The sequence below is a fragment of the Prunus avium genome, chromosome 6, assembly GCF_965620075.1.
Source record: "Prunus avium chromosome 6, drPruAviu1.hap1.1, whole genome shotgun sequence".
Taxonomy (NCBI): Eukaryota; Viridiplantae; Streptophyta; class Magnoliopsida; order Rosales; family Rosaceae; genus Prunus; species Prunus avium.
The window spans coordinates 27,308,750-27,449,207 of NC_142289.1; the positions used below are offsets into that span (position 1 = coordinate 27,308,750).

Genomic DNA, 140,458 nt, shown 5'->3' on the forward strand with positions numbered 1-140,458 from the left:
AGAACACGTACAATATGTAAAGGGAGACATTCCAATAACAATATGGCATACATGAATAAAAACTTAACCATTTGGCTGAGCCAGCTAAAAAGCTAAGCCAGAAATGATATGAGGAAAATCACTCTAGAAAATAAATTTTCTATAATCCCTCTCTACCGCAATAATTTCCCTGAATCTAGTCCAATGACATCAAGGACAATTAAAAATGAGAAAAAAAACCCAATTGACTTATCGTCCAAATATTCATTAGTCTCTCTTTTTCCTTTTCAATGTCTCAGCAAGCTTTTCTTTCCTCCAAAACCTTCGTAAACACCTATCTTCCCACCTCACGGTCTATAATCTTTCCCCAATTTAAAAATAAACAAAAATATATATTATTTCCTCGTATGTTCAATCTTGCAACTATGGTACATCACTTGAACCCAAAAATCGATGTTTGAAAAAAAAATATGATGGGCACCTCCTCTGTAGATATCTATGTTTAATTGAGTGTTTGGTTATTTGGATTGGATTATATGTGAGTTCAATGAATAATTAGGCCTCTTTGAGTTTGGCTAATGTTGTTTTAGACAACGGAGGCTCAAAGTCCAAGCAGAAAACTAAGCAAAAAGAGACAAACAATCCATTGGGCTAGTACAAATGGCTCTTGTCCTGGAGACACCCACTAAATCGTTCACCACTGCATTATTTAGAGCCATAAGAAGAGGATATTCTCAAAGAAAGTACATCCAAGATCAGAGCAAGAGTACGAAATTCTTCCGTTGGAACAAAACAACATAAACGTTTAGGCATTCCTTTATTTCTTTTGCCACCTTATTAGATTGAACATTTTCTCAAGATTGTTCAAACATGCAAAACCTTGGGTTTACAATAGTGAAGCCTCCATCTACCAAAAGATTATGCCCACTAACATACTTAGACTCATCACTACCCAAGTAAAGAGCAGCTTCAGCAATGTCTTCTGCCTTAAGAACCCCACCTTTAAGGTTGGAATAAGCACCATGAACTCCATCATCATCAAGCTTAAAGAAGTTCTTCGCCAACGGCGTGGCAACTATATACGGCGACACACAATTCACACGAATACCGTGTTGTCCGAGCTCCACGGCCGTATTTCTCACCAGCCCTACTATACCATGCTTTGAACTTGTGTACGCATGCGATGAGCCGCCCCCGATGGTGGAACAAACACTAGCAGTGTTAATTATGCTCCCTTGGCCAGCTGGGATCATAACGCGAGCTGCATGTTTGATCCCCAAAAACGCACCAACCAGATTTACCCTAATCACTTGCTCAAATTCTGCCTTGTCATTGTCAAGGATGTTAGGCTTTGCTATGCCACCTATGCCTGCATTGTTGAACATGATGTCAAGCTTTCCATATTTTCTTGTAGCTGTTTTGACAGCGTTTTCCACGTCTTCTTCTTTCGTTACATCGCAATGGACAAATGAGGTGGACGAAGAGCTTAGATCTCTGCAAACAGATTCAGCCAAGTCGTCTTGCACATCTGCAATCACAACTCTAGCTCCATGTTTTGAGAAGAGCCTTGCAGTGGACTCTCCTATGCCGCTCGCTCCACCAGTGATTAGGGCCACTTTACCTTCAAGCCTTCAATATTAACGCAGAGTGTTTAGTTTCACCAAAAACACAAATAAATAACAATGTCATTTTAGAATATTGACATTTTGAGGGAAAATAAACCGATCAATTAATTAATTCTATTTGCACCTAACCAGTGGCGTAGCCAGGAATTCTCTCAAGGAGGGGCAACATTATTAGCCAAGATAAATGGAAAAGCTATACCACCACCAGACTTGGACTAGGATGGTTTAGAGGAGAAGAAAAATGCATACAAGGATGTGCCAAGAGAATAAAACTATGAGATAATAGATTAATAACCTAAAATCTTAAGTATCCATTGTTTTTCTACATAAATATTTTAGAATAAGTTCAATTATATAAGAAAACTTTGATGGTTGTTGTTCCAAAAATATTTAATGGGTTTTAAGACAATATTGGAAGATGTTGCTAATTAAACTGAACATGAATAAAAACACTTACGTGGTAGAAGGTCAAACCAATTGCTCTACCACCCACTTCCATATGCTTCATGCCTTCTTTTCTCAAGGTCAAGTTGAAAATAATGAGCAAACAAAAGCCTAAACTATAAGTGTTACAATTGGGTTAGAAGGGTCATATGACCCTCCTAGGCCTTAATTGGCTCCGCCCTTGCACCTAACAAATATTCATATATCGTCCCATCCCATTGCTTTGAAATTTTCCATCTGACATTCATTAAAAATCTAAATTGCCTTACTAATGATTGAAATGAAATCAATTAACTCATATTATTATTATTATTATTATTATTATTATTATTATTATTATTATTATTATTATTATTATTAAACATAATAAGAATTCAAAAAGAAATTTATAATTTACAGATAGTCATGATAGTCACCAGATCCATTAGTCATGGCAACTACGTGCCCATCCTAGAAAACAAAAGAAAAAACAAAAAGAACACAAACCTTCTTGCAGCAGCAGCAAGTAATGAGAAATTTCCCATGGTCATCAATCTTTTAAACCTCTATAATAATAATATTCACTTGCTGCTGGAGACCTTCACCAAAGTCGTTCTAACCTCTCCTTTGAACTTCGCAGTGAAACTTTGTTGTAGACTTGTAGCTGTATTTATAAGTGCACTTAAAAAAAACACGTGAATTTTGTGCAACGTGTTGAATACATCTCACACCACATGCATATATATATCATGTTTATATTTAGAACAATTATTTGTGCTTACCAACTGTTACTCACACCATAATTGACTGAACTCAGGGGCGGCCCTAGCATGGTGTAAGTGGCATTACCGCACAGGGCCCTTGTATATAAGCATTATAAAAATTATATATATACTTCAGTGTGCAGCACATTAATACAAAAGTGTATTGGTGGAGCTCATTTATAGGGCATACACCTTGAAGTAAACAAGATCATAACCACTCAAAATTAAACAAGATCATAACCAAACTGAGTGATTGAAGTAATTAATACTAATTAATTAAAAGGCTTAATGATTTACCGCTATGCTGAGGACCCATGATGGCAACGACGGCGTAGGAGAGCCCGAACTCAGCAAGCTTCACTTTCTTTGCGAAACGGTCGAACCCAGCAGCATTGAATATGCTGTTGCTGTCGATGAGTTGCATGGCACAGAAATCTTCCTTCATCGCCATCTCTAAGAAGAGAGAGAGAGATTTGAATTTTTTGTTTTTTGTTTTTGTTTTTGTTTTTAATATTTTATTCATATTTTAATCAATTTAAAATTAAAAAAAAAATAAAATATCATTTTACTCCTGCATTTAACAGAAAAATTAACAAAATTGACGGCATGACAATTTGTCCTAATGAAACTGAAGTTGAAGGATCACGGAAACGATTTTGGAAATTGAGGGACTCAAATGCAAATTGGATATGAACTAATAAAATGAATAACCCTTATTTTGTTATTTTGTGGTAGAATGAGCATCTATTAGATTGTCTGGCACAATTACCCTGGTTGCTTCTCTTTTATACCATGTCAGCTATAGAGCAGCAAAATAAAAGAATTACCCACGCTGCAGTCGTGCGACCTTTGATCTTAGCCAAAAGGCCAAGAAATGTATTTGTATATTGTTTATCAATTTCCCATCTCAGGCATCTCAGGTTTTGTAAAGTTTAAAATTTGACTTATTATTTAATTTAAAGATCTGTAGGTCTTCTTTGTAATATCTTTTTTCAGTAAAGACAAAATAAAAGACTCCTGCGATTTATTGCTTCTCATTCATACCATGTGAATTATTGCTACATGGAAGTGGTGGTACAATTTTGTTTGGTGACTGTGTGACATGTGTTTGTGAAAGAGATATTTATATTTAGGTACGAATGTGATGGCACATGAAAAAGGATTAGTGGTCTTCATTTTAAGTTACACAGAATGTGATATTAGCCATACAATTTTGATCTGCAAATTATGCATGAAACAACGAAAATGAGGATTTGAACTTTAGTTCTAGGGAGGGGGCTCACTATCCTGACCAATTGGCCTAAACCACATTTGCAAAATATTAAATCTTTTTAAGCATATATGTTTAGGCACTCCTTTATTTATTTTGCCAACTTATTACATTGAACATTTTTCTCAAGCTTGTTCAAACATGCAAAACCCTGCGTTCACAATAGTGAAGCCTCCATCTACCAAAAGATTATGCCCGCTAACATACTTTGACTCATCACTACCCAAGTAAAGAGCAGCTTCAGCAATATCTTCTGCCTTAAGAACCCCACCTTTAAGGTTGGAATAAGCACCATGAAGTTTCTCATCATCAAGCTTAAAGAGCTCCCTCGCTAAAGGCGTGGCAACTATATACGGTGACACACAATTCACACGAATACCATGTTGTCCAAGCTCCACGGCCGTGTTTCTCACCAGCCCTACTAAACCATGCTTTGAACTTGTGTATGCATGTGGTGCGACACCCCCAATGGTAGAACAAACACTAGCAGTGTTGATTATGCTACCTTTTCCAGCTGGGATCATAACGCGAGCTGCATGTTTGATCCCCAAAAACGCACCAACCAGATTTACCCTAATCACTTGCTCAAATTCTACCTTGTCATTGTCAAGGATGTTGGGTTTTACCATGTCAACTATACCTGCATTGTTGAACATGATGTCTAGCTTTCCATATTTGGTTGTGGCTGTTTGGACAGCGTTTTCGACGTCTTCTTCTTTCGTTACATCGCAATGGACAAACGAAGTGGACGAAGGGCTTAGATCTCTGCAAACAGATTCAGCCAAGTCGTCTTGCACATCTGCAATCACAACTTTAGCTCCATGTTTTGAGAAGAGTCTTGCAGTGGACTCTCCTATGCCGCTCGCCCCACCAGTGATTAGGGCCACTTTACCTTCAAGCCTTCAGTATTTACAAAGCAGTGTGAGTTTCAACAAAAAACATGATAACAATGGCAAATCACTCCTCAAATGATGAATTTCTTGTGTTCCACTCAATGTAATTGAGGAAGTTGGATTTTGAACGACAAAGGGGAAAATGAACTTCATATAAAAATTACCAAGGTGAAAATTTTGAAATAAAATAGAGTTTTATACTCTGATCCCTAGTCTCCACTGGTCTTCTTGTAAGATAATTAGCAAATATAGGTTCATAATTCAATTGACACGGCAAAGAGCCCGTGCCCTTGCACCCCAAAACAATAGTTAACATACTGTTCCATTTTTGAAGCCCTCTTCTCACTTACGAATTTCAATTACTTACTGTGTTTGCAATTGTGGGTTGAAAGATTTATGAGGATTATTATTGGACCGTCCAATATTAAATAGCTTTTCCCATTTTTGTTAAATAGCAGAGAACACAAATTGATTTGACAAAAATATATATATATATATTTCCCCAATCTTATGTGTTGTATTTGATGGTGGGCCATATAGGCTTTTTTTTCCCTTCAAAAACCTTTCGCCAAAAGGCAGCAAAACTTGTTGCTGGTGGGCCATATAAATAGACTTTTTTTTGCCTTCAAAATCTGCTTGGGCTACAGCCCACCGTAGTCATTGATTTCACCCTTGGGTATATTTTATAGATTTTATTTTTATTTATTTTTCATGAAATAAAAATTTATATAAAACATTCATTTAATATAAAAGTTATAATGAAACTATTGAGAAATATTGAAAAAGGAAACAAAGTAAGGACATCTTTAGCAACTGAAAATTGCTTCAATAAGCCAACCACAAAGAGGGTCTCCAGTTACAAAGTCTCAATACAAAGAGTACACCAACAAAAAGAGTCGGCCTAACTATTGAGGGCCAGTTTGGTATTGCTGTGTTGTGAAAATAATCGCCGTCAGATTTGCTGTGAGAGAAATCAGTTGTGAGAGAAAGCGGTTTGGAGTTTAGTAAACTTTTTATTAAAAGTGTTGTTGGTACTAATTTTCGCATAATCAGAAAATAATTCATGCATAATCATCAAATCCAGCGCATCTTCAAAACTGATTCATACATAATCAGAAAATGAAAGCACCCCATTAGCTGTTTTCCCTTATAGCTTTCTCTCACAGCAATTTTTAATGATAAGTGATTTTTTCATAGTTTACCAAATAGGCTGGACTTCCCAAATTTTTTTTAAAATCACTTATCACCCCAAATAAGCAATGCCAAGCGGGCACTGAGTGTGATTTTCTGTGGAAAATAACTAATTAGTCAAAGCCCCCAACCCTTTTTTTTTTTTTTTTTTTCCAGGAGTCAAAGACCGATTGAAATCATTTAATTCTATTTCTTTTTCCACCTTAAATTCACCCTCTTTTTATTATTATTTTTAAAACATAAAGGAAATTTAGGACACAGCCATGAAAGTAATTACCAGAGCCATAGTCATGACAACTACGACCATCCTAGAAAACAAAAGAAAAAACAAAAAAGAATACAATCATCTTGTTCTAATTGGGACAAGTTAGGATAAAATGAAAATAATAAGATTTTAGGAGGTGTGAAGAGGAAAAAAAAAAGTAAATAGATGCATATATAAATATAATATACCTTCTTGCAGCAGCAGCAAGTAATGAGAAATTTCCCGTGGCCATCAATCTTTTAAACCTCTATAACAAGAATATTTGCTGCTTGAGACCTTCACCAAAGTCGTTCTAAGCTCTCCTTTGGACTTCCGAGTGTAACTTCGTTGTAGACTTGTAGCTGTATTTATAAGGCTTAGTTTGGAGTTGCTGTGCTTTTAAAATTCTGAATGAAAAAGTGTTTGGAAATCAAGACAAAACTGCTTTTTTAACAAAAGGCTTTTTATCACAAATGGTCATTGATGTTTACAAAATTATCACGAATGATCCTTGAGGTTTTTTTGTGACATTAGTAGTCCTTAACATTAAGGGTTTTTTTTTTTTAAATCACAAATGATCCATGTCGTTAGAAATTTTGTTAAGTGTCTGAAGTGGAAGATAAGTGGAGCCCATATGTCCAATCACACCGTGACATGTGGATTAAAAAATAAATAAATATTTTTTTGACGAAAATCTATTAAAAAATCATGTAGCATCTCTCTCTCTCTCTGTCTCTCTCTCTCTTTCCCTCTGTCCTCTCTCCTCCATGTGCTCTCCCTTTCCCTCTGTATTTTTCTTGCCTCTACAACCCGACCACCCCATGCCCACCCGTAACCCACCCTTCTCCCTCTGTATGTTTTGCAAAATAATCACTTGCACAAGGTAGTTTCACATTTCCTTTTACACAAATATTTATTCAAACAACTTAAAATAATTAAAAATAGAGGGGGAGGATAGAGGAGGAGAGAAAATACAGGGGGGGGGGGGTAGAGGAGGAGAGAAAATACAGAGGGAGAGGGTAGGGGAGTTGGGCGTGGGTTGCGGGTTGCGGGTGGCGGGTGGCAGTGTTAAAAAAAGACCATTAAAAGAATCCCAGAGATCATTTTTTCTTGCAGGTGGCAGTGGGCAAGAAAAAAACAGAGGGAGATTCGCAAGTTGTGGGTTATGATTTACAACTATGCAAAGATGTAGAAAGATATATGGGTTATATTATTATTTTTATTGAAAATGGGTTATATTATTTTGTATGATATACAACTATACACTCCTTTCTCTACCACAAAGATATAGTTTTATAACTATACATTTTCTCTACCACAAGGAGAGGATAGGGAGGAGAGAGGGAAAGCAGAGGGGGAGAGAGGGGGCAGAGGGACGGAGAAGTGGAAGGGGATGAAAAGTTGTAGAAAAAAAAATGGAGTTTTCATTAAAAAAGATTATTTATTTATTTTTTTAATCCAGAGGTTACAATGTGATTGGATACATGGGCTCTACTTATATTCCGCGTCACACTTAACAGAATTTCTAAGGGCAGAGACTATTTATGATTAAAAAAAATCATAATATTAAGGACTATTGATGTTACAAAAAAACCTCAAGAACCATTGGTGATAATTTTGTAAACGTCAAGGACTATTTGTGATAAAATAAAATAAAAACCTTTTCAAAATTGTGGGCGACTAGCAACAGTTTTTAGAAGCAGCTGAGATGCTGCTTTTAAAAGTTGATGTGAATGGAAGCATGCGGGGCTCTTTAATGAATATTTCAATATGCCCGTATTGTCCTCGTTTATTTTAGAAATGACGTGATTTACCTCTTCATTTTTCACGATCGGGTCTCCATTCCCACCTCAGTCCTCTGTAGCTCTCTGTTCCCACTTTCCATTAATCTCTCATTTTTCTCGTAGATCTCTTATATCTCCAAATTATTTTATCGACATTTCAACTAACCCAACCCACCATCCCTACTCGCAAACCCAACCCAACCCAACCCAGAACCTACACCTACCCAGATCTGTTTTCTGGCATTGGGCCGAGGAGATCTTGAGGTGAGGCACGGAGGCGGTGGCTGGAGGCTGACGGGACAGAGGGTGAAGGGTGTTTTTTTTTAATTTTAGGATGGGGGAGAAAGGGATAGACTGGAGAGGGGATGATGAACAAAAAGAAAAGGATATGAGGGAGGATAGGGCATGATGAAATTCAATATGCAAAGGCACTACCAGGCAGACATCTCTTGGTCGTGATGGGTGGGTGTAGGCACTGGGTGGGATTGGGTTTGTGGTAGAAATGGTGGGATGGTGGCGATTGGGTTGTTGATGCGCCTTTGTGCTGTTGGTTTATTGAATGAAGAGGTTGAGGAGAGAAAGAAAGAAAGAATGGAGAAGGGTCGAGAGAAAAAAAAAAAAAATTAAGGGTAGTTTAGGAAGATAATGTGGGGTGTGGGGTGTGGGGTGTGAAGTTGATGAGTTTTTTTTTTCTTTCCTGTCAAGTGTGTATTTAAGGGAAAAAACTTGCCTACACCGAGGATAGGACAACAGTCCTATCCCCCTCCAGTCGCAGCCCGCCACGTGTCCAACTTTGTCAGAAAATGGGCACGTGTCGGACTGTGATTGGAGGGGGATAGGACTGTTGTCCTATCCCCGGTGCATGCAAGTGTTTCTCGTATTTAAGGGTAGTATAGGAAAATAGTGGGGTTTTTTTAGAAATTATGAAAATTCGAATTAGAAGTTGGGGTGAATTTAGTGCCCGTTTGGCATTACTTATTTAGGGTGATAAGCGATTTTTTAAAAAAATTTGGAAGCCCAACCCGTTTGGTAAACTATGAGAAAATCACTTATTATTAACAATTCACTAGTAAAAAAAACCCTTTGCGCGACCAAATTTTGCGTGACGAAACACAATTCGTCGCTCAAAGTGACTTTGCGCGACGAAAATGAAACTTCGTCGCGCAAAGTCTTACGTGACTAAATTTTGCGCAACGAAACACAAATCGTCGCACAAAGTCACTTTGCGCGACGAAGTGTGGTTCGTCTTGTAAAGTCTTTACAAAAATAAAGAAAATAAAAAAATTATTTGTAAAAATCTTTGCATGACTTTGCGCGACGAAACAATAAAATTCGGTGCACAAAGTCTTGCGCGACAAAGTGTATTTCGTCGCGCAAAGTCTTTACAAAAATAAATAAAATAATTTTTTTTTATAAAAATCTTTGCATGACTTTGCGCGACGAATTTATAAACTTCGTCTCGCAAAGTCTTTACAAAAATAAAAATAAATAAAATAAAAAAATTATTTTGTTAGAAAAATATAATATTTTAAATGTATTATATTTTAAATTGACGATCAAATTGGTTCATTGTATTCATATAGGGTCACGGAGTGTAGCTGTAAAAAATCATCAAAATCGAAATTGAAATAACCGTTAAATCGTGATGTTTCGTTTATAACCGTCGAAATTTTTTGTTCTATTACTTGATCTCTGAATGTTTATTTCTTCCGATTTTTGGCGTATATGATCTCGAAGTATAAACAAACAAGTTTGACGGTTGAATCTTTGAAACTAGTTTCGTAGAATGCGTATGCCATCAAAACAATATATTCACTAACAATTAAGAGTTTATTTACACTTTCATTAAATACAACATAAGATTTTGTGGTATCCACTAGTGTAAATATTTTAAATTGAAGATCAAATTGAGTCATTGTATTCATATAGGTTCAAGGAGTGTAGCTGTAAAAAATCATCAAAATCGGAGTTAAAATAACCGTTAAATCGTGATTTTTGTTTATAACCATCGAAAAGTTTTGTCCCATTATGTGATCTCTGAATGTTTATTTTTTCCGATTTTTAGGGTATACGATCTCGAAGTATAAACAAACAAGTTTGACGGTTGGATCGTTGAAACTAGTTTCATAGAATACATATGCCATCAAAATAATATATTCACTAACAATTAAGAGTTTATTTATACTTTCATTAAATATAACATAAGATTTTGTGGTATCCACTAGTGTAAATATTTTAAATTGACGATCGAATGTAGTCATTGTATTCATATAGGGTCAAGGAGTGTAGCTGTAAAAAATCATCAAAATCAGAGTTGAAATAACCGTTAAATCTTGATTTTTCTTTTATAACCGTCGAAATGTTTTGTCCCATTACTTGATCTCTTGATGTTTATTTTTTCCGAATTTTGGCGTATACGATCTCGAAGTATAAACAAATAAGTTTGACGGTTGGATCGTTGAGTAGCTTTAAATTTGTTTATTTTGTACGTATAACACTTAAGAAATTGAATAGTATATATATTTATTAGTAGGTTTAAATTTTTTTTAAGACTTTGCGCGACCAATATAATAATTCGTCGCGCAAAGTATACTCTAAAAATTTGGGCGGGTACCCAAAATGAGAATTTTTTTTTAAAATTTTTTTACGACTTTGCGCGACTAATATATAGTAGTTCGTCGCGCAAAATATACTCTAAAAATTTGGCGAGTACCAAAAATGAGAATTTTAAATAATAAAAAATTACGACTTTGCGGGACCAACATATAGTCGTTCGTCGCGCAAAGTATACCCGAAAAATTTGGGCGGGTACCAAAAATGCGAAATTTTTTTAAATTTTTTATTCCAACTTTGCACGACCAATATATAGTAGTTCGTCGCGCAAAGTATACTCTAAAAATTTGGCGGGTACCAAAAATGGGAATTTTTTAAAAAAAAATTATGACTTTGCGGGACCAATATATAGTCGTCTGTTGCGCAAAGTATACCCGAAAAATTTGGGCGGTTACCAAAAATGGGAAGCGGGAATATTATGGTCGCGCAAAACCCTAAAAATTTGGGCGCCCACCAAAAATGGGAATTTTTAAAAAAAAAAAATTTCGAGACTTTGCGCAACCAATATATTGTTTCGTCGCGCAAAGTGATACGGTTTTTAAAACCAAAATAGCACCTCCACCATTTTCTCAATGTCTTCTACTCTTACCTCTCCTCTCTCTTTCCTTCTCCCCAAATCCTACCCTTTCTCTCACACTCACTCCTCTCACTTAGTCTCTCATCTCTCTCTTCACTATCTCTCACTCTCACTCACTCTCTTATCTCTCTTTTCATCATCTCTCACTCTCACTCTCACTCACTCTTTCATCTCTCTCTCTCACTATCTTCTCTATTCTCTCACACTCACTTCTCGCTCTCATTCACACTCACTCAAAATCTTGCCAAAAGGTATATTCTCTCCAAAGTTTAATTTTTTTTTTTCATTAATATGTGTTTTTGGAGTTAGTTTTGAGTTTATGCCAATTTTTTGTTATTTTGTTGTTATTTGACAATATTTGTTTTTTTTGTAGGGAATCGTCGAGACTTTGATGGCTAAAGTTGAGGATTTGGACGCTATCGAAACATATCCTCCGCCACTACCACCACAATAGGCTTGTAGATTTTATTATTGTACTTTGTTAATTTATGTGTACATTTTGAATATTATATATATTGGATAATTTGACCACTATTTTTCATATGTCAATTTAAATTAAAGTAATTAAAAAAAAATCATACAATTAAATTAAATTTTAAAAGTAAAAATTTGAAAAATTAATATAATGAAATTGATATAAAAGAAATAATAAAACAAAATGTCAAAAACCTTGGGCGACAAAATATTTCGTCGCGCAAACTATTAAACTAGTTAATTTTAATTAAAAATTTTAAAAAAATAAAAAATAAAAAAATTGAATATTTCGTCGTGCAAAGATTTGAGCGACATTAGGATTCGTCGTGCAAAATAATATTATTCGTCGCGCAAAGTAATTAATATTCGTCGCTCAAAGTAGTTATAATTCGTCACGCAAAGTATCTTTTAGCGACATTAGTATTCGACGCGCAACAAAAAATAATTTTGGTCGCGCAAAACCTTTCTTTACGATCTTTGCGCGACAGAACTTGCGCGACCAAAATTTCGTCGCGCAAACTTTGCGCGACGAAATTGTACTTTGCGCAAAGTGTTTTTTGTAGTAGTGATTGTTGTGAGAGAAAGCTATAAGGGAAAACAACTAATAAGGTGCTTTCATTTTCTGATTATGCGGGAATCAGTTTCGAAGAGGCGCTGGGTTTAATGATTATGCAGGGATAATTTTTTGATTATGCGGAAATCAGTACCAACAACACTTTTAACCAAAAGTTTACTAAACGCTAAACTGCTTTCTCTCACAGCAAATCTGACAGCGATTATTTTCACAGCACATCAATGCCAAACTGGCCCTTAGAATGTGGGGTGAACAAAGAGAAGTGTGAGGTTTAAATAGAAAAACTCAAAAAAAAATTCCCAAAATTACATATCCAATAAATAATGTACTTATAAAAATAATATAAATATTGGTATTTTCTTTATAGAAAATATAGGCACGTAATTTAGAGATAAAAATTAGGTATATTATTTAGATAAATTATTAGGTAAATTATATCCAAAATGCGTTTATAAAACTTGGGTATATTATTTGAATAATAAATAAATTCATACTACATATATTATTTTTCATAAAAGAAGTAATAGGTACGTTATTTCTTTGACATAAAATTGTATGTACGCTATCATATTTATAAAACAATAATATAATAAATAATTTATCACGTATACTTCATAAAGAAATTAAAAAAAACAAAAATATTTTTACTAAATAAACCCGATTAGGTATGTTAAATCTAAATTTATTGTTAAATTTAAAAAAGGTTTCCCAATTAATTCCTACGTTCATTCGGAGATCTTTCCAAATTTTAATGTGTGTCTGTTGCGTCGATTCAGCTGCACCAAAATGGATTCAGCTGCATCTTCAACTTGTGATACTCGCAAGTGCACGAGCCGTTCGGTAGTATAAGATATGTAAGTGCGAGGTCGATTCCACAGGGATTGGTGATTGAATAATCCAATTCAGTTTTCCTACACAAAACAGAATAACAAGAAAGAAAATAAATAAAACAAGAAAGAAAGAAAAGAAAATAACTCAAGTAGATAAGTTCCCAAGTTCAATTTAGATTAATGGATTGATTCTAGCTAAAGTATGATTAAGCCATGGTGTTTGGTCATAACTTTGTGTTCCTAATTCCCTAATTTGATCATTTGTTGTCTAACCTAAAATTAAGCATTAGGAACCCATTAAGCATAGAAGAACAATTTAAACAACCAAGCATGTATCTAATCCCTGTTGTCGAATGTCCATACATACTCTTCCTATTCATAGTTCAATTCGAATTAAAGCATGGTGTCTACTCTTAATTCAAACCAAGATAGCTAACATGCAAGCCTAAATGGTGATCAATCATTCAAACTAGCATATTAACTTATAAGCATAATGAATAAGAACAAAAACCATAATTGAAACTTGGAAACTAATTAAACTTGAATACTTAAGAAAGAATGTACATTACAAATAAAAGTAAAGTAGAACTAAGAAAACTTGAAGGAAAATTGAGTAAACTCATTTTGTTACAACAATTGACAACTTGAAAGGAAACTAAGAGAATTTGAGGGAAGAGAAGGGAAGGGAGCTCTAGAGAAGTGTTTGAGAGCTCCCCCCTTGGGGTGTGTTTTGGGCCTTGCAATTTGGCTGCTGAACAGAGACTGGAATTGACTTCATTTCATTTATGCTTTACATGCATGCACATGCTTTCTCTTTAATAGCTCCATTATGTACCAACTTGCTCCTTTAGAATTTCATTGCTGGAATGCCTCCCCACTTCACTCATTATGTTGGATCCAAAGTCAGTTGCAGCATGGGTGAGGCACATGGCTTAAAGGAGGAGACAAGGCTCAAAGCTGGCAGCTGCAAATCCTCCTGAGCATGGTTCAGTGTTGGACGGGCTAAGGACTCCAGACATGTTCAATTGGGCTGAAATTTGGATATGTTATAGTACACACCCAATGGAACAACTTTCATGAAGATCTTCACCTCATCCGAGCCCCACAGCATTCTGATCCAAGGCCAAGAAATTGACCTACGAAACTGGGCTGGAAATGGGCTGTAGCCAAAATTAGTTTGTCTTTAAGCTCATATTCCTCATATGCCAATCAGCCCATAACATGCATGGATTGCATCATTTCCTATCCAAAGTCATCATTGTTACCTAAATGTCAATTAACTGAAAGATAAACACAAAAAGGATTAAAAGCATAAGTTTAACTCAAAAACATAACCAAATCATAAGCTAGAAGGGTACAAAATGATATACAATTATGAACCGATCAGTGTCATCATTACTTACAATGCAATTAAAAAAAATTATATACTGGTTCCTACATTAATTTACAAAATGCAATCATGGCTTAATTGGGGCTATTTTAGGAATCGAAAAAATACAATAAATTTGATTTTGTGCTTGATTAGGTAACTTGTAGAGTTGGATCTTAGTCATCAGGTTTTATTTAGAAAAAATAGGATTTTATTCAAACAAAAATAAAGAGATGGGTTGTAGTTGAAGAAAAATGACTTTTAAGGAGTTAAGCTATAATCAACTTTAAATTATTAATTTAATATACAGAAATGAGGATTTGAACTTTGGTGCAAGGAAGCGGGCTCACTATCCTGACCAATTGGCCTAAACCACATATGCAAAATATTAAATCTTTTTAAGCATATATGTTTAGGCATTCCTTTATTTATTTTGCCAACTTATTACATTGAACATTTTTCTCAAGCTTGTTCAAACATGCAAAACCCTGCGTTCACAATAGTGAAGCCTCCATCTACCAAAAGATTATGCCCACTAACATACTTTGACTCATCACTACCCAAGTAAAGAGCAGCTTCAGCAATATCTTCTGCCTTAAGAACCCCACCTTTAAGGTTGGAATAAGCACCATGAAGTTTATCATCATCAAGCTTAAAGAACTCCTTCGCTAACGGCGTGGCAACTATATACGGTGACACGCAATTCACACGAATACCATGTTGTCCAAGCTCCACGGCCGTGTTTCTCACCAGCCCTACTAAACCATGCTTTGAACTTGTGTATGCATGTGGTGCGACACCCCCGATGGTAGAACAAACACTAGCAGTGTCACTACAAGAAAAAATACAATTGGCGACAAACACCTTTCGTCGCCAATGGTTCTATTTTGGTCACCATGGGCCATGCATGACCAAACTACTTTGTCGCCCTGGGTCGTCGGTGAAAGTGCGTGGTAGAATATGTTTACCCACGAAATTGACATTTGGTCATGTATGTTGTCATACGACCAATTCACTTTGTCACCATCTTTGGTCGCTAAAAGGTTAAATTTCGTCGCCAAAACAATTTGGCGACGACATTATTTCGTCACTATGTTGGTCGCCTAAGGCTCTTCGCTGAAAGTATCAGGCGATGAAACTTTGTTTTCGTCGCCAAAATCTTTACGCAACCAATTTATTTCGTCGCCTAACAGTACTTAGTTGGTCGCCTATAAAGAAGGGTTCCCGCGAAAAGGCCAAAATTTTCCGCAAACTGAGGAAGGATTGGGCGACCAATTAGGTAAATAGATGAATAGAAAATGACACGAATAAAAGTTTCTCCCATTCAAAAGTACACAAGCATACTAGTCATTCAAGTACACATAACATATCCAAAAATATACATAAACAAGTGAAGAACACTCCATTGAAAGACTGGAGGCCAAGCTCCATATATCTTGTCCTTGGTAAACCCAAGTTACATTATTTCTCCACTCTAAGACTAGAGACCAACACTACAACAAAAAAGCGCTTTTGCGAGGAAAAGTAGACACGAAAGCCAATATACTCATCGATGGGCCGTCACCTCATGAATGCTGGTGAATGTAGCTGAAAGCCACTGATTGAAGCTCATCAGCATCCTGAAAACCCCATTGTCTGTTCTCATTAGGGTTTGCTACAGCAGAGCCATTGACAAAGCTTTGAGCTGCTTGATCCTTGAGGAAAGCTAACTTTGCTTGTAAGTTGACCACCTGAAAAGTTCAAACCAAAAGCATATACTCATCGGTTACTTCAACATACATTCTGAACAGAAACCCAATCTGAACATACAAAGGGTACTAAATGATTAACCTGCTGTTGGAGAGCAAAAATTTGTGAAACACAGCCATATATGGGATCTTGAAGCCTGGCTTGAGCTTCCCATGATATCGTCACTGCAGCCTCGCATCGATCGCTCAACGGAAGGTGAGCTAAATGCTTCGACACATTGCTTGCGCCAAAAACCTTGTGGATGGCAGAAAAATGGGTAGCTCCCTTTTCATGGCAGAAATACGGCGCAAGAATACACCCTCTCACACATTTTCTTCTCAAGAACTTGCAGGCTCCACAGGGAGAACCAGAACCAGCCATGGTTTTGATGATCTTTTTTAATTGGGAGGGTTTTGACGATCTTTTTCTCAAGTACCTATTCTTGATTTCAGCAGCCATTGCCATGAAAGCTTGCTCAACATTAGTAGCATTTTTTGCACTAGTCTCCATGAAAGGGATCCCAATCTCATCCGCAAACGCCTTTTAACAAACCAATGACGAAAGGGAAGAGTCATTATCTAAATATTGAATACTTCAATAGACAAAAAAATATGGTAGCAGGAACTAAGGGAAGGTTTTTTTCACCTTAGCTGTTTCATAAGACACAACTTTGTTAGCAGTGAGGTCAGCCTTGTTACCAACAAGAAGCTTGTTTACATTCTCACTAGCATAACGATCAATTTCATTAAACCACTGCTTAACATTGTTGAAGCTCTCTTGGTCTGTCACATCATAAACTATCTGCCACATGCACCAACATTAATAAATAGAATCCACATTACAAGACTTCAAGGAAAAACTATGACCACAATAATGAAACAAAAAGGAAACACTTACCATAATTCCATGTGCCCCACGGTAGTAGCTACTAGTAATTGTCCTAATGCAATCAGCTTTCTTCATAAGCAAGGTCAATCAACAGTTCAGATACGTAAGCAATAGGTATTCCTCAACTATTGAATGGCTTTAATGCCCACGCACTACCATGTGAGAGAGAGAGAGAGAGAGAGAGAGAGAGACTCACAATTTGAAGTTGAATGGTCTTCCCATCCTGCTCGACTGTGCGAATTTTCTACAGATAAAGAACAAGAAAAGTAATTAGGAGTCGTATTTTCTATAACACCACTTTGACCCAGAAAATAGAGCTTACAAAATCAACTCCGATTGTGCTAATATAGCTGTCCAGATATGAATCATCCTGTGTCATACAGATATAAAATAGTCAGCCCTGAGGAATTGTACGAGTAATCAATATAAATAATATTTCCATGGGAGACAACATGAACACCTGCCTAGGATGACACATCAGATAATAGGTATTACATGACAAAAACGAATCATGCATATGTTATTTAATTGAATTCGTCGATTTGAAGTAAATCAATACTCAATTTTTTTAATTTTTTAGATAAGGAATCAGCATTTTTGACAATAAAGGATAGAAATTACAAGTTTCTCTTCTAAAAACTTCTGTTTATTTTCACTTGGTTCCTTGAAGCCTTCCTTTCTTATCATTTACATCAATGAATTTCCCATTTTTGAATTACCCATAAACATCGAAGAGCAAAATAACTTCTAGATTCCCCAAATACGAATAAAGGATTAAGTGGTCAAAGTATCAACAACTTACAGCAAACCTTAGAAGAAGACATGATTTCCCAACCCCAGAGTCTCCAATCAGTAAAAGTTTAATATTGTTCGGAGCCATGCCTGAGCTTACGCTGGGAGGATATGAAGTGTAAGGTCCAGTTACATGGTTACCACTGGTGCCTACCACTTGCTCAAACCCAGGATAGGATTGCTGATGCCCAACTGTCTGCATTAGTGCTTAATATTGATTAGTAGGGTTTGAATATAGAAGTCCAGCATACTATGAACAACAATATTAACGAATACAAACTCACAACTCATAAATAATACCATATTCCAAACCCAGAACCATTCCAACCCTCTGACCCTTCAAAATACTATGAACAACAATATTAACGAATACAAACCCACATGACCAACTCCCAACTTCTAACTTTTGACTTCAATTATATAAATGAATTTTTATATTTTTTCTTCCAACAGATTGTAAAGAAATTCAGATTAAATCCAGAAGTATCAAGCTAACAGAGAAGGAAAAAAATAAACAAACCAAGCTACCACAACTGATAAACAGAAAGCAGAATATCAGAAAGTCAAAAGACATAAAAACAGAGTCCTTTTCAAGCATAAATCATCTTTTCATGCATACACTGACAAAATCACAAATCCAACACCACAATGCAATTTCAACACCTTTAATCAAATCCGAAATCAAAAATAAAAATCCAATACCACAAATAAATATAGAAATTGAAACAGCAAAACAAAATCACAAAATCATTAATAAAATTGAAACGAAAAGGAAAAAGGGAGATGATACCTTGATACAGACAGCGGATGCGAGAGAGAGGCGGTGGTGGTGACTGGTGAGACCGTGAGAGGGAGACGGAGATGGTGAGAGAGTCACGCAGAGGGAGACACAGTGATAGAGGGAGGCCGTGGTCGGCGGTTGTCTTGTGGGAGATGAAGAGAGTAAGTACCAGAGAAAGGAAAGAAATTGGGGGAATCGATGGGTTTGGGGATTATTTTTTTAATTTAGTCTAAAAATTAGCCAAAATTTAATCGATGGGTTCGCGGGTAACCAAAATTCAAAATATTTACACTAGTGGAGATCGTATACCCTAAAAATTTAGTCTACGAAACTAGTTTCAACGATCCAACCATCAAACTTGTTTGCATATACTTCGAGATCGTATACCCCAAAAATCGCAAAAAATAAACATTCAGAGATCTAGTAACGGGATAAAACTTTTCGACGGTTATAAACGAAAAATTACAATTTAACGGTGATTTTAACTCCGATTTTGATGATTTTTTAGAGCTACACTCCTTGACCCTTTATGAATACAATGACTGAATTTGATCTTCAATTTAAAATATTTGCACTAGTGGATACCACAAAATCTTATGTTATATTTAATGAAAGTATAAATAAACTCTTAATTATTAGTGAATATATTGTTTTGATGGCATACGCATTCTACGAAACTAGTTTCAACGATCCAACCATCAAACTTGTTTGCATATACTTCGAGATCGTATACCCCAAAAATCGCAAAAAACAAACATTCAGAGATCTAGTAACGGGATAAAACTTTTCGACGGTTATAAACGAAAAATCACAATTTAACGGTGATTTTAACTCCGATTTTGATGATTTTTTAGAGCTACACTCCTTGACCCTTTATGAATACAATGACTGAATTTGATCTTCAATTTAAAATATTTGCACTAGTGGATACCACAAAATCTTATGTTATATTTAATGAAAGTATAAATAAACTCTTAATTATTAGTGAATATATTGTTTTGATGGCATACGCATTCTACGAAACTAGTTTCAACGATCCAACCATCAAACTTGTTTGCATATACTTCGAGATCGTATACCCCAAAAATCGCAAAAAACAAACATCCAGAGATCTAGTAACGGGATAAAACTTTTCGACGGTTATAAATGAAAAATCACAATTTAACGGTGATTTTAACTCCGATTTTGATGATTTTTTAGAGCTACACTCCTTGACCCTATATGAATACAATGAATGAATTTGATCTTCAATTTAAAATATTTACACTATTGAATACCACAAAATCTTATGTTATATTTAATGAAAGTATAAATAAACTCTTAATTGTTAGTGAATATATTGGGGGAAGATGGAGAGACTGGATACGAGAGAAGTAAATTGGGGGAAGTAACTGGTTAGGGAAATGTTTTTAATTTATAGTCTCCTAGAATTAGCCACCAAGTTATTTGGTCGGCAGCCGTCAAATAAGGAAAACGACATAATTTTAATACTTTATATTCTTTTTTACAGGAACCGCGACCAAAACAATTGGTCGCCAAGTTTCACAAAATATTTGGGCGGTATCTCACAAAATATTTTCGCAGCATCTCAAATTTAGAGACGACGCAAGCAATCTTAGAGACGAAATACTTTGGTTGCCAATAATTTTCAAGCTTAAAGGCGACCAATCTTAATATTGGTCGCCAATTCCTCCCCTAGCGACCAAATCTTTTGGTCGCCATTCGGACATATTTTATGGTCAATTAGTTCATAAATCTGATGAAATTATTGGCGACGAATTAAAAAACTCCGTCGCCCATAACCCTATTTGGCGACCAAATTTGGATTGGTCGCAAAAGATTTCGTCGCGAAAGACCTTTTTTCTTGTAGTGTGTTGATTATGCTACCTTTTCCAGCTGGGATCATAACGCGAGCTGCATGTTTGATCCCCAAAAACGCACCAACCAGATTTACCCTAATCACTTGCTCAAAATCTACCTTTTCATTGTCAAGGATGTTGGGTTTTACCATGCCAACTATACCTGCATTGTTCAACATGATGTCTAGCTTTCCATATTTGTTTGTGGTTGTTTGGACAGCGTTTTCGACGTCTTCTTCTTTCGTTACATCGCAATGGACAAACGAAGTGGACGAAGGGCTTAGGTCTCTGCAAACAGATTCAGCCAAGTCGTCTTGCACATCTGCAATCACAACTTTAGCTCCATGTTTTGAGAAGAGTCTTGCAGTGGACTCTCCTATGCCGCTCGCCCCACCAGTGATTAGGGCCACTTTACCTTCAAGCCTTCAGTATTTACAGAGCAGTGTGAGTTTCAACAATAAACATGATAACAATGGCAAATCACTCCTCAAATGGTGAAAGTCTTGTGTTCCATTCAATGTAATTAAGGAAGTTGGATTTAGAACGACCAAGGGGAAAATGAACTTCATATAAAAATTACCAAAGGGAAAATTTTGAAATAAAATAGAGTTTTAGTCTCCGATCCCTAGTCTCCACTGGTCTTCTTGTAAGATAATTAGCAAATATAGGTTCATAATTTAATTGTGCTATGATATTCGTCAAAGGTGTAAGGGTTAAATCATAGGTTCATAATTTAATTGACACGGCAAAGAGCCCATGCCCTTGCACCCCAATTTCAAATTCCACTCTTTGAAGATTTATGAGGATTTTTATTGGACCGTCCAATATTAAATAGCTTTTCCCTTTTTTGTTAAATAGCAGAGAACACAAATTGATTTGACAAAAAAATATATATATATATATATATATTTCCCGAATCTTGTGTGTTGTATTTGATGGTGGGCCATATAGGCTTTTTTGTCCCTTCAAAAACCTTTCGCCAAAAGGCAGCAAACTTGTTGCTGGTAGGCCATATAAATATAGGCTTTTGTTTTTTTGCCAGGAGTCAAAGACCGATTGAAATCAATTAATTCTATTTCTTTTTCCATCTTAAATTCATCCTCTTATTATTATTATTTTTTTAAACATAATTAGAAAAAGAAATTTAGGACACAGCCATGAAAGTAATTACCAGAGCCATAATAATGACAGCTACGACGATCCTAGAAAACAAAAGAAAAAACAAAAAAGAATACAATCATCTTGTTTTAATTGGGACAAGTTAGGATAAAATGAAAATAATAAGATTTTAGGAGGTGTGAAGAGGAAAAAAAAAAGTAAATAGATGCATATATAAATATAATATACCTTCTTGCAGCAGCAGCAAGTAATGAGAAATTTCCCGTAGCCATCAATCTTTTAAACCTCTATAACAAGAATATTTGCCGCTTGAGACCTTCACCAAAGTCGTTCTAAGCTCTCCTTTGGACTTCCGAGTGTAACTTTGTTGTAGACTTGTAGCTGTATTTATAAGGCTTAGTTTGGAGTTGTTGTGCTTGAATGCAAAAAAGAGAGAAAAAGGAAAAGGAGAAATGGGCCCTTCTCAAGTGTTTTTTTTTGTTTTTTGTTTTTTGTTTTTTGTTTTTGTATATTACTATTAATATTATTTAAAAAAATTGTAAATGTATTGTAAAAGAACATAAATATCAATTTTTTTAAATTAAAAAAAACATAAATTTATCATACCTTTTTTGGTCATTATACACAGTCACAGCGCTTCTTGAAAAAAGTTTACCATACGCTATGACACTACTTTTTATACTCACAGCACTTTTACAAATATAGATTACTAAATACTTCGCTGCTTCATTTCACAGCTGTTTATTCTGACAGCACAACAGAAGCAGTTTTTTTTTTAAAACACAGCAATACCAAACTAGCCTTAAATCGATTTCAAACAACACATGTGAATTTTGTGCAGCACGTTATGAATACTTTTCACACCACATGCTTATATTTAGAACTTTCAAACAACACATGTGAATTTTATGCAGCACGTTATGAATACTTTTCACACCAAATGCTTATATTTAGAACAAGTATTTGTGTTACCGACTACCACTCACACCGCAAGTTATTGAACTCAATTATGTTCAATACAATTATAGGATAAATTTTTTATGGACACTAACGCATGATAACATTATGTTATTTTAAATTTACATGTTATAATATAAATGGATAACATAATTTAATTTAATGTCAAATATATGTGTGAAAACATTTGCGGATTAGTTTAACAACATTACGAGCGGTGTTACAGTCACAACAATAATTATCTCGATATGTTTAGATTGTTATTAGTATCATTATTGCGGTAGAATAAGCATCTATTAGATTACAATTACCCTAATCTTCTTCCCTTTCATACCATGTCGGCTATAGGGCAGGAAAATAAAAGAATTACCCACGTTGCAGTCGTGGGACCCTTGATTTTACCCAAAAAACCAAAAAAGGGTCCCAATCTCAGGTTTTATACATTTTCAAATTTTATTTATTTTATTTAAAGATTCTTTGTAATTTTTGTTTTCATCAAAAAAGACAAAAACACTTGTGCGAATTATTGCTTCTCTTGTTATGAAATAGACAAAGTCTAAAAGTACTAGTGAATATTAGGGTGAGATTGTATTTGCTGTTGTGGTATTACAGATAGAATTTTCTCTCTCGGATAAATTTTTTTAACTCTCTGATTTTTCTCTCACTTTTTCTCTTCTGATTGGTGTGTCTGGCTTCATTAGCTCAGGAATGCTTTTATAGGGAAAATTTACAGCTACCGCAATGAATTTGATAAGCAATTCACCGGGTGTTGTAAACATTTTCTACACTGCCTTAACTCTAGTATTTTCACTTTCACCTATAATCAAAGTCTAAAATATCGATGGTATCGGAAATATCAGTAATCCAAAAACACAAAAATTTTGATAGAAATATCGGGATATTATCGATATCGATAAAAATTTAATAAAAACCATGGAAATTATAAGAAAAACTTGGAAATTTTTATTGAAACTTTGGAGAATATTTATTTAGTCAATTATCTATTAGTTTATCACAAAAATTGGAAGGAAATGCATTGCATGATGAGTTTAACTGATTTAAGTTGATTATATAGCGAGTTGACAAACACTGTGAGTGTAGAAAATATGTAGTAATAAATGAAAGAAGATTAAACACACCATAATCATTTATATATAATGATTTACTATAACATTTTACACTTTATACATTGCATAATACATGAGTGACTTAGTACCACATAGAGTTCCCTTTTGGGTATTATCACAAAAACATAAGCAACATGGTGGTTAAGGCATTGTAGGAGTGAAATGGAAGGGTTTCGAATCCCCTTTGCATGTGTACTTTGTGTGTTTTTTGTTTTGTTTTTTTTCATTTTTTCCATTACATTGATATTTTCGATATTATAGCAATATTTTGACAAAATATTGCTGAAGTGTGAGTGAAATTATCGACATCGATATTTTCCGATATTATCGATATTTATACGACATGTGTATGGATATGTTCCGAAATATCCATCCATGACTCGAAAAAACGATAATATCCTCGATATTTCGTCGATACTATTGTGAAGACTTGTATTTTAAAAGGATAAAAGAATATATTTATCTTTTGGATAAACTTGAATGATACTATCTTTTTAAGATATTTATCTTTTGGATAAACTTGGACGATATTATCTTTTTAAGATATTTATCTTTTGGATAAACTTGGATGTTCTTATCCTTTTAATATTTAAGTTTATCCTATCCCTATATAAACACTATAAATAGGAGCATAACCTTATAATTTCAAAATTTGAGAAATTAGAAAAGAAATTGAGAGAGAGAGAGAGAGAGAGAGAGAGGTGATTCTTGGAGGAGATTTGGGGTTTAGCTTGTATTTTCTTAACTTGGAGCAATGTTTTGGAATCAAGGTAGGGATTTCTTGGGATGCCTTTACGAGGATTGATCTAATTAAATTTCATGAACACTATATTATGCATGATATTATTATTTGAAAGGCATAATTATATCATGTCATGGAAATTGGTTGGAGTTCTTGGGTTGATAGAGAAAATAATGATGGAAAAGAGGGTAATGGGAAGGATCTTTTGTGTAGTTGAGTCTAACTCTTGGTAGGTACCAGGTCTCAGGGATCCCACAGTGCACATGGTTTTTATTGGTTGATTCGGGACTGGCGAAAAGGAGTTAGACAAGATGACTAACAAAAAGGGAAATTATGGGATGATTGAGATGGGTGTTAGTTCATATAAATGGGCATTCGGGACCAAGTGGTATAAGCATGGTATGGGACGTGCAGGTCTACTTGTCCAGTTATATGAATTAATGGGAGTAGATGAAGAACATTCATTCATTCATGTATTATTAATAATTTGATATTTGGCTGTGTGATTGCATGTCACTTAATTTAGTTATATCAATCTACTGTGGTAAGGTCTCATGTCCCTACTGAGCGGTGATTGCTCATCCCTCACCATGTTTAATTTTTCAGATGAATTAGTGGGCAAGACAAGGACTAAATCAGTTGAGGATGAATTAGATGAGAGTGATATAGCTTTATTTATTTATTTATTTCATGTAAAGTTGTAAGATTTTGGGATCTATTTTTTTTTTATAAGAAAAGTTTATTTTATGTTTCGGTTGCTTTTAATTTTATTTTATTTTCTTACGCACCGGACGCGGGGTTTCCACCGACCCCCGAGTCTGGGGCGTGACAACTATCGATATTTTACACTATGCCTATAATACACAAAAGTCTTCATCCTAATAGTTGTGGGCCATCCACATATTTACAACATCTCTTTCATGCCATGCCAGCTACATGGAAGTGGTGGTACAATTTTGTTTAAAGATCCGTAGAGGATCTTCTTTGTAATTTGGTTTTCCCAAAAAAAACAAAAAATTGTGTGAATTAGTGCTTTTCTGTCATACATGGAAATGGAGGTACAATTTTGTTTAATGTCAAGGTGTGGCATGTGTTTGTGAAAGAGATATTTATACTTAGGTACAATTATTACAGGGTACGCATGTGATGGCACAACAAAAATGGATTGGTTGTCTTCATTTTAAGGGACAAAAAATTGGTGGTGGTCATTTTAAGGTACACAAATGTGATGTTTAGCCATACAATTTGATATGCAAATTCTGAATGAAACAATAAACAAGTGACATCCCACAAATAAACTGACAACAAAATCTTAAGTAACAGAAATGTAATACCCCAAAATGGCAGAAAATTTTGTATGAAATGAGTACTATTTTGCTATCCCTCAATCAATTATAGACTGCCACATGGAAAAGTTATCACGCGTAAGATGTCGCAATTAACAGAGAATAGCAGAATAATACTATTCCGTGTTACGCAAGTGTTTCTCCCAAAACTATAATGCCAACCTAAAACTATAAAGTAAGGCAAGATTCTTAAGGAGTTCCTTGACTAAGTTCGAAAGTAAGATAAATACCTATGCATGTATAGTAAGAAAAACAATGCACAAGACAAAATCTTAGCTAGACTTAAAGTAATGAACTTGGCATGCTCATCCCATTCTTTGTGACTCCATGTCTATCGAACATGCTCTACTTTCGGATTCAGTTTCTTGTTCTATAATTCTTAAAAATTTAAGTACTAATTGAGTCTTGGCTTTCATTTTCCTGAATTGTTGACAAGATGTCAGCCTCGAAAACAACCTCATGCACACCATAGTATTTGGACTAGTTTATGAAAATGAAACTGAGAAGATTTTATGGAAGTTCTGAACCAGACAATGTTGAAGTTTGATTAAGCATATCCAAAAAGAAGCTAGATTATCTAAATGCACCACCATTATAACAATGTTCGTGAGCTATCCATGTGCTAGAGGATGAAGCCAATGGATGGTGGGATACATTTAAACACTAGGAGAGCATTTTTTATGATTGATAGTGTCATGCAACATACAAAGATCAAAGAGTTGCTTGAGCTTGTGCAAGGAAAGATGTCAATTGCAGAGTGTGTTTCGAAATTCATCGAATTGAGTTGGTTCGCCACGGAGATAGGTTTTTTTTTATATGAAAATATTAAAAGCCACAAAGTTCAAGTCTGTCTTAGCCTGTATGAAGAGAAATGGTCAACATGGAGGGTTTGATGATTGAACCAAATAAGAGGTCCCAATAATGTCGACATAGCAGCAGCAACAACCGAGATATGAGCCCTGCAACTAAATGGCGAGCCCTCAACCAGCACAAACAATTGATTATTTACTCCTGCCCTCAAAAACCCTACCACCCACACTAACAAACAATAAGGCCATCAGAATCCTTCAGATATTACCATTATCTCAGATAATGGACTATTTCATCCCTTTCTCCTGGCTTAGTATTACTGCCACTGGAGGAAGCTGCTATGTTATGTGGCAAACATGAATATCACAAGTAACAGTTCGTAAGAGATGCTGCACAAAGTACAACTAATGATCGTCTCTACCATTCTCTCTTTTTATCATTTTCACAAGAAGATTCTGAGGCCAACGATGACTACGATCTCATTGTTTGTTTTTTTCTTTTCTTTTTTACTTTAAGACTATTCCACAGTGGTGTCTAGGATTGGATTCTCTCATGCAACCGATATATCAACATAGACTTCGACATCTGAGGTTCCCTTTCCAAGGCAGCAATCATATCCTTGACGGATATAGTACGAGCCATCCTTGTTTGAGGCATGATAACTTGGTTCCTTCCAGATTTTCTAATTGGCCCTGTCCAAAAAAAAATACAAATAAATAAACAATTTTCGACTAACAAAGCACCAAATAGTAAAATATTGCCAGAGATAACTTCTTCAATAAACACCCTGCCAAAATAACTATGGTATACTTCTCCACCAAAGCTGTTGGTTGCAAGTAGAAATGTGATTGTAATACCAAAATATGGATTGTAAAACTGGATAGCAAAGGGGTATTTTCCAAACACAAAAAAAAAAAAAAAAAAAAGGAAGAAAAGGCAAATTACGACCAATATATATATATATATGATTTTTCGTAAACAAAAATTTATAACAGTGCTAGCACCCTAATGGGCATTGCAAACAAAAATAAATTAAATGGGGCTGTATCATAAAAAAGTAACATGTCTGGGTAAAGCATCAGAAGGATGGTTATGTTCATCTAACGAAAATAAAGGTGCTCCTCGGTAGAAGCTACACCTGCCCTGTTTTAGCTTCAGAGAGTAACAAATGATTTACAAATTACAGCTGGCAAGCCAATTTGTTGCTCACTCCAAGAAATTGTATACAGAAGTTGAATTCTCAAATGAGACCAGCAATAATTATCAGAATCTGAGAACCAGTACATGGCACTTTGTAGTCTAATTGCATCAATATTCAGGGATAACATTTTAAGTGTAATTGAATATATACCAACTCAGCCAATTATATGAAATGAGAAGTTGTAGTATGTTACTCATGCCGATAAAATCTCTCCTACCATTAATCTCATAGTAAATCGCCTTAGCTAATCCAATTTTCAAAATCAGCAATACACCAAGGTGCCAACTACAGTGTTATATTCTTTAATACATTTGAATCTTTGTTTGGTAAGCAGTAATGATATCTAATGGTACTGACATATGGCTACAAAATCATGATTTGACAAACGATCAGGCTTAATGATACTTACCAGCTGTAGCAACATGAGCCGGATCACCCCTTTTCTCTGCTTCTTGACTGCCCTTCATGATCCTTCCAGTTGTTGATGTAGGTTTGTGGTTTACATCTTTACCTGGCTGGGACCCAGATGCCGCATCAATCTCACCTTCACGTTTTTGCCGGGCTTGTGCCATGAGTTGCCATTTTGAGAACATGTCGTCTCCCCCAACTGCAGCACGGGCAGCAACATTTGCTGCTGTTGTCCTCAGTTTTCCATCTGCCTCTATGTTTGTCTGCACCGAGCAGAAAGCCACAGAAGACTAAAAGCTCTATTCGTTTCAGAAGTGAAAAAATCAGACTGACTGGAATCCTCATACCTTAAATGATTTAGGACGGCCTTCATCCTTCTCCTCGTCTCCATCGACTCCATTGTCAACCTCAGGCTATTAACACACACATACACTTGTAGCTCACCCATATGGGCATTGTACAAATATAATATACAATGCTTAAATGACACTAACCTCATTAAGCCTCCGGATCTTTTCTGCCTCAGCCTGCTTTTTCTCCCATTCTTCCCTAGCTTTCTGATTGAGATCCATAATTTGTTGCCGAACATCAGAGTTAGTAATAGTGTGGTGTCTTGATTTCTCAGCATCAACCCGCTAGCACAAGGATATTCAATCGAAGTCAGGAGATATATAATGCACGAGAATTCTTGTTCAGCAGGAGCAAAAAATAGAAACAAACAAACCTGCTTTGACAGTCGGATTAAATTATTTATTAGTCCCCTCATTCTTTCCTCCACACACTGAAGAGTTCAGTTGGCATGGAATAAGATAAAATGTAAGTTTATCGCAATAACAAAGAACATGGTAGCTAGCACCTCACCAGTGACAAGCATCGCTCCACGTCATGGGTTACACTTTTCAGACCACATTTGACCACTGCCAAAAACACATGTATAAATACCAGATATCAATTTCTGTTTGATATTTCTTTTCATGACAGGAACAAAGTGTAAAAAATAAAACAATAAAATAAAAATAGAAAGATGGAATTTTAACACCTCTATGATAAATAGATAAGTAAAGAGTATTAACTAATTTGGGCTAATTTTTTCTGCAGTGGAGCCTTCTCCAAAATCAGCCTTTCCTCTTCTTCTTGCACAGATTTTCGAGAGGCTTCTGAAGCTCGACTATCCTCCTTGGGCCCTGGAAACAGCTGCTCTTCCTCTTCCTATTTTATCAAAAATGTCAGTGGGTTCTGAACAAATTTACTACAAAGTGTCCACTCTTCACTTAATTAGCTAATACTCCAGAATAGGAATTGAAAATAACAAATACCGTACCCTAAGATTAACTCCACTGACAGCAGTGACATCATTGAGTTGTTCAATATCTGAAAACGCTCCACTTACTTTTTGCTTCTTACTGAGGAGACCCAGAACATAAGAAAGTTATAAGGAAGAAGAGATTGAAATGATTAACAGACTGTGATGCAACAATATAAACTTATTTTACCTTGATTGCGGTGGTGAAGAACCAAGTGCTTCAAGTGGCTTCTTTCGGCCAATAGAAGGCTTTTTTGGAGGTGTTTTATTATTAATCCCACAAGGGGAGGTTCCAGACATTATCCGAGGGCCTAACTGGTATGAAACAAAGCAGAAAAGACATTAGTCATTAATAAAGTAAAAAATAATCATATTCATGCCAAGTGAAAATTGACTTTCAAAGACAAATATATTGCAGGACAAAGTAAACTGGAAAAGGTAGATCCAACATGAAACTAGCTCATCCATTTATTTAAGTTACATTTGAGAGGCACAACAAAACAATATAATGAAGAAACAAGGAGCATTGTTACTAATTAATGATCAAATGCACCTCCCAAACCTGTTATGTTTCGTATCATCTTGTGAGTCATGAGAAAGTGGATACGAATTACAGGAGATAAAGACACAAAATGGATACCTCCTGTTTTACCATAATTGCAAAAGAGCACCAACATAGAAGTAGCCACTCTCATGTATGTAGTTCTATAATTAGTTCTCAATAGAGTACTTCTCTTCAGAAAACATAAGTAAAAACGTAGGAAGTCTCCATCGTGACCTCATAAATGCATATGTAAAAGAGAAGCAGAGATGAGATGAATGAAATTACCGAGACACTAGGATTGACTTGCATCATGACGGAAGGAGACACCGAACTTTGAGGCACTGTGATTGTAGAAGGCGATGATGAAACACCCATTCTAGAAGGCTGCTTCTCTAAGGACTCATCCATTGAAATTACAGATGATGCATTTCCCTGTTCAAGTACTCCAGCAGAAACCGAAGGCAATCCATGTGAACTAGGCAATGGAGGCTTGTGCTGCTGCTCAGCAGTCTGATCAATCGATTCCTGTTTGACATAAGCCATTGATGACACAGGACGGGAACTCTGCCCTTTATTTGAGGATTGCGAAGGATTAGGATTCTGTCGTAAAGTTGCATTAGTTGTAATGTGAATAAGAGATCCACCTTGCAGTCTACTAGGTTCATTCATAGAATTTTGCCTCTCCGTTTTGGACCCACTCATGATGCTCGCTCCATGTGCTTCCCCACCTGACTGAGCAGAACCCATGCTTTGATGTTGTAGGACTTGTCTCAGTTGTGCATCAGAAGGCTGCGGTTTGACAGGCAATGCGCAAGTATTGACATTTGTCCCTGAAAACGGGTGACAAGTACGACCAGCGTTTCCATGCATAGGAACTGAGAAGCACTCCCTTTCTTGATTGGTAGTTACCACACTAGAGGAAGAAATTTGACTTACTTGCATTCCCTCAGAATCTGAGTGACATTCTGCTTCTGGCAATTTTCTAGCACTATTTTTAATGAGCGGATGGCTTGAATCAGTCTGTACCTGAACTGTTGAAGGGAGACTGTGTGATGGGTCAGTGGCAGAATTGGGACCTCTCAGATGAAGTGCAGATGAACGAGGGTTAGTCAACTGTGTGGCACTTGCACTAATAGATAGCATCCTTGGAGGTTGTTGCTGGACCGAGGCCTTAGGTAGTAACTGATGTTTAGGACTAGGCTGCAAGATTTTAATAAGCAGGTTTTCAGCTTGGTCCAGACATCAGCACGTTATTAATTTAAAAGAGTATTGAATTCATTATATACTTACCATTAGTGGCACTTCCTTTACTGCCATTCTGAGCATCTCATCCCCAACAATACTTTTAAGTTCCCTGACAAAAGCATCTTTGCGGATTTGACGGCTCTAGAATAGCAAAAAAAGTGCACAGATCAGAAAAATTAACAAAATCCACAACATCTTGATATAAAATGTGTGTAGGATTCACCTTGAGTCTACCAAATAGAGTAGTAAGTTGCCTGCCTCTGTCTTTATTTAGTTGGGGCAATAAGAGGGGATATAACTGGTAAAATGGTACTTGTCTGCTTTCATTCGAAGGGCTTCTTGGCTGCTCTGTGATCATTGATTGTTGACTGCTCATCTTCTGAAGCTTTAAGTACTGAGATTCGCTTTTGAGATTAGGTGCTATGCCATGCTCCTCTGTTGAGCTGGGGTGTTTTTCAGAAATCAGCATTCCAGTTGTTTCAGGAATCTGGATTGGCTTCTGTTCTGCCTGTCCTTCTTGAAGATCACCATGCGGTCGCTTCTGGGGTAAAGGAAAGTGATTAAGTACCTGTGAGGCATCATTTTTTTGTTGCATATTCTCAGCAACGGATCCTTGTTGCTTTGGTTCCATTTCATACAAATGCAGTTCCTGATGTTGTGCAATTTTTTGGTCTTGTTGAATTTGACCAGCTGTATTTTCATCCTGGCTAGCAGTACTCAACTGCAGTAATGACTGACTAGAAGTATTATTGCTTCCTTGAGACAAAACCGCTGCATCACATAGTTGCACACATCATGTATAATCGAGGATTTCTAGTTACGAACCCAAAGACAACTAGGGATTAAGGGCTTGACACTTAACAAACTTTCATACATTGGTGGGAAGTTACTTTTTAAGGTAATTGAATATAGCCTCTGACAATGAATAAATAAAAGATACATTCATTTCAAACCTCTTCTGATAGCATATAAAGCAAAATGAAGTAAAAAATACATGATTAAGGGCTTCACACTTTACCAGCTTTTCATACATTGTTGGAATGTCACTCTTTATGGTTGAAATGAAAAATAGATCCTTTGACAAACAATGAATCAAAGATACGTTCATTTCAAAACACTTCTGGTATTTTAGGATCAATAATGCAAAATTGAGGAAAAATAGATGATGATGATCACTTGTGATATTGTAGGATCAGTAATGATGGAAGAGAAGGCAGATAAGTTGAAGAAGAGCTACGAGTAGTCTTGAGTACAAATTTAGTTAGACTGACAAATTTGCCCTTCACTAAGTGGTTTATGATACTCAAATGGCCACTTCTGTTAAAATATTAGCAGAATCTACGAGTTGCACAAACTAAACACGTGATTGATAATTTAGGATGTTAAGATAAGTTGGGGACTAATATGGGACACGAAATATAATTCAGGGGGATTGGAGATATTTATCATAATAGAAAAGAATGGAAGATAAGTACTCAAGTGATCAACCCAACTAGACAAAGGCATGAGAGATGAAAATGATCCATTTCAATTAAAAATCCCTAAGAGAGGAAGAAATAAATAAATAAATAAATAATAGAAAAATAATCAGCAAAGTAAAGACGGCAAGTTGTGACTACTTGCACACAGAATTAAGTGGTCTCCAAATTTTGGAATCTTTTCAAAAGAAATAGTGGAAGTGAATATTAACCAAATTTTTAGTGAAAACATGCTCAGCATGATTATGATAAACTATATACATATAAACACCAACCAACCAAAGCAACGCCTCACCTATATGTTCGAAAAAATATACATCAAAATCACATTAAGTTATTGCATCCAGACGGCTTGTGCTTTCCCAAATTAAACAAATAAAAAACACCAAAGTTATGTAATTCTCAAAATTAATAGTTCTAACCAAGTTCCACAGAGTAATCTGCAATGCGTCTATGATTAATGTCGACTTAGTTATGTGAATAAAAAAAAAAGGTTAAGAGGGATACCGGTGTCTGAATCAGACGGCTGGGAAGCAGACACATCTCCTTCTATGTCCTTATTCAGGGCAGCCTGGAAGGCCTCCAAATCCGCCCTGGAATGCATGGTTTCGTCCTTCGGACATTTTATTAAGAATGAGAATGTAATATTAGCTTGAGATACGTCAGAGAGATAGAGACAGAGACAGAGACAGAGACAGAGAGAACCTCGTCGTCTTCAAGGAGCTTCTTCACAATGGATGGATCCATTATGAGATATATATGTCAATGCCTTTGAGCCTTTGGCAGATTTATTTTCAACAGAGGGTCCCAGGATTTTACCTTTCTGGGAGAAAACTTAAAAGGATGATAAGATAAACCATCAATTCTGAAGTAATAAGTAGTAAATTACTAAAATTTAATTGCTCATACCAAACAAACTCATACTCAGAAGCAATAATTCAAACAGTAGGACACACAAAATTCACATACATCTTCATATAAAACCTATTGAAATATACATACATCAAGTGTATTAAACTCATATCCAGATAACATTGGAAAGCTTAAGAACTTGATTAGAGAAGTACACAAACAGGAGTGGGAAGTAATTGGCTCCATGAGGCATGATTATTGATTGGAAAGTGGCGAGCCAGAGATAGAGCTAACCCAAATTTGCAACCATATATCTTTCTACCTCCCTTCTTTTGTTTTATGGTTTGAGACAATAGCAAGATCTAATATTGCAGAAATTAATTTAAAATTAAGAGAGCTAGAAAGGGGTCTGAGAAGGAGTATGAGGGAGAGAGAAAAAGGCAGAGGTGTAGCATGAGATAATTACGAAACCCTAGGATACGAGGGAGTTTCGAATTGCAAGGGGTTCCAACTACTAAAAACAAAACAAAAAAATGCAAGCTAGGTTTTCCACTGCGAGCGACTGGTACAATTTCCCTTTTATGATAGGGGCAGCGACTTTGTGGAGGTCACTCTAGTAAGTCAAGCAAGACTCAAGGGATAACAGATAGTTTTTATTTGAAATATACAAACTAAGAGTGTCACATCATTAACTTAATGATGGGAGGATGGAAAGTGGAAAATTCATGGAACTCCATAGTCCATCAACAGGCTGAGGTTTCAACTTTTTGCTCAGCTTCTATACAATTGTACGAAGGACCATTTTCACGAAGACTTTGGCTTTGCGGAGGATGCATATATGCCACTTTATCTTTTTCTCTCTTGGTCGTTTATTAATTATTATTGTGATATCTGACGACCCAAAGCTGCCCCCCAAAAGTCGTAATTCTAGTTAAAGTTTTGGTTCTTACTCTCCCTTGTGCATAACAATCACTATGAGACTCAACCACGAATACACAAAAAGCTAAACAAACCTATTTTGAAAACTGGGTGAGCATGAAACTTAACATAGTTTCATCTTAAATCCATTTTGTACGAAGTTTAGTTTGGATGTTACTCTTATTAAGCCAGGTTCAACATGTAAAAAGGCCAGTTTGCTTGATAAAAATTCATTTGATGAACATACACACTCAGTCGCTTAACATCTTCAGATCCTCAAAATTACTACAAAGCATCAAGTTGTTCCTGTTCTTAATAAGATTATCCTCAAATCAAAATGAATTCTCACCAGCACAACCATTAGACATGTTGACTATCAACAAACAACAGGCCTCCACAGTCCCAACAACCCAACATAGTTTATCTCATGCTTTTATAACACAAACCCACTCAACTCATCTGTACAACCCAATTACCAAACACCTTAACCAACATTATGGAGCTTCTATCTAGCCCTCATCTAAGCTTTTAAGTGTCAATAAGCTTTCTCCTTACTTTCAATCTCTTAGAATCCAACAGAACTAAATTTAAGGAAAAAAAACACAAATTCCCTTAAGCTCAAACTAATCAAACAGTAAGTACACCATAATATCAGATTTTAACTTCATAAAAATATTAAGGATATTTATGTTACCTTGCTGATCGGGTGACCACAAGCCTTAACAGCGAAGCAAATCCTATTAGCTTCTACGAGCTCTCTGTCTCTGATTTAAAAGAAATTCTCTCGGCTCCTGTCAATGGATTTAACATGCGAACCAAAAACACATAAGGTTTGGTAAAACCCTGAACAAACTAAGAATGTAAAGAACACATAAAGTAATTTTGTTTATAAAAACTTACCCAAGAAACTTTAAGTAATTTTGTTTATAAAAACTTACCCAAGAAACTTTTTCTTCTCCAACACGCAAACGGCTTTCTGTTTTGTGTGAGCCCTAAACTGACGCAATTGGAAGAGCTTTCACTTCTCGGGTAGTAAATGAAAAGTGGGTTCAACTTGAACACGAAAATGGAAATGGGCTTGGCTTTAATCACAGAAAGAATATGGTTTTCACCATTCTGGTACTGAATTCTTGAAAAACCTCAATCCCTTGGAGCCCTTTTTCACTCCCTGTCTTTCTCTTCCTCTTTCCCTGTGAGAGACCCAGAAAAGAAAATGAAAGAAGCAGAAGAAGAAGCAGAAGCTCAGCGCGGGGCAGCGAAGGAAAAAGGCAAAGGCACTAGTGTAATTTTATTTGTTTGTTTCAAAAAATAGAAAGGTAAAAAGGTAAATGGCATCCAAATATAAAATTTTAGCGGCACCAACTTTTTTATTCCATCTATTTTTAAGCGATTGCGAGGAGCCAACGGAGAATATTGTGCTTTTTTGTCTACGGATTATTTGCCCGAAAAAAAACCACCAGCTGATGGTATTTTTGATGTATACATAGAAGAGCCTTCCACATAAATAAAGAATCACATTTAATTACTTCCAAACTTTACAAGCTAAATCATATGGTGCAGGCTAAAGCTTCAATGTTTGCTGTTACAAATATAATTCATGAAACTTGCATAAGGTAATGACTCTAAAGCCTAAGATATTGTATTGAATGCCTACGACGTTGTATTATAAGTCTAGAATTCTGTATTATGAATGTGGAAGGAAATAGTTTATTGACCAAAATCCTGGTTTGGGGGTACTCTCGTTATTGATATTGGTTGTCTGCTGAATGATACTTCAGATCCGGTCTATCCTTTGAGACATTCATTTTTGCTAATCTCTTTGAAGAAGTCGGGTTTCATCATGTTCTAAGGAAAACAAACCAAACTTTGTTGCAGATATTCTTGCATTGGTTATTCTGTCTAAGATTGTCGGGTTTCGAGTGCTTCCCCGCCTCCCTCCCTTGCCGGCTTTCAATTTTGACTAACGGGGCTTGGGGTTGTTGAGGGGTTTACTTATGGCGTAGGCACCTCCCGGGTTGGGGACCTGGAGACAAGCAACACAGTTATGAGATGAGCAGCTTTCCCCAATAACATGCAATCTAAAACTTAAATCTGAAAAGAGCTGGCACAGCTATACTAGTGCTGAGGCCTGGAGATTTTCTGACCTAAGAAAAATCTGATTTATAAACTGTAACTGATGTCTGTGTATAACCACAATGTCATTAAGATATGACCCGTAATTTAGAAAACAATAAATTTGATTTGTGATTTATGGCACTTTATATATGTTACATTCCTGAGAGTGATATAGAATCTCTTCAAAATGAATGAATGTCAAAATAATGAGTGTACAATTTGATTTATTGTTTTAGCCGATGACGTAGGAAAACTAGCCTTCAAGAAATTCCTGGGACACCCTTATGTAGAACTTTTAAGATATGGGTCGTCCTTGTATTTGGAGAACAATGGAAGATCAAGAGCTTCCTCTGCAACTTTTCTGTCGTGATGAATCTTCTCTATCAAGCTCTGGAGGGATGAGAAATTGGCCTGTTTATTTCATAAACGAAAATTAGGAACAAAGAGATAGAAGGGCAGGAGGAGCAATTGGTATTTTCCAGAAAAGATTGATCAGTTTTGTCTAATACCTCTGGCCGTATGTAGCCGACTATAATAAGACGCAGTTCCTCCCCATAGAAATCCTCATCAAAGTCATGAAGCAACCATGGCTCCTGCATTACAAACTAAATTCATCAAAAAGAAGAAAAATACTTGCAAATGCTACTTATGTGGCTTGAAAGACTCACTATAGTCTTTTCAGTGTTGTTGAAATAAGGATTCCAACCAATACTCATGACCATTTTAAAGACACCTCGTTTAGATAATCCAGCCCAACCAAAATATACTCCTGAGGGATGTTCTGAAAGAAGAGATCCATATCCTTCTGTGGGTAAATTTGCTGTAGAAAAGATGTAGTGCACTTATAAGGATAAAGAAATGAGGAAATGAAACAATTTAATTGAGCATAACAGGGAGAGAAACAACAAAACACAAGCAACAAACCAATAATTTCAAGCTCATTCAAGCAACGTAGGATCTAAGGAATGCAACCTGTATATAACCAATATCAGGTGCATTAAAAAATTGCCTACACATGAAATAAAACTAACTTGTATATATCATCTCAAACTAAGAACAGCAGTCAAACATTGTTTCATCAGAAGACATGTACAGTTGAATGAAGATTCTAACTGGATAGGCCGACAGCAACACACCTGTAGGGATCCCAAGTACTTTTGAGCCCCGACCAAATCCCTTAACGACAGGACCCCCAATGTGCCAAGGTTCTAGTGGTAAAGTATCTTTTATCCCTGCAACAACAGATCAATGGTGCTAATGAAAAGGGCTTGTGCAGAAGAAACTCTTCAAACATAGTTGAAACACGGACACAGGTACTGAGATTTACAATCTTGGAAAGGAGGTAGGCCCCACTTTTCAGGTCGCAAATCAAGTAGAGAGTTGATCACCTCATCCGCTGAAGCATAAAGGTGGGCCTGCTTTGGGATGGAGGGTACAGCAACCACCTCCATACCAGCAGCCTTTCCAGCTGTAACACCTGGTCTGACAAATAAATGTTCCAATAAAGAAATGCAAAGAAAAGTGACATGACTTCTTAAACCATATACACATCATGATGCAGGAGCATCTGTTCGTTAACCAGTAAGGCTAAATTTTGGCTATTTTAAATTGATAAGTTATTGTTTTATTTGTTCTTTGCCCTAGAACTCAATTATCTTCCTTCCAACTTCTATTCTATTGCTTTATCCTTCAATTCTCTGTATTTTTGGACTGTTTGGGTTGCTGGACAGCAGATTATTGCTAATGCCCTGCATCACATCATAAGGCGGTAACATAGCATCTACTTATCAAAGGAAGAATGTTCGTGAAGAAGAGCACATCAATTATTCATTTGCAGCTACTTGCCATCTACATATGAAATTACTAATCTTAACTACAAGCATCACACATGTGTGTATTGTGATAGAAGGTACATTAAGGAAAGAAAATTTAGAACTTGGGAGAGTAAATTGTGGGTATAAAGTGGGTTTAATTGATTTATTTGCTTTAGTTTTTAAAATTAATACCAAACTTGTTCAGTATGTAAGAGTCATAATTGACATTTTTTTATTATTGGCCAAAAATGTAATATGACTTATATTCCAATACGGCATGTCCCAGCCTTATCAAAGTTAGTCTGGTTCAAGGAAAGTATATGTAGCAAAAATCAAGGTGTTCAAGTAGGTTCATTCTTCTATTGAAGACGTTTTAGATGTAATGCAAACAAGGGTAGTTGTAGAGAACATAAATGAAAACCATAGCACTAAAAGGAGAATGTTCCCTGCAACAGTTTTTGCTCTGCATACTTTAATAGAAAAACAAATTCAAACCTGTAAAGAATCAGAGTAGGGATAATTACAGAGAATCTTCAATCGCAAGGCAGCTGGAAGGGTTGACATTAAGCCTTTCAGCAACTTCAAGGAATCTCCAATGCAAAATCAAATATTTCTAGTTTCAGAATACCATATAATCTAATCCTTGATATAAAAAATTTAAATAAATAAAAAAACACACTCAAATTCAAGCCCAAAACAACACATTTGTGCATCTCACATTTCCGGAGAAGGCTTCCCCAATCTTACTTCATCACCACCAATGATGACAGAAAAGGATTCCTTCCAGCCTGCATATGAAATACAATAAGCAAATAGTGCTTGTTTGTATGACAAGAACGAATCATAATATCCTGAATGCATGTGGTACTTAAAATTTTCCGTGAAAGAAGTAAGCAAATATGCTTTTGAAGAAGTATACCCTGATGGAAAGAAATTTTGGTTTCTATGTTTTCCCTTGGAGAGTTTGAAGCCAATGCCATTGGCACTCTATGACCACTCAAATGTTTAATTAACCGATTGGCACCTGGAAGTGCTTTGATGTTGCACCACCTAGAATGACAATTGTCAATAGCCAATTAACAGTTTTCCACTAAAGTACTGCCTGAACACATAACAGTGAGTGAGTGAGTTGTCCTCATTATTATCATATGGAAGCATCCTTAAAAACATATGATCTAAAACAAGCTCCGTTTAGTCCAAAAAGAAAATTATCCAACATCCAAATTGACTACCTATAGAAAAAGTACAAAAGAAACACATGTAACATAATTCTTTGAAATATTGACCACAACACCTATTATATATTCCTCACCTAAAAGCCAATAGTAAAAAACAGCCAAAACAAACATTTGGTAGTTACATCAAAATGATTTTTTAACAGACATAAAAGCAAGTACATAAGTTAATTACTGATTGGAGAACATGGGGGTAATCTCTGAAAGTAATTCACTCGTTGTACAAGATAGCTCATAATCTTCAACAACAGCACTTGCAGCTTCAATTGGTGTTTTTCCAACAATTTTTTTAATTTCCCGTCCATCCCACTGCTTTCCATACTTGCCCAAATAAACTCTTAAAACATCACTTACAATTCCATCTGTGAATAATTAAAATAATGAAGAAAAGGAGTTACTAACACCAGTAGAAAGCAAACAGCTACTACTAAGAATAAAATTCACATCCAAGTTCCAACACAGGAAGACCAAAGGAAGCATCAGCCCATTATCACAGATCAAATAACATGAAGTTAAATGTAAAATTGAAAATGCCACTCAGAGTGCGAACCTGTGTTAAGTAGTGTACCATCCAAATCAAGGATAACACAGGACACTAGTTTCTTTGAAGGCTGTGCAGTTGACATCTTCCTAATCATGCATAAATCTCACAATTGAGAATTACGCTCCCACAGGTAAAACGTATCTGAAACAAAGACAGGTTTTTCAATCCAATGACTGAAATTTAATAACTGGTACTAATCTATTTACCCAAATCTCAAAGTCAAACAGAAATTGATCAACGAACTGTTCAAAACAATAATTGACCTTTTTTCCCACCATACCTTAACCAAACACACACAACTCCAATTGTCAATCCTCTATGTTAAAACAGACCTTACTGAGCGTAACTATTGAAGATATCAAATTAAGAGCCAACTAAATTCATTTATACCATTCTTGCATACTAGCCTCTTGGCATGCCCTTTCTGCGTGCTCAAGGCTTTTTCTATTGCACTTAGATTTTATTTTAACAACAAAATTTCAATTTTATAGGTTTTAATTGTTTTGGTTTTAAACTTAAGGCAGAAGTCATACAAATCATCTTTTTCTTTGTAATGGGATCAGAATCTTATATTCCATAGCCACATAATCAGTGACTTTCCATTTAAATAGTGTTTAATGTCAGTTATAACAAAAATAATAAAGTGTACGACTTGGGCTTCAATTTAAGATCAAAACAATTAAATCCTGTAAAATTCGATTTTTATTGTTAAAATGTGCAATAGAAAAAGCCTTAATTCTAGTTAAAGTTTTGGTTCTTAACTCTCCCTAGTGCAATAATCAATATGAGACTCAACCAAGAATACACAAAAGGCTAAACAAGCCTATTTTGAAAACTGGGTGAGTATGAAACTTGCCATAATTTCATCTTAAATCCATTTTGTATGAAGTTTAGTTTGGATGTTACTCTTATTAAGTCTGGTTCAATGGCCAATTTCCTTAAAACAAATTCATTTGATGAACAGACACACCCAGTCTCTAACATCCTCAGATCTTCAAAATTACTACATAACATCAAGTCTTAATAAGAGTATCCCCAAATCCCAAATCAATTCTCACCAGCACACCCATTAGACATGTTGACTATCCACAAACACTAGCCTCCACAGTCCCAACAACCCAACATAGTTTATCTCATGCTTTTATAGCACGAACTCACTCAACGCATCTGTACAACCCAATTACCAAACACCTTAACCGAAATTATGAATCCAACAGGGCAAGATTGAAGTTTTTTAAAAAAAACACATAAATTCCCTTAAGCTTAAACTGACATTTTGTCAAAATCAATACCCACATAAATTCCCTTGAGCTTAGATTTTAACTTCATCAAAATATTAAGGATATATATGTTACCTTGCTGTTGGGGTTACCACAAGCCTTTACAGCGAAGCAAATCCTATTAGCTTCTACGAGCTCTCTGTCTCTGATCCATAAGAAATTCTCTCGACTCCAGTCAATGGGTTTAACATGCGAACCAAAAACACATCAAGTAATTCTTTTTATAAAAACTTACCCAAGAAACTTTTTCTTCTCCAACACCCTAAACGCAAATGGCGTTTCTGTTTTGTGTGAGCCCTAAACTGGTGCAATTGGAAGAGCTTTTACTTCACCGTTAGTAAAATGACAAATGGGTTCAACTTGAAAACAAAAATGGAGATGGGCTAGGTTTTAATGGAGAAGTTTTGTTGAACTATGTATTTTGGTTGTGGCATTTTAGTTGAATTATGTATTTTGGTAGTGGCATTTTAATTGAATTATGTATTAGGTTTTGTTCACTGTGTGATAAATCCGTTGATGTATGGAATAGCATTGTTAGTGAAATAATGGGTGGGATGAATCTGTGTTTTGAGTAATTTGTGCACAAGTGATTTTCTAATGAAGTTAGGTAACAAGCAACTGTATTATCAATTCATGAAGGTTTGTAAGTCGCATGTATGATGTATTTAGGTGAATGATGATGGGTGATAGAATTCAAGCTTGTATAGAAATATAAGTAAAATCATGTAATTGCAATCTATTAAAATAATAAGTTAAATCCTAAGTAAATTAAAATCATAAGTAAAATCATGTAATTGCAATCCATTAAAATCATGAGTAAAATCATATAATTACAAATTCATGTGAAATCCATTACATTAAAATCATGTAATTACAATCTATTAAAATCTCAATTGAATACACCCCCCTAAGTTTCAATTTCGGGGTTTTGGCGGTTTTGGGGAAATTAGGTACAATCTTTGCACTTTTGAGGTTAATTATGAACAACTTGACGAGTAATCACAGAAAGAATATGCTTTCATTTTGTTGATGCTAAAAAATGGTTTAATACTTTTGGGCTCAACTTAGTGATTTTGGGCCTTCGGTATCCTTATGGCCTCGGTAGGGAGTGTAATCTGCAATATGAGAAAACGCTCGGTAAGACCTAGGGCACTGGTGTGGTACCGGCCGAAGGCTCTCCGATGCTTAAGTAAGTTTGGATTTAGTAAATTAAACTGACATATCAATAGGCTTGTATGCCGTTAGTTCTGATCACCTCTATTTTGGGATAGTTGGCCTTCTTTATAGGCCTTGGGAGGTGTGCACTTTGTTTAGAATTTCGATGTGGGACTATGGACGTCGATTGTGAGCATGTCACGTGTCCCAGGAGAGGGCGTTGCCCTAATAGATGGATCGGTAAGCTGGGTGCCGAAGACAACTTTGGCCAGACTCGATTTTATCCACGTGTTTTGTTCTTATTGGCTGTTCATTTTGGTATAAACACATTTCACCCTTATTGCACTGAATTTTTGAAGGATCGAAATTGAATAACACTTCCCTCCTTTGCCATAAAATGGAACTCTTCCTTGCCTACTGATGTGGTCCAGTCCCAATCTGACACGTATCTCTCTTGTTAAGAATAATTAAAATAAAAAATAAATGCACTTCTAAGAATGACAAAAAATCAAGTATTAGTTTGTAATTGAGTCACATCACAGTAAAGATGATAACATTTTTATAAGAAGAAGAACCAGAATCTCAGCGCGAGACGGAGAAGAAATGCAAAGGCACTTTTATAATTTTATTGCTCTTTTTCTTACAGCATCTCTAAGAGAGATGTCAAATGCAAAATGTTAAATTTGAATTTGATGGCTTATGTGACAATTTGACATTTTGGAAAAAATTAAACTCCACTCGAAATGCCAAATATCATATTATTTTATTATATTTTTAAAAGCAAATGGGCCCATATGATGCATAAAGTTTGAAAAGAGAGTAAATGATAACAGGGTTCATGACTAAAAAATATTAAAATTATATTTGACATCAAGCCTTTTTTTTTTTTTTTGGTTCAAGAGACATCAAGTGTTATTTTTGACATATTTCTTACAGCCTTCAAATCTACGTAGGATTTGACTATTCAGTTGAAACAACTTTAACCTTCAATTTTTGCCATTTCATGTTCATATGACAATTTGACCTATCTTATTATAAATTATATTGTATTATATGTTGGCTTTACCTGGGAGCTACACGAGTACACTTCACCATGGTATATATTTTATATAAGAAGCATAAGGTGGATGTTGGTTAAGTAGGAAGTGGATTTAGAAGTTAGTGTTGGCATCATTTTACATGCAATCAAGCTTGAGCTGGCTTTCCAAGCATGAGCAATTGATTCTAAGGGACAATTGGCTAAGGTTGGAGTTCAGCTTATCATCAATTGCCGCACACCTCACCAATTAGATGTCAATAGTTGCCACCTATGTAATACTATAAATAGAAGTCATTTGATTTAGGCATGCATAGTTTGCATAAGAAGCAAGAGAGAAGAAGAAGAAAGAAAGAAAAAGAAATAGAGAAAGTAAAAGAGAAAGAAAGAAGAGAGAGAGAGAGAGTGGTGAAGAAATTCTCTGAGGAAATTCTTGGGGATCGGGGTCATGACAGAAGTCATCAACAACACATACAAATATCGAAATCTAGGACTAGTGCAAACTCACATATATCGTAGCGAATTCATATCACAAATAAACTATTTCATTAATCATCAACAACAAAAACCCTACAACTATTACATTAGCCTTATTTATAGGCTTTACAAGACTTGAGCAACAAGACTACTTGGTCTAAAAGTAAACTAATTAATTATAAAATCATACATAAATAATAAAAGAAATCTTAAAACTACCTAAATAAAAAAATAACAATATCTCATGAAATAACTAATTAAATGATAAATATCTCTCTTGATTCACCCCTTATGCTCCTGCATCATGGCTGAACCTCAAACCTATCATAGGAAGGAATCCCAGAAAGAATAGAAAAGGAGAAAAAATAAACATTAACAACTCATCAAAGCGGAAAAAGAAACTGAAAATCGCAATGTCCCCTCGAGCGCCAAGGTACAAACCAAAATCCACTCGAGTGGCCCTGTGTTCAAACGGTGCAAAAGCATACGTAAGTCTTGCAATTTCCACCTAGAAATCATCTTTTGCACTTCTAGTTCTAGGTTTCAATTTTGGGACTTGGGAGTAGAGAATGTAATAATAGAAAATAAGTATCCAAAATAGAATAAATTGAAAAAAAAATAAAAGCGAAAATATCCAGAAATAGGAATTAGTTGTGTCATTGCCCATGCCTAAATTTATTTAATAACGCTTGTTACAAAAACGTTATTCAAAAATAGGGAGGGGGAAGACGAATCTAAAAGAAGAGTAGAGAAAGGGAGAAAAACATGGGGAAAGGGAAGACTTGCCAACATCCTTAACCTTATTCAAGCAAATTACCAGAGCGTTAATATGCGAAAGTCATAGGAATCCCATGGATCTAAGGGCTGCCTTCCACTACTTGTCCCTTAAGCTTACTCGAGCATTCAACAGAAATCAAGACCAGGTCAAGAAAGAAAAGTCTAATATTAACATTTTGCTGCACAACCTTTATACAGAGACTTACTTGTGATGTTTTTGACTTGACAGAAACCTTCCAACAAGGAAAGAAACAGAGCCAGCATTGTCAGTAAAACAAAACTTGGACAGAAACAGAGCCAGCAATACCAGAATAATAATAATTACATATAATAGCATGTGTTGATCGTCCATCCTATCTGCTGAAGTTTTTGGTGACTCTTGTGAATTGGGACCTTCCAGTGACTCAGCAGGAAACTTTTCCTTTATCTTTCGCAAATGGATTCTTCGGTTTGCAGTACCTTGGAAAGGAATTGCTTCTGAATTACAAATGGCTTGCATAGGCTGGTGAGAATTTTGTTCGGCCTCGGACTTATTGGCAAGAACTGGAAGTATGTCAGCAGATGCAGACGCTGAAGCTTCATCTAGTCTGATGATATCATCATTCAGTATATCCGCATAAAAGTCATCATCATAAGAATCCTGCAATTTGTAATTCACATGGATCATAACTCAAGAGTTGGACATACAATGGACTACCATATAGAAATAGAGTTCAAAACTGCCAACAGTCATGCAAAGTTTCTTGGACCCCTGATTATCTTTCACAGAACAAAAGTATGATAAAAGTAACAGAAGAGCAAGTATTGTTTATAACCCCAAAACAATGACTCGCACTTCTTATGTAATACATATAAAAAATCACTTCTGATACAATGATGAATTGCCTATCCATCTTGCAGGTGGTCACCCCCACCCCAAGGCCCAACCAATACATATAGATAAATCCTGATAAAAATATACAAAAGTTCTGAAGCAGTTAAGCTTGAAGTATTAAATAAAAGGATATGCTTCGTTTTTACGAACCCTTCTTGAGGTCCCATAACCACTAAAGAATAATTTCTGTCAATGCCTGGAAATGCACATATCAGTTTCCTTTATTTATCTATTTAAATTACATTCTACATTCCATATTAGCTCCACTTGTAAATACCACTATTTGTACTTCCCAACTTAAATAATATACTATCTACACACTACACACGATGGGTTGACTTGACTGTATGACAAAACTGCACATTTGGAGAGTTATTAATTAAAAAAGAGATTGAAAATCAAGAATTCCATTGGCAACTGGTGAGATGAGAAAGCCTGAGTTCTAAGACACGAGACACAAGTAAGAAATTAAATTGGCAAAACACTGGGAGAAGTCGGGTAGAAATAACATTCTTTTAACTTTATTAATCTCGATTCTCTTTTATGATTTTCCCTTAATATTTCTTACAAACTAATTCTAAAAGAAATAATATTTCATACGCTTTTAATTATATTGTTACCATAATGCATGCCAAGATATTTTTATAACCCCTCGTAAAACTTGTGATCGATAGCTTTGAATTTTTTATTATTGTTTTTCCTTTGTTTTTGTAGTGGCATAACTACCAGACACAACTAAACTGTGTCACATAACCACCTGACAAAAAACTAGGTGTTGGCTATACCTAAGCTCCTAAAATTTATAAATGTACACCTGATATGGTTTTTTCTGGTAAACGATACTCACCTGATATTGTTAGTGCTATTCAAAATCATGCACCTGTGTGTAAACTGCAACTTTGCAGGTGGGCTACTGATTTCATCTCAAATAAGTTGGCAGTAGAAATAAAAAATAAAAGAAAGAAGGATATGATAGACAAGAGTCAAGACGAACCCACCATCTGGTGGCCAGAAGATTCTGCCTGTGTAACCTCTGTTGTCTGTTTTTGGTTGGATTCAGATGCAGAATCAATTTGCTCAGTAGAATGAGAATCATGACTGCTAGTAGACTTCTTCGAATAGCATTCAACTGGCTTATCATGGTCAATACCAACTTCTGAGACAGCATTTTCACTATTATGCACAGTTGATAAAGGACTTCGACTTGAAGAACCTCCGTTTGTGGTGTCATTTAAACGGAAATCACTGTTCTTCCGGAGGCGGCAAACAACAATAGAATCCTGCAGCACAACAAGCAGGCAGAATATTTAAGAGAGAAAAAAAAATCAGAAAGTGCTTGCATACTAAAATGAACTATTGAATGTGCAGATGTAACAAGAGACTATATAAATACAACCCACATAAGCAGCGTGTAAATAATCTTGAACCAATTCAAGATGGTCTAGCAGGTGAATCTTTGTGGCTAAACATTTCAGTCACTTCTGATAAGTAATTTACTTTAAAGAAACAAATTCTAAGGAATATGAAGGTATTGGCGGTAAGGAGATGAGGGCGGTTATTCTCAAGAACAACGAATAACGTTGATTGAATCAAGTAATAGCAGCAATCAATCTATAGTCTTCTAAATCACATGTACTTTTTTCCCCTTAAATGGAGTGGAAGTCATTTTCATATGAAACATTTCTCGCCAATCACCCCCATTTTTGCATTTGCCAACCACACTGCGTGACTAAGATTATCAAAGTACTACTAGTTGAGAGAATGATAGAGTAATGCACTTGTGACATTCATGGACAACTGAAAAATGGTTCCAGACGGAAAAAAAAAGCCAAATGAAAAACGGTTCTGTCCTACAAATGGTATTAATTTAATCTTCCCTTTCCCAGAAGAATATACATCTGGTGATAGTTCAAACCAAATAACTAACAGATGACATTTTGAACTACTATTGAAAAAAGTTACCTGGGACTTGTCATTCATGCAGTATTCGTGCATAATCCATTCTGTCCTTTCCCCTTTTGGCGCACGACCCATGTGGAACACAAGTGTCCTCTTTGTACCAATTACATTAGAACTTGACTTTACATTGCGTTCTTTTCCTGTGGCTTTCCAATAACCAAATTCTGTTGCTCTTCTGCTTTGTGAGCCATTTGGGTACTTTCTTCCTCGTGGAGAAAAGAAGAACCACTCATTATCCGATTGAATGACAGATTTGGCTAGTTACACATGCACCAACTCTAATCAGATGTCAAATCCAGCAAAAAATTATTTGTTTACAGAGAGACTTGAACAAGTTTAGGTGATTGAACTCACCACACATAACTATATATGTATATACGTACTCACTGTCGCACACACATATACATAAGCAAATATCATGCGTAGTGCTAATCAGACACAGCAAAATTGAACCAGAATGCATATATGTATGTGCATAACCAAATAGAACCAACATGGCACTCCTTAATTAAATTTTTATTAAAAGAAAAAGAAAAACGGAAATAAGTTTAATCTGTTTTACCCTGTCCAAGTAAAGCATGATAATTTTCTGGATTCTTTCAAATAAAACTATCTCTATCTCACTCTCTCACTCTCTCTCTCTCTGATCAACTAATCAGTTAAATAAGGTTTTCATCTTCATTGGTTTCCAAATAGACTAAAACCTCTATTTCAATAACCATCTCCAATCCGAATACAGTGAAAAGAAAAACATATTTGCAGTATTTGTCCTTTCAACTTTCCCTTACGTGCACCTCATCCTGCATGGAGAGAGGCGGAGAACTGTGAGCACATGCGTGTTTGTGTTTACTAATCTGACTAGTTTTCCTCGACAAATTATTGCAAGCTAGCTCCAACAACAGTACTCTTTGTTGTCACATAAAATCGAATACCATATATAGGATCTATGCCATTCATATAAATAATTCACATCAGTAAAACATCCCTTCAACTAAATGTATCATGGTTCAAAGGTGCGGACCTCCCTATAGTGGATGAGCCCCATGCAAGCTCCAAGGGTTAGCTGTCCGGCTCAAAATGAAAAGAAACTTGTGGACCGTGCACGTTGACAAGGGTGGGGGCCAGCTAAGGTCCTTGGGTACACTAATACCTCTAAATTTTGACCCATGTCTGACGTTTCTCCCAGATTGTAATTGGATTCTTACAAGAAACAAATCTGTAACAAAATTGTTGACTCAATTCAACGCTGTCACTGTCAGCACGCGATTACAAAAACAAAAACAAATACGTTTTCTGTGTTTCCTACACAAACAAAAATATATATATATATATTTTGCAAATAAATTCAATCACTATTTCACTACACAAACAAAACAAAAATCAAAACTTGAGAAAGATAAAGATGAAAGAACTAGAAATGAATAAAACCCAACAAACCTGGCAAGTCCCAGGGCTCGAAATTGCAAATATCAACTTCAGGAATGACCTCTACGCTCTTCCCAGGTTCAGGTCCTTCCAGCTTGTTCTTCAGGTAATAGGAAATCAGTTCCTCGTCGGTGGGTGAAAACCTAAACCCAGGAAACATTGAAGAAGCCGCAATCGAAAGCTGAGCCTCCTTCGAAACCGCGCCCATCTATGCTATGATTGTTTTTGGCTCTCTGCTGTTTGGTTGCTGAGAGACTGAGCTAAAGAGGAAGAGATGAAAGGAAAGGAATTGGGTTTAACAGAGACCTGGAAGTTTGATCAAATCTTATTTGGCTTTGTGCTTTGCTTTGCTTTTTCTCGCGTTTTTCTCTTTCTCTTTCTCTTTCTTTTGCGTGTCGACGTTTGCTTTAGGCGGAGGGAAGGGCACGTTGGACAGGCGGAAGGCCACGTGATGGTCACGTGGGAGAGCTCTGTTCGAGAACTTTCTGCTTTATGTGGAGAGACTCTGTGCGTGCCCTATCTTCCGCCTATTTGGTACCAATACCATGCGCTCTGGCTGACCGCGTGAAATATACACTGGTTTTATCGTTTTAAATAAATAAAAAAAATCTTCTCTATTTTTTAAATGAAAAAGGGGGATAATGTTGAAGAATATAAAGTCCTACATCGAAAATTTAACTAAATAAATTATAATTTATAATAAGTGGTTCCACTTATAATAGTACTGAGACCTTATGTAATAAAACTTCACACATATTGGGCTTTGTAGGTGATTAAGTTGGGGACAATATCAATGTTACTAGTAGTGGGCCACTGATCCGTCTCTCTAAAATTTAACATGGCATCAGAGCGGGTTGATTGACTATGCCTGATTTGGGCCTTTATCCTTACCCAATATGTAGTGTTCACATGTTGGGCTTGAATGTTTACCCTTATTCATTACCTAATACATGGTGTTCACGTGTTGGGCCTCAATGATTGACTCCGATGTGGACTTGATTCCACGTGTAGCCCACTATGTGGTGGTCCCACATGAGGAGGTGTGTTGAAGAATATAAAGCTCCACATCGGAAACTTGACTAAATAAATTACAACTTATAATAAGTGGTTCCACTTCTAATAATACCGAAGCCTTTAGCGATAAAACCTCACACCTATTGGACTTTGTGGGTGGTTAAGTTAGAGACAATATCGGTGTTGCTAGTAGTGAGCTGTTGGTCATTCTCTCTGAATTTAACAAGTAAACCCTAAAGAACAAAGTCTCTTTATTTTGTCTGAATATAAATCCTAATAAATAAAAAAAGTCTAAATCTAGGCTTGTTGTCGACATTTCTTTTTCAAAGCTTCAATGAATGTCTCTATATCTAGCTTGTTGAAAAGATCTAATATATCAATGATACAATATAATTAATGACTAATTAAATGTTAGAGATTTCAACCAATATATATATATATGATTGATTGCATATATTAGTGATGAGTTGGTGGGTGCATTGTGAACACAGAGTTATTCTTTGAAAAGAATCCTAACAGTTGTGAACTTTGGGTATTGACAGTTATATTCAATAGGAGACATCTGTCCACTAAAAGAGTGCTTTGGCACCTCTTCACCAAAATCAAATGGGTATTTTTGACACTCACTAGAATCTATAAAAATCCCACAACATGGGACTTCTAAACTCAACAGAAATCAATCTCTCTCTAGCTCTTCTTCTCAATATATCATACAATTTCCTTGTAGAAATTCTAAGGAATTTTCAATTTTTGCTAAAGTCTATAATTCCAATCTTTGTTGTATCCTAAAAGTGATTTGTTTGGAACCCATTAGCAAACTCTATTGAGTGGGGGCAAATACCACTTTAAGGAAAACGTAATAACGTGCCTCAAAGCCAAATTTTTTGTCTATTCTCAATTTAATTTCCAACAATCTTAAAGTGATATTTGTATGAAGAATATGTCAGAAACTATGGCTCTCTCTGCAATGAACGATAGTTCTTTTTGGAAACTTGACAAGTTTGATGGGACCCATTTCATGCGTTGGAAGGACAAGATTCACTGGATGCTGAATGCACTAAAACATTGTCTATGTTCTTGATCCAAATTTGCAACCAATTCCAAAACCCAATGTTATTGTTGATAGAAAAAAGCGTGAAGAAGATGAATTAATGTGTAGAGGACACATCTTAAACACATTATATGATCGGTTGTATAATCTTTTTGCTGCTACTCAATCTTCAAGAGAAATCTGGACTGCTTCTCAAGAAAAATACACATAAGAGAAGAAAGGTACTGATAAATTCCTTATGTTTAAATTCTATGAATTCATTATGACTAATGGAAAATCAATTGTGACCAAGTTCAAGATTTACTTATATTGGTCACAAAGCTCCGTGAAGTCAAAATAATTGTTCCTGAGTCATTGTAAGTAGGAGCTATCATGTCAAAATTAACCAATGGCTGGAACAATTATAGGAAGAAACTTTTGCATATGGCAGAAGATACGAGTCTCCAAGATCTTTTAAAGGGGATCCAAATTGAAGAGGAAACTCGAAATTGAGAGAAAGCTTTTTCCTCTCAAGACTTCGCTAAGGTTAATTATGTTGAAGGGAGGAGTAGTAAGTTCAAAAGAACTTCAAAGTGAATAACACAAGGGAGTTTAAAAAGACTAACCTCAAACCAAGAGTGGCAAGAAAGATGGAAATTGCCACCATTGTGGCAAGAAAGGCCACTTTATTCATGATTGCAGGTTCAAGAAAAATAAGGATGCCAAATTAAACAAGGCAAATTTGGTAGAAGAAAATTCTACTGAAGTAATAATTGCTGTGGTCTTTGAGATGCAAATTGGCATGATCACTGAATTGAATACGGCTGCAACAACTAAAAGTTCAGATTGGTGACTTGACTCTGGAGCTACCATCCAAGTTTGCAATGATAAAACACAATTTAAGACCTATACAACAAAATAGCATTCTCAAGAGGTGTTCTTGGGCAACCATACTTCTGCTACAGTCTTAGGAAAAGGTATGGTTGAACTCCAATTTACTTTTGGAAAGACAATAAACTTGACCAATGTTTTTCATGTCCCAGACATAAGGAAGAATCTTGTACATGCAAATCTACTATGCAAGAATGGCATAAAAGTTGTTCTAGAGTCTGATAAACTTATATTGTCAAAGAATGACATGTTTGTTGGGAAGGGTTATTCATGTGATGAATGTTCAAACTCAGTTTAATAAAAGCGAATTCTCCTATTTATATTGTTGACTTCTCTTATTTTTTTATGGCATTCTAGGTTAGCACATTTAAATTACAGATCTTTGAAATACTTGTCTATGCAAAATTTAATTTCTTGCAAAGAAGTTACATCTAGAAATTGTTAAACTTGTGCCCAATCTAAAATTACTAAGAAACCTTTGAAGATGGCAGTAACACAAAAATCTTAGACTTAGTACATTATGATATTTGTGAGTACAATGGAACTTTAACAAGAGGAAGAAAACGATATTTTATTACATTTATAGATGACTGCTCTAGATTTACTTATATATATTTGATACCTAGCAAGGATGAAGCCTTTGAGTTTTTTAAACGATGCAAGGATGAAGCCTTTGAGTTTTTTAGTTGAAAATTAAAATCCTTCGTAGTTGAGTTTTTTAGTTGAAAATTAAAATCCTTCGTAGTGATAGAGGTGGTGAATATTTTTCACATGAGTTTTCTTTGTTTTATGAAGAACATGGTATCTTCCATCAAAAAACTGCAACTTATACACCACAACAAAATGGCTTAGCAAAGAGAATGAATAGAACATTGACTAATATGATTAATTCTATGATTATAAGTGCTAATGTTCCTATTTATTTCTGGGGTGAAGCACTCTTTACTGCATGCTATATTCAAAATAGAATTACTTCTAAGAAGACACATGTGTCTCTCTGTATGAAGTATGGAAGGGCAGAAAACCAAATCTAAATTATTTTAGAGTTTGGGGCTGTTTGGCTTTTTATAGAACTCGTGATCCTAATAGATCAAAATTGGGTCCTAGAGGTATAAAAAGTATCTTTGTGGGATATGCAAAAAACTCTAAAGCATATAGGTTGCTTGATGTAAACTCAAATATCATTGTTGAGTCTAGAGATGTAGAATTCTTTGAAGATAGGTTCTATCATGACCCTAATCCTAGTTCAACTCTACAACATACTGTTGTGAAAATGGACAAACACTTTCACTCACTCCCCTAATGATCTTGTTGTTGATGGACTTTGTGACACACACAAGGATGGATGAATCACACACACACACACTTGAGAAACCAACCAAGCACAAAGTGACACAAGAATTTATAGAGGTTCAGCAATTGCCTACATCCTCTTGGTGATCCCCTTGAGAAATTCACTAATGAAAGAATAAGTTACAACTTTGGTTTACAAATAAACCCCCTTAGAACTCTATTCTCTCCCAAGCTCTCTTTTCTCTCTCACCCCTTTGCTCAACACTTTGATTCACTTGTGAACACTCTCTCACACTTGGTGTTTCCCTCTTTTGGTGTCTAGACACTCAAGACCCAACTCAGCTCTCTCTTGAACTGATTGCCCTATCTCTCTTCCTCCCTTGGTGAGATAACCTCCCTTTGAACACAATAGCTCCCAGCTACTTGACAACTTTGAGATTAACCACACGCATGTTGTCTTGCATCTTCTTTTCCTTTTGTAGGCAGACCTTTGGACTTAGTAGAGGACTACAATTACTCCTTCACGTTCTTGCTTTCAGCTACTCACCTAAACACAAGGTTAGGCAAACCAGAAAACAAGCCATAAAGCATGCACCCTTTGTCCCCTTGTCTCCCTCCTAGAAAACCCTTTGGTACAAGACAACAAACAACATTTAAATGGTGTTCCAGCTTCTAAGGCACGCTGCCAAACTTCCTAGAACCCATAAAACTCTTGGAAGCTCGAGGGATTAGGTAGGGAACCAACACATGTGAAATGCACCTTGAAAAATGCATGGAAAAACGACACAGCACGTCTGGCGACCGGTCGCACGTTCCTGGCGACCGGTCTCATTGCAATCTGTCTGAAAGCGACCGGTCGCTTGCACCTTGCGACCGGTCGCTGGTCACGATTTCCAGCTTCTCCTCCAGACTTCGAATCTGCTTCAATACGACCGGTCGCAAATACCCAGCGACCGGTCGCCTCTTCCTTCACTTGCATACTAAATGTGAGCCAATTTTACAACAATCTCCACCTTGGCGAATCATTTAATCACCCATGAACCATTGTTGACCTCTAGAACCTCTTCAAACCTCTTAGAAATCGTTCTAGTAATTTCCAAGAGCTCCACCATGGCAATACATCTCTTGCCTCAATGCACCTTTGGTGGAAGGTGCTCCACCCAAGCCTAGACTTGAGTAACCTGGACCTCTTTTGCAGAAGAGAGATCCCCCATGCCAAATTCCTTGCTCCTTGCCTTCTTGGAACCTTGAATCTTGGACATGCCTTGATATGCAAACCACATACCATACCTTTGTTCACTAAATCCCCACTTAGCCAACCTTGCTCTTGGATTTAAGAACACATTTCTTTTCATCGATGCACCTCTCCAACTTTCCCGCTTCATGCTCCCTATAGCACTCCGAAACGTGGCTGGAACTTCTTGGTCCATCCATCCAAAACCTAGGGACGGTTTGATGGATTCCTTGGGCCCGGACCTTGCAATTGATGATGGCTCCACCTCAAGTAGAACCCCTTTGTGAGTGTGTTGTTGTTGCCCTCCTTCTTCAGCCCTTGTGTCAAGCTCCACCTCAAATGGAGACTCCTCCATGACCACCTTGGCAAGAAGCTTTTCTTTAACAACATCCTCCCCATTATGTTGGACCGGCTCCTTGACTTTAAGACTTGTTGCTTGCTCTTCCTTGGTACAAATCTCTGCACCACCCAAAAGCTTGTATGTGTTGTTTGGTTGAATTTCCCCCCTCATAACCACCACAGTACCTTGTGTGACCATGAGCTTCCCTCCTTTGGCCTTGTAAGAGTACCCTTGTAAGAGTACCGTCGTCTTTACATATAATAGACGACCCTTTTTATAAAAAAACCGTCGTCTTTACATATAATAGACGACCCTTTTTATAAAAAACCGTCGTCTTTACATATAATAGACGACCCTTTTTATAAAAAACCGTCGTCTTTACATATAATAGACGACAGTTCTTTCAAAACAACCATGTCTTTACCAAAAAAAAGACACTTGATTTTTAAAAGACGACGCTTGTCATACCTGCTGTCGTTGTTTTTTGGTCAGATTTTAACTCTAAAGAAAAGCTTTTTAATAAGACGACACTTTTTTATTTGTGTGCGTCGTTATAAAAAAATTCTCAACAGTATCTCCATTTTTTAGTTGTTTAAGTCACTTATCCACGACGGTTTTTTGTTACCGTCGTCTTTTTAAAAACAACGACGGTTTTTTGTTCTACCGTCGTCTTTTTCCCTTTTTGTAGTAGTGTACAGAAGTATGTGAGGGTTGTATTCTAGGCAAACAATGCAGAGAATCATTTCCAAAGGAAGCTACTACTAGAGCATCAACTACTCTAGAGCTTGTACACAGTGATATCTGTGGTCCAATGCAAACAACTACAAAAGCTGGAAATTGATATTTTCTCACTTTCATAGATGATTGTACAAGGATGTGTTGGGTCTATTTTTTAAGACACAAGTCTGAAGCTCTGAGTGTATTCAAGAGATTCAAAGCCACTGTGGAATTGCAGAGTGGCTATAAACTAAAGAAGCTTAGAAGTGATCGAGGAGGAGAATACACCTCAGTGGAATTTGATAGGTTCTGTGCAGATATAGGCATAGAAAGGCAACTAACAACTTCATACACACCACAGCAAAATGGTGTAGCAGAGAGAAAGAACAGAACTATTGTGGAAATGGCAAAGTGTTTGATGCTAGAGAAGAAAATTCCTCTTGAATTTTGGGCTGAACATACATCAGTTTATATCTTGAATAGGTGTCCAACCAAAGCTTTGAATAAGAGAACACCATTTGAAGCTTATAGTGGAAGAAAACCTGGAGTTAAGTATCTGAAAGTGTTTGGCTCATTGTGCTATGCTCATATTCCAAGTCAACAAAGGCAGAAGCTGGATTTGACAAGCAAGAGGTGCATTTTCTTCGGCTATGGTAGCTGTGAAAAGGGGTATAGACTTTATAGTCTTGAAACTGGAAAGATAATTGTGTCTAGAGATGTTGTGTTTAATGAAGATGCATGTTGGGATTGGAATGCACATAAAGAAAGAAGTGTGACGATTCCAATTGCTGAAATAACTGCAGATAAGCAAGGACAAGAAGAAAAAATCAATAATCCTGAAGTACAAGGTGAAGAAGGTGAAATATTTGACACTAGCACTGAATCTAGTGATCAAGAAAGAATGCCAAGCTCCCAGGATTTTGATCACACCCCTCGCAAGTACAAAAGCATTGCAGAAATCTATGAGAAATGCAATATGTGCATCATAGAACCAGAGAGTTTTGAGGAAGCAGCAAAGGATGATTCCTGGAAGAAAGCTATGGAAGATGAAATCCTAATGATAGAAAAGAACAACACTTGGGAACTTGTGAATAGACCATCTGACAAACCAATTATTGGTGTTAAATGGGTCTATAAGACAAAACTGAACTTGGATGGATCTATGCAGAAGAACAAGGCACGACTGGTAGCAAAGGGTTATTCTCAGAAGCCTGGAATAGACTTCAATGAGACCTTTGCACCAGTGGCAAGACTTGATACTGTGAGAACCTTGGTGGCTTTAGCTGCACAGAGAAATTGGAGGCTATTTCAGTTGGATGTAAAGTCGGCATTTCTTAATGGAGTGCTAAATGAAGAAGTGTATGTGGATCAACCATCTGTTTTTTGATACAAGGAAGTGAAGATAAGGTGTATAGGCTTAAAAAGGCTTTATATGGTTTGAAACAAGCTCCAAGAGCTTGGTATGAAGAGATAAACTCCTACTTTACTAAAGCTGGTTTTCATAGGAGTCCAAGTGAAGCTACATTGTACACTAAGATGTCTACAAGTGGTATTCTCATTGTGTCACTATATGTAGATGACATTATCTACACAGGAAGCTCAAAGGAAATGATGGCTGAGTTTAAGAATGAGATGATGAGGCAATATGAGATGACTGACCTAGGATTGCTTCATCATTTCCTTGGTCTTGGAGTTCTACAAACTGATACTTGCATCTTCTTACACTAGAAGAAGTATGCAAAGACTCTGCTTGACAAGTTTGGACTCAAGGATTGCAAGTATGTTGCAACACCACTGGCTGTGAATGAAAAATTGTCAAAAATGGATGGAAGTGATCTAGCTGATGAGACTTTGTATAGGAAAATGGTGGGGAGTTTGCTCTACCTAACTGCAACCAGACCAGATATCATGTTTGCAGCAAGCCTCTTGGCTAGATTCATGCATAATCCAACTAAGAAGCACATGGGAACAACAAAGAGGGTGCTGAGATACATTCAAGGTACTATGAATTATGGAATTGCTTATGAAAAGGGAAAAGGAGTAGTGCTAATAGGTTATTGTGATAGTGATTGGAGTGGAACTGAGGATCACATGAGAAGCACATCAGGTTATGTTTTTAACTTGGGGTCAGGTGTGTTTTCTTGGGCTTCAATCAAGCAAAGCAGTGTTGCTCTTTCAACTGCAGAGGCTGAGTATATTAGTGCAGCAGAAGCTACTGCACAAGCTATTTGGCTGAGGTTTGTGTTATCAGATTTTGGGGAAGAGCAAGTAGAACCAACTCAATTGCTATGTGACAACACTTCAGCTATTGCTATATCGAAGAATTCAGTTCATCATCACAAAACCAGACATATCAATAGAAGGTTTCATTTAATTCGAGATGCACTTCAAGATGGTGAGATTGATCTACTATATTGCAAAACTGAAGAGCAACTTGCTGATATTTTCATTAAGCCTTTGGCAAGGGATCGGTTTGAATATCTAAGGAGCAAGCTTGGAGTTATTTCAGCTAAACACTTAGAAGGGAGTGTTGAAGTATAAGTGTGTTAGCTGAGTATTAGTGTTATTTAGTTTAATTGTAATGAATTAAGTGTGAACCATTGGATCACAGTCCAATGGACAGCTGAGATGTATTCTTAGCTTACGTAACAAATTGTGCCAGGTATCATTATCTCATAGGGTAGTGAAATGAAGGGTTAGATTTTGAATGATGTAATGAGGAATATTCCAACAGTAATATATGCACAGTGAGTGCGTGAGTGAAGCAATAGCTCATTGCTTCTTCTCCAAGCTCATTTCTAGTTTTCATATATATATATATATCTCTCTCTCTCTCTCTCTCTCTCTCTCTCTCTCTCTCTCTCAATCTCTGCATTTTTCATTTTTCTCTAAGATCTGGAGCTCCATCTACCAAAAATCCAAATGGTTCAGATCATAGTCTGAACATTCTAACATATAGATGATGAGATGAACTCATTATTGTCAAACCGAACATGGACTTTAGTAGACTAACCACATGCATCTAAACTAATTGGTTGCAAATGGGTGTTTAGAAGGAAATATAATACCGATGGTTCTCTACAAACCTTTAAAGCCAGGTTAGTACCCAAAGGCCTTAAGCAGAAAAAGGAGTAGACTATTTCGATCCTGATTTACAATAAATCCTAGTGCACAACATTGGGAAGCAATACGTAAAATTTTAGGTTATCTATCTAAAGAAGACCATTAACTTGGGTCTATGTTACTCTAAATTTCCAACTGTATTAGAGGGTTACTCAGATGCTAGTTGGATTTCTAGTGGTAATGACAATAAAGCCACGTCAGAGTGGATATTCACAATTGGAGGAGGTGCAGTTTCTTGGGCATCAAAGAAACAAACAATTATATCACACTCTAAGATGGAATATGAGTTTATAGCATTAACAACGGCATGCAAAGAAACCGAATGGATGAGAAACTTGTTGTTTGATATAGAGTTGTGGCCACAACCAATGTCATCAATCTCTTTATTGTGATAGTGAAGCTACATTGTCTAGAGCTTATACCAAAGTGTATAATGGAAAATCTAGACACGCTTAAGACATGCGTATGTAAAACAATTGATAACAGATGGAGTTATCAATATAACGTATGTAAGGTCAAACAAAAATTTGACAGATCCATTTACTAAGGGACTCTCTAGAGATATGGTAAATAGTACATCTAGTGGAATGGGGTTGATATCCTTTACTTAAATCACCAATAATGGTAACCCAACTTTGCCTAGAACATCACTAAACCAAAGTTAAATGGGTAATAACAAGTTACTAATAAATGAATTGAATAAGCATTGAATAAATTTATATACCCTATTCCAGGATGCTCATTGCATAGTGCTATGATAAAGAGGATAAGTTTATTAAACTCTTAGTGAGGTATGATTGTTTTTCATGTCCTCAATAATAGGAATATATCATGAGTAACCTTACCTATATAAATATAAGAAGTGGTGTTGCTTCTAACAAGAGTTTTTTGGGTGTTTCTCTTGTAAATATTTATGAAACCATGAAGTAGCACATGGCCATAATAGTGCTTACTCAGTTCAAAATTTTTTACAAGAAAATTTTAATGTGATCATGTGTGTGGTATTATCCGGTTTTGACAAAATGGACACACGGTTTAAGGTGTGGAAAGGCCACCGTTGTCTCCGTCAAATCTTTGAAATATTTACACTAATTGAAGGTTAAAATCAAAAGATACCTTTGTATACATGAACATATAAGGACGATTTTATTGAAGTGTTTAAAGTATAGGCTCCTTTGTTCAAATACCCCCTATGGTTTACAAAGTGTCTCAGATTGCCCCCTGACTTTTGTAATGGCTCAAACTACTCCCTTAACTTCCATTCCGTTACTAAGGTTGCCCCGTGCTGTGAATATTCAACAAAAAATCGTTATCTTAGTTGATGTGGCAAGGGTACTCGAGTAATTTCATACAAGTGGCAAAAATTGATCAGAAATTGGTATCCAAGGTGGCTATTGGTGGGACCCATGAGATAGTATGTCATACTGGGTTAGGATTTCGAAAATTTCAGATTTGGGAAAGTGAAGAAATCGAATGGCTTAGCTGTTCAAGCCAAAGGAATCTTCAATGAAGGTTTTGGATTTTAGGTAGCGCATCTTTGAATAGGGTTTAGGAATCGCTTTTCTGTGTGTGTAAAGTTCTATCTAGCAACAGTGAGTGTAAAGTTCTATCTAGCAACAGTGAAGTGGTGCGAATATTTCAATTCGGTAAGAAATCATTGAATATTGGTTGGTGTTGGAATTTAAGGGTGCATAGAGAAGTGGTGCAAAAATGACTGTGCTTAGAGAAGCTGGAGGTTCTCAACTCGTGTGTAAGTGGTCCCATTCTTGTCTCTTCTTTATGCTTTCTCTACTATATGTCTATGTCTTGTTTATGTCCTTTTTTGGTTGAATATGTCTTTTTTTGGCCGAACCTATCTTCTTTATGTCTCTTTCTCCTTCATGTGTGCTAGTATGTGAGAACCGTGTGGTCCTGGTTGGGTGGTCCTTGTGTTGTCTATTGTTATATGAGTTTGTTAGTGTATGGGTTAAATAATCATGGTTTTTGCGGGATGAATTAGGTTGTGAATTTGTCTATATTCAATTGAATAGAACATTAAGTGCATTGACTAGTTATTAATGGGACATTTGCTGCGCTGAAATTGACAGATGAAGATGGTGATGATCTGATCACATTTAAGATGTTCCATGGAGGTAAGCTTGTGCAAAAAGGGTCAAGTGAAAGTCAGTGGTCTTACTTTGATGGTTCTATAAGTTGGTTTGATTATTGTGAGGCTAACTACATGTCAATGTTAGAGATATGAGCGATGGCTAAGGATTTGAGATATAAAGACGGTGCGGAATTCTATGGTATTGTTGCACGTATTAGGAAAGCTGTTCACATAGGATGTGATGATAGCCTATTAGGATTTATGCGTATAGTTCCTAAGAGAAATAAGAGGGTTATTGTGTTTTATTTGAATCATGAGGTTGAAACTTCAAATGAATAGACATAATTAGAGGAACAATTGCAAAAGCTTGGTGATGTGCATGTGCAAGGGTTTGATGATGTGAATGTGCAAGAGCTTGGTGAGGTGCCTGTGCAAGAGCAAGATGATGTGCATGTGCAAGAGCAAGATGATGTGCATGTGCTAGAGCAAGATGATGTGATTGTGTAAGAGGTTGGTGAGAGTTCTACCTTTAAGGATAAGGATGCAATTGATCTAGACTTTGTGCAAAATGATTATGCACAGTTTGAAGATGAGGAAGCTAACACTATTGATTATACAAAGGATGATATCTGGTTTGATGGTTATGTTGATGATAACATTGTTGATATAGATCCAAATGCTGAAGAAGATAATGACAAAGATGTCACTGGAGAGGATGAGGTTGCACTTACAGGCTAAAATACATCTTCAGATGAAGATGAAGCTTTAGCTGAAGCAAGAAGGAAGATGAAAAGAATGCCAAAGAGTTTGGATTTTAGGTCTGAAATTGACATGGAGAACCCAATATTCACACTTGGGTTAAAGTTTCCTACTGTTGCATTGTTTCGAAAAGTTTTGATGAGACATTCCGTCAATTAGGAAAGGGAGTTGAAATTTACGAAGAATGATTCAGACAAAATAAGGGTTGTGTGTGAAAGTCCATGTCCACTTATTGTGTATGCATCCAAGGTAAATAGAAGCACATACTTGCAAGTGAAAACATGTAGATTTGAACATGCATGTAGTCATGGTCGTAAGAATATATACATGTGATTGCTAAGTGGTTAGCTGAAAGGTATGTTGGGCAATTAAGGATGAATCCAAATAGGACTGCATCGTCATTTGCAGAGTAAGTGCACTTGGATTATGGTTACACCCCTTCCAGAGCAACTGTGTATTGAGCAAGGGCTTTAGCAATGGATATTGTATAGGGAAATTACACTGAACAGTATGAATCTTTGTGGGATTACTCTAATGAGTTAAGGAATAGAAATGTTGGAAGCACTGTGCTCATTAAGTTTGAATTAGATGGTAATAGACCGCAGTTTCAGAGGTTGTACACATGTCTTGGTGCATGCAAGAAATGCTTTTTGGAAGGTTGCAGGCGTGTAATATGTTTAGATGGTTGACATATAAAAGGGCCTCATCGAGGGAAATTGTTGTCTGCAATTGGGATTGATGCAAACAACGGAATGTATCCAATTGCATATGTTGTTGTAGAAGTTGAGAGTTTCAATACTTGGATGTGGTTTTTGGAAATTCTGGCTGCTGATTTGAATATTTCCAACAATAATGGTTATGTCTTCATGTCTGACAAGCAAAAGGGTCTCATTGATGCTATACATGCTTTATTCCCTAATGCTGAGCATAGGCACTGCTTAAAGCATTTGCTTGCAAACTTTATGATGGAGCATAAAGGCCTTGCATTGAAGCAGCAAATGGAATCCATTACAAGGACCACAATAGTGCCTTAGTTTAATGAAGAGATGAATAAGATGTTGAACATGTTTGGAGCTGCCCACAATTGGTTAACAGAAAAAGATCCTAGGAATTGGAGTAGGGCATATTTCAAAACCTCTTCCAAGTGTGACATTCTTATGAATAACTTATGTGAGGCTTTCAACAGAAGCATATTGAATGCAAGAGACAAGCCAATTTTGGCTATGTTAGAGCATCCACAGTTGGGGGGGGGGGGGGGGTGTATGTTAAATATACACCCCGAGCCACCGGAATCATCTCCAATGGGGAGATGTAAAGGGTTGTATATTTACATCACCTCCATGGAGATGCAAAATAAAATGTATATTTGCATCCATTTTTACATCATTTGCAGCCGGGACCCACCCGAGAAAAGAGATGAAAAATGAAGAAAAGTCAGCATAAAAGGCTGGGACCCACGCGGCTACAGTAATTGCTGGAAAAAAAATTCACATGCGGAGCAGCAACTATTTTTTTTATGAAGAATCAGCAGCCAGCAGCTTTGCAACAGCCATCAGCTTTTTTTTAATGAAGAATCAAGCAGGCAGCAGCTTTGCAACAGCCATCAGTTTTGTTTTTTATGAAGAATCAGGCAGGCAGCATCTTTTTTTTTTTATATGAAGAATCTGGCCAGGCAACAGCTTGTTTTTTTATATGAAGAATCTGGCCAGGCAGCAGCTTTTTTTTGTTTTTTTGAATCAACAGCTTTTTTTTTTGTGAAGAATCAACAGCTTTTTTTTTAAAGAATCAGCAGCTTTAATAGATGTACAGCAAACGCCTTTGAATTTTCAAAAACATGCCAACAGTTCAAGGCAGCAGCTTTAATTTTTCATGCATCTGAAATCAGCAGGTCCAAGGCCAAGAAAAATTCAGATGTTCTATATATACCCACCTCTTTGTTCATAAAATCACAATTCTTCCTACTCTCAAACATTTGGTTTTTATTTATTTATTATTATTGCGCTTTCCTATCTTTTGTGATCATCAAAATGAGTAGAATTGGAGAGGGTTCAAAAAGAGCTAAATTGCCAAACTTTTCCACTGAGGAAGATGTTGCTCTATGCCATGCATACCTAGCAATTAGTGAAGATCCAATTATTGGAAACTCCCAACAAGCTAATGCATTTTGGGCTAGGATTCAGAAACAATTCTTTGAATTGTGCCTCTCCAATCGAACTTCTAACAGCCTCAAATGCCGATGGAATTTCATTCGGCCACGATGTCAGAAGTATTGGGAGTGTCTCGTTGAAGCGGATAGGAAAAATAAAAGTGGATCCAGTGAGCTGAACAAGGTAAATCTATTTTGTTATTAATCTCTAAATGTTGTATTTTTGATTCACTAATTTTAAATTTATTTTATCATTCTATAGGTGGACCTAGCAAAAACTTTGTACCATGAGAACGGCCCTCCATTTCGTTTGGAACATTGTTTTGCAGTTCTGAAGAATGCAATCAAGTGGTCAACCGTAGATGTTGACATGTCCCCACCGGCCACTATGTCTCTGAACCTTGACGTTGACTTAGATTCTGATGAGCTTGGTGAGAGTGTTCCTGAGACCCAGTACAACAGTGAAATCCCACGGCCACAAAAGAGGGCAATAGGAAGGAAGGCTGCTAAAATTGCCAAACAAAAAGGCACTGCAGATAGTGAAAGCAGTGTTAAATACAACTCTGCACTCTCATCGTTCAATTCAAGACGTGAAACAATGGATGAGTATAAAGTCATGTTGGTAGAAACAAAGGATATGACTCCAGATAGAAAGGCGTATTGGAAATACCAGCAAAAAAAAAATTATGAAGTCATGTCAAGCTTCTCGAGCTTTGGAGTTGGATGAGGATGTGTATCGTCCTGACCCCCCTCCCGGGTTTGATCAAGAATGAGTTTTACGTTTATGTTGTACTTTATGTTTAAGAAATAAAATGTAATGGCAGATTTTATCGAGGTTGAGCTAGAAAAAGGACGTAGCGGGAATATTATGCAAAATGATGCAAGCATTCATGATTCGCTGAAGATCTTCTTGATGCCAAAAGCGAGCAGGGCCCCTAAGGATAGCAAATCGTGCTTGAAGGATACCAAATGCTCGTTCCACGTCCTTGCGATACGCCTCTTGTTTCCTTGAAAAAAGTTTTTTCTTCCGACCCTGGGGTTGAGAAACTGTTTGAACAATATTTGACCATTTGGGGTATATCCCATCAGCAAGATAATATCCCTGGTTGTATTCGGTACCATTGACAATAAATTGAACATTTGGTGCACGCCCCTCAAGTACCTGCACAAAAAGGGGTGACGAGTAAAGCACATTAAGGTCATTGTGTGAACCGGGCATTCCAAAATAAGAATGCCAAATCCATGTGTCATATGAAGCTACAGCCTCAAGAATAATAGTTGGACGACCATGGTGGCCCACATAAGCTCCATGGTGAGCAGTTGGACAATTTTTCCATTCCTAATGCATGCAGTCCAAGCTCCCAAGCATGCCCGGAAAACCGCGCTTTTGCCCCTTTCTCAAGAGCCTTGCAAGGTCAGCTGGTGTCGGTGATCGAAGGTACTCGCTGCCGTATATTGCATGGATTGTATGACAGAATCTCTTCAAAGTCTCAATAGATGTGGTTTCCGCAATTCTTAGGTTCTCGTCGATTTGATCGGCAGGTGTTCCATACCCAATCATACGTAAGGCAGCTGTTAACTTTTGATGGGTGGACAAACCGAGATTTCCACAAGCATCTCGTCGTTGTTGGAAGTAAGTGTCGTAGTTCATGACTTGTTCTAGGATTCGGTTGAACAAGGAAGGCCTCATGCGAAATCTCCTCCGGAACTTATCTGCATTATACACAGGAGTGACACAAAAATAATCTTTCATAAGGCGCATATGGCCAGCTTCTCGTTCTCTTGGTACATACCTCCTTCTTGATGACGATCCACCATGTGTTGCCTTCTCTGCATTCTTTTTCTGTGATATCTCCCATTCTACGAACATCTCCTCCATAATTTCGTCGTCGGAATCGGTGTCAAACAAGTGTTGGTTGCTCATTCTATTGTTTTTTTTTTAGGGGGGAGGGGGGGGGGGGGGTTGTGGAGGAAGAAGAAAGAACAAAAGATACGATGGATGTTCTTGATGAAGTAAAGGTAGAGATAGGTTTGATGAAGTGAAGATATTTATAGGAAATCAATGATATCTTATATGAGAATCAAAGGGGTGAGATGAAGAAAAGAGAATCTGATCCAAGGGTTGAGATGAAGATAAGAGAAATCCGATCCAACGGTTGAAGATGAGATCAAATTATATCATGTCGTATCTTGAATTGTGTGCAAATCAGAAACAAAAATGGATGTTGAATTGTCTGCAAAAATGTGATAATATACCAACGGTTCAGATTAAATGTACTTCACAATCCAACGATTCTTTTTGGATGAAATCATATCTTCTCCGAATTTAAATATTTTTAGGTCTATTTGTTTGAAAAAATAAAATTAACCTACTACAAAAAAAATTAATTTCATAAAGTTAACACAAAATAAAAATTTAACACAAAAACGAATTATACATCTTTAGATTTACATCGTTTCCCATTGGAGCAAAAAACGAATTTACACCCCCCGAAGGTGTAAAGGGGATGTAAAAGTGGCTTTACACCCCCGAATTTACACCCCCCCCCCCCCCCCACTGTGGATGCTCTTAAAAAGAATTAGGTTGTACATTATGCTATCGATGGCTACAAGAGAGGTTAGATGTGACAAGTGGCATGAACAAGTGGGGCAAAGGATTAGAGGTATTTTAGAAAAAAGGAAAGGAAAGGGTCAGTGGTACATTCTTAGGGTTGCTGGAATCAACATATTCCAGGTAATGCACTAAAGTGGGAGGACACTTGTTGTTGATTTAAATGCCCACTCTTGTTCATTTAGAGGTTGGGATTTGACTAGGCTACCCTATGAACATACTTGTGCTGCCATTAGTAGGCATCATGGAGCCCCTGAGGACTATATGACTGATTCGTACAAGAAAGAAACTTTCATGAAATCTTATGAATCTATGGTTATGCCAATGCCGAGCCAAGATCAATGAGTGAAAACTAGGCTACCTCCATTGAAGCCTCCCAAATACCACAAGCAGCTTGGTAGACCTAAGAAAGCAAGGAATAAAGCTGCTAATGAACCTAAGAAGCCAAAGAATCTATACAAGCTGCCAAAGTACGGAATTCCACTAAAATGTGGCAATTGTGGGGGAGAAGGACATAATCGAAGAGGTTGTAAGGTATGATGAAGGGTCTTTCTTACTGTGCTGCAAAACTAATTTTTTATATATATAAATTGTAAGCTCCTCGATTGTATTTACTCAATTTTTACCCTTCTCAAGAATCTAAAAACCCTTTCTTAAAGCCTCCCAAGAAGAAATTAGCAAAAGCAAAGCTTCCTGTAAGCTCTTATTTTGACCTATAGTTAAGGTACGTTCCTATTTTTAGACTTTTCAATTTGACCTATGGTTGGAAATTCTTATTTTTCAGGTAAGAAAGAGTGCCAATACATATGAACATAATGGCCAACATACAAGGCAGTTTAGGAAAAGAAGCAAGGAGATGGTTCCCAAAGCTTGGTTCCCTCACAATAAACTAAAGCTTCAACAAGTGCACCTAGTGTTCCAAATCCATGAGCATATCAAACTAGGCAGAGAAAGAAGCAAGGTGATAGCTCCCAATGCTTGGTTCCCACACAACAAGGTGAAGCTTCAATAAGTGCACCTACTGTACCAAATCTAGGGGACATCAAAGGCAGAGAAAGAAGTCACAAGCATCTTTACAAAGGAAGCACTTTGTGAAGGACCCATTTTTTCACCCATGATGAAGAATGGGAGTTGGATTAGGACAAGATTGGGTTGCTTATTTTGTTATGAACTTGGGGGTTGATTTTTTTTTTTTTTTTGGTTATTTCACTCTAGGCAGGTTTGGGTTGCAAGTTGTTTAGGCTTAGTTTGGTATTGCTGTGCTTTTAAAAAAAACTGCTTCTGCTGTGCTGTGAAAATAAACAGCTGTGAAGTGAAGCAGCAAAGTGTTTGGTAATTTATATTTGTAAAAGTGATGTGAGTATAAAAAGCAGTCTTATAATGTTTGGTAAACTTTTTTATAGAAGTGCTGTGAGAGTGTATAATGACAATAAAGGGCACCATAATGAATTTTTTTTTTAAACCTAAAATTATCATAAAAAATAAAAAATGTATAGTTTTTTCTCCTTTTTTTCAGTTACAATAGTTTTTTCTCCCTTTTGTTTCTTCCTTTCCAGGCCCATTCCCCTTTTTTTTTCTTTCTCTTTCTCTTTTCTTCTTCCTTCACGGGCCCCAATTTTTTTTTCCTCTGTTTCTTCCTTTCTTCTTCCTTTCAGGCTCCATTCCCCTTTTTTTCTTCTTTCTCCGTCCTCTGCTTTCTCTTTTCTTCTTCCTTCACGGGCCCCAATTTTTTTTTCCTCTCCCTCTTCTCTCCTTCCCACCCCCCCCCCCCCCTTTTTTTTTCTTTCGTCATCTTCCTCATCCAAAATATTCAAAACTTGTTTTTGTTGTGATTTCATACAAATTCGTGTTTGTGGAAGTATATCTATATATACGCCATGAAGTCGAGCATCTGCAATTTTGATTTTGCTTTCTCTCCCTAGTTCTCTATCCTTGTCTCTCTCTCCCTTCCGATCTCTCTTTATTTTCCCCATCAAAGTTGCATATCTTCATTCCCTTCCAAGTCGCAGATCTTCTAGGTTTGTAAAATAGGAAGCTGGGTTGGTGGGGTTTTGGGTTGAGTTGGTAGCTTTGAGGGATTGAGGAAGGGAAAAAGTTGCAGAGAGAGGATGAGGTGAGCACGTTGCAGAGAGAACAAAACAACTACAAAAAAATCCAAGAGGAACAACTACTGAGAGGCTCGAACCGGGATAACGAGGATAAAAGCCTGTAATTGTTTGAAACAAATAAGGGCAATATGGGCAATATGAAAATTTCATTAAACCCTCCGCATGCTTCTCCGCGCAGCAGTTTTTAGAAGCAGGTTGTGAGCTGCTTCTGTTTTTTAGCTTTGAATGACAGCAACTTATAAAATAAGCAGGTTGAATTGGTTTTACCAAACACTCAAATCTCCAAAACTTCTTTTCAAAGCTGCTTTTTTTTTTTAAGTTAAGCAATACCAAACTAAGCCTTAGTCATGTACAGCTTCACAATTCGACACTAGTTTTTTGGACATATTTTGGATAGATATGGGGTGATTTTGGACATATTTTGGATAGATCATGGGGTGAAATCCTGCAAATGATTGATGTTTTTCAACTTTTGATATTGAAATGCAAATGAAAACTTTTATGTTGCCTCTTCTTTTATTTTTTATTTATTTGTCAAAAGGTAGGATTCCTTCATTAGAGAAATATGGGAATGGGAGTAAAAATAATTTCCCAAGCTCAGGGAATGATGTTGCTTCTAGCAAAGTACATCAAGACAGACAACTATATGATACAAACAAATTCATCTAAAATAAAATCTCAAAGGCTAGAACCAAAAGGCCACAATTATTGGCAACTATATGCTTGGTTCATCTATCATGTATTTTTAATGTAGAGAATATATCCATTCAACTGTAGAACCAACTATATGCATGGTTTATCTATCATGCTTGATATATGCTGGGTCTCTCCCTTCTTGTTTCTTCAAGGCCTTGCTTTGTCTGCTTTCCATTCTTTTCTTTTTTTAATCAGTTTTATCTTTTCTCCCACCTTTAGAAAAATAAAGCATAAGCATTTTCACTATTATTCGAATTTTGTGAAAGGTAACTATCTCGGTTTCATATATAAATTTATATAGAATCTTTGAAAAAGGCATTTCTTCATAAGAAGGAAAAGACTTACCATCTTTGGGATATGATGCTACACCGCTGCTCAATACCTTAGGGGATCGACTCTATTACATAAGTGGATTCCTAACTTTTATCTCATATCATGACATAAGTAAGCAGTTCTTACTGTATCGGACCAAAACCTACTACAAAATAGAATGCCTTTAGCAAGGGCGATTTATGGTCGGAAAAGGCGTTTTGCCGTCAGAAATACTCTTTTTCGACGGCAAATTGCCGTCTGAAGTCATCGGAAAAACGCTAGTTGCAAATAGTTTTTTTTTACCACTCCGTGGAAAATAATGTTTTTCCGACGCCCATGTTTCGTTGATATTGCTTAAATTTCTGTCGAAAATGAATTTTCAAAAAACGATACAAATTCATTTCCAACCATAGCTCTGGTCGCAAATACATATGCAGCTATAGAAAATAATTTTTTATTGAGATCTTTTGTTTTGTGATAATATATTTTTGACCAATGGCTATTTGTCGAAAATAATATTTCTGATCCTAAATTACTATTTGTGATCAATATAATTTGTCGGAATTTTGCATTTCCAACATGGAAGTGTGTCGAAAAAAATGTTTTTCCGACTACATTTATAGCAATTATCAAGAGTAAAAAGTCATCAGAATGTACGAATATTTTGTAAAAGAAATTTTTTTAAAAAATTTCAATGAGAAATTGTTGCCCGAAAAATAATATATATTATTATTAGTAAAAGACCAATGTAACAAATTCCAAAACTCATTACAATCCTAAGATATATCCTTTATCAATAGTCCTCGAAGCCCACTTCCAACCGAATAAGGTGTTTGAATGTAGTTTTCATGTTTTCTTGTGACTTGTATGTAAATATGGCTTTCTTGAAATGCAAAACCTTATCTCATGATTCAAGCACACCTACATACAAATAGTTATGATCTTAAATTAAAAACATATAAATATTCTTTTAGATGGAAAAAAAAATATTATGAGGAATCAAAAAAACATAATACATGCCTTAATTGAAATAAAGACATAGGTGATTGAACTAAATTTTACACATAACAGAAAGTGGCTTCTTATTTCAATGTTATTTCAAACTTAAACTTCAGATTTAAATTATGATAATCACAAATTGATCTTTATGAGGTAAAAAAAACGATTAGGAGTTTAATAACATACCTAAAACATGACAAAATGGATCAAATAAAGAACTGAGGCAACAAAACTAGTTAAATAATAATAAAAGAGTACACATAGAATAGAAGAACAAGAGAAGAAACAACATGGTAATCACAGAGTGCTCCTCATGTCACTAACTTGTATCGATCAACAAAACAACAATATTATAGCATTCCAGAAAATAACTCACATACTGTTAGTGTAAGAGAACATGTGCTAGTGTAAGAGAGACAAGTCTATAAAAGTCTTTTAAGTGCATTACCGTGTAAGATAAAAAGAAAGGAGAATAATATAGTCTCCTCCCATATTGAGAGATCCTTGCAGATTCATGCAAAACCTTTTGACAAAGAGAAAAAAGTTGTTTACTAGTCTAACCAGCATATCAACTAAGAATGCAAAATAGGGCTAAACATTATAATATAACATGACAGCAGCCAAAATGAAAACTAAAATACAACAGCACTCAAATCATAAAATATAACTTATAAAGAGATATCCCAACCATCTCGCATGCTTCATTTGTCAGTCGTTCATACACCAATTTACCATTATCTACTAGAGTTCTACAGCTTCATCTTGCATATTCGATTAAAGAAAACAATGGCATCGAAAAAAAGTTAGGACAATCAAAATTATTGACCATCCAACATTCTTTCACCAACACAATATTTATCAGTACCTTGTTCTTGACATCTTTTGTGGCCTATAGCAATAGAAAGAGTCAATAGACCTCTTAAATGAAAAACAGAACAACACATGTAAAACCAATTAACAATTAACAAAATTAAAGAAAATGAAGCTGCGAACTGAATTAAAAGTTTTAATTTACCTTTTTTCATGACTCAAACGGACAAATTTGTACCAAAATCAAGGAAAAATCGAAACCTGAAACTCAGAAAAAACAAAATTCAGATATATATATATATATATAGAAAGAAAAAAAATCACTTCTCCAAGTCATGCTCATTGATAGACGAAAGATAAGGGGTGCATATACAACATTGCTATTTTAGGGTTGGACTCAGAGATATTTGTGAGAGTTGGAGAGTTTCTAGATGAGAGAAAGGAAGTAAGGGTTTGGGTAAAAAGAGATAGAATCAAAGACAAAGAGACTAAGAGAGAGAGAGACAGACGGATGACGAGAGAGAGTGTTGAGATTGCTGGCTAATCTTCTAGCGAAAGAGATAAAACCAAAGATAGAGAGACCCAGACAAAGAGTGGGTGTGGGAATTTTAGGGTTTGGGTACAATAAAGCGTGAAATTAGGATTTTCGTGAAAAAAAAGGGCCATAGGAAAACAAAATTGGGCAAAAATTGGCAACAAATAAAAACGAAGAAAAAGGATATGATTTCACTTGTCCATAAATTCGGTTTAATATCAATTTGATATGATTTCACTCCTAAAAATCATAATAAATACATTAAAATTTGAAAAATTCACCGAAAATTCCTATGAAATTATAGTGACATTCTCCTCGTACTAAAGCTTGCAAAATCTTATTTTTACATATTAAAATTCAAAGTGACAACCAAAACTCAAAATAGTTTGTAAACAAACCAAACACTAGTTAATGTTTGATAACCTAACACTCATGCTTCTTTCATCCAATGATTACTTTGAACTCAATTATGTGGAATCACAATTTTAGACTTCTAAAATGAAAGGATTTGTCATAAGGAGTGTGTAGCTTTGTTCGTTATATTTTTTAAATTTTTATTTAATCTGTTATGAATTTTTTAAGATAAACAACAAAAAAGTAAGAAAAATGACATGTGGCGCTGTGGTATGAGGACACGCATCACCAACACAGAAAAAGCACTTGTAAGAAATATGGATTTTGTATGATTTCACACCTATAAATCATAATAAATACATTAATAATTTGAAATTATCATTAAAAATTCCTACGAACTCCTAGTGACATTCTCTTCGTCCTAAAGCTTCGAAAATATTATTTTCACTAATAAAATTTCAAAGTGACAATAAAAACTTAAATTAGTTTGTAAACACACCAAACAATAGTTAATGTTTGATAAGCTAACACTCTTGCTTCTTTGATCCCTCATATATGTAGAATCATGATTTTAGACCTCTAAAATCGAAGGATTTGCCGTCAGGAATGCATAGCTTTTTTCGGTGTATTTTTCTTATTTTTTATTTAATTTGTTAAGATAATCATTTCCGACGACAGCTAATTCTCCTTGTAAATAGAAATATTATTACCGACAACCATATGTTGCCCTCAAAACTAGGTTGTGATTTTCGACAAAAGTGAATATACCCTCGGAAACAAGCACAACTATTATCGACGAGGATGTCTTTGGTCGAAAATATAGCAGCATTATCGAGCGGACATATTTCTTCTCGGTAGTAGTCAAATAATTACGACGGGATGAGAATCCCCTCGGACTAACATAATTTTTTTCGTTAAAAAGTTGGCGCCAAGTTTTCTCGCCAAATAAATTACATTTCTGACGACCACAGAGACTTTTTTCGACGATTGTTCCTTTGTCGGAAATAAATTCCAGCCCCATGCCATATTTCCAACGGACAACATTTTTTTGTCGGAAAAAACATTTTTACCGAAAGAATTTGGGGGCCCTCGGAAAAAGTTGGCCGGTAATGAACCTTTTTTTTGTACTATCATTGCATATTTATATATATCAATATAACAATAAACACATTTCAAAGTACAGGATGTGAATGATGAGAGGAATGGTTCAGGGTGATATACGGATATCAAATAGCACAATATGGATAAATGATAGGCAAAACATCGCTCACAAGTAAGTCAAACCATGCTTCATTCTCCAAATTAGTGCCATGCTCCGCACAATTTCTTACACAAACAAGAAAGTTGATGGGATGCCCATCCACCATCCACTTAGATATAATGAATTTAACCTCATATGTCATATTTTGCTTAGTAACTGGATTTCCTCTGCTAGAAGTAATAGGATTATGAGCTGTTAATTTAGTATGCCACATCACCGCAAATTCGGCTTCATTTGCAAAGAAGTAATACCAATAACCTTTAAATACTTTCTTTGCATCGTCCCCTGCAACAAAATTGGTACTGTCAAAAAACTATCACACAACCAAAAACCTGTTTTTCATATTCTCTGTATGTGTCTTCAATATGCACCAATAAAGACAACATGACAGCGACATCGTTGTGCAAGATCCTACAGAAGAATTCTAGCTCATTGGGCAGTAAAACATCATGAATGATGTTGATTACACGTTCAAACATTTCGATATCACGCTGAGCCTGAACCATGATTTCAATTTTTGAATATTTTGGACAGCCTAATACCGTGCTTCCGTTTCTTAGCCATATGTTATCCAGGGTGACATTCTCATGCCAATCACCAGTATAATCGAGCACATGCATCATCGACGTGATAATATCCCTGTAAATAGAACGTAGGGAAGCAATGATATAATCGGTTACCGGATCGACAAGTGGAATTTGTTCCCTCTTCATCTTCGTAACCAAAGCAGAAAGCGAGGAAATTACTCGCTCAGTGAAGACATTAATAATCATTGAAAATTCATACGAACTCCTAGTGACATTCTCTTCGTCCTAAAGCTTCGAAAATATTATTTTTACTAATAAAATTTCAAAGTGACAATAAAAACTTAAATTAGTTTGTAAACACACCAAACACTAGTTAATGTTTGATAAGCTAACACTCTTTGCTTCTTTGATCCCTCAATTATGTAGAATCATGATTTTAGACCTCTAAAATGGAAGGATTTGTCGTAAGGAATGCATAGCTTTTTTCGGTGTATTTTTCTTATTTTTTATTTAATTCGTTAAGATAATCATTTTCGACGACTGCTAATTCCCCTCGCAAATAGAAATATTATTACTGACAACCATATGTTGCCCTCGAAACTAGGTTGTGATTTCCGGCAAAAGTGAATATGCCCTCGGAAACAAACACAACTATTACCGACGATGATGTGTTTGGTTGTAAATATAACATCATTGCCGAGCGGACATATTTCTTCTCGGAAGTAGTCAAACAATTACGACGGGATGAGAATCCCCTCGGAAATAATCATCTTATTTTCGACAAACATAATTTTTGTCATTAATAAAGTTGGCGCCAAGTTTTACCGCCGAATAAATTACATTTCCGACGATTGTAAAGACTTTTTTCGAGGGTTGTTCCTTTTTCGGAAATAAATTCCATCCCCGTGCCATATTTCCAACAGAGAACATTTTTTTGTCCGAAAAAACACTTTTACCGAGGGAATTTGGGGGCCCTCGGAAAAAGTTGGCCGGTAATGAACCTTTTTTCGTACTTTCATTGCATATTTGGAAATATCAATATAACAATAAACACATTTCAAAGTAAGGGATGTGAATGATGAGAGGATGGTTCAGGGTGATATACGGATATCAAATAGCACAACATGGATAAATGATCAGGCAAAACATCACTCACAAGTAAGTCAAACCATGCTTCATTCTCCAAATGGGTGCCATGCTCCGCACAATTTCTTACACAAACAAGAAAGTTGATGGGATGCCCATCCACCATCCACTTAGATATAATGAATTTAACCTCATATGTCATATTTTGCTTAGTAACTGGATTACCTCTGCTATAAGTAATAGGATTATGAGCTGTTAATTTAGTATCCCACATCACCGCAAATTCGGCTTCATTTGCAAAGAAGTAATACCAATAACCTTTAAATACTTTCTTTGCATCGTCCCCTGCAACAAAATTGGTACTGTCAAAAAACTATCACACAACCAAAAACCTGTTTTTCATATTCTCTGTATGTGTCTTCAATATGCACCAATAAAGACAACATGACAGCGACATCGTTGTGCAAGATCCTACAGAAGAATTCTAGCTCATTGGGCAGTAAAACATCATGAATGATGTTGATTACACGTTCAAACATTTCGATATCACGCTGAGCCTGAACCATGATTTCAATTTTTGAATATTTTTGGACAGCCTAATACCGTGCTTCCGTTTCTTAGCCATATGTTATCCAGGGTGACATTCTCATGCCAATCACCAGTATAATCGAGCACATGCATCATCGACGTGATAATATCCCTGTAAATAGAACGTAGGGAAGCAATGATATAATCGGTTACCGGATCGACAAGTGGAATTTGTTCCCTCTTCATCTTCGTAACCAAAGCAGAAAGCGAGGAAATTACTCGCTCAGTGAAGACAACCATAGGGCCATCTAAACTAGTGTACAATGCCTTGATGGATAGCACATAGCCTGGATTGCAAGACTTCTGAAGACACAACCACTTCTGCATGTTTAAAAAACCGGAACTCCTGATATAGTGTACTGTGGCAGGAAGGCCACAGTAGGTCCCGGTTAAAACATTCGGTGGAAGAGTTTCATCGTCGCTGCAGTGGAAAATTTGATAAGGCGTAGAACTTAAATAACAGGAACTGCCAGGAGGAAACCTCTCCTAGTCATGTAGATACACACGATTCTGCACCACCCTAAATGGAGAAGCAGCAAAGCCGGGAGAAATAACATAGCTTGAAATGCCAATGCCAATCTGTTTGCTCCGTTTGCCTTTTTTGTGTTATATTTGAATTATGTTACCACTTTTCTGTTGCCTCTTTTGTGTAATCCTACAGATGGTATATATAATCCTTAAGATACTTTATATATATAAAAAATGCTCCAAACTTGCAAACTTCATACCCAGTTCATATCAAAACACAGTTTACATTTTACAACACCTATTACGTTTGTTGGCGCTAAATCTTGAATAGATAGAGATGAGTGCAACTTACAAGTGGGATGGACGATCAAGAGATCGATTGGGTGTTGGATGCCGATTCTTCCTGTCCTTGGATGCTGATCCTGAATAGAAGATAAGCGAAGCTCGTGAGGTCTATGGAACCGGTGTGGAACCAGCCTAAGACCCTCCGATGCTCAAGTAAGATTGTTTTTAAGAGCTCTTGCTGTTGATCATATAGAAGTATAAAAGTCAAGCTGAAAAGTCTTACCCCTGTATTGTAGTGGGAGGGGCATACTTATAGAGGGCATTTAGTATGCTCTTAGCGCTCATTTTCGATGTGGGACTCGTGGGAGGGCCCTATGAGGTTGACACGAGTCCTTAGATATTTCAGGCGGGTGCTTCGAGGTTGATTCTGCAGAATCGGTAGGGGATACCGATTGTAGGCTGTGTTGGGCCCTGTAATGATCTTTTGCTGCTTTGAGACAATATCATCAGTAGCCTATGCCGATTGTCCGAGGCCTTGGGTGCTTGGGCGAGTTTATGAGATCCACGTGTCGTTGTACGAGTGGAGGGTCAGATATGGTACAAACAACGTTGCAAAATACAACCATATTACATCAATCAACATATTACAACACCCCTTACATCCATAAATATAACCATATTACATCCATTAACGCATCCATATTATTCTCTCAATTTCGAATCATCTTCATGCCATGATAACAACACATGTAATCAACCATGTTAATTAGCACAAGAGCAGTAACCAGTATTCTTGATTTCAATTGAATCTTTGCATTCTCCTCTTCCAACCTATTAATTTTCCTCAGCAAGTTATCACCATCTTGGAATGATCACACATTTCATCATCAGCCCATTCCCAAAAACCACATCCTTGGTTAACTCCTCCCTGCATCAACCCACCACAAAAAATTTCAATGTTTCAACTGATCGGTGCATATTTATATATCATTTTGTACCATTCTAACTTATGATTTGGTTATGTTTTTGAGTTAAACTTGTGCTTTTAATAAATTTTGTGTTTGTTTCAGTGTAATAAGCTTGAGACTCATTAAATGCATTTTGGAGACAAGTTAGCTCAAAACGGTGTCTGCAGATCAGTCAACTTTACGAATTGGACTGTACTTGCTCAGGATGAACCAAATGTTGAGCCCTATATCATTGGAAATATGCGGAAGTCTAGTTTCTGGAGAATTTTACGGTTCATGATTCCGAGTCTTCTAGAGAAAGTTATACAAGTTTTGGCAACTTAAGGTCAAATTCGGCAGCATCTGCGTTACTTTGCCAAAAATGACATTTGAAGGTCTTTCTGATTTTTTCTTGAGTTGGGCTGCATATGCTTGGAAAGATAATTCAAAGGGTTTGAAGATCCAGATTTTTTCAGATTTTTTAGGAGGGAAGATCAAGCCCAAAACAAGCCCACAAGCTGACTGCAATGAAGTCAATTCCAGATTATTTTCGGCAGTCAACTGCAAGGCCCACAACGTACACTTGTACTACTCAGATGGGAATACATTCTTCATACAAGTTGTTTTAATGGGTGTCTATTATGACATATCCAAATTTGAGCCCCATTGGATACATATTGAAACCTCAAGTCTTCCTACACCAAGCCTGGTTCAGAAGAATTCGTTTTTCCAGCAACACATGTGCAACAGCAAAAGAACTTTATTAGCCAGCAACAAAGACTAGCAGCACATGGGTTGGCAGCAAATAAAGAGCCAGACCTCCATGCTAAAAGAAGAAACCAGCAAACCCATGTGAAGAAAGCTTGAGGTGCAACAAAAGAAGTATGGGATGAAATTGATTCCAACCACACTAACATAGACAAGATGAAGTGGGAGTTATGGATTGTATTAAAAGAGGAATGGTGGTGTTGGAATTCATCATGATGTTCCTCCCTCTTAGCCCTATAAATAGAGAAGTCTTCAAGCTTCAAAACACATCCCCAAAGGGGGGAGCTCTCAAACACTTCTCTAGAGCTCCCCTCCATTCTCTCCCTCAAATTCTCTTAGTTTCTCTTTCTAGTTTTCAATTGTTGTAATGAAATCTTTGTGCTGAATTTCTCCTTAAGTTTTTCTTAGTTCCACTTTACTTTTCATTGTTATGTAAATTCTTTTCTTTAGTTTCAAGTTTGATTAGCTTCCAAGTTTCAATTATGGTTTTTGTTCTTATTCATTATGCTTACAAGTTAATATGCTAGTTTGAATGATTGATCACCGTTTAGGCTTGCATGTTAGCTATCTTGGTTTGAATTAAAAGTAGACACCATGCTTTAATTCGAATTGAACTATGAATAGGAAGAGTATGTATGGACATTCGACAACAGGGATTAGATACATACTTTGTTGTTTAAAATGTTCTTCTATGCTTAATGGATTCCTAATGCTTAGTTTAGGTTAGACAACAGATGATCAAATTAGGGAATTAGGAATACAAGGTTAGGACCAAACACCATGGCTTAATCATACTTTAGCTAGAATCAATCCGTTAATCTAATTGAACTTGGGAACTTATCTGCTTGAGTTATTTTCTTTTCTTTCTTTCTTGTTTTATTTATTTTCTTTCTTGTTTTTCTGTTTTGTGTAGGAAAACTGAATTGGATTATTCAATCACCAATCCCTGTGGAATCGACCTCGCACTTACATATGCTATACTACCGAACGGCTCGTGCACTTGCGAGTATCACAAGTTGAGGATGCAGCTGCATCCATTTTGGTGCAGCTGATTCGACGCAACATCAACCCATTAACAACAAACCCTGGATTTGAATCGATCCAAGAATCTTACCTTTGAGAGTGGACAATCTTGAAATAGTCTTCCTGGGTTTGAATTGGTCCAAGAAGTTATAATTCTTGCCACCTTTCCACAATAACATCATGAAGCCTACCTTGCCTGCCTTGCTTCTCTCACTTCCATATCTTCTTCATCTTTTTCAATTGAACCAAAACACAAATTCGTCAAAACGCAAAACCCAATTGCCAGCAAGAAGAACCCCAATTTCCAATAACGACGACGCCAATTTTAGGGATCTTTAGTTGTTTTGTTGCAGGGGGAACCTAGGGTTGTGATTTTGGAAACAATTGGGGGAAAACTAGTGGACTCGAATGGTCTGAAATTTTCAAAACCCTAGCCCAGTATAACATACTCTCTCATGGGTTCCACCAATAGCCATGTTGGATGCCAATTTCTGATCAATTTTTGCCACTTGTATGAAATTACTCGAGTACCTCTGCCACATCAATTGAGATAACTATTTTTCGTTGAAAATTCACGGCATGAGGCAACCTTAGTAATGGAATGGGAGTTAAGGGAGTAATTTGAGCCATTACAAAAGTTAGGGGGCAATTTAAGACATTTTGTAAACCACATGAGGTATTTGAAAAAATAAGCCCAAAGTATATTACAATTTGGATGAGAATTGTTGGTACTTTCATTTCTGTTTATAATTGGTTTGAATGAGAGAATGATATTTATAGTTTATATATATTTTTTGAAATTTGAAGGAATTGTTAGAGATTTCAATATATATATATATATATATGAATAGATATATGACTGGTTGCATATATTAGTGATGAGTCGGTGGGTGCATTGTGAAACAGAGTTGTTCTTTGAAAAGTATTCCAACAGTTGTGAACTTTGGGTATGACAGCTATATTCAATAAGAGGCATCTGTCCACCAAAAGAGTGTTTTGGCACCTCTTCACCAAAATCAAATTGATACTTTAACTCTAACTGAATCTATAAAAACCCCACAACGTGGGACTTCTAAACACATCATAAGTCAATCTCTCTCTAACTCTTCTTCTCAATATATCATACAATTTCCTTGTAAAAATTCCAAGGGAATTTCAGTTTTTGCTAAACTCTATAATTCCAATCTTTGTTGTATCCTAAAAGTGATTTGTCTGTAACCCATTAGCAAACTTCTCTTGAGTAGGGGCAAATATCATTTTACAGAAAACGTATTAACATGCCTCAAAGCCAAATTTTCTGTCTATTCTCAATTTAATTTCCAACATTAAAAACTTTACTTTCAAAGCTTCGATTATGTCTCTATTCATGTTTTTCTACTATTTTGTTTTCTTATTTGTTCGAATAATTTTCATTTTACTACGAAGTTTATCAAGTTTCAGCCTTCCATACATCAAGTTTTTTTTTTTTTTAGTCGCATATACTTTCATATCACTTTCATATTTTCGTTAGTTTGACCATCATGTTTTTAGTTAAATAATGTTGCCATGTGGAGTCACCCATATTTTTGCCATGTAGACTAATTAATTATTTAAAATTTTCAATATATAAAAACTAATTTAAAAAATGTTATTAAAAAAATAACACTTTCACCCCCTCCTCATCTCCCCGACGCACCTCTCCTCGCCTCCCTCTCTCTTGTCACCCCCTTCCTCGTCATTTTTTTCCAAGACATCGCTGCCGGCAGGCCACCACTAGCCATGATTTTGGTTAGGTTTTGTTCCCCTCAGCCAACTTTATACTTCCCTCTCCACCCATGCTTCGATTAACCACTACACTCCGCCGATTCAAGCTGCAGTGGAGTGGTTTTGATTTTTTTTTTTCCACCGTGAATAGAGAGAGTGCAGAGAGAGATAAATACGGGAGAGAGTTGGGGAGAGAGAGATCAAAGAGGGAACGGGAGTGGAAGGTGGAAGGGGAAGGAGGGGGAGACGAAGGGGGAGGATAACTTGTAGGTTTTTTTCTTCTTTTTTTATTATTATTTTTCATGGTAGTTGAAGAAATGAGGATAGGGATATAGAGAGGGAGAACATGCTAAACTAGGTTCATCATTGAGCTGGGCGGACCCGACTGGCTTTTGGAGCTACATAACTAGAGTTTTCTCTTAAACAATAGTATAGATTACTACATAACTTAAGAAAACAAAAATATAATAGCCAAACTCTTTTACTAAACCTAGACCAATAGCCAATATATTTAAAAAATATTATACCTAAAAATGAATCTTATGAAAATGTATTACTTTTATCTTAAACTAGGATTGACATCATGAAAATGAAAGCAATTTGTGTCATTAGAATTAATAAGACCAAACTAAGCTTTCAAATTCTTTATTGAACCATTCAATTTGAACTTGACAAAAACGGGGCACTAAAAGATATAGTGTACATATTCAGTGGCGGACCTATTAAGCCACAGGGAGGTGCAACTGCACCTCTCCTCACCGGAAAAGACATTGTAGGTGCTGCATATTGCCCCTCTGCTCAGACTAGGCGGTGCACTCTAGGTGTTCGACGAAAAGGCTAAACGAAGTTTGTTGCTTTTTTGTTAGCTCCTATATATATATATTAAATCCTGGCAAAAATGATGTTGTTCTGGACCAAGCTTTAAAAAAAAAAAAAAAATTATTTTTAAAAAAAGAGCAAACTTGGACTGCCGATTCGTGGGCTCTAACAACATTCTATCTAAGGCCTACATAAAAAAGGATAAAAGGCTTAAACTGTAGGGATTTTAACAATAAGGCTTCTTTTTTTTTTCTTTTCTTTTTTTTCAAACAAGGATTAAAAATAAAATTTTAAAATTTTAAATATTATAAAAATAAAAAAAATAAAAAAAGGAAACTCTTGCCCAACTCCTTATTTAAGTGGGACTGGGAGTTTATCTCTATAAAGGATTACCAATTTGTCAAGTGTGCACCCCAATAATTTTGCGTTTATTTTTTCTTTTTGAATTTTTGTTTGTATTAGTGAAAAAAATATAATGTGACGTTTTCATGATATGAAACCTCGTCGACAACAATTGTAGGTTAATTGTAATGCTATTTTTTTATGACTTATGAATGACATTGATATTGTTTAAATTATAAGGATATTTGGTTGTCAATTTTTTTTATTATAAAGTTTTTAGCCTTTCAAAATTACAACTCCGCTAAAAATTTCATGGATCCGCCAATGTATATATTGCTTATCTGTTACAAAGCTTTTATTATACAGCTTTTAGACAACATTGAAAAAAACAACCTAATTTATAACATGTGTAAAAAAAAAAAAAAAATATTAGTTTTTCATACATATTAAATTATTTTGATTAAGTATAAAATAAGGTTATGGAGTACATCAATTAAATCTTACAAAAAGAATGGCATAGACAGTCAGACCTTGGGCGGGCTTAGGTTGGGTCGGGCCAGTTGTGAACGGCCCTAGTTGGGTTGGACCACGGGCGAGGGTTTCAAACCCCAAGTTCAAACTAGGGACGGACCCTGGAATTGCAAATCAGGCGGGCTAAATTTACCTTAAGTACAAACCTATTAAGAAAATTTGGTGGGTTTTTGTAGATTTTTAGGCTTGGACAACATATTGTAGGAACTAAAAACCAGAGGTAACATTTAGCCCAGCCTAGACCCACACTCAACCCCTTTACTCATAGCTGAAAACCCCATTTAAGATCCTCACACGTTATAGCCCAGATTAGTAAGAAAATTCATGTTGGGTTAAATGTTATTTTAGGACTGAGAAAAAATAAAAGCCCCCCAGGCTGTTGCGCAGGTTAGACTGTACTAAGGTCCATGCCTAGTCCAAACCCTACCCAACCTTAGAGCAAGTCAGGTTGAGCGAGCCTAATCATCGGGTCGGGCCGAGCTTTGGCCTCACGGGCCTCGGGCTACCCACTTCAACTCACGAGCCAAGGGCCAAATGATGATCCTTAGACTGAACAACGACTTGGAAGAGGAAGAGAGAGAGAGAGAGAGAGAGAGAGAGAGAGAGAGAGGGGCAAAGGAAAGAAAGATGGAGAGATTTTTTTTTTTTTTTTTTTGTACTTCTAATCCAATATCACTGTGTCATATACTTTAATAATACTCATAATAACAATAAATAAATAAATAACAAGATAAACTTCGAATATCAGGACAACACCCAAGAATATCATAACACACTATAACATAGACTCATAATCCAAACTTAATCAAAATAGTTCATAAACAGTTAAGCCTCATTTACACGGTCGTTCTAGCACTTCTTAAAGGGTGAAACTACCTCGGAAGACTCACGGTCAACCGAAGGTCAAACTTCCTAAATTGGGTCAATTGGGCCCGCGGGGCCCACGACCTCCGATTTCCAATCCGGAAGTTTCTATGAGTTCAACATGGTTCAATAACCATGTCCTGCCAGTTTGGTCAAAATCGAACGGTTGGATCGCTAGCGATTGTACGATCGGACGGTTATCGGGGTATTCGGGACTCCGATTCTCTATCCGCGAATTTCTACATGATTCTAGAGGTTCCTAGATCAACATATTTGAAAATCAAGTCGATCCAACGGTTGAAACATATCAAACCCAGATATCGCCTAATATGCGATATTCGATCGACAATCAAACGGTAACCAAATTGAAATCCGAGCATACCGTCATGCTCAGGATGACATGAGGATCATTTTAGGACTAGAGGGACACCCAAACAGTGCCCACACGCTGCCACACGCGCCGGCAGCGCGTGGGTGTCCAAAGAGATTCCGGCGATCAAAAAAATCTTCAAACCGCCAGTCAAGACCTATACCTAAAAGATCAAGACATTGAGTGGAGCAACTTTTGTTCTTGGACCAACCCCAAAAAGTGGCCGGAAGTGGCCAGAATCTCTAGCCAAAAAGGGCCAAATTTCAATCGCTTATTTGAGTTACCAAATGCAGAAATCGATCCTAAATAGCCCAACTATCAGCTAGAACACATTGAGAGAATGAAAAGGTAGACCTAGATCGAAGAAAATGGTGGCCAGAATCGCCGGAATGAGGGACGGAAAGTTTTGACAAAAATCTGGCAGATTTTTCGTCAATTTTCACATCCAAAATATGGAGACTTCTTAGGCTTTCATGGGTAGATATCATATGGATTTTGTAGAGTATGAGGAGGAGAACAACTTTCGTGAAAGAAGCGCCGCCAACCGACGTCGGACGGCGCCAGAATCTGATCGGGAAGTAGTGGCTGTGCAAAAGAAAAAATGGAGGTGCTGTTTCGAGGAGAGAGTGTCGTGAGGTAGAAGAGAGAGAGAGCTGCCAGTTTTTTTAAAAAATCTGACTTCACAAAAATTATGATTATGCCACTGGATTTCTTTTGATCGTAATTTCTTCGTTATAACTCCGTTTTGAGCTCACTACGTGTCTACGAACTCATCTCAACATGCTCTACTCAACAGTACAATTGAAATTTCCAAATTCTTTCCCGAACAAAAAGTAAACTTTTAAACTATTAAAATATTCCATGGGTAAAATTGTCTTTTATTTGAATAAACTAATAATTAAATATTAATTTAGGATTGGGTTATTGCAAAATGACATAGACAGCTTGTCCAAATGACCTTTGTCAATCTTTTATCCTTTTATAAGGAAAGTCAACAAAAACTATTATTTTATGATGAGTTTTATGGGGGAAAAAATAGATTCTTAAAGGGTTTTTATCACAAAACGTCTCTGAGGTTTACAAAATTATCAAGTTGTGTCATTTTATGTTTCTGTGTGTCATTAGTAGTCCCTAAGGTTAGCATCCATGCTCATAAATAGTCTCTACCGTTAGGTTTCATCAAGAATTTCATTAATTTACTCATGTGTCACATATTTGGAGCCTACATATCCAATAAATAGTGCCAAGTAGATTTAAATGGACAAAAATATTTTCAGCATAATAGAAAAATTAAAAAATATTGAAAAAAAGAAGAAGAAGAAAATATACTTTAAAAAATTGTATATTTTAAAATTTAAATTCAATTAAAAGTTATAAATTAAAACAAAACCCTTCAACTCTCCCTCTCTCTCTTATTGGGAAGTGAAGGTGATGGTAGTGACGGTTGGATTTTCGCCGGACGAAGAGGAAGTTGGATAGGTGGACTGAGAGAATAATGGTTGGTTGAGATGTTTCCAGATTTTTGTTTAAATTTTTTTCATAATTTTTTAAAGAATAATATATTGGTTAAATATCCACATGGCATGTGCTCCACATATGTGCTAATTTATTTTGGTTGATTGAGAATGGTGCTATTTTTTTTTTCTTTTCTTAATATATTTATTTAAATTCATACAAAGCCTAATGGTAGGGATTATTTGTAAGCAAGAGTGTTAACCTTAAGGACCACTAATGCCACAAAAAAACATAAAGACTTTGCATGATAATTTCGTGAATCTTTTGGACGTTTTGCAATAAAAATCCTTAATTTATTGAACATGTGCGATTTTTCAACCAAACAGTTGCAAAACCCCACGCACAGAACACAAGCCAAAAAATATATATATATATATATAGGGTTTAGGCCTGATCTCTTGGACTACAGGGGTTCAAGAGATTTGTGGTCACTCACTGTTGGATATAAATTCAACGGTTTACTCACTCTTGCACTCCTTTTAAGAAACTTTTTTGAACCATTTGATTAATATCCAACGGTGGGTGACCACAATCTCTTGGACTCTTGTGGTCCAAGAGATCGGGACTGGGGTTTAGTTATATGCTCATTACTTTGATGTTATGTTGAGTGTTTTGATGAAGTTTTGAGGTTGGGCTTGTTTTAGGAAACCAATGACAGTTTTGTAATTGATAGGAAGTTCGAATTCTCTTTGTTATGTTGTAAATGAATTTTGGGTATGTTGCTACCCTTGACATAATAGTGAATCCCTTAAAAAAAACACAAGCGAAAACAAATTTGATTTAGCCGTTTCCAGTGGAAATGTTGATTGTTTGACAGTCATTGAAATGGAATCTCCCCCGATACAAAATTGATTGGTCATTGTTCATATATAGAGAAAGAAAATATATACCAACCAATATACCAAAACCAAGCAAGAGAGAGGAGATTTAAAATGGCTCTGGTACCATCTCCAGCTCTGGTCGCCGAGGTTGAGATGGGTGCTGACCCCTCCGCACCCACTGTTCGAGCCACCGTGGTCCAAGCCTCCACTGTCTTCTACGACACTCCTGCCACTTTAGGTACTTTCTCTGAGCCTTTTAACTTCTTAGTTTGCTTGTACTCTGAGTGTTTATGCTAATTTCCCAATCAAGAAATTTTGTTTTTTGTCTTCTGGGTTTTGGAAGACCACTGCATTTCTACTTTTTGGCTTGATCAGTTAATTGTTTCACTATATTTTTGGTAAGCAACTTGTAAATCTTGCTAATCCTTTGAAAAGTTAGAACCTTTTGTTATTTTAATCACTAAGCAAATTAATATGATCCAATGTTCAAGATTATTGCGGTTTTATATATTTGACTAGTTTTGTGTGTGTGTGTGTGTGTGTGTGTGTGTGTGTGTGTAAATCTTACTCTAGTTAACTAATACGAATTAGTCTCTTCCTTTGGTCAATCTATCCTCAATGATTCGAAAGGCTAAAGTACTTTTAGAGCAAAATTGGGGAGAAGGGGTAACATAGTCACAAGGAAGTACTCCTTGCAAGTTACAATAGATATGTTTTCAGGTGCCAGCATGTAATCTATTTTCCGTTAACCAGATTTGACTCACGGAAGAACCCTCAATGAATTTAATTTTCAGAAAACAAACCACAAGGTCATGTGTCAAATGGGGTGAAACCCATGGGGGTTGCCTGTACATTTCCCAATATGGTTTTGTTTGAGGAGTCCTCTGTAAGACTAATGCAAATATGGTCTTGGTCAAGCTGACATATTTGCAAAAGAATATGCATAAATTGCAAGCCAAATTTTTTGAAGTATATTTTGCAGATGTTGTTATCTTTCTATTTTTTTGAATCCTGATCGTGTTGGCAAATAAGCTTTGGGGATATGACTTTCATCTGATTCATTTTGGCTGCTGCATCCAGGTTTCTTGGTTAAATTGAAAATATTTGTAGTTTGGTGGTTCTGATTTCTGATTGTATGCGTAGATAAGGCTGAGAGGTTATTGGCTGAGGCAGCTGGGTATGGTGCCCAGCTGGTTGTGTTTCCGGAAGCTTTTGTGGGTGGTTATCCACGTGGGTCAAATTTTGGCATTGTCATTGGGAACAGAACAGCTAAGGGTAAAGAAGAGTTCCGAAAGTATCATGCTTCAGCCATTGATGTTCCTGGTAAATCTACCTTGCCCTTTTCATTTTTGATGATTTGATGCATTGGTTATGCATAAGAAACTGAAATGAATTGAATTCATTAGAATGCACTGTTTGATTGAGTAGTGTTTTGAAGTGAACTATTAGGTGCTATAAGTTCTTTGCTTTATTCAAGAGAAGAAATTAACTTATGTTGTGTTTACTTAAACTGCAATGGGTGTGGTTAAATGTCAGTTTATGGTTAAAATTGAAATGCGACTATTGGTAGCTATAAGTTCTTAGCTTTGTTGAAGTGAAGAGAAATAATTTATGCTCTTTTTTCCTAAGGAAGTTATATTCCATGAGTCTAGTGAATATTAAACAACAAGAAAAGAAAGGGAAAAGGTTTCAATTTCTTTTGCTCTTGTCGGTTATACTATAAATTTATCTTTCTCACTTAGCAAACAAGTTATGTAAAAATTGATTTCATGGGAAAATGGCTTCTCAAAGCATGGAATGGAACTGAGCATCTTAACTCTTTTTATTTGGCAACAAGGGATGCCAGTGTTTGGCATGAGAAGTGTGGGCATATCTATGCTGCTCTTAATCAGTTAATTGCAGCCGCAGGGAACAATGTCTCCATAGGTGAAAGTTGTTAGGTATTTTGAACTTGTACAATTTCTCGCATAAGCTGTTAAATCCTGCAGCCCCGCACAAAAAATCCACATTATTTAGTCATCTTGTACTCTCCACTCCTTCTACCCTTCTGAGTTCCAATTACAGCAGGGAATGCGTTCTTAAAATTGGCATAGCGCAACAGAGTTAGACTGGCATGGGGCATGGCATGGGCCCAGACCTTTTAAAATTGGCATAGCGCAACAGAGTTATTCCTTGCCATCTGCCCTGTATGCCATGCCTGGCACAGTTGAGTCAAGCCTGCCTGTTTGTTCATATGTTTTAAACGCATATGAGTGCTGCAAACCAGCCAACCCGTTGGCCTTTTATTTTTTATTTTGTGTGTTTTTTGCTTCGTTTTTCCTTGTAAATACCCAACCCATTCATTTTCCACACAACTATCTCTCTGCCCCCCTCCCATTCTCCTGCTTTTTACACATCTCTCAAAAAAGAAATTCTGACATGGACCCTGTGCCAATAATGACATGGCATAACTAAGGCACGATATAGGCATGACATGGGAACGAATCTGCATGTGCCTCGTGCCCATGCTGGCCTAGGGCCGAGCACAAGTGGTTCATGTCAGGCACGATGCGAGGCACAAATGGGTGGTGTGCTCGCTCAGTTCAACCCATTCTACACCTCTATTTTAGCACATGGATCTTATCAACTAATTGAGGTAGAAGTTATCCAAGTTTGCTTATTATTCTCCTAATATATGAAATTCAAATTTTAAGTGGAACATCAAGTGTTAATAAGTCTACCGAGGCATGCTATAATTTCCTGGTCTTAAATCAAAATGAAGACAAACTATGCGTGCTAAAACTGTCATTATTTGACCCAGGTTCGGGCTGGCAATGGAACTGTCAAAGTATGAATATGTAGTTTGACTATTTTTATTAACTAATGCAGGTCCTGAAGTTGATCGATTGGCAGCAATGGCTGGAAAGTACAAAGTATTCTTGGTAATGGGTGTGATAGAGAGAGATGGATATACACTCTATTGCACTGTTCTGTTTTTTGATTCTCAAGGTTCCTACTTGGGAAAGCACCGAAAAATCATGCCCACAGCATTGGAGCGAATTATTTGGGGGTTTGGAGACGGCTCCACAATTCCCGTGTTTGAGACTCCAATTGGAAAAATAGGTGCTGCCATTTGTTGGGAAAATAGGATGCCACTGCTAAGGACAGCAATGTATGCTAAAGGTTAGTTATTTTTTCCAGGAAATTTTGAAATCCGCACTTAATTAAATTGTTCTGACTCACTTTTGTAAATACTTCAATTTTCTTCTAAGCTGCTTATGCAATTGTTTATTTTTTTCTCCTTTCTTCTTGTTTTGGAACTCATATTTGAACAATTTAGTTCAGTGTTATATGAGTAGGGGATGGCTTTTCATAGGTGGCACTATAGAGGCTGATATCAGGTTAAAAGGATTATTTGGTCAACTGGGTATTTGGATTAAGTATACCATTTTGCGATCTTTATGTTGGATTGAGTCAATTGCTAAGTTCCTCTGCGATATGTGGAGTATGTTGCCTTTCAGTTGGGCTCAAATTAAAATGAGATACAACCTTGATTGACACTTATTCCTTAAAACCCAGAATGGTATGCCAACATTTGTGGCATAATCTGGTTTTTCTTAGCAACTTGGCATTGTATCCAATACACGACTTTTCCCAGCTACTTTCTTTTGCAACTTAATAACTGAAGACCATCTGTAAGTGTTTTTAGTTTAAAACAGTTTTCTACTCAATGTGAATACATCTGTATGGTAGAAACGATGTATTTCTTTGTGGAGTTTAAATGCGTTCTTAGCCGCTTTTGATACTATGATGCGTCCTTTTGCAATTTAATGACTGAAGAACATCTGTAAGTGTTTTAAGTTGAATAACAGTTTTCTACACAATGTGAATACCTATGTATTTATTTGTGGGGTTTAAATGCGTTCTTAGTTCCGCTTTTGATTCTATTATCTTTAATACTGAGATTTGATGCAGGATGCTTTGTTGTGTGCAGGCATTGAAATATATTGTGCTCCTACCGCTGATTCCAGGGATGTATGGCAAGCATCAATGACTCATATTGCTTTAGAGGGTGGGTGTTTTGTTTTATCAGCCAATCAATTCTGTCGAAGGAAAGACTACCCCCCTCCTCCAGAATATGTATTTGCCGGCACAGAAGAGGAACTTACTCCAGATTCTGTTGTCTGTGCTGGAGGCAGTGTCATTATATCACCATCAGGGGCTATTCTCGCTGGACCCAATTACGATGGGGAGGCACTCATCTCAGCAGATCTTGGTATGCCATCTGTTTATATAGTGCTCCGGTAACATCAATTAAGTATCTATATTGCAAGGTATTTTAAGTTACATTTGGGATTTAGTGGAAATTAGAGAAACTTCAACTGCGAGTGAAATTGCAGGAATGTCCATATTCATTAAATAGTTATATTGACCTTCTCTAAGCCTAGCACGATCCCATAAAATCACCTAGTAGGAATCTAATAAATTTAGTCATGGATAAAATATGGTGTAAATTCGAACCGAAGTACTTTACCTACAGAAGACCCTCATATAGTGGACATTGCAAGACCAAAAATTCAAACAATAAAACTCCATGCGAAGGGAGGTGCATTCCGTCTGTAGTAAAACTATCTGTACTTGTCTTTTCCTGTAAATTTTGAGTTCTTTTGTTTAGGCACTGATTTTGTTACTGACCAAATAATGGTGCATAGATCTTGGAGAAATAGCGAGGGAGAAATTTGCTTTCGATGTGGTTGGACACTATTCACGGCCAGAAGTGCTTAGCTTGACTGTCAAGGACCATCCAACAAATCCAGTGACTTTCGTGTCGGCCTCAGCAAAGACTGAAGTCTCACATACTCCATAATTGGTTTTCACTTGTTTTCTATCTGGGCGTGGTTCGCAAAAATGTAGACCTGTTCACTAATAAAGGACGAGCCTTTGTAGATATATATATTATTGCTGTTGTATTTCCTCTGTAGACCGTGCCATTTCTTGCCTTGGTGTATGTTTTGCTTCCTCAAAAATGAAACCTAAGTACTGATTGGTACCCACAAAGAGTTGGTACTTACGAAGTTTAAATTGATATGGTTGTGTACTTTCCTATCTGTCTATTGAGATCAAGTTCATGGACATATTTGCTCAAACTTGTTGAGTCATTGAAATAAAATGAGTGCTGCTTGTCGACCAAAAAAAGAAAGAATCCATTTCCACTCTCCGCCCTATTTCTCCCTCCGCCTTTTAATGAAATATTAATGAAAAGTTTACCATTTTGTGAAATGACCTCTGAGGAGCCAAGTAAATTAATAAAGAAATGAATTAGCCCCCTAAAATCATCTTCTCCATCTACCATATCATTCAATCCTCTACTGTACAATTTTTGGGCCAGCCAAAAAACAAAAGATGTTGAATGTAACTGAATTTGCTTATGAAAGAAAAGCCTGAGTAGAATTTAATCGAATTCACTTTTGATCCAGCTGTAATTTCTTAGATATGGTAGTGTGTGCATCAAATGTTGGTAAAATTACTTGACCAGTACGGTATATTTTTGGGCTCTCAAATATTTGGCATAACATTCTATTGATTTCGCTTTGCCTGGAGTGTCATTGTTGTGCCTCAACCATGACGGAACAGCACTAATGCAATTTTAATTAGAGAATGAAGTTGGGGTTTATGGGAGGAAAAACAAAAGATGACGATAAAGGGGGTGGGATGATAATCTTCGAGTGAAAAGCCAACGGGTCCATAGCTTTGACCCAATGACACCTCCCCCCTCTCGCTTCCAAACTTTGACCCAAAAGAAAGAAGATAATCTTCGAGCGAAAAGAGTGTATTAGTAATGAGGCATTTTAAGAATAATGGTGGTGAAAAGGGAAAATTATTTTTAAAAATTCCAATTTATGGGGTGGAAAAGTAAGGTGGGTGTGGAAATAGGACATGGGCAAGAATAGAAGCACTCAAAAGAATATCATAATAGGACTGTTTATTTTAAATAAGATGTCATGTAGAATGAACAAAAATTATTGAGTACATCAGGGCGCCATGCGACACTATAAATATTTGGATACGCCGGAGTAACATTTTTCTCATAATTAGCATATGTATGGGCGGAACAGATCTGCTAAATCTTTGATTCTATTGGCATTATATCCTGCGTATGCAAAAGATGTTGCTGATGAAGGTAGGAGCTGCAGACAATGTCATGTATGCAGAATGTAAAGTCCTTATTTTAGCAAGCATGATACGGTTGACCAGATTCTTCATTCTTGATTTTCTCTTTATGTTCTGAGATTTTTATTTTAGTTGAATGTTCTTACTTGGACTAAACATGCTCAATAACCATGCTGCAAATCTAATTCCGAAAATTCAAAATAAATTATATTGGATTCATATAGCATTGTATAAAATTGTATATACAATTGTTCTATCTGTAGGAGTGACCAGTGAACATGATTGATGCAAACAATTTTATGGCAAGGTTTGAAGAATAAAAAACAAGCAAAGCATTGCTTTGTTGGAAGAAATAAGATAACGTGCAAACATCTATATTCTATTGATCCTGCCATTTCTTCTTCCTGATAGCCGCGGGAGGGGGGCTTTCAATCACTCTCTTGCAACACCCGTCTAACTTCCACACACTTCGCTTCCGGGATCCTGCTGCGGCAAGGATTGGTACTGGCAAGTTGTACCGGCAAAGCTTTGGATAGGTACCACCTTTGAATTGGATAATCTAAGGTCTTTGAGACCCTTGTCAGATCCATTTTTCTTGGTTTCAGCTTCATATTCTTGCGTTTGAGTTTGAGGAACAAGCTCGGATTTTTCCATATGATTCCCATCTGAATGTCCTTGACTTTTTATGCCAAACTGATCAACTCCATTGGAATTTTTGTTTAAGCATATGCTTTCCCACTGAATTTTTTCAGAGAGAGATCTTCTTCCTTTAAATTGTTTATCAACTGAAGTCCTTTTCGAATCATATTCAGTATCATCTCCACAAGCATAAGTCCACTTGTAGCTCCTGTTGGTATTGTCCATGTTTAATTCAATGGAATGAAGATCACTATCACCACCTGAGTCGTCTTCATCATCACACTCTTCTCTATATGCAGCAACTTCCATTCCATTCCCTTCTTTCTTTGCGCTCTGAAATGATCCGAAATTTATTTTCTTTAAATAAGCCTCAAGTTCTTTGATCCTTTTCAAATCTGGAGAGTCACCACTACCTTCACCCATTTTGGATCTCAAGTGAGCCTCTAGCTCATTCCTCAGCTGTTCCACAGCTGCATTTTTCTCCTCAAAATGATATTTGGCTTCTGAGAGCTTCATCTGGACTCTCTCCTCACGCAAAACATCAGCTAGCTGAAGCATTTCCCTCTCCTTCTCCACCTCTTCTCGAACTTTTTCCGACTCTCTCTTTAGTTCTTCCACCTGTGCTCTGTCCTCCCCAAGACCTGTGGCTAACTCATCACAAACTTGCTCAAAAATCTCTTTTGCCCTCTTCTCCCTCTCAAGCTCTTTCATGGCCTTCGACAGAGCAGCCTCTTTATCGGCCAGTTCTTTTCCAAGCTTCTTGTTTAACCGTTCTGTTTGTCTTCTTAGTTTCTTCTCCACCTCAAGTTCCTCCGCTATGCATGCTATGGCAGCACGTACCCTATCTCGCTCCTTGCTTTTCCAGGCCGCCTTTTCTTCTGCAAACTGCCTCATGATGTACTCAATTTCGTTGCAGTTAGACCTCTGTTCTAGGATCATTTGATGAACCTGGATACGGGCTCGATCAAGCTCAACTCGTAAGGCTGAGAGCAAGGTTGTACTTAAGGAATGCTGCTCTTCAAGACCCCAAATGCGAGTAAGAACTTTCAAGAGCTCCTTGGATGTAGAAAGGCCCTTATTGACCTCCTTCAAACAGGTCTTAAATCCATTTACGCATTTTCGATCAGGTTTTCCACAAGATTGATCTTTGACCTACAAATTATGATATGCAATCAACATGTGTTATGTTTATCATCCTTGAAATTCACCCTAGAAACCCCAGGGAGCCATATGCAGGTTCATCTTAACATATTCTCAGAGATTCAAAATTTCTGTCCTCAAAAAGTTCAAGTCACAAACATTCTAGTTGATCATGCAAACAAATGCATTACAATAATAATATCAGGAGCAAGTCACAAAATTGGTTCTTCAAGAGCTCATTTCTTAAGCATGAAAGTGATGAAATTGATAATGAACTTTTGAAAAGGAAAAAAGTACTATTCAATGAAAATGACAAGGCAGGAAACTATTTTTGATATTTATGATAGATGGGTTATTATCAGACAAATCTAATGGGGACCAATTTCTACAATCACTGTCAACATCTTGTCATTTTTAAAAAAATAATTTTGTGCACCTTTGACACAAAAGGGAAAATTAAATTCCACAAACGACACAAACATGTCTCTCTCTTTTTACCAAATCTGATATGCCCTGATTAATATGCATTGGTTTTTTACCTCAGTTAAACTGGAACTTCTATGAGTCTCAAAACCTCCCAATTGGTAATCAGTCAGATGAAGGTTATGAGAAACGGCCGACAATCTTCTCTGGTTTTCAGCTTCTCCAGATCCATTTTTCTTCTGCAGAATTTCCAAAAAGACAGTAACTTTGAAATTCAAATTCAACAACAAAAAAACAAAAAAAAATTACCCTTCCATAATATCAGCAAGAACAGAACTCTTCCCAACTGGAAAAAACACTAATAATTCTTACAACAAAAGCTCACAGGGAAATGGTGGCACATAATATGGAAAACAAGAAACCCAGAAAGAAAGATTAACAAAATTTTCACAGCCAAAAAAAATATATATAGAAAAGAGAGAAACATAAGCACAAAAGAAAAGTAAAATAAAATAAACCCACCTCAGAAATAGGAGTATAAGATGGATCTGATAACTTTGGCGGCAAGGAACCCGCTAAAGATGGCATTTGAGCGACACCCTCTCTGATTCTCATTTCTTTAATGGCTTTAGCATCCTTCTTTTTCAAAGGCACTTCATTGATTTCCCACAAAGTAGCCGCGAGCTTTCTTGCTGAAACTGACAATGGCACACCCTTCCCTTTACCGCCACCGCCACCGCCGCCACCGTCCTTCAGGGCCGGCAGCTGCTGCTGCTTTGCCAGCTCCTCACCATCATCAGAAGCAGCATTCGGCATCATCACGGCTGCGCAAGGCGATGATCTGGCGGCGCTTATAGTCGTCTTCCAAGTCGGGACCGGCGTGCTCGACCCGCCGCGCTTACCCACCAGAATTGCCCGCTTCAATCTGTACCTACGGACCAGGGAAGAGGAAGACGACGAAGACCCGCCTCGCTTCCTGATTTTGCATTGCCTGTCGACGGGAGAAATGTGTGTATGCTGCTGGTTTTGCCAAGACATAGAAAATAAAATGTGCACGAAAGAAGGAAATGGTGAAGATCCAATTGGGAGATCTTGAAGATTTGGGGGATTGAATGAGAGATGGAGGAGGAGGAGGAGGAGGAGGAGGGGAAACAAAAATCAAGGGGTTGAAAAAAGTTGATGGAAGTACATTGATGATAATGATGGTGTCAAGTTTTTCTTTTTGGGTAAGTAATTCAAACTGTCAGCCTTGAATTTAGCAAAGAAGAAGAAAAAGAAAAGTGTCAAAGATTCTGGGTTGTGGAGGATTTTGGGCAGTCTTAAAGAGGATCAAAGAAGCTCAAAAAGGTGTCAAAACTATCAAAAATGGAAGGTGGGGTGAGAGAGAGAGAGATAGAGAGAGATGGGAATTTTGGAAGAAGAATGGAAGCTTTTGGTTTAGAAATGTTGAGAGGGAAAAAACTAAAAAGCAAAAAAAATTGAAAAGGGGAAAGAATTGGGAAGGGATGATGAGAGAGTGATAGTTGGAAAATGGAGTTGGGATTTTATTTATTTTATATATATAAACCATAGTCTAAATTATAAGCGCAAGGATTTCTCACACACACTACCACGGTGCCATCGAAATTCAAACCTAAGACTGGCACTAGTTCGTAAGTTAAAGCTATTTTCCACTTGACTAAACCCGTTGGTATGAAGTTCAGAGTTTTTTAAAATTAATTTTTTTATTTTCTTATATTAAAAAATAAGAGAAGATGACGTGGCAAACATGTGAAGCAAGGGGGCATTCAATCAGGGTCGTGCATGTGTAACTGTGTATTATAAACGGCCCACAATGTTGACTAGGTTCTCAGTATTTAATTTTGTCTCCTTCCCCTGTCTCTAAGCTGGAATGTTCTCTTATTATTTTTGCTTAATTATCCTCGGATCTTGCGCCGTCTGCTTAAACCCTTCCTCAAGTATTCATTTTTACTTCGTTTTAATCGACTGTGTCCATTTTAGATTACTTGATGTCAAAATTTCTATTTTATTTTTCACTTGATTTCGTCGTAATATTGGTTTATTTCCCACGTTTATCTCTCAAAAAGTAATTAATTAAGTTTATGATTACATTTGACAGATTAAAAAAAAATACCGTTTAACAAAAATACTCCTAACGTCAAATGTAGGAGTGGGAAGAGAGATGAGTAGAGTGTCAAGTGGCATAAGTGCAAACCTGCAATTCTAAGTTTTTGCTTTATACTTTATATATTTTTTTTGTATTCTATTCGAGGATTCCCCATACCTGACTTCATTGGGGAACAGGTTCCTTGACCCGTCCTATTACGAAAAAAATAAAAATAAAAAGTTGCTTTGTTAAATGAGAAAAAAAAAACATTATGAGCACAAAATTTGTATCAATTCCATTTTTATTAACTAAAAATCTAAACTAGTTAAAAAAATAATAATACATGTCATAACTACATGTTCAAGACATGAACATCATTATAGAAGTAGCACCACCATTATACATCTTAATAATATAATTATATGATAAAATAAATTACACACATACACACATATATATATATTATAAACAGGGAGGGTTCGGATTGGGGATTAGAAAACCATCCCCGCCCTTCTTTGAACATCATACCCGAAAAATTCCCGGAACCTGTCCCTATACCCATTTTTTATCCTTCATACCTAACTTATTATGGTCAAATCCCCACGAAGACCCTTACCTGTGGAGAAAATTACAATCCCTATGTATCAATCAATATCAATATATCAAATACTATTTAACATATCAATCAATATATCATTAGTTCCCATCCTAATTACTGTAATGTAATCACAAGAACTCGAATACATCAAATCCAATGCTATGCAATGTAATGTCGCGCTTCAAGAGAATGTTATCTTAAATTACAAGTGTTACTAATCTTTAGGTTATTAGATATAATTCTATCTTAGTGTCAAGTTATGAAGTACTTTTAGAATACTGGAACTAAATATATCCACTAATGACAAAATAGTAATGGATGAAATAGAGTACATCTTGATTTGTGTGGAAAGACCTTCCAATGTGCAAAGACAAAGGAAGAGTGCTAAAAGCTAGAAAATAAAGATGTTTATGAAGAATACGACATGGATTTAAATAAACCATATACTATTCAAGTTAATCTCGGATTTGAAAGAGAATGTTAACATAGTCCATTATAACTTACTTAAACAACGTAGGAGAAGTTAAGAATCAGAATTATTTTAATATCTATGTGTTACTATGTATAACCAATGAGGGTTGGTTCAGTTGGTAAGGTCCTGTACTGTGTGTAGTCCCATCAGTATTCGAGTTTTCGTGATTACATTACAGTAATTAAGATGTGTGTGTGGATCTTCTAAAGATGCAAAGGAAGAACAAGGTTGACAAAACAAAAAAAAAAGATTAAAAGGGAAGGGAGCTTGTAACAAATGTGGAAATTCAAAAGAAATAAAGAAATAAAAACGAAAAACAAAAGGGGGTAAATCAAATATGAAGTACGGAGTAATAATTGCCAAATATCTTATCAAATGAAATGGCAGTACAGCTCACAAATATGTAATCAGTCAATCAAGCCTTAAGAACCTCCTCTTAACAAAAAGTTATGGGAAGAGAGGAGTGGGGTCCTACTAACGGCTCAATATGTTTGGGATTGGTTGGAGTTTCCTTGCTGTATGTTTTTGGAACTTACACTCAAACAATTCTTATGGAAAACGCCCACATAAATATAATTATAGATTGCGGCCCCCACGCCTGCACCCCATGGCCAACCCCCCAACCCCCCCATGAACATGATCTTCATGTCTTTTGCGGCTTTGCCAATTGAAATCTTGTGGCTCATGGATTGTCATATTCACTACAAACTTGATAAATGTTGATGTGGGTGGTCCATGATGCAGCTTTGATTTCAAAATTTTTGAAACATTCAAGTCACACGCCACAAGTTGTGTTTATCCGTATTGAGGCTGCGGGAGCATAGCAATTAACCTTGTTCCTGAAATCCCTAGCACAACCAATGACTAAAATAAAACTAGCTAGGACGGTTCATTCATTCACATGCATGCATCATGTGGTGGAAATGATGTGCGAAAAGAAAGGATTAGGATAAGGGGGAAGAGCATTATTTCGAGCTATGCTACGATTAGATATCACTCATGTTACAATCAGAAGACACTCACTCGTTTACATGCACGTATGAGGATTGGTCTTAACTTGCATTTACCATATAGTGGAAATGATGTGCTATATAAGAGGATTAGGATAGCTTAAGGGAGCGCGAATAACACTTTCCTTTTGTATTCTATCATTCCTCTGTAAGAGTGCAAATAATTTTAAGTAGTGTTGTGGCATGTCGCTACGTGTGGGTGGTTCCTAACCATTGATGCATTTGGAGGCCTTACTCAAGTGCACTACTAATCGTACAATTATTCAATAATTTTGTGTGAAAACCCGTACGGCTCTTTGAATATAGGAGATTAAAGTTGGTTGATTGAGGGATGGAAGATGAGAGTGAAAGTAAGAAACTCATTGGAAGGTGAAGTAACAAAGTGAGGTGGACATAGATATGATTGCACTATTATTGCTTTGTTTTCTTGAATCTCTTCTCAAAATTGTTGAAAGAAAAGTGAGTGACATTACTCTCCATTTGTATTAATATTCTTGCCCTCTTTATTCGTACTGCAAGCAAACTTCTCAAGGGAGCGCTTTCAAATTTGATTGAAAAATATATTCAACAGTTCATGTGTAGTGTAGAGCTAACACGTGGTCCTATTGCGGCACACTGTCATGGCAGTATTCTAACTTATTGGTAAGGCTCTTTCCGAGTATGTATGAGCAGAAGCAACGTCTCTTTTAACTGTTTCTTTGAATGAAAAGTAATTATATATGAGCAGAAGCAACATCTCTCAAAAAAGTTCCAAATTCGAGTCATATAGTGTGTGTGAGTTTAATATATTATTGTCTCTCTCAATACAAATGGTCTTCAAAAAAAATTTTGAATTTTCTTTAAAGTACTTGGAACACTAGAATACTCAAATTAAAACTAAATCATGATCAAAGTTTTTTTTTTTCTGGTGTAATTTTGAATATTCAAAAGTAGACTTGTACTTGAACATCTTCTATATATATAAAGCAAAAGGCAGAGAATGGTGAAACATTCAAAATACCAAAAAATGCCCTTGGTTAATGCAAACATTAAGAATTGACATTATTAATTAAGTGAGGATAATATGGTAAATTCACATTTTTTTATATTTAAAAAAATTAAAATTAAAAGAAGAATAAGATAATGGATCCCATGTTTATGGAACACAACTACCCATTATCTTTTTTAATTCTAAAATATTTTTAAATATTTTTTAAAAAAAGCATCTTGCAGGCGCGGAAGCGCTTGCGGAGAGGCTAGTAAAGCAAAAGGCAGAGAATGGTGAAACATTCAAAATACCAGAAAATGTCATTGGTTAATTGAAACATTAAGAATTGAAATTATTAATTAAATGAGAATAATATGGTAAATTCACATTTTTTTCATATTAAAAAAATAAAAATAAAAACAAAATCAGATAATAAGTCCTACTTTTATGGAACACTAGCCTCTCAGCGCACGCATCCGCGCCTGCGAGAGGCTTTTTTTAGAAATTTTTAAATTTATTTTAGAATTAAAAAAGAGAATGGGTAGTTGTGTTCCATAAAAATAGGATCCATTATCTGATTTTTCTTTTAATTTTAATTTTTTTTAATATGAAAAAGTGTGAATTCACCATATTATCCTCATTTAATTAATAATTTCAATTCTTAATATTTGCATTAACCAAGGGCATTTTCTGGTATTTTGAATGTTTCACCATTCTCTGCCTTTTGCTTTATATATATAGATAACTACCCATGTTATTTTTTCTTAATTCTAAAAATAAAATAAAAAAGAAAAAAGAAAACCAATTGGCACACAATTTCCATAATGTTTACCCAAAAAGCCTATTTCCATAGAAACAAAAAGTTCTTAAAATATTTGTCGACCATATAATATTCTACTGTTTTTTTGTCTTCCTAACCTTTAACTTGTTTGGAAACTCTTTAGGATTTCTCGGAATAAGAAATATTTAATGTTATGGTTTTAGAAGTTTTACCCCCTGAAGAATTCAATAATTATCTCCAAATTAGCCACATTATTTTGAGATATTATTTTGCAGTTTCACTGCTGAAAAGTTGCACCAAAGTTGGTAAAAGATTCCAGATTGACTTGCAAAGTATTTGCTTTCTTTCTGGTTCAATGAGAAGAAAGGCTAAGAAGTAGGGAATGCCTAATAAATTGATGAAGACAATATTTTCGAATATAAAAACCCCAAACCGTCCAATGACATTACTGTGTGAACTGTTTGAAACTAGTAGGGAAGGTAGATGATAACTGTCAGCATGGTTCCTTCAAAGAACGTGCCTGTCAATTTTTCATCTCTATAAAATGACCAAGTAATTGGGGAAACCATCCTGTTTCTACTACTTGACTGACTGAGTAACAGAATAGTTCAATTCAACGAGAAAAAGTCTTGATTTGCAGATCAATGATCTTAAGCTCGAACCCCCGACACATTGGTAATATGTTTGTGTTAAAAACCTCCCTTCCTCTTTTACTGACTAACTTTTATCATTATCTAGAATAATTATTTTGACACTATGTATTGTCCAGTGACATGAACAATCTCATCCTCTCTAGACTGTTGGAGAGAAGACCAGTCCCAAAATTTCAACAAATTTTGACAATACAGACCTAACCTCTGCATGTAACCATCTAATTCTACCACCTAGAGAGGGGGTTCATGACACTTACTTTTCTTCTTCCCTAACTTCAATGACAATAGATTGATATACAATTGGATTTGACAGTATATCTCTTTGTAAACGACAGGTCTTCCTACTCTCACTTTCACCCATACTGTGGATTCGGGGTTGCAGTCTTCAGTATTACTGGTTTCTATTCAAAGTCATATCATATGTTTTTAGGGGTGTGTGTGGTGGCCATCGTCAACTTCAACATAATCTACAGTTGTGAGCCATGACAAGAGAACGAGCTAATTCATGGGCCATGGCCAGTCTGTTGGCCCCCTAAATATTTTAATATTAAACTTTTAATTTTAATTTTAAGTAAATCAATATGATATTATTGATTAATAAAAATAATATATTCTACGACAGTGGCGATTCCAGGATTCAAAAACCAACCGGGCAAAATTTATATAATAAACTCGACGGTACGAGTGAATTTCACTAATTGCAAGCGATGAGCAAAGCAATGCACATAATATGAATATGGACAATTTTGAAGAAACAATGCTTATAATTCATTCTATGAACCATACATATTACTAACACCGTCATACCCTTGTCAACTCATGTTCTCAACTAGAATATCCTTATTACCAAGCACTTTGCATTTCTCATCTTTAAGAGTCAAGGCATCAGTGTCTGTAATACTCACAATATCAAAAAAGTGCTCACGAATAAAGTTATCACAATCAACAAATCTTAGAATAATAATCGTTTGTTCTATAACGGATTCATCAAGTGATTCATCAACAAGAATACAAAATTTGTTCGTCCCAAGTTCTCTACAAATTGTCTTCCTCACCTTGGTAGCAAAACTATGCAAGATTTGTTTTTGTATGTCATTGGAAATGTATTGAGCATTTTGAGAAGCCTTATCTATGACAACTTTCTCAACTTCTATATTAATTCTTGCAAAAAACTTTACTACTTCAATGAAATTGCCCGATTAGATGAGTCAACGGATTCATCGTGGCCTCAAAAAGCCAATGCTTGATTTGCTAGATACCTAATGCCCTCTATTGTGTTTGTAAGTTACAACTGATTGTCCATCACTTATTGCTTTGATTGCTTATCTACCACTTTTTCAATATGAAGAGATGTGTTTTTTTTTTTGGTACGTTAATCCACTTTTGCATAGTAAGATGATGTGATGAATTTAGCTTACCTACATGATGTTGAAATGCACATTGATTCCCACCAATTCTCTTCCATTTTTTATACCCATCAACAATAAAGTTTGAGTGTGACTGATTCATGTCAAAAAGGAAGGAAGGAAAACAAAATACCTTATTCTTACCAATTAAATACTCAAGCCAAGTGAATTGGCCAAACCACTTTTCATTAAATCAACGAAAGACCTACCCTTCTAAGTGGCTTGGATAATCTTCTAATTCAGGTTGATATGGTCCTAAAAGAATATTGGCTCTTCGCACATTATCTTGTCCATTAACCGGATATTTGCATATTAGACGATGTAATCTTGGATCACGCTCAAGATAATTGATATTAAAATCATGATCATTATCGACTCTTTGAGATTCAACTCTTTCAACTGGAGCCTCGATAATGTGAGACTCGGGAAGATTTTGCTCTTCACATATTGGAGTAGATAAAGAAGTGCTAGAAGACAATGTACTAGATGATGACCCATCATTCTTTTTCTTAAAAAAAGACAACAAGTTCTTTGTTCTCTTGGGATTCTGATTGTGATCGACATAATAAAATATAGTCTATGAATAATGTGTAGAAATAATTTTAATCAAACATATCAACAAAAAATCAAACAAATTATCATAATAGCTTCTCAACAATACCAAACCAAAAAATTATAATTCATCCCCAATGAAACCCTAGAATACCCAATTTTAACAAAATCCAAAATCAAAGCCCTAGAATAATTCATCCCTAATCAAAACCCTAATTAATTTCAATAAAATCCCAAAAATTTCTAATTCATCCCTAATTAAACCCTAGAATACTCAATTTTAAATTATAATTATAACTAAAGATATATAGAAAATGAGAGAATGAGACGAATACTTGTTAACAAAAGGAGAAGAGAAGATGTTGCGAAGTTGCCCATCCAAGATAATAGAAGATGTAGCCAATAGAAGTAGAATTTGACACCCCCCCCCCCCCCCCCCCCAAAAAAAAAAAATAGAGGTAGAAACAAGTCGCTGATGTAGGGTAGCAAAGAGAGAGAGAAATAAGAAGTCACATAGTCAGAAGAGAAGGAAATAGAATATATGGGACCACCTGGATGGGCAACATGTGTGTAGGGTTTGCTTTTAATTTTTTTTAAATTTTGGGCTGGACTTATAACACATGTAGGTATTTGTTTTTTTGAAAAAATTTGGGCTGGGTAGGCACCCAGCCTGCCTTATGCACAACACCAACCATGTCTATGAGGAATGGTACTTGAACCTTAGTGAAAGGTGGGTGGCCTCACTGCGTTGGCCAACTAGTCACCAAAGTTTAGAACCACATAAGATTTTTAGTTTGTCAAAGATCCATTGGTGGAACCATTATGTGGGCTCTGGTTAGTTGTAGCCTAGGGAAGGTTTTGGAAAAAAAAAAAACCTATATAGTTGAGTAGCCGACTATCTTAAATTAAAAATAAAGAAAAATAAACAATTTCAAACCTTACCAACACTAATAGGCATAGTTAGAGGTCTTCCACAAACATTTTCCCAACACCAATACGCATAGTAAGGATAAAGTCCTTAGCTCTAATTCTTTAATTTTAATCTTTTAATGTCTCGAAGAGAGAAGCATTTTTGTAAATGAAATTCATGGCTCTAATTCCATCTTTGTCTTATGTTTACAACTAATGTAGTTTATATGATTTAATGTGTACTTTTGTTTTTAGAAAAATTATAGAAAGTGTAAGTACAAAAAAAAAAAAATCATTATCTTTAAGCTAATAACTTTAGCTAGTCCACCCGTTGAAAAATTCCTGATTCCGCCCTTGCAAAGATCATTATGCTTTCCTTCCTTTTAAAAAACATAAAGAAGAAATTGTACTGGAGAAGTGTTAGACGATAATTTTGGAGTGCCGATTATGAAACATGAACTCTTGGTAATATCATTACTATAAACCCGAAAGTATAATCATTTATTAGGAATTACCGAAGTATTTTTCTTATCAATATGTTTGGACCCTTATTTCTCATACCAAATTGGGCTAAGATGATTTGACAAAAAAAGGGCTAGGATCATTAATCATGCAAGCTATCTAGGAATTTCATAATTGACCTAGTTGGCCTTTTTGACCTATGGCCCAGCTTGTCAAAGATAATGTTTTCCCAATTGATTTTTTAAGCAACCTCGACAGTATGAGGGAAACTTTATTGATGAATTAAAAAAGTACAACGGAGGATGATCAGCCTGACCCCGACTCATTGAATCATAAAAAAGAACTTCTTGTATATCAGAGGGCTTCTCAAACCAACTAAAACAAGTCTCACTACTTAAACCAAACTCAACAATTTGACATATGGCTTCCCCATTAATAGAGATTATGACCGATGATTTCCTTAGATGTCAAGGAATGAGGTCGCATCTGATAGAGGCTGATTCAGTAAAGGATTTGATAATCAATAAAGGATTTGGAGTCTTAGCTTGACAAAGGATTACTTGGGGTTTAAGATAAATCATAATTCGGTTAGGAGATTCATTTAGAGGAGGACATTAATTCTAGGGAGCTTAAGATTCAGGCCCAATAGAGGGGCCTGGAATAGTAGAAAACCTAACCCTATAAAAACACTCTATAAAAAAACCCCAAAGCTCATTTTAAAAATATAGAAAATTAGTTAAATACCCATTCCTAGACATAAAACTATAAATAAACCCTATACTATTTAATGTATATAAACACACCCAAAATAAACCCAAAAATCGACAGCTGTCGATTTTTTCAATTCAACAGTTATATTGGATTACAGTTTTGCCCTTTGCTATTTTGAGAAACGGCTGACTTAATTTTTTTTTTAAAATCTTTTATTTAATAACAATTATGTTGTAGATTGAAGAGGAATAAGAAGAAGAAGAGCATCGACCATGGCGATGCATGCGCTCATGACTCGTCGAGCAGTTTGTGCGGCTCCAAGCTCATCTTCTTCCGCCAATCCTTTCGATGCTCTAGGCAACGCTCTTATCGGTTTTTCTTCCAAGACTTAGGTTCGTTGTCTTCCTCGTTGCTTCTTTCACTTTCAATTTCTCTTTGCCATTTCGAATTTTCAATCCTCAACGGCGACATTTTCTCCAGCTTTTGTTTGACTCATGAGCAGGACGCCCACAGCTTCTGAGCCGTAATTTTATCCAGACACTCATGGCCACATGCTGCACCAGATATGAGAGAAGGCTCACAAGCATGAGCTTAAGAAGAACGAAGAGACCATTTCAAGGTCAGCCGAAATTCGAAATCGTATGCTGGCTGATCCTTCCTTTCTTTTTAAAGTTGGGACAGAGGTTTGTTTTTGTGATCTTTCTTTTTGGTTAATAATGTTTTTGAGTAATTTGTGTTTCAAGTCAAGGCACTGTAAATCATTAGTGCTTGTGAAAGAATTGTAGCTCTGCATTTTTCACTGTAAATATACCTTGCCTTCAAATTGGACCATTACATTTGATAGTTGTTGATCTTGTTGAATACTGAGGAAATTTCTCTTCCTCGACTCTTTTGTAATGCAGATAGTCATAGATTCTTGTTATGCAACATTTGTAGAAGTTCAGAAAAGGGGAAAGGATTTATGGGCTGAGTTTGAGTTGTACGCTGCTGATCTTTTGGTTGGAATAGCTGTTGACATTGCTTTGTGCATACTTGTATAGATAGTTGAATTACTCAAGACTAATTGAGTTTACCACTGGTAACTGTTTTTTGTGTGATTTTTTTAGGGGCGATCTGTCATATCAGTGGATGATACATTGAAAATCATAGCCTGCAGGTAAGATGTAGTCATTTGTTATCTAGTTTAATTGAAGATTTCTGATGGAGTTTTTTATTTATGATTCTTAGTTTACATATGAATCTATGGTTCTGATGTGGGCTTTCGGTTGCTAGGGAACAACATAAGAAATTATCAGCTCTTGAGATGGAGTTGGCTGCAGCTAGACAGGAGGGTTTTACTTCAATGCGCTTCATAGAGATTAATGGAACTGATTATAAGAGAAGGCCACTAGTGGTGATTGGAATTTTTACAACCTTTGGTCGCAAAAACAATAGAGACGCAATTCGTAAGGCGTGGATGGGAACAGGTAATGCATTAATATTTCTATGGGCTCACCTACTTTCTGTTTTTGTTACAGTTAAATTTATTTTCTTTTTAATGTGGCACACATATGATTTGGTCTTGTATATAAATTCTTGAATGATAACAGATCATGTGGAATGTTGTGCAATGTTCTTGTTCAATGTTTTAGTTCTAGTAAGCGCATTGAAGGTTATCATTTTTTGTTTTGGAGGTTTTAAAGTTTGCATGTTAATTTACAGGTGCTGCCTTGAAAAAAATGGAGAATGAAAAGGGAATAATCGCACGAGGATTGTTTGGCACCCAATGCTCAAATTGGAAAGCCATCAGTATCATGAGGATTATTTGGAAGTTAACAACTACATCATTTCATTTGCATAATAGGTAGGATACAAGTGTACAACTCCATACCATTCACTTGAAGTTTATGATATTCATAATGTGATTTTTACTAGGAAGATGGTTCTATGACATAATATTAACAATGTACTTCTATGACGTAGTATTAACAGTGTGGTTTTTTTTTTTTTTGTAGAGGTATCTTGTTATTACTAGTATTCTTCGTTGCTGGGGCTGGCAGGACAATGTTGATCAGTGATGCTGGGAAAGTTTATGCCTTTGGAAAGGACTGAAGATGGATGGTACTATGACATAGTAATAACAAGATAGTTCTATGACATAGTATTAACAGTGTACTTCTATGAAACGGTATTAACAGTGTACTTCTATGGAACAGTATTAACAGTATACTTCTATGGAACGGTATTAATAGTATAAACAATGTACTTATATGAAACGGTATTAACAGTGTACTTCTATGGAACGGTATTAACAATGTTACTTCTATGGAATGGTATTAACACTGTACTTTTATGACATGGTATTAACAATGTACTTCGGGCTTGCTGGGCTTGTTTTGGGTTTTTTTTGAGTTTTTTTGTATTGGGCTTGTTTTAAGTTAATCAATGGCAGAGATGTAATTTATAGTAACTTCAATACTCATTTTATATGTAATAAATGGTTTTTGGGTATGTTTCTAAATTGAATTTCATGTAGGGTTTTTTTATAATTTCAGCTCCTATTTTGGGTGTATTACTAAAGCTCCCCTAAAAATAAAGGAACACTCCAAACACCTATAAATTATAACACTGCCCCGACTTTTCACAATAAAAACCCAAACTGGTGTGCTTTTTTCTTTAAATTTAACCCAGATAACAAGATGTGGAATTCTTTCTCTAAATTTCATGACACTAGGACAAAAAGGAGATTTCATGTATAAAATATTAATAAATGCATGACATGTGGTTGATTTTGGGTTTTGTTTCTCCACATTAGATTAATCAGGGTATCTTTATAATATTGATGGTAGAATTGGGTATGCATATAAATCACTTAATTCTACCAACTAAAAGAAATTACAAATTGCACATGTTCGAAGGTTTCTTAACATTACCCTTATTTGTCCTTGTGTTTTCCTTATTAACACCATTCAAGAGGTGTTATATAAAATGCTTTCATCACTCAGGAAAATCTTAACTTGAACCCAAAAAAAGGTTTTGTTTATAGTTTTTTATTATTATTATCAAAGGACGGTGGAGTGGAACTTAGAGCATTTTTTGAGATTGGAATGAGAAGTACCACTGACAAAGAGCTATTGATACTTTTATGTATAATTTAACAAATGATTGCGTGAAATTTCTTTATTCTAAATTAATTGAGCCTACAACGCCTTACACGACTGAATGCGTGATATGTCCCCTTCAAGACTTCATTGGAAGAATTTAGTTGATGCAACTTCTTAATGCCCATGTACTTTTGGTTAATGACCATCCATTTTCCATTAAGAGAGGTTAACTTAAAGAAGAAAACATAAATAGACCCTTTGTCAGTATAGCCTGACTAGAATATTTATTTACATCGGGAGTACACAATATTAATTCAAGATAATGAAGTTTGCAGTTACACTTGGAGATGAAAGGAAAGGAAGTATTGAGATAATGTTGAACATTAAGCATAGATTTTACATAACCTAAAACGGATCAAATTCAAAAGTAATCTTCAGTCCTCCCCTTGAATCCAATCTGCCCAAAAGTAAGGGCGATGAAAAGCCCCAAGTGCCATGTTATCAGCCACAACCTACTCAAAAAACGTACAATAATCCAAGTCATGTTTACCCGAATGGATATATATAATATTTATATAAAAAAATAAGCAGTGGAATTAATCAAATATCACAAATGGTTAAGAACGCTCAAATTCTCATGCCCTCAATATAATTTGTATTTAACAAAATTCTAATTAATTATGCTTTTCTTTAAATATATTTTTTTAAACCTCATACACGTATAAATAAGAACAGTAACGCTGCATTAACAACAAGAGGTCCCATGGTCTAGTGGTCAGGACATTGGACTCTGAATCCAGTAACCCGAGTTCAAGTCTCGGTGGGACCTTATTGTTTTTCTTTTTCTGCAATTTTTAGTGTACACGCTACTATCGGAGTTGGACTCAAACGCAAGGCCTGCACTGCACCATGTTTGGCCTCTTTTTATTAATTTGCCCTTGGGCCCTAATGCATTAATTATCCCAAGGATTTATGAGAGAATTTGTCGCGTGTGTTCTCCTAATTTTTGCAGGTTTTTTTTAGGTTTTAGAGTTTTCTTAGGACATGACCTAAAATCGACTCAATTAACTAATCTTGTTATGCTAAGACATTTTTACTTGCACAATCCAAAATCAACCTTAAATTTAATAAACAAGTTATGTCGCATTGACGTGCTTTAATTCGATTACTAAACAAGCCTACCCTAATTCAACCCCACAACAAAATTTGTGACATCTATTCCTGGAGTAAATATGAAAGAGCTAGTGGAAGAATTTTGTTTTTTAATACAAGCGATAGTCTAAACTATAAGGGAGAGAAGGGTTTCTCATACACACACCACTAATGTGTTATGAGGGTTCAAACCTGAGATCACTAGTTTACGATTCTTTTTCACTGGGTTGGACCCCGTTGGCTAGTGGAAGAATTTTGATCACTTAACCTTTTGAGCTGGGATTTGATGGTCATTTGGGGTTATTTTGAGGGTTGTTTTGCATGTATATTGGTTGGGTGGTTTATTGGGCTTAGCATTGTTTCCCCTTATTTTGGGCTTATTTTTTATTTGGAATTTGCCTGTGTGTTCGTTTCTGTTTGTCTCGGCATTTGGGCCTTGTTTTAATGCGCTCTTATTTTGAACAAAAATGGAAAAGAATGTAAATTTAACATTTGATTAGTAAAGGGTAACTCCTAGACCATATAAAAAAGAGACCCAATAATAGAATAAGGCATGTTATGTTTTGCAAATAAAAGATTATTAAGAAGGAACCAAAAAAAGAAAAACAAGGCTACTGACCAAAACTGAGAGGTGAGAGCAGGAGGTGAGGGGAAGTGAGCAAGCTCAGCTCCAATGCTCTCAAAGAAGAGCCCTGTCAAACTCTTGCCGTCGATTGCTGGTATGCTCGATGGCACCAACCATCCGATCAACCCAAATCCAATCACATTCAGATCCCTCCGCAGCCAATCTCTCTGGAAGTTGCTATTTATGCCCAACACAACACAACAAATATCAAACATCATTGATTGTATGTCATCCTTAATTGTTTGCTCAATTTAAGATCAAACCACATAAACAACAATAACGAGTAATTTTTCGGTGTGATCATTACAGAATGTGACATGCCGGTGTAATGTTATCAATGCACACTAATTAGCACCTATATGTATTTACTAATATGTACAAACAAACGGTCATGATTTTCTTTATAAAAAAAAAACAAGGATTGATAAGTAAATTACCATGTGAACCTTCCTCCAGAAGCCCTGGCTTGCCTCAGAGGGTTACCAACGGCAATAGGCTTCACAAAGCCTGTAATTAGTTATAATAAAAAAAAGGTTCTTTGCAACATTAGTGTATGGTGCACTGAGGCGCATTTTAGAGAAAGCAGGCGCAAGTTAAGAGTGAGTGAGCATATTTGAATTGAACCTGAAGAGAGGCATGTCCTCTTTGGTGAGAGTGAGGAACTGCTCAAGCCTATCACGGTTGATGCAGTCGCCATGTTCGCTGCCATTCTTCTTTTTTTTGGGTTGAGTTTTGGAGTGAGAGAGTCAGAAATGTTATTGGTGGTGGTGGTGGTGGTTGAGATTAACTTGAAAGGGGTAGGGTTTTGTCAGCTTTTGATAGAGATTTTCTGGAGAAGATAGAGTGGATTTGCATGGATGGCCTGTTCTTCAATGGCCTTCTGCCACCTGGCACTTCATGGGATAAAGTGGGGTCCTCGTTCATCTACTACCACAAGCTGTTACATTATGCTGAAGTTGTGGGCTTAGCATGGTGAGTTTTGATGCCAGGGCTTAAAGTTGAGCTTTGCAAAGTTTGATCCATTAGAGGAATTGAACTGGGCCTTTTCACAGCTAAATACACCCATGCATTTGATCAGTTCACCTGATACTTTTTCTATTTTTGTTTTACCAAAACAGATCGCTTCTTTCAATAAAGTGAAGACGGGATGCCACAACCAAATAATCATTGGATTCGGATCCTCTGTTTTGATTTTCTTTACCATGATCTGCTTGACTTTTGCTCTCAATATGCCACCTCATTTAAATTTCATCCAAGGGTTTTGATTAGGATAGTTTAGTTAATTAATTAGATTTTATTTTGTTTCCCTTTTCCAACTAGGACTTGAGTCCAAGTTAAACAAGGGTGGTTACCCTTTTGATGGGCCGTGAGTATTATAAAGTGGTTGGGCTCCTTTATTGTAAGGTTAGACAATATCAACGTGAACAACACATTAGACCAAGGAGCGAGAGGCAAAGAGACAACGACAAGAGAGGAGGAATTCAATTCTAGGGTTTTTCTTATGCTATTTTTCATTGTGATTTCAATTATGACTACGAGGAACTAATTTTCTTAGCTAGGGCTATGATATAGCCTAATCATGAATACTCAATTTCTTAGTTAATATTAATTTCAAGTTTTTCTCTTTTTATTGAGTATCTTTTGATGTGTTTAACGTTTAATTTGGTTTGGATGTGTAATCACCATCTAAGTTGAATCAGTGTGATGCAAGTTAGAATAGATGTCATACTTAACTTGAGTTTTGCTTCTTGCAATTGGTACCATGAATGACTAATTGTAGATACCATGTAATTAGGGTTTGTGTGATCTCTACATAATTTCCATAGAGCTTAAGAGGTCTTTATGTGTCGAATTCATCTAGATGCCATAGAGAATTGCATGTAAAGATACTTTTGATGTAACCATATGCCATGGCCATTGAATAGATTAGGGAAATTGATCATCAATAAGGGGGACTTACTTGGAATTGCTATGCTAAGGGATTGGGTAGGATTGGTTACGGTGAATCGGATGCTCTAGTGTCTTTCTAGCTTGGTTTTCCTAAATCTCTTATGTCATGCAACTCTATCTTTCATTTAATTGCTTTCTTTAATTTAAGCTTTTCTCAATTACAAATTCAAATCAAGTTCATCCATTAAAGTTTCTCAATTTAAATTAGTTTCAGTTTAATTGGTAAGAATATTAAGAATTAAAACAATCCTTCTGGGACGATGTTGTGCTTACTTAGCTATATTGTTTTTTGATTTGTATACTGGCGAGCATTAAAATTTGATTAATTTGGTAAACCTAAATTTCGTAACAGACATCTCCCTCATCTCATTTTCCTCTCATCCCCACACATTGGTCCATATCTCTCCTCCCACTAAATCTCAAACCCTAAAATCTATTGACGTGAGTTAACCTTCCTAATTATACATGGATATGTCAACTATATAAAATACAGAAGTAAATCACCTAATTAATCAAGGAAATAAATCTCCTTGATTAATTAGGATAACTCACGTCAACACTCCCCCTCAAGTTTGTGCATACATGTCACCAATGCCCAACTTGGTAAGTGAGTCATAAAACACTCGTCCACAGACAGCTTTTGTTAAGACATTCGCTAATTGATATTCTGATTTTACAAAGGGTAGACATATGATCTTATTCTCAATTTTTTTCTTTGATGAAATGTCTATCTACCTCAACATGTTTAGTTCGATCATGTTGAACTGGATTGTGAGCAATATTGATAGCTGACTTGTGTATCATAATGTAACTTCATATGCTTTTCTGGTTTAAAACTCAATTCTATTAAGAGTCTTCTGATCCACAATAATTCACAAACTCCTTGAGTCATTCTTATGTACTCTGCTTCTGCACTGGACCGAGAAACCATACTTTATTTTTTACTCTGCCAAGTGACTAGGTTACCTCCAATGAATGTGTGGAAAAACATTGTGGAAATGCCCAAAGACTTTATGGAAATTTCAGGCCAACTAAATGGTCCAAGTCTCTCGTTGGTGCCGACAAACGTTTTGGACTATTCTGGTGTTTCAGCATGCATATAGTATAACAGCTGTATTTGAAGTTTTGACTAATTTATTGTGTTGTTGATGGGAGTGGACCAAGAATTATTTATTTGGACATCTCCCTCATCTCCTTTTCCTCTCATCCCCACACATTGGTCCATATCTCTCCTCCCACTAAATCTCAAACCCTAAAATCTATTGACGTGAGTTAACCTTCCTAATTATACATGGATATGTCAACTATATAAAATACAGAAGTAAATCACCTAATTAATCAAGGAAATAAATCTCCTTGATTAATTAGGATAACTCACGTCAACACTCCCCCTCAAGTTTGTGCATACATGTCACCAATGCCCAACTTGGTAAGTGAGTCATAAAACACTCGTCCACAGACAGCTTTTGTTAAGACATTCGCTAATTGATATTCTGATTTTACAAAGGGTAGACATATGATCTTATTCTCAATTTTTTTCTTTGATGAAATGTCTATCTACCTCAACATGTTTAGTTCGATCATGTTGAACTGGATTGTGAGCAATATTGATAGCTGACTTGTGTATCACAATGTAACTTCATATGCTTTTCTGGTTTAAAACTCAATTCTATTAAGAGTCTTCTGATCCACAATAATTCACAAACTCCTTGAGTCATTCTTATGTACTCTGCTTCTGCACTGGACTGAGAAACCATACTTTATTTTTTACTCTGCCAAGTGACTAGGTTACCTCCAATGAATGTGTGGAAAAACATTGTGGAAATGCCCAAAGACTTTATGGAAATTTCAGGCCATCTAAATGGTCCAAGTCTCTCGTTGGTGCCGACAAACGTTTTGGACTATTCTGGTGTTTCAGCATGCATATAGTATAACAGCTGTATTTGAAGTTTTGACTAATTTATTGTGTTGTTGATGGGAGTGGACCAAGAATTATTTATTTGGATATCTAAACTACACGACCATTCAAATACAAAGAGGTAAAATATCTATTTGAGTTTACTTCACAATGTTATCACATGATTTGAATCATTCATTTTTCAGTTAATCATTGTTTATAAGAAGTATTGAGTTCATCTATTTATTTAGGTAACTTTTTGTAAGGATCATCTTTGAGTAATGACCTAAATCATGAATCTTTTGGTTAATAAGATGACACTGTGGACTGGGCATAGAGTAATGGCTAGTGGTGTAATAACTTAATAATAAGAGGTTAGAGCTTTTGGAGAAATATTTAAAAATAATAATTAAGTAGAGGGGTTCACAGGAAATATTGACGTACTCTCATCTAAATATTACACTTAAAAGTTTTCCTTTTGGAAATTTCATTAGTCTTCACCTGAAAGGAAATTCCCTTCGAGTTTATCCGAGAGAATGGTCTGTTCGCTTGAAAACAATATATAACCTAATTTATTGTCAAGTTGATGGGAGTGGACCAGAATCATTTATTTGGAGATATAAATTCAATGGCTCTATGCTTAACCCGGTTTGTAGGCTAATAAGAAAAAATTAACCAAATCAAAAATCTTTTCTTCATTTAATAATTATTATCTAGAATTTTTTTTATTGTTTATAGAAGTATTGGGTTCGTCTAATTTTTTTTAAACCACAATTAGATGACTGATGACTGATGACTATGTCTAATTTTTGCCACAAACCTTTTCTCTTCTAAAATACTTTTTATCAATACTGAGTACATACCATGACTCTGACTTTCAATTTAACATTTTGAGGATGCCCAACCACTATTGAAACCTCATGAGAACCACATAACATAAGTGTACGGTCAAAGTGTTCCCCAATAATCAGAGATGAAAAAAGAGAAGTGAAGTAATTAGCCAAGTACTGTTGGTGGACAAAAATTCAAGCATTCACACACTGAAGAAAGAAAAGGGCAAATGGGAGTGTCAAGCTATCAGCACAATGGTCCCCCTCCTAAACGCTTTGCGTACAAAGTTTCTGTTGATTTTTGTTGAGTTCAATTCTAGTGGGAGTGACAAGACGTTACACAATAGGCCCCCCAATTTACATGTTTTACATACAAACTTATGCTTTTCTATTTTCTTGTTGGGTCCATGTAGGAAGACCATGCATATGGCCCCAATTTACAGATTACAAGTTTCACCGGAAATGAAATTTCCTAGGGGTGTCTCAGAATGTGGACAACAATAAATAGACAAGTACCTCTCACAACAACTGTGTTTGAATATTAGTCAATAGTTTTGAGCACATACTTGGTATCTTCTGCACCTTTGAGTTTAGCGGAGAGAATGGACTATTCCCTTGAAAACAATATATAGACTAATTTATTGTCATGTTGATGGGAGTGGACCAAGAAAATTTATTTGGAGAACTCAAGGGCTATATGCTTAACCCAGTTTGTGGGCTAATAAGAAAAAAATTAGTCAAATTGAAAATCGTTTATTCATTTAATTATTATCATGAATATATTTTTTTTAAATTTATAGGAAGTATTGTGTTCGTCTATTATTTTTTTATCGCACTTAGATGCCTGAATGTTTTCAAATTTGGTAACTTTTTGTAAGGGTGATTTTTAATTCATGACCTAAACAATGAACGATTCGGATCATTTTAATGATATTGTTAAGTTGACCCAAACGATTGGTTAACATTGTATTAACTGTTTTTTTTTTTTAATATCTAGCAAATACATATTATGTGGTGTTTATATTGGAACGGTGGTGACACCCTAGCTAGGTAAAGATATTCAATTCGTTATAGTGTGAGTGTGGCTATTCCGAAAGCGATATCTTGCAACTAAAGAATGAATTCTTATTATATGTCATCTTTTATAATTTAAATCAAAATTAGAAAGTAACTGGTTTTATCGTATGAGAATTAAATGTGGGACTCATATTTCTTCTTTGAAGTCGATATAATTCATAACAGTTGGAAAAACATTGTGGAGATTTCAGGCCAACTAAATGGTCCAAGTCTCTCGTTGTTTCAACAATAAGTAGACAAGTACCCTCTCATGCAGTATAACAGTTGTGTTAGAAGTTTCGAGCACAATACATGGACTCTTCTGCACCTTTTGGACTAATTTATTGGCATATTCACTACTACATTTTAGCGTTTGCGCGACGAATCAAAAATAGTCGCGCAAAGAACAAATCTGTCGCGGAAACAATAGCGCGACAGATATATCGTCGCGCAAATACCGTCACGCAAGACTTTGCGCGACAAAACTATAAAATATCGTCGCGCAATACCCTTCGTTGCGCCAATAGTTCAGGGACGACAAACATTCCGTCGCTCAATATTTTGCGCGACGAGAGTACAGGCGTTGCAGCAACTACGCGCGACGACTTCAATCCGTCGCACTGTTGTTCGCGCGACGAATTAACAGACGTTGCATGAACATAATGCGACGACAGATTTTCGTCGCGCAAACAATATTTGCGCGACAAATATTTCGTCGTTGCAAATACCTTGTGCGATGAATAAGGATCGTGACTCAAACCCTTGCGCGACAATGATTTATTTGTCGCATTTTCTTTAGGGGACAAATACGTCCGTCGCGCAAACCGAGGATTATTTTCGTTTACGATATATTTTATGATTTTTTTATTTTTTAAAACGTGATTTGCGCGACGGGTCATTTATTCGTCGCGCAAATATTAGTAATTAATTTTTTTTTAATTTATGTGAAAAAAAAGAATTTTGATTTATTTTATTTTTATAATTAAATCAAATTGCAATTGAAAAATGTAATGAAGAGAAAATAGTTTTTTAAAACATAATATAAATGTATAATATACAAGAGAAATATTTAAAATGTAATTAAGAAAGTAAAAAACTAATTAAACAATGTAGCTAAATCTACTTCCTCGTCTGGCAAATGCGGCTCGGAGGTCTGGACATTGGGGACAGGGGCAGAGGTTTGGTGGCCATGCGCAGAGGTGGACGGGGGAACAAAAGATGGTACAGGAACGCCGGACTGGGCCATGGACTGTATAATCTGAGCCATCTGTGCCATCTGGGTTTCAAGCTGGGCGACCTTTGCTGTCAAAACACTATTTGACTGCGACGATGAACGGGATCTAGGTTCCCGCCGCCGGGCATTCCCCATCCCTCGACAGTATGTCCCTGGCCGCCTCCCTAGAGTCTGATCCAAGGTGTCTGTCAAGACCTGAAACCCCGCATCCTGTGGAGGAGCCACAGACTCGAGCGGCGTATCGGGAGGAAGCTGGGAGGCGGACTCCTGAAGAACCAACTGGCTCTTCTCAATCATGGTCGTTTGTTTAACATAACATAAAATATAAATAAAAACATTTATATAATAACTATGAAACTTGAACGCGTAAAATAATCATTAAAATTAAAAACTACTTACATGAAGGGACTCCGCCAACTCATTCCCAGGTCGAACATAAACGTCGCCGAAGACGTCAATCTCTGGGAATTTGGACCCCTCCTAAATTGAACAAGAGTATAAAAATGTTAGTACAAAAAAAAATTAACATTAATGACATATTAAAAATTAAATAAAAACAACTTATTATTACCCGACGTCGCGCATCCATCCTATAGGAGAAGGGCCTGGAACCTGAATGATGGAGAAGAGCCTTCTTCTCCCTATTGCCCTTATTTGCTTTAGCCATCTTCTGTTATACAAAAATTAAAACGTATTATTTGAAATTGAAATGAAATATTAAAAAATGAAATAATCATTAGTAAGAAACGTGTAATAATTTTGAACTTAATATAAAAAATACCACATAATCAGCCTCCTGAAAATGACCACAGAGCCACTGCCAACTATCCTCCCGCCCCTCAAGCTCCTTCGGGCAACCCTCCTGAAGAGCAACCTGCGGATCATCAAATGCCTGAAAGTGGTGGTGCAGGTCGCTCTTCCACTGCTTGTACCTATCAGCGAAGAGTCTGTTGATGTACCCCAACAACTCATCGTTGACATTCTCTAAATTGTAATTCATCTACAATAAAATAATTACATACATTAAATATTTAAAATATATAAAATTGGAAGGAAAAACAATTAAAATGTAAGATACATACCGACAGGTGTCCATGCATCTCGTTATGCACCGCATCAGGCATGGCCTTCCAAGACTTCCATTTCATCGGACAATAGGTCCGAACGACTGCACCAACATCGTGCGCCAATGAGCTATGTTGGTCTGCCGTTGGGGCAGCCCGATGACGATCGTCGTATCTGATGTTGATACGAGAGTTGTTCACCCGGGTGACCTTCGATGTAGCCAACTGGCGACACGGTCCCCGGGTGTTCTTCTTGGCTGCAAAGAAATATGAAATTAATGTTAGTTAACAAATTTGACTAAAATATTGGTACGAAACATATGTAGTTGAAGGAAATCTTTACCTGGTCCGCTCGAAGTGGCGTCGGTGGTGCTGGAAAGGCGATGACGCCGCCTGGCGCTCATTGGTTGCGCCACTGATGACTCTGATGACGCCGGCGCATGGGGGGCACTGGGACCCACTGGCAAGTCGGGCAACTGTGGTGGGCCAGAGGGAGGTGACATCATAGTCGGGGGAGGCAAACTACGTGAAGGTTGCACCGGCTTATGACTTCTGCTGATTAGGTTTGACATCTTGCAATAAAAACAAGCACCAAAGTTTAAAAAAAATATGGTTACTGTAATACAACAATCTAATAACAAATATAACATTTATTTCATTTCATTTAAAATAGAGTCAACGTCTAATAACAAATATAACAAATATAACAAATAAAACAAATAAAATATAACAAAAATATAAAACATTCTTCATTAATTATAAAACATAAAAATTATTCCAATTTAGGGTCATTATATAAACTAAGCTAACAAACATACAAATAAATCAAATTTACCAATATAAACTAAGCATATTTTAACAATATTACAAATTTAATTAACGCATATATGTTGGCGTACGGTTTGCGATTTCCGAGTATCCGGGACTCCAATCCACAATCCGTTGAATCATATACGATCCTAGACATACAAGGTACATCATACATGAGTTTGAGTTTCATCCAATGGTCTGAACAAATCAAACCGTTAAATCGCACAATAGGCGAAATCCATTCGAGGCTGAAACGGTATCCAAATTGGAAACCGAACACACCTACACGCTCATGACAACTAGTGGATCGCATTGGGACACAATGTGATTTTGCTACAGTTCCATAGCGCTGCCACATGCGGCAGCACCGCATGTATGTGAAAAAGCGATAACGATCGCCGGAAAAATCTCAAAATGAAGGGCCAATCTTCCTACCCTAGGTTCAGGACATCGAATAGAGGCAGTTTTCTTCTCGGACCTAGGCCAAAAAATGGCCGGAAGTGGCCGGAATTTCATCCCGAAATCCGGCCAAAATCTTAGTTACAAAATTAGACAACGTACGCTACAAATTTAACAAATCCTATCCAACCATCAGCTAGACAATAAAAAATAGGGGGAAATGCATACCTCACTCGTCAGATTTGGAGGTCGGAGGAGGGAGAACGAAGCCGGAGATATTCGCCCAAAACCGGATAAATTCCCGCCGGTTTCTCGAACCCAATCGTCGCGGCGGCGGCTCGGAAAGGTCTGAGTCCGTTGGCGGTGATCGCCCGGTCGTTAATGTGGAAAGTTGAGGTGGTGGCCGGAGGAGAGAGAGAGAGAGAGAGAGAGAGAGAGAAGAGACAGCGGCGGCAAGAATGAACCAGAAGGTCCGAAACTGTCGAATTATTATCAGACCTTTGCGCGACGAAATATACAGTATTCGTCGCGCAAACCAGTAAAGTGTCTAAACAGTGCGTTTTGGATTAAAATTTTCGCGCGCAAAACTGAAAATATTAACTTTGCGCTACGAAATAAACTCCCCATCGTCGCGCAAAGTCGTTGCAGTAGCGGCAATTGAACCGCCAAAAATTTCACGACCTTACGCGACGGGGACAAAATGTTCCGTCGCGTAAACATCATACCCTAAACCCTAAACCCTAAACCCTGAACCCTGATCACATAAAACCCTAAACGACATCATCCCATTGCGCGACGAATAAAGTTATGTTCGTCGCATCTACAGGTTTTGCGCGACGACAGTTACCCGTCGCGCAATTTCTTTTATAAAATTTGAAACAAATTGTTTTCATAGCATACACATTCTACGAAACTAGTTTCAACGATCCAACCGTCAAACGTATTTGCTTATACTTAGAGATCGTATACACAAAAAATGGGGAAAAAAAAACGTGTAGAGATCAAGTAACGGGACAAAAGTTTTCGACGGTTAAAATGGAAAAATCACGATTTAACGGTCAATTTTACTCTGATTTCGATAATTTTTTATGGATACAATCCTTCACCCAACTTGAATTCAATGACAGTATTTGATCTTCATTTCAAATTATTTACACTAGTGGATATCACAAAATCTTATGTTCTACTTAACAAGTTTATATATAAACTTTTAATAGTTAGTGACTATACTGTGTGAATCATATACGCATTATAGAAAACCTTTTTCATCGATCCAACCGTCACACTTGTTTGTTTCTACTTAGAGATCGTATACGCCGAAAATCGAAAAAAAAAAGGTATGTAGATTGCGTAACGGGACAAAAGTTTTCAACGGTTATAAAGGAAAAATCACGATTTAACGGTCAATTTTACCCCGATTTCGAAGATTTTTTACGGATACACTCCTTCACCCTATATGTATCCAATGACAGAGTTTGATCTTCATTTCAAATTATTTATACTAGTGAATACTGAGTTAAAATTCCTAAGTGTCATGTATAGAAATATTTTTTAAAAAATTAAAATGGTTTACGCGACGAAGTGAAATATTTCGCCTGTAAATAGTTTGCACGACAATGATTTTTCGTCGCGCAAACATTTTTGTGTCGAGTTATTCGTCATATCGTCGCGCAAAGATCAGTTTTAAATTTTTTCCTGACACTTGTGTTTTTTTGGGAAAATTAACCTTGCGAGACGAAACATATCGTCTCGCAAGGGTTACTATAACGACGCTGGTGTTATCCGTCGCGCAAAAGACACTGCGAAACTATTCCCGGACACTTGTAAATTTTTTTGGACAATTATTCTTGCGAGATGGAGACAATCGTCGCGCAAAGGTGTTTGGGCGACGCCATTAGATTTTTTCGTCGCGCAAAATTTTGTTTTATTTTTAAAAATTAAATTGATATTTAGTGTAAATATTTGTTGATACTATATTTGTATTTACTATATATGCAAAAGATGATCACAACTTGTTTTAGGGGACGTGATAAAGCATATATTTATATGGTTTGGATATCATATATTTATATGATAAAGCATATAATTGTCATACTATATTTATATTTTTTCATACTATATTTGTATTTTGTTATACCTTTATTCATTCGTCTTTTTACAAAACTCTATGCAAATATATGACGTTAATTAGGAAAAGTTACTGACACAAAGAGAAAACATGTACATTTCATTAAATTACAAATAAATTACATTATTCATCAGATGAACATGTACATTTCGTTAAATTACAAATAAATTACATTATTCATCAGATGAACTATAATAACCTTCGTTATCATCACTATCATGACTATCCGTCTCCCAATCCTCTTCCTCCTCCTCTTCCTCCGCCTCCTCCATAAGTACATCATCGTCGTTGTTGTCCCCCATGGTTGGATTGTATCGCGGAAGATCACCGAGGTCAATTGTAATTGACTGAATCGGTATTTCTCTTGAAGACACTCCGTCAATCTGAAATGGTTCTTGAACAACATTTGTATCGAAAAGTGTATGTGCATCATTTTTCATGGAAGAGTCTAAACGTTGGTCAACGACGTCGACGTCGTTGTCCAATGGGTCTAGTTCTGGTATATCATACACGTTCCTCTGATCCATATGCTGAACCACTTTCCAATCGTTCCCCGCTTTAGGGTCATTTAGATACACAACTTGTTTTGCCATGTTTGCCAAAATGTAAGGGTCGTCATCATACCAAGTTCTGCTCATGTTCACAGATAGTAACCCATGATCGATTTTAATACTTCCCTGCCTATTTGGGTTCGTATCAAACCATCGACACTTAAACATGATCACTTGGTATCGGTCTTTGTAAAGCAATTGCACAACAGTTGTGAGTTTGCCATAGAAATCAATGTCTGTACTTTCCCCTCCACCTGGAACATGGACACCGCTGTTTTGCGTACACAACTTGTCATCTCGTGCATGACCTAAAAACTTGACGCCGTTAACATGGCAACCTGAGAACAATTCTGCTCGGAGTGGGCCGAATGCCAAGTTATATAACTCTTCACTGTAAGTGGGGGAATTCTCTGATTTCAACTTATTCACCTAATATTATAAAAAAAAACATTCATAGGTTAGTTTGGAAAAATGTAATAGCACAATATATATATGAATTAGAAAACACTTATAACTTACATATTCCAAAAACCATTGTGGAAACAATTCACGGTGTTTCTTGGAATACAAATGTGATGGATGTTCTCGCTTCATCATCTCTTCATGTTCATCTAAGTATGCCAATATCTCATCACAATTGTTCAATACGAACCAATGAGCTACCTCCATGTCATTTCTGGAAAACGATTCTCCTCGTACAGGATCTCCAAAGGGTCGTGCGCTTTGGGCAAAAACAGAAAGTTGCTCATTTCTCAGACCTCCGTCATTATTGCGCTGAGGTCGATTGAAAGCCGTGTCCACATCCTTTAAATACATTCCACAGAAAGTAAGCGCCTCATATTGAACCCAAGCCTCTACAATTGATCCTTCGGGCTTCGCTCTGTTGCGTACGCTTTTTTTCAGCTCTCCGAGTAGCCTGCCAAAATAAAACGAAATTAGCAAGTAGTAAGCATGAGATAATGATGCATACACAAATGATGATGATTATATAGCTTTCTATTGGATACATCCAGCGATAGTTGACTGGACCAGCAAGTGAACCATCACGTGAATCATACTCGTGAAGAAAGCCGGAGGGAATATCATCTCAAACTTGCATAAGACTTGGACAATGTCTTGGCGCAACTGATCAATGTCTGTCTTTCGCAACGTTTTTGCCGTCAGTTGGGAAAAAAATCTGGACAACAATATGATTGGCTTGACTACATCTTCCGGCAATAGGTGTCGAATCCCCACAGGAAGTAAGCGTTGCATAAACACATAACAGTCGTGACTCTTGAGTCCAGTAAATTTACCCCCGTCAACCCTCACGCAACGTGCGATATTAGAAGCATACCCGTCATGAAACTTTACAGACGATACGAACTGTAGAAACTCTTTGTTGTCATTCGGTTTCATGGAAAAAAAATGCAAGATCCCGTATAGCTTTATCACTGCCCCTTTTCAGCCATAAACCCTTTCGTATGCCCATTCTTTCCAAATCAAGACGCGCTTTCGGAGTGTCCTTTGTCTTGCCCTTGATATCTAGAATCGTTCCCATCAATGTGTCAAACACATTTTTCGCAACATGCATAACGTCGAGATTGTGCCTCAATTTTAGTTTCGACCAATATGGGAGCTCAAAAAACATAGACTTGTGCGTCCAGTTCATATGTGTAGCAAGTCTGGTCCGACTAACTGTTTTCCCAAACGGAGCAAAATCCAAATGGTTAAGCTGTTCTAAGATCTGATCACCGGACCATTCTCTAGGTTTTGCGCGACGCTCTTTGTTCCCGTCGAACTCTATATCCTTCTCCCGCCACTCGTGGTCCCATGGCAACCATCTTCGATGCCCAAGGTAACACACTTTTCCAGCGTGCCAACCGGAAGTTACATCTTCCTTGCATACAAGGCATGCCATATAACCCTTTGTGCTCCACCCCGAAACCATTGCATATGCGGGAAAATCATTCACAGTCCACATAACTGCCGCCCGCAAAGTGAACATCTTCCTAGTAGATTTATCGTACGTGCTCACCCCGTTTGTCCATAAATCTTTGAGCTCATCAACCAACGGCCTTAAGTACACATCGATTGACCTGCCAGGATCCTCAGTTATCAAAACAGTCATCATCATGTACTCTTTTCTCATGCATTTCCAAGGGGGCAAATTATATGGAAATACGAAAATCGGCCAAGTGCTGTGGTGTTGGTTTAGAACCCCGTACGGATTGAATCCGTCAGTCGCAAGTCCCAACCTCACATTTCGGGGATCAGCAGCAAACTCGGGGAACGTTCGATCGAAATCTTTCCATGCCTCCCCATCTGCAGGATGCCGCATCACATCGTCGTCTACCCATTTTTCCTTATGCCATCTCATGTCTGTGGCAGTATGCGTCGACATATACAATCGCTGCAACCTTGGTTTCAGGGGCAGATAACGCATGACTTTTTGTGGAATCTTACTCATTCTATTCTGAGATGTCTGTTTGAACCTCGATTCATTGCATATAGGGCATGTATCCAACGTTTCATACTCTTTATAGAATAACATGCAATTATTTTTGCAAGCGTGGATCTTTTCATAACCCAATCCAAGACCACTCAACATCTTCTGTGCCTGTCTGTGATCTTTCGGCAAACAATTGTCTGTTGGAAACATTTTCTTGAAAACCCCCAAAAAGTAATCGAAACACAAGTTCGACATACGATACTTTATTTTCCCATGCATTAGCTCCACAATCGCCGTCAGAACGGAAAAGCGCTCGCACCCCGGGTATAACTCCTGGTTGGCATTTCTTAACAGGTTTTCATACTGTTCGAACTCTGCACTGTCCATTGGTGTAGGCACATCATCTTCTCCTTCCTGAGTGCTGCTGGTCGATGCAAATGGAAAAACATCATGTATAATATCCCTGACTTGTTCATTAGGATCCACAATAGGTTCAACATTGTCCATTCTTGTGGCCCCTGAAGACGAAGCGATGTCTACTTGTTCCCCGTGATGGTTCCAAGTGCTGTATGTCTCAATCATTCCATTTCTTACTAAATGAAATCGAACATGTTCAATTGTCTCCAACAACATGTTGTTACACCTCCTGCAAGGACACCGGATTCTAGTTGCACCTGGGTTGTGTGTCCGTGCAAAGTCAATAAAATCCTCGATTCCATCCAAGTATTCGCCTGCGCACCTATCCGGGTTTTGTATCCACCTCCTGCTCATCTTTCCTGGAACCACAATCACAATACAACAATCATGTTGTATTCGTACAAAATCTTTCCTTATGCCTCCGGTAAGGGCCCTATCCCATTCGGAAATTCATAGCCATGTCATGTAATTTACAGCTACATGAGATTAGATTTCGACGCGGATAAATTTCGGCAGCATCTCGGTACAGTTCTTGAGGTGTACCGTAGATATAAAATACCTACGTACCACCCGAAGAACGTACCGAGACGACACCGAAATCTCCACAATCGAAACCTAATCCTGTAGCTGTAAACTACGTGACATGACTATGCATTTCCAAACTGTCCAAAATATGGGACAATTCAAGAATTAATTGGACCGTAGTCGTGGTTTACCCACCCATGCGCGGTCCAACTAACCTCGAACGGGAACTAAGCTTTATAAAAAAAAAATGTACAAAGTTAATTTCAATTAACTTTGTACATTAACGTACATTCATAATTTAACATCATATTATAAACATAATTTCATAAATCAATATAAATATAATGTAATACATTTTATATTATAAAACAACGAAAATACCTTCTAAATCGTTCTCCTCCAATCGCTAATCACATATAATATTCCTATATACAAAGAAATTAATGGTGTTAGTATGAATTTACAGTAAAATTTTTACACTAACGATAAAAAATGCATACCTAATGACCGTATCAGAGGCAGAAGTAGCTCAACTCATAAACGAAATGAAAATGACGAATTTTGTGTGCCGAAACCTCTTGAGAAAGATGCAGCAACAGCAGAGGCAAACTGCAATTTTTTCTGCAGTTTGCCTCTGCCATGGACGTGCTAAGCTTAGTATAGACGACGAGTTTGCGCGACGGATAACTCTGTCGTCGCGCAAGATTCTTCCGTTTTGCGCGACGAATAATTAGTTCAACATATGTCGCGCAAACCACGTCACCGTCGCGCAAAGGTTATTTCCCAGTCACGCAAGGTACTGTCGACATCGATTTTTTGCGCGACGATGTAGTTCTATCCGTCGCACAAACAACGTGCGACGAAAACTTTGTCGCGCAATCTGCTGTCGTGCAATTTTTTGGCGCGAAATGCTATCGACAGTAGTCCGTTCTTCGCGCCTTTTTTTTCGCGACGAAATTTTTTACTTGTCGCGCAAAATACCTTCGTGCGACGAGAAATACTGTCGCGCAAAGTTCACCGCCAAATAAATTTTTCCGCTCGTTTTCCCAGCTACTTTATGCGACGCTCTTTGTTTTGGTCGCGCAAACAGTAATTTGCGCGACGATTAATTTTGTCGTACAATTTTGCGCTACGATTTATGTTACCCGTCGCGCAAAACGTCTATGTGGGACGAATTATCCTCCGTCGCGCAAAAAGCCGTCGCGCAAGGGCTAAAATGTAGTAGTGATTGATGGTAGTGAACCAAGAATTATTTATTTGGATATCTAAACTACACAACCATTCAAATACTAAGGGGTTAAATATCTATTTGGGTTTACTTCACAATGTCATCACATGATTCAAATCGTTCAATTTTCTACACAACATTGAGGTCATCATCGTTTTTGTAAGAAGTATTGAGTTCATCTATTTATTTGAGTGGAGTGGGCATAAAGTAATGGCTAATGTTGTAACAACTTGATAATAATAGGTTAGAGCTTTTGGATAAAAACTTAAAAATAATAATTAAGTAGAGGGGTTAACAAGAAATATTGACATACTCTCATTTAAATATTACACTTACACGTTGAAGAAAAATTAAGATTACAAGAAGTTTATAGTTCTAGTGATTAAGATCATTTATTTTTACTCCGGAAGATCAATATTCGACTCTTCTTCCTTCATAAGTGTTTGTATGAAAAAAAATATAAATACTAACAATTTTATTCACTTTGGTATATGGTCAACCATAATATATGGCTTCATATCCTCAAATTAATTATAGCATGTATCATGGGTCACCCCATTTTCCCTTTCTATAATTCAAAATACACCATTATATATGAATATATAGCAAAAGAGACACTATATCTTAGTCTCAATTATAACATGTACTGCACGTTTGATGAATTATTGCTATCTAATTAATACTTTACATTGAAATTTATTGAACTCAAACCAGTTTCTTAATTAACTAGTACTATCTGCTTCACACGCGGCAATACCATAACAATCTTATTAATTATAAGAACACTCGAAGACTCATCTCATAAGTGAGCGGTATAATCCATGCAGACATAGCTGCTTCTTCAGCGTAGAGGTCTGTTCATTATATTCTCCTTCAACTCGAAGTGCTGGCAAAAGGATTAGGAGGCATGGCGAGATTCTCACCTTCTCTTTCCAACATTTGAACTACAACTTTCATTGAAGGACGATCTATTGGATGCCATTGGATGCACCATAGACCCACAATTGCAAGTTTCCTAGCAATTGTTACATCTCCTTTGTCGTCACCGATATGGATTCGTAGGTCGTTACCTTGCTCTAAAAGGTTATAGATCCATTCTGGGAAGTAGACTTGGCTAGTGGAGTCCTCCATGACTTTAAAGTTTTTTCTGCCTCCAACCATTTCAAGCAACAATATTCCAAAACTATAGACATCTGACTTATAGGAGACATTGCCGAAGTTCCTTGAGAAGATTTCGGGTGCAATGTAGCCCATGGTCCCCCTGGCTGTAGTCATCGATATTGCACTTTGATCCTTAGCGCAAAACTTGGCTAAACCGAAATCAGAAACTTTTGGAGTGAAATCTTGGTCTAGCAATACATTATGTGGTTTGATATCGAAGTGCAGGATTCGTTGGTCGCATCCTTGGTGAAGATATTCAATTCCTTTAGCTATTCCTAGAGCGATATCTTGCAACTTATTCCAACCAAGGAATGAATTCTTATTATCTGCTGATGATAAGAAATTTTGCAAAGAACCATTTGGTAAGTATTCGTAAACAAGGGCACGAATAAATCCGTCGGCACAAATTCCAACCAAGCGAACCACATTGACATGGTGGACTTGACACATTGTCCCCACTTCGTTTATGAAATCTTCCCCATTTTCATTTGAATTGTTGAGCATTTTCACAGCAACAAGTAACTCTGAGGAAAGAGTTCCTTTGAACACCGTTCCATAGGCCCCTTGACCCAACTTTTCCTTGAATTGACTTGTTATCCTCTTAATATCAGCATAGGAATATCTACTTGGCTTCCTCGCTCTGTATTCATCCAAAAATCTTTCAATTCTAAGCTGATTTTCTTTTTCCTTTTTGTTTGAGTTGTAGACATAGTAGACTGTCGTCCCTGTCGCTATTAGAACTAAACAAAGTGCAAAAATACCTGCAAATATTTTCTTTTTGTGTCAAATGTTTTTTAAAGCGGTTTTAGCAATTTTAAACTCTCTTGAAAACATGCCCTTGATTAATTTCCTCACCATTATGTTCATAAAAGAAAGAAAAAGGAAGGAAAAAAAGAAAGAAATTAGATGAAATGAAGGTCTGCGGATATAGCTCACCTAATATCTTCAGAATTGTCTTTCTAAGATTACGACCTGTAAAAGTTGTTCATGAAATAAGGGCCGGTTTTCGAATCAATGAAATCCAAAATTATAGTTTGCATAGAATCTTCAATTAATCTTGAAATAATCTTGAAATTATAGTTGGAAAGTAAACTTGGGAGTGTAAAATACCTTTGCAATGTTCACATGATGGAATGGACCAACGCAATATTCCTCTCTCAGATATATATTTAGGATTTGATGTGTAGTCATGCACCTTAATACAAGACACTAGGGGCATTTCATCAATGTAACAATAATCACCAAGGACAGCGTAATTATGGTTACCAGAATTGTTGCCATGGCATGGGCTCAATCTCGCCAGATCACCTCTAACATACATGCTGGAACAATATTTATCTCTTACTGTTGACGGTGGACAACTGAATAAGGTTGCGGGGCGTACGAATTCAAAGGGATAAGAACCATTACTGTTAAACAACTCCCTTGGCAAGCAACCATCATAAGGAAGTCCTGTAATTGCATGAGATCTGTAGTCAATCTCATAAACACGGAGCTTAGTTGATGATGCCATCTCGAGTATAGTCTGGTTGTCGTCGGTGCATGAAACATCAAATCCCCGGAAGCCACAATGGATTGGCTGCCTACCTTTAAGTCGAAATGGGAATCGGATGGCTGGTTCTCCCGGGCCACATCTTGTTTCTGTGCAATCTTCATGGCCTAGTCCACCATTGACTGCATCTACTACTATTACGACTATCATGAGCAACCACCGTGAGAAATTCATGATGGCAAGAAATTATTTGCAGAGTACAAGTATCCTTGAAGATGATATGATATGATATGATATGATATGGACTTGGGTTTCTTATTTTGTGTGTGGATTACTTCAGATGACATGGGCCCCACTCCTTCTGGATGTTTTAGTCAATGGCCGACGGGTACGGACCCGGTGATCTCTTAATTTTTATCTGATTATGCAAAAAGAAAAAAAAGAAAAAGTTTTAATTATATCTTTAAAGAGTTAAACTGCACTAAATTGGAAATCTCTTTGTTGTGCTCTGACAGCATGGGCCCCACTCCTTCTGGATGTTTGAGTCAATGGCGGGCGGGTACGGTGATCTCTTAATTCTTATCTGATTACGCAAAACAAAAAAAAAACAAAAAAAAAAACACTTTATATTATATCTTTAAAGAGTTAAACTGCACTAAATTGGAAATTTCCCTTGTGCTCTGACAGCATGTCTGGAGGAAGTCTCCTATTTGCTGCTTACACAGTGCTCCTTCTTCTTCTTCTTCTTGTTCCTTCCTCTTGTTTCCAAACAGCTTCCAATGATAACTCTGATTGTACCCGTTCTTGTGGAAATATTAACATAAGCTCTCCATTCCGATTGAAAGGAGACTCTAAACACTGCGGCAACAAAAGCTTCGAGCTATCTTGTGAGGCCAAGGGAAATGGTACTACTCATCATGCAGTGCTATCCTTGTTTTCAGGAAAGTATTATGTACAAGCAATCAATTACAATAACTTCACAATCCGACTTGTGGATGCTGGTGTTCACAAGATCAATGACAACCACTTCTCCCACCCACTCTACTCCTTGACCCCCTTCAACTTTTCTTACTCTCATTATTACATACCCATTAATTACTACAGTTATTATGATTACCCAACAGCATTATCAATGTCTATTATCTTCCTGAGCTGTGAAAATCCAATGAATCCTTCCGATCTCATTGTTGAAACAGCTCCATGCATCAACTATTCTTCTTCCAATTCTTCTTTCTCCAATTTAACAACATATTCTTATTTCATAAGAATTCTGTCTAGGAGTGGCCTAAGGTTAAACAATTTGGGGGATTCCTGCAAAATAACACTAATGGTTATGGTGTCCCCTTCAACTGAGGAGCACATGACGTCTTGCAAAGGAATATATAATGAAATAGCGCATGGCTTTCAACTCTCATGGCTTCACTATGCATGTGAAGTTCAATGCTTCAGATCAGGGGAATCTTGCCAGCTGAACAGCAACGGCACTGGAATTCAATGCTTAGTACAAGGTTAGACAATTGCCAAACCTTTAAATTATAAATTATCAAATTGAAGAAGGCTTATTTACTGTAGTGCCCTATGAAACTATTGTCAAATATCAGTTTTATCCCTGGAAGTCAAAGTGACTACTTTGAACTGTAATTTCCAACAGTTACAGTTTTCTTTTCAATGTAGCACCCTGGCTCATGAAGATAATAATGTTACAGTTTTCTTTTCACAATTTGTGTATAATTTATGTCTTCTTTCGCAATGTAGAAATCCCTTGGTACGACAAGATCATGAAGTCCATAATCAATAAAATAGGCGAGTGGATCCCTCAACTCTGTAAATAGACGTTTACTTTTCTTTGGCCTTTTCGCTTGACTAACCACCTTACTCATTCCATTGATCGATTCATTTCTTTACTTCTGTTGCAGGACCCCGGCTTGAGAAAATATATGAGCTCTTCGGCTTTGAACGGCGTTTCCCTATGTATGATTACAGCTTATACCTTGGCCAGCTTCTGGGATGTGCAGTCGCTTTCCTAGGTAAGAGAATACTTGTGTGGATCATTAATATTCTTATTTTGATTGAGATGGATTTGCAGAGTATATTATTATACTTCCGAGTTCATTGATTCCATTTTTGTGAACCATGCAGCAATACACCTGGCAGCCAAACTTTCATTTGGTTTTCCCTTTGTAACTGCACTGCTAATATATAAATGGCGAAGAAGGCACTTGTCAATGTATGAGAATATAGAAGATTTTCTACGGAGTAATAATAATCTCATGCCAATAAGGTACTCTTACTCGGACATAAAAAAGATGGCCAGAGGTTTCAAGGACAAATTGGGGGAAGGAGGCTATGGCTCTGTATACAAGGCAAAGCTCCGCAGCGGTTGCCTTGGAGCCATCAAGATGTTAGGCAAGTCCAAAACTAATAATGGGCAAGACTTTATCAATGAAGTTGCTACCATTGGAAGGATTCGCCATGTTAACGTGGTGCGACTTATTGGCTTCTGTGTTGAAGGTTCAAAACGTGCTCTTGTATATGATTTCATGTCTAATGGGTCTCTTGAGAAATACATTTTTTCTCAACAAGGAGATGTGTCTTTAAGTTGCCAGAAAATATTTGAAATCGCACTTGGAGTGGCTCGTGGTATTGATTACCTCCATCAAGGCTGTGACATGCAAATTTTGCACTTCGACATCAAGCCTCACAACATTCTTCTAGACGAGAATTTTACTCCCAAGGTCTCTGATTTTGGGTTAGCAAAGCTATACCCATTGGATAATAGCATTGTATCTTTGACTGCAGCAAGAGGAACCATGGGATACATTGCTCCAGAGCTATTCTATAAAAACATTGGAGGTATTTCGTACAAAGCCGATGTGTATAGTTTTGGAATGTTATTGATGGAAATGGCTGGTAGAAGGAAGAACCTGAATGCGGGTATAGAACAATCAAGCCAATTTAGCCAAATCTACTTTCCGACATGGGTTTCTGATCAGTTGAAGGCAGGAAAGGACATAGAAATAGGAGCTGATGCAACAGATGAGGAAAAGAAGATCATAAAGAAGATGATGATGGTGGCTTTATGGTGCATACAAATGAAGCCTATCGAACGCCCTTCAATGAATAAAGTAGTGGAGATGCTTGAAGGAGAAATTGAGAGCCTCCAAATGCCTCCAAGGCCTTTCTTATACCCGCAACAAATTCCTGCAGATGAAGTTGGTGCGGACAATCAAAGTCCCTATGCATCAAGTGCTTCAGAATCTGAAGAGATTACTTTGATTGCGGATGCAAATGAAGTGAATTATTATTAGTCACGATGTGTGGATCTATGTAGGGGAAAGTTAGCAGCTCTACTCTGTATTTGATCATAGCACAAATATGTTTACATGTTGTAATTGATTTAAGCAAATAATCAGCCTCTACCTTTGGTTATTGTTTGAGAAACTGCCGGCCAGAAATGCAATGACTTGAACTTTGATGACAATTAGGTTTACACAAATGAATTGCTTGCCCACGAGAAACAATTCATTTGTATATGGGTATGTTATCGAGTGGGCTTATTATGCTTGAATCAAGGGTTCAAAATTAAACAAGACCCTATACGTCAAATAATCTCCATATCTGAATTAGAATCTAGTTCTACCGACAATGACTAAACCATATGTAAGAGTTTACAGACCCAGAGCAAAGCTACAGACTTGGACTTGGACCAAAGTGAAAATCCCTAACCTCCTTAATTTCTAGGGCTGAAATCTGATGCAACTCTGATGTGGAAATACCATACCCCTTTTGTGAACTAGAGCTTAATGGAGTCAGCAATTTGGGCTAAAAGATTGAAAAGTGCAAACTACACAACTGAACCACAGACAGGAACGAAGAAAAAGCTTAAAAAACATTAGCCTAAGCTGCACAATCCACGTGGTCCTACCATGGAAGGATTCCAAAGGGAAGTTCCAGTTTCACTAAATTCTAAATTCTTAACATAGGAATATGGCAGACAAACTTGATTAACAAATAAATTAAAAGAAAACAAAGCAACTAAACCAATCTGATAAGTGGTAGAGTAGTATAATCTTCTCTTCTGACATAGATAACACACATCACACAAGTAGAAGACATTGCTGTTAAAACTTCAAAAAAACCTCTGTTATTAGATCATTGATCCCATCCTCAATCCTAAAAAAAGATCTTGATTTTCAAATCCACTAGGATCAGCAAAGCCTATAGATGTTGTAAACAACCACTCGTAAGGTGGATTCATCGAGTTTAATAACCAAGGCCAGAACAAGCATGAGACAGATGTTCTAAGCAACTACTCTGTTTCTTTCTAGTTTTTACTAAATAATGTTGCCTCCATCCATTTTCAAATCCTCCAGATCTAGGATAAGCAAGCCTCCATCAAAAAACACCAAGAGCCAGGAAAGGCAAATGAGCTCTACTTGACCTCTATCAAAAACACAACGATAATCAACTGAGTAGAACAAGCAAACAAGCTCAGCTAAGATGTAGTATGTGGAAATACCATACCCCTTTTGTGAACTAGAGCGTAATGGAGTCAGCAATTTGGGCTAAAAGATTGAAAAGTGCAAGCTACATGACTAAATCACAGACAGGAACGAAGAAAAAGCTTAAAAAACATTAGCCTAAGCTGCACAATCCACGTGGGCCTACCATGGAGACCTTCCAAAGGGAAGTGCCAGTTTCACAAAATTCTAATTAAAAGAAAAAACCGCAACTAAACCAATCTGATAAGTGGTAGAGTGCTATAATCTTCTCTTTGACAGAGATAGATAACACACATCACAGAAGTAGAAGACATTGCTGTTAAAACTTAAAATAAAGCTCTGTTATTATATCATTGATCCCATCCTCAATCCTAAAAAGAGCTCTTGATTTTTGAACATATATCCCATCCATTTTCAAATCCACTAGGATCGGCAAAGCCTATAGATGTTCTAAACAACCACTAGTAAGGTGGATTCAACGAGTTTAATAACCAAAGCCAAAACAAGCATGAGACAGATGTTCTAAGCAACTACTCTGTTTCTTTCTAGTTTCTACTAAATAATGTTGCCTCCATCCATTTTCAAATCCTCTAGGATAAGCAAGCCTCCATCAAAAAACACCCAAGAGCCATTGAAGGCAAATGAGCTCTGCTTGACCTCTATAAAAACGACAACAATAATCAACTGAATACAACAATCAAACAAGCTCAGCTGAGATGTAGTATTTTGGGAGGAGAAACAAAAAAAAAAAAAAACTCAATTGCAACCATCACTAACCAAAAACAACAAAAGAATTGTAGTTAAAAATATATACAACAACTTAACCTAAATCCATAAACTCATCTTACTACTAATTATACAACAACACATTCCTCGTTCCTAACTTGTCACAATTTCAGAGACTTCAATTGAAAAGTGAGAGATTAAAAAAATTACCATTTCCACCACATGCATTGCCCCCATCTCAAACAACAACCTGGCAATCTCTTGACCCACCGGCCAAAGTACCCAACCCGCCTTTCGACGAAAGAGAAACCGACACGCCACGGCACAAAACCCTCAAGAGCGCCGCCTCAGCCTCCACCCACCTCTCCAAAACTCAACCCTAGCCAAAAGCCTCACGTTGAAGCTCACGCTCCCACGCGCCCTGTCCGCGTCGATGCCGTGCGCCACCGGAGCGCCAACGAACGAATTCGCCGCCGAGAAAGTCGCGATGATAGACGTCCGATCCTTAGTCCCCTGAGCGAACGGCGGAATTAGACGACCTTGTGCATTCCTAATAACAAGTCTTGATGCCGAATCACCATTTGATAAAACATAACCGTCAAAATTGATTTAATGTTATATTGCTAATATTCCTTTTGTATCTATGGCAACCTTTTATCTAACCTTCTTTTTTGGACTTTCTCCATTTTTCTCATGAAAAGTGTCATTTTGCGTACACTTCAAACAATGTCATTAATGCATCACACAAATTAGTTTTTATTTTCCAAGTTTACCTTTATTAAATATTTTTTGTTTTTAAATAACAAGCTTGTTTTTGAACAACTTTCTTACTACCTTATTGAAAAATTTAAAAATAAATAAAAACTTGAAGTTTTTTTAAATCTTTTTTTTTTCAAAGAGGACATATGCTTTGTTAAACCAAAAAAAAAGATGATATATGTCATGAAACAAACTTTATTATTTTAAAGAAAAATGGCGTTTTTTCTTATTTAATTTTTAACAACGTGCTAAGGAAGTTGTAATAAAATTTGGATAAATTGAAAGAATATAAAAGCCAATATATTTAATAAGAGTAAATTTGGAAAACAAAAACTAACTTGTGTGATGCATTAATGACATTATTTTAAGTGTAAGGAAAGTGACACTTGTCATGAAAAGAAGGGAGAAGGTTAGAGAAAAGGTTGCTAGGATTCCTCATATCTATATAGTAAAACATTCAAAATACCATAAAATGTCATTGGTTAATGCAAACATTAAGAATTGAAATTATTAATTAAATAAGAATAATATGGTAAATTTTACTTTTTCATATTAAAAAAATAAAATTAAAGGAAAAATCAGATAATGGATTCTATTTGTATGGAACACAACTACCCATTATCTTTTTTAATTCTAAAATAAATTTAATTTTTTTTTAAAAAAAAGCCTCTCGCAGGTGCGGAAGCGTGTGCGGAGAGGCTAGTTCTCTTATAAACCTGAAAAATATAATTTTGTAATAATTTAAAATTTACGTATTGAGTTATCAATCCATGGTGGATCCGCCATGGTCTTTATCTGTAAGGTCTCCACGCCACGTGTAACCCACCTTTGCTGAAAAACCGTCCACATGGCGTCCTTCGGGGGTGTATTGTTTTCATAGTAAGATGATGATGACCTTGCTATAAGGGTAACGTTGGAATAGAACTTGTAAAATAATATAAATAAGGACCGGCTTACTATATGATAATACTTTTTTAGCATTTGAAGCTGTTAGGGAGTTTTTTATTTATATTTTTTCAAAAAGAAGCCAATGGTTAGACTATTGTTTGAGTTTAAAAAAAGATATTTTAAAATTTTATTATTAGAAAGATAAAAAGGGGTTAAATTTTAAGATATATATTAATATTTTTATGTAATATTTAGGGTCTTAAAACAAATATAATAGTCATCGAATGTTTGCATTTTTCGTACATATATCACTTAAATTTACATTGCATAAATACTGAATACAACTCCGCGGAGCACCACAAATCGACATAGATAGCACTACAAAAACGCAATAGAAAGATATAACAGCCCTATACGAAACTCTGTGTCAGCCGACGTTATAAAAACCCCAACTCTACCATTGCATTTTTGACGTGCTATCGTAGACCCCTCTTCCATAGCGTTTTTCCAACGCTTTGTTTGCATTTTCAATAGCATTCCATTAATGTTATCAGATTTTGTATAGCCGGATGGGCAAGAAAACTCTTATAGCTATAAGGAAAGATCATACAAATCATATCTTTGAAGTTGACAAATTCAGAAGCGGAAAGACATGCATACCTTCCCAATAAGAACCTCATTCAAATGAAGTCCATATACATCAGATGTGTCAAAGAAAGTGATTACATCCTCATTAGCGACAAGAGAGTTGTAGACTCCAATCAGGCCCATGCACCCAAACCCCAATTTTGAGACCGGAAAGGAAATCATAAATTCTGAACTAAATAACCCAAAGTAGAGCGTCTATCTGTAATGGAATCAGCCTAGTCAGCATCTATATATCCAACAATTTCAAGATTTCCATTTTTTGAGAACATCAATCCCTTTCCAGGGGTTCACTTTAAATATCTTAAGATTCGATCAACTGCATTCCTGTGAGAAACATTGGGTGAATGCATGTTGCGTCGATTCAGCTGCATCCTCAACTTGTGATACTCGCAAGTGCACGAGCCGTTCGGTAGTATAGCATATATAAGTGCGATGTCGATTCCACAGGGATTGGTGATTGAATAATCCAATTCAGTTTTCCTACACAAAATAGAAAAATAAAAAAATAAAATAAATAAAACAAGAAAGAAAGAAAAGAAAATAACTCAAGCAGATAAGTTCCCAAGTTCAATTTAGATTAATGGATTGATTCTAGCTAAAGTACGATTAAGCCATGGTGTTTGGTCCTAACCTTGTATTCCTAATTCCCTAATTTGAACATTTGTTGTCTAACCTAAACTAAGCATTAGGAATCCATTAAGCATAGAAGAACATTTTAAACAACCAAGTATGTATCTAATCCCTGTTGTCGAATGTCCATAAATACTCTTCCTATTCATAGTTCAATTCGAATTAAAGCATGATGTCTACTCTTAATTCAAACCAAGATAGCTAACATACAAGTCTAAATGGTGATCAATCATTCAAACTAGCATATTAACTTATAAGCATAATGAATAAGAACAAAAACCATAATTGAAACTTGGAAACTAATCAAACTTGAAACTAAAGAAAAGAATTTACATTACAAAGAAAAATAAATTACAACTAGGAAGCAAAAGGAAAGCTAGAATTGAGAACTAGAAAGCAAAACTAAGAGAATTTGAGGGAGAGAAGGGAGGCGAGCTCTAGAGAAGTGTTTGAGAGCTCCCCCCCTTGGGGGTGTATTTTGAAGCTTGAAGACTTCTCTATTTATAGGGCTAAGAGGGAGGAACATCATGATGAATTCCAACACCACCATTCCTCTTTTAATACAATCCATAACTCCCACTTCATCTTGTCTATGTTAGTGTGGTTGGAATCAATTCCATCCCATACTTCTTTTCCTGCACCTCAAGCTTTCTTTACATGGGTTTTCAAAGGTGTTCAATTGTGGCTGCCTTTTGCTGCCAACCCATGTGGGTTTTCTTTTGGTTGCTGGAAAAAAAGATTCTTCTAAATCAGGCTTGGTGTAGGAAGGCCTGAGGTTTCAATATGTATCCAATGGGGCTCAAATTTGGATATGTCATAATAGACACCCATTTGAACAACCTTTATGAAGAATGCATTCCCATCTAAGCAATATAAGTGTACGTTTTGGGCCTTGCAAGTTGACTGCAGAAAATAGACTAGAATTGACTTCAATTCTTTTCTTTCCTTTCTTTTTGCTTCACATGCATTCACATTCTTTCTCTTTAATAGCTCTAACATGTACCAACTAATCCCACTAGAAGCCTGGAAAGTGCTTCTTGATTTATCCAAACATGTTTCCCACAATGCCTTGTTTTTGCTCCTTTAGACTTTCATAGCTTGAATGCCTATGTCATGCATGACAATGCATTGCAGTCAGCTTGTGGGCTTATTTTGGGCTTGATCTTCCCTCCTAAAAAATCTGGAAAAATATGGATCTTCAAACCCTTTGAATTATCTTTCCAAGAATATGCAGCCCAACTCAAGAAAAAATCGGAAAGACCTTCAAATATCATTTTTGGCCCAGTAACGCAGATGCTACCGAATTTGACCTTAAGCTGCCAAAACTTGCATAACTTGCTCTAGAAGACTCGGAATCATGAACCGTAAAATTCTCCAGAAACTAGACTTCCGCATCTTTCCAATGATATATGGCTCATCATATGGTTCTTCTTGAGCAAGTACAGTCCAATTCGTGAAGTTGACTGATCTGCAGACACCATTTTGAGCTAACTTGTCACCAAAATGCATTTAATGAGTCTCAAGCTTATTACACTGAAACAAACACAAAATTTATTAAAAGCACAAGTTTAACTAAAAAACATAATCAAATCATAAGTTAGAAGGGTACAAAATGATATATAAATATGCACCGATCAATGCATAAACTGACTAACCACACTCACAACATATGCAATATCTAGTCTTACATATGCCAAATATATCAACCTTCCAACAAGGCGCTGGTATTGTTCCTTATTGTTTGGTAACCAGTCCATGTCTTCACACAACTTGTTATTCATCTCAATGGGTGTGTCAGCAGGCTTACATCTAAGCATCCCTGTTTCAGTGAGTAGATCCATCACATACTTCCTTTGTGAAGAGCCAAACGTGTGAAATTGCCCCTGGGTATGAGTTCAAGAATCAGACCCCAAGAGTGCTTCGAAAGGGTAGTTGAGCCTTAGGAAACACCTGATCGGTTCATAATTGTATATCATTTTGTACCCTTCTAGCTTATGATTTGGTTATGTTATTGAGTTAAACTTGTGCTTTTAATTCATTTTCTATTTTGATAAGTCCATAATTTCATACACTTGCATGCCTTCTTTACTTAGTGGTTTTGCTTAGTTTCTCTTTATTTTGAGTCACTTACCTATGTTTGTGTGTTTTGTAGGTTAAGATAGCAAGAGATAACATTTGATGCAATCCATGCATGTTAAGGGCTGATTGGGATAAGAGCAAGAGCTTAAAGACAAAACCAAAGTTGGGCCACACTTCTTGTCAGTCCAGTTTCGTAAGTCACCTTGCAGGTCTCATTTCAGCAATCTGCACAACTCTGATGAGGAGACATTCTTCATAGAAGTTGTTCAATTGGGTGTCTAGTATAACATATCCAAAATTCAGCCCAATTGAACATATGTGGAGTCCTTAGCCCGTCCAACACCCAACCTTGCTCAGCAGAATTTGCAGCTGCCAGCTTTGAGCCTTGTCTCCTCCTTTAAGCCATGTGCCTCACCCATGCTGCAACTGACTTTGGATCCAACATAATGAGTGAAGTGGGGAGGCATTCCAGCTATGAAATTCTAAAGGAGCAAGTTGGTACATGCTGGAGTTATTATAGAGAAAGCATGTGCATGCATGTAAAGCAAAGAAATGAAATGAAGTCAATTCCAGTCTCTGTTCGGCAGCCAACTTGCAAGGCCCAAAACGCACACTTCTACTGCTCCGATGGGAATATTTTCTTCATAGAAGTTGTTCCAATAGGTGTCTAGTATAACATATCCAAATTTGAGCCCCATTGGATACGTTTTGCAACCTCTGGCCTTCCTACACCAAGACTGATTCAGAAAACTCGTTTTTCAGCAACCAAAAGGCAACCACATGGGTTGGCAACCA

General features: G+C 36.5%; 16 protein-coding genes, 1 long non-coding RNA gene, 1 other non-coding gene and 2 pseudogenes across 24 annotated transcripts; 6 read left to right on the forward strand and 14 right to left on the reverse strand.

Moving 5' to 3' along the window:
• Positions 1-652: 652 nt before the first annotated feature.
• Positions 653-2,934, reverse strand: LOC110752240 (borneol dehydrogenase, mitochondrial-like). The gene is made up of 3 exons (XM_021952854.2): positions 2,810-2,934; positions 2,535-2,691; positions 653-1,608 (listed from the first exon to the last, which is right to left on the reverse strand). The coding sequence occupies exons 2-3, from the start codon at positions 2,576-2,578 to the stop codon at positions 834-836; spliced, it is 819 nt and encodes a 272-aa protein (XP_021808546.1). The 5' UTR covers positions 2,579-2,691; positions 2,810-2,934; the 3' UTR covers positions 653-833.
• A 1,167-nt stretch (positions 2,935-4,101) lies between these two features.
• On the reverse strand, positions 4,102-6,757 carry LOC110752222 (borneol dehydrogenase, mitochondrial). The gene is made up of 2 exons (XM_021952834.2): positions 6,599-6,757; positions 4,102-4,961 (listed from the first exon to the last, which is right to left on the reverse strand). The coding sequence occupies exons 1-2, from the start codon at positions 6,640-6,642 to the stop codon at positions 4,187-4,189; spliced, it is 819 nt and encodes a 272-aa protein (XP_021808526.1). The 5' UTR covers positions 6,643-6,757; the 3' UTR covers positions 4,102-4,186.
• An 8,203-nt stretch (positions 6,758-14,960) lies between these two features.
• Positions 14,961-22,151, reverse strand: LOC110752223 (borneol dehydrogenase, mitochondrial-like). Its single transcript, XM_088254974.1, has 3 exons — positions 22,006-22,151; positions 20,656-21,081; positions 14,961-15,442 (listed from the first exon to the last, which is right to left on the reverse strand). Exons 1-3 carry the CDS (start codon positions 22,047-22,049, stop codon positions 15,073-15,075), a joined length of 840 nt encoding a protein of 279 aa, XP_088111100.1. The 5' UTR covers positions 22,050-22,151; the 3' UTR covers positions 14,961-15,072.
• Positions 15,910-19,010, reverse strand: LOC110753073 (ras-related protein RIC1-like). The gene is made up of 8 exons (XM_088254973.1): positions 18,809-19,010; positions 18,029-18,214; positions 17,549-17,596; positions 17,423-17,470; positions 17,236-17,295; positions 16,984-17,139; positions 16,441-16,878; positions 15,910-16,340 (listed from the first exon to the last, which is right to left on the reverse strand). Exons 2-8 carry the CDS (start codon positions 18,104-18,106, stop codon positions 16,176-16,178), a joined length of 993 nt encoding a protein of 330 aa, XP_088111099.1. The 5' UTR covers positions 18,107-18,214; positions 18,809-19,010; the 3' UTR covers positions 15,910-16,175.
• Positions 22,152-26,774: 4,623 nt separating the features above from the next.
• On the reverse strand, positions 26,775-35,994 carry LOC110752233 (transcription initiation factor TFIID subunit 4b-like). Its single transcript, XM_021952843.2, has 16 exons — positions 35,647-35,994; positions 35,403-35,499; positions 33,644-33,761; positions 33,446-33,551; positions 31,684-32,231; positions 31,506-31,601; positions 30,501-31,415; positions 29,862-29,986; positions 29,690-29,771; positions 29,442-29,577; positions 29,230-29,285; positions 29,093-29,149; positions 28,863-29,003; positions 28,716-28,781; positions 28,370-28,631; positions 26,775-27,451 (listed from the first exon to the last, which is right to left on the reverse strand). Exons 3-16 carry the CDS (start codon positions 33,683-33,685, stop codon positions 27,294-27,296), a joined length of 2,790 nt encoding a protein of 929 aa, XP_021808535.2. The 5' UTR covers positions 33,686-33,761; positions 35,403-35,499; positions 35,647-35,994; the 3' UTR covers positions 26,775-27,293.
• A 238-nt stretch (positions 35,995-36,232) lies between these two features.
• LOC110752236 (bifunctional riboflavin kinase/FMN phosphatase-like) lies at positions 36,233-42,172 on the reverse strand. 3 transcript variants are annotated; one of them, XM_021952851.2, is made up of 13 exons: positions 41,932-42,172; positions 41,772-41,841; positions 40,423-40,557; positions 40,048-40,234; positions 39,557-39,687; positions 39,356-39,425; positions 39,162-39,227; positions 38,151-38,305; positions 37,960-38,055; positions 37,492-37,643; positions 37,333-37,416; positions 37,082-37,234; positions 36,233-36,731 (listed from the first exon to the last, which is right to left on the reverse strand). In XM_021952851.2, the coding sequence occupies exons 3-12, from the start codon at positions 40,508-40,510 to the stop codon at positions 37,106-37,108; spliced, it is 1,158 nt and encodes a 385-aa protein (XP_021808543.2). In that variant the 5' UTR covers positions 40,511-40,557; positions 41,772-41,841; positions 41,932-42,172; the 3' UTR covers positions 36,233-36,731; positions 37,082-37,105. The 3 variants fall into 3 exon arrangements, with proteins under 3 accessions (XP_021808543.2, XP_088110331.1, XP_021808541.2); XM_088254205.1 differs by lacking the exon at positions 41,932-42,172 and having other exon boundaries at positions 41,772-41,925; XM_021952849.2 differs by lacking the exon at positions 36,233-36,731 and having other exon boundaries at positions 36,928-37,234; positions 41,932-42,169.
• A 3,116-nt stretch (positions 42,173-45,288) lies between these two features.
• Positions 45,289-49,969, reverse strand: LOC110752235 (NAC domain-containing protein 40-like). 2 transcript variants are annotated; one of them, XM_021952847.2, is made up of 5 exons: positions 49,706-49,969; positions 49,412-49,632; positions 47,978-48,231; positions 47,014-47,295; positions 45,289-45,781 (listed from the first exon to the last, which is right to left on the reverse strand). In XM_021952847.2, exons 2-5 carry the CDS (start codon positions 49,605-49,607, stop codon positions 45,344-45,346), a joined length of 1,170 nt encoding a protein of 389 aa, XP_021808539.2. In that variant the 5' UTR covers positions 49,608-49,632; positions 49,706-49,969; the 3' UTR covers positions 45,289-45,343. The 2 variants fall into 2 exon arrangements, with proteins under 2 accessions (XP_021808539.2, XP_021808537.2); XM_021952845.2 differs by having other exon boundaries at positions 49,412-49,969.
• A 7,770-nt stretch (positions 49,970-57,739) lies between these two features.
• On the forward strand, positions 57,740-58,459 carry LOC110752225 (secreted RxLR effector protein 161 pseudogene; annotated as a pseudogene).
• Positions 58,460-63,916: 5,457 nt separating this feature from the next.
• LOC148293958 (uncharacterized) lies at positions 63,917-64,762 on the forward strand. Its single transcript, XM_088254665.1, has 2 exons — positions 63,917-64,219; positions 64,298-64,762. The coding sequence occupies exons 1-2, from the start codon at positions 63,917-63,919 to the stop codon at positions 64,760-64,762; spliced, it is 768 nt and encodes a 255-aa protein (XP_088110791.1).
• A 114-nt stretch (positions 64,763-64,876) lies between these two features.
• On the reverse strand, positions 64,877-65,959 carry LOC148293959 (uncharacterized). The gene is made up of 2 exons (XM_088254666.1): positions 65,407-65,959; positions 64,877-65,193 (listed from the first exon to the last, which is right to left on the reverse strand). The coding sequence occupies exons 1-2, from the start codon at positions 65,957-65,959 to the stop codon at positions 64,877-64,879; spliced, it is 870 nt and encodes a 289-aa protein (XP_088110792.1).
• Positions 65,960-86,392: 20,433 nt separating this feature from the next.
• Positions 86,393-91,483, forward strand: NIT4 (nitrilase 4). Its single transcript, XM_021946926.2, has 5 exons — positions 86,393-86,656; positions 87,562-87,741; positions 89,287-89,580; positions 90,392-90,673; positions 91,110-91,483. Exons 1-5 carry the CDS (start codon positions 86,530-86,532, stop codon positions 91,262-91,264), a joined length of 1,038 nt encoding a protein of 345 aa, XP_021802618.1. The 5' UTR covers positions 86,393-86,529; the 3' UTR covers positions 91,265-91,483.
• Positions 91,484-92,762: 1,279 nt separating this feature from the next.
• On the reverse strand, positions 92,763-96,349 carry LOC110746688 (uncharacterized). The gene is made up of 3 exons (XM_088255713.1): positions 95,293-96,349; positions 94,887-95,009; positions 92,763-94,359 (listed from the first exon to the last, which is right to left on the reverse strand). Exons 1-3 carry the CDS (start codon positions 95,806-95,808, stop codon positions 93,022-93,024), a joined length of 1,977 nt encoding a protein of 658 aa, XP_088111839.1. The 5' UTR covers positions 95,809-96,349; the 3' UTR covers positions 92,763-93,021.
• A 9,287-nt stretch (positions 96,350-105,636) lies between these two features.
• On the forward strand, positions 105,637-107,831 carry LOC110773908 (hydroxyproline O-galactosyltransferase HPGT1-like). 4 transcript variants are annotated; one of them, XM_088254396.1, is made up of 7 exons: positions 105,637-105,790; positions 105,901-106,081; positions 106,301-106,396; positions 106,505-106,554; positions 106,671-106,864; positions 107,100-107,241; positions 107,393-107,829. In XM_088254396.1, exons 2-7 carry the CDS (start codon positions 106,040-106,042, stop codon positions 107,487-107,489), a joined length of 621 nt encoding a protein of 206 aa, XP_088110522.1. In that variant the 5' UTR covers positions 105,637-105,790; positions 105,901-106,039; the 3' UTR covers positions 107,490-107,829. The 4 variants fall into 4 exon arrangements, with proteins under 4 accessions (XP_088110522.1, XP_088110525.1, XP_088110524.1 ...); XM_088254397.1 differs by having other exon boundaries at positions 105,649-105,790; positions 105,879-106,081; XM_088254399.1 differs by lacking the exon at positions 106,301-106,396.
• An 881-nt stretch (positions 107,832-108,712) lies between these two features.
• Positions 108,713-111,049, reverse strand: PSAO (photosystem I subunit O). The gene is made up of 4 exons (XM_021944701.2): positions 110,883-111,049; positions 110,696-110,765; positions 110,253-110,435; positions 108,713-108,993 (listed from the first exon to the last, which is right to left on the reverse strand). The coding sequence occupies exons 1-4, from the start codon at positions 110,965-110,967 to the stop codon at positions 108,903-108,905; spliced, it is 429 nt and encodes a 142-aa protein (XP_021800393.1). The 5' UTR covers positions 110,968-111,049; the 3' UTR covers positions 108,713-108,902.
• On the forward strand, positions 109,239-109,310 carry TRNAQ-CUG (transfer RNA glutamine (anticodon CUG)). The gene has a single exon. It is a non-coding gene; the product is annotated as a tRNA-Gln (tRNA).
• Positions 111,050-117,087: 6,038 nt separating the features above from the next.
• On the reverse strand, positions 117,088-118,373 carry LOC148293960 (uncharacterized). The gene is made up of 5 exons (XM_088254667.1): positions 118,338-118,373; positions 118,036-118,225; positions 117,797-117,882; positions 117,624-117,705; positions 117,088-117,527 (listed from the first exon to the last, which is right to left on the reverse strand). Exons 1-5 carry the CDS (start codon positions 118,371-118,373, stop codon positions 117,088-117,090), a joined length of 834 nt encoding a protein of 277 aa, XP_088110793.1.
• A 46-nt stretch (positions 118,374-118,419) lies between these two features.
• Positions 118,420-124,995, reverse strand: LOC148293961 (uncharacterized; annotated as a pseudogene).
• A 2,384-nt stretch (positions 124,996-127,379) lies between these two features.
• Positions 127,380-129,803, reverse strand: LOC110745124 (rust resistance kinase Lr10-like). The gene is made up of 3 exons (XM_088254793.1): positions 129,050-129,803; positions 128,876-128,911; positions 127,380-128,700 (listed from the first exon to the last, which is right to left on the reverse strand). The coding sequence occupies exons 1-3, from the start codon at positions 129,663-129,665 to the stop codon at positions 127,652-127,654; spliced, it is 1,701 nt and encodes a 566-aa protein (XP_088110919.1). The 5' UTR covers positions 129,666-129,803; the 3' UTR covers positions 127,380-127,651.
• Positions 129,804-130,054: 251 nt separating this feature from the next.
• LOC110750037 (LEAF RUST 10 DISEASE-RESISTANCE LOCUS RECEPTOR-LIKE PROTEIN KINASE-like 2.1) lies at positions 130,055-132,872 on the forward strand. Its single transcript, XM_088254792.1, has 4 exons — positions 130,055-130,939; positions 131,187-131,234; positions 131,348-131,458; positions 131,571-132,872. Exons 1-4 carry the CDS (start codon positions 130,120-130,122, stop codon positions 132,737-132,739), a joined length of 2,148 nt encoding a protein of 715 aa, XP_088110918.1. The 5' UTR covers positions 130,055-130,119; the 3' UTR covers positions 132,740-132,872.
• LOC148293962 (uncharacterized) lies at positions 132,016-135,334 on the reverse strand. The gene is made up of 2 exons (XR_015836505.1): positions 134,870-135,334; positions 132,016-133,874 (listed from the first exon to the last, which is right to left on the reverse strand). It is a non-coding gene; the product is annotated as an uncharacterized LOC148293962 (long non-coding RNA).
• Positions 135,335-140,458: the final 5,124 nt, after the last annotated feature.

Excerpts from the sequence above, each read along its gene's own strand:
- LOC110752240 (XM_021952854.2), bottom strand. The coding sequence starts at position 2,578 with ATGACCATGGGAAATTTCTCATTACTTGCTGCTGCTGCAAGAAG. Across the intron at positions 1,609-2,534 it reads CTTGCTGCTGCTGCAAGAAG|GCTTGAAGGTAAAGTGGCCC; the intron begins GTTTGTGTTCTT and ends TTAATATTGAAG.
- LOC110752222 (XM_021952834.2), bottom strand. The coding sequence starts at position 6,642 with ATGGCCACGGGAAATTTCTCATTACTTGCTGCTGCTGCAAGAAG. Across the intron at positions 4,962-6,598 it reads CTTGCTGCTGCTGCAAGAAG|GCTTGAAGGTAAAGTGGCCC; the intron begins GTATATTATATT and ends TAAATACTGAAG.
- LOC110753073 (XM_088254973.1), bottom strand. The coding sequence starts at position 18,106 with ATGGCTCCGAACAATATTAAACTTTTACTGATTGGAGACTCTGGGGTT. Across the intron at positions 17,471-17,548 it reads GCACAATCGGAGTTGATTTT|AAAATTCGCACAGTCGAGCA; the intron begins GTAAGCTCTATT and ends CTTTATCTGTAG. Across the intron at positions 16,341-16,440 it reads TTTTTGCTCTCCAACAGCAG|GTGGTCAACTTACAAGCAAA; the intron begins GTTAATCATTTA and ends TGAACTTTTCAG.
- LOC110752223 (XM_088254974.1), bottom strand. The coding sequence starts at position 22,049 with ATGGCTACGGGAAATTTCTCATTACTTGCTGCTGCTGCAAGAAG. Across the intron at positions 21,082-22,005 it reads CTTGCTGCTGCTGCAAGAAG|GCTTGAAGGTAAAGTGGCCC; the intron begins GTATATTATATT and ends TAAATACTGAAG. Across the intron at positions 15,443-20,655 it reads AACACACTACAAGAAAAAAG|TGACACTGCTAGTGTTTGTT; the intron begins GTCTTTCGCGAC and ends TTTTTCTTGTAG.
- LOC110752233 (XM_021952843.2), bottom strand. The coding sequence starts at position 33,685 with ATGGATCCATCCATTGTGAAGAAGCTCCTTGAAGACGACGAG. Across the intron at positions 31,416-31,505 it reads TAAAGGAAGTGCCACTAATG|CCTAGTCCTAAACATCAGTT; the intron begins GTAAGTATATAA and ends AAAATCTTGCAG. Across the intron at positions 29,987-30,500 it reads AAGTCAATCCTAGTGTCTCG|TTAGGCCCTCGGATAATGTC; the intron begins GTAATTTCATTC and ends GTTTCATACCAG.
- LOC110752236 (XM_021952851.2), bottom strand. The coding sequence starts at position 40,510 with ATGATTAGGAAGATGTCAACTGCACAGCCTTCAAAGAAACTAGTGTCC. Across the intron at positions 39,426-39,556 it reads CAAAATTTCTTTCCATCAGG|GCTGGAAGGAATCCTTTTCT; the intron begins GTATACTTCTTC and ends TTTCATATGCAG. Across the intron at positions 37,417-37,491 it reads ACAACACTGAAAAGACTATA|GAGCCATGGTTGCTTCATGA; the intron begins GTGAGTCTTTCA and ends TTTGTAATGCAG.
- LOC110752235 (XM_021952847.2), bottom strand. The coding sequence starts at position 49,607 with ATGGGCGCGGTTTCGAAGGAGGCTCAGCTTTCGATTGCGGCTTCTTCA. Across the intron at positions 47,296-47,977 it reads GCATGAATGACAAGTCCCAG|GATTCTATTGTTGTTTGCCG; the intron begins GTAACTTTTTTC and ends GTTGTGCTGCAG. Across the intron at positions 45,782-47,013 it reads AATCTTCTGGCCACCAGATG|GATTCTTATGATGATGACTT; the intron begins GTGGGTTCGTCT and ends TACAAATTGCAG.
- LOC148293958 (XM_088254665.1), top strand. The coding sequence starts at position 63,917 with ATGAGTAGAATTGGAGAGGGTTCAAAAAGAGCTAAATTGCCAAACTTT. Across the intron at positions 64,220-64,297 it reads GATCCAGTGAGCTGAACAAG|GTGGACCTAGCAAAAACTTT; the intron begins GTAAATCTATTT and ends ATCATTCTATAG.
- LOC148293959 (XM_088254666.1), bottom strand. The coding sequence starts at position 65,959 with ATGAGCAACCAACACTTGTTTGACACCGATTCCGACGACGAAATTATG. Across the intron at positions 65,194-65,406 it reads GCAAAAGCGCGGTTTTCCGG|TTGAGGGGCGTGCACCAAAT; the intron begins GCATGCTTGGGA and ends TTGTGCAGGTAC.
- NIT4 (XM_021946926.2), top strand. The coding sequence starts at position 86,530 with ATGGCTCTGGTACCATCTCCAGCTCTGGTCGCCGAGGTTGAGATGGGT. Across the intron at positions 86,657-87,561 it reads CGACACTCCTGCCACTTTAG|ATAAGGCTGAGAGGTTATTG; the intron begins GTACTTTCTCTG and ends TTGTATGCGTAG. Across the intron at positions 89,581-90,391 it reads GACAGCAATGTATGCTAAAG|GCATTGAAATATATTGTGCT; the intron begins GTTAGTTATTTT and ends TGTTGTGTGCAG.
- LOC110746688 (XM_088255713.1), bottom strand. The coding sequence starts at position 95,808 with ATGTCTTGGCAAAACCAGCAGCATACACACATTTCTCCCGTCGACAGG. Across the intron at positions 95,010-95,292 it reads CTTATACTCCTATTTCTGAG|AAGAAAAATGGATCTGGAGA; the intron begins GTGGGTTTATTT and ends GAAATTCTGCAG. Across the intron at positions 94,360-94,886 it reads GAAGTTCCAGTTTAACTGAG|GTCAAAGATCAATCTTGTGG; the intron begins GTAAAAAACCAA and ends CATAATTTGTAG.
- LOC110773908 (XM_088254396.1), top strand. The coding sequence starts at position 106,040 with ATGCTGGCTGATCCTTCCTTTCTTTTTAAAGTTGGGACAGAG. Across the intron at positions 106,082-106,300 it reads TTTTTAAAGTTGGGACAGAG|ATAGTCATAGATTCTTGTTA; the intron begins GTTTGTTTTTGT and ends TTTGTAATGCAG. Across the intron at positions 106,865-107,099 it reads TAAGGCGTGGATGGGAACAG|GTGCTGCCTTGAAAAAAATG; the intron begins GTAATGCATTAA and ends GTTAATTTACAG.
- PSAO (XM_021944701.2), bottom strand. The coding sequence starts at position 110,967 with ATGGCAGCGAACATGGCGACTGCATCAACCGTGATAGGCTTGAGCAGT. Across the intron at positions 110,766-110,882 it reads GAGGACATGCCTCTCTTCAG|GCTTTGTGAAGCCTATTGCC; the intron begins GTTCAATTCAAA and ends AACTAATTACAG. Across the intron at positions 110,436-110,695 it reads TCTGGAGGAAGGTTCACATG|CAACTTCCAGAGAGATTGGC; the intron begins GTAATTTACTTA and ends GGGCATAAATAG.
- LOC148293960 (XM_088254667.1), bottom strand. The coding sequence starts at position 118,373 with ATGAAATGGAAGTCTTGGAAGGCCATGCCTGATGCG. Across the intron at positions 118,226-118,337 it reads GGAAGGCCATGCCTGATGCG|ATGAATTACAATTTAGAGAA; the intron begins GTGCATAACGAG and ends ATTTTATTGTAG. Across the intron at positions 117,883-118,035 it reads GGATAGTTGGCAGTGGCTCT|CAAATAAGGGCAATAGGGAG; the intron begins GTGGTCATTTTC and ends AGATGGCTAAAG.
- LOC110745124 (XM_088254793.1), bottom strand. The coding sequence starts at position 129,665 with ATGAATTTCTCACGGTGGTTGCTCATGATAGTCGTAATAGTAGTAGAT. Across the intron at positions 128,912-129,049 it reads ATCATGTGAACATTGCAAAG|GTCGTAATCTTAGAAAGACA; the intron begins GTATTTTACACT and ends CAACTTTTACAG. Across the intron at positions 128,701-128,875 it reads GACAATTCTGAAGATATTAG|GTATTTTTGCACTTTGTTTA; the intron begins GTGAGCTATATC and ends AAATATTTGCAG.
- LOC110750037 (XM_088254792.1), top strand. The coding sequence starts at position 130,120 with ATGTCTGGAGGAAGTCTCCTATTTGCTGCTTACACAGTGCTCCTTCTT. Across the intron at positions 130,940-131,186 it reads AATTCAATGCTTAGTACAAG|AAATCCCTTGGTACGACAAG; the intron begins GTTAGACAATTG and ends TTCGCAATGTAG. Across the intron at positions 131,235-131,347 it reads GTCCATAATCAATAAAATAG|GACCCCGGCTTGAGAAAATA; the intron begins GCGAGTGGATCC and ends CTTCTGTTGCAG.